Source organism: Coffea arabica, chromosome 8e (genome assembly GCF_036785885.1).
Source record: "Coffea arabica cultivar ET-39 chromosome 8e, Coffea Arabica ET-39 HiFi, whole genome shotgun sequence".
NCBI lineage: Eukaryota > Viridiplantae > Streptophyta > Magnoliopsida > Gentianales > Rubiaceae > Coffea > Coffea arabica.
This window is the reverse complement of record NC_092324.1, coordinates 47029667-47167969: the sequence shown is the minus strand read 5'-3', so window position 1 is coordinate 47167969 and position 138303 is coordinate 47029667. Positions and strand designations below refer to the sequence as shown.

General features: G+C 35.7%; 16 protein-coding genes, 2 long non-coding RNA genes and 1 other non-coding gene across 26 annotated transcripts; 10 read left to right on the top strand and 9 right to left on the bottom strand.

Moving 5' to 3' along the window:
• The first annotated feature begins 1411 nt into the window (after nucleotides 1–1411).
• Nucleotides 1412–11330, top strand: LOC113703697 (K(+) efflux antiporter 4-like). Its single transcript, XM_027225148.2, has 20 exons — nucleotides 1412–2137; nucleotides 3359–3402; nucleotides 4518–4582; nucleotides 4697–4775; nucleotides 4943–5004; nucleotides 5085–5160; nucleotides 5264–5338; nucleotides 5731–5802; nucleotides 5937–6020; nucleotides 6506–6574; nucleotides 6661–6738; nucleotides 6992–7080; nucleotides 7527–7623; nucleotides 7767–7820; nucleotides 8301–8396; nucleotides 9512–9700; nucleotides 9793–9870; nucleotides 9940–9984; nucleotides 10560–10649; nucleotides 10762–11330. Exons 1-20 carry the CDS (start codon nucleotides 1789–1791, stop codon nucleotides 10849–10851), a joined length of 1881 nt encoding a protein of 626 aa, XP_027080949.2. The 5' UTR covers nucleotides 1412–1788; the 3' UTR covers nucleotides 10852–11330.
• Nucleotides 11331–14602: 3272 nt separating this feature from the next.
• Nucleotides 14603–16015, bottom strand: LOC113703529 (transcription factor MYBS3). The gene is made up of 3 exons (XM_027224927.2): nucleotides 15638–16015; nucleotides 15246–15445; nucleotides 14603–15125 (listed from the first exon to the last, which is right to left on the bottom strand). Exons 1-3 carry the CDS (start codon nucleotides 15951–15953, stop codon nucleotides 14751–14753), a joined length of 891 nt encoding a protein of 296 aa, XP_027080728.1. The 5' UTR covers nucleotides 15954–16015; the 3' UTR covers nucleotides 14603–14750.
• A 6566-nt stretch (nucleotides 16016–22581) lies between these two features.
• LOC113702967 (UPF0481 protein At3g47200-like) lies at nucleotides 22582–25714 on the bottom strand. 2 transcript variants are annotated; one of them, XM_072060871.1, is made up of 4 exons: nucleotides 25040–25714; nucleotides 24197–24808; nucleotides 24012–24119; nucleotides 22582–22913 (listed from the first exon to the last, which is right to left on the bottom strand). In XM_072060871.1, the coding sequence occupies exons 1-4, from the start codon at nucleotides 25628–25630 to the stop codon at nucleotides 22788–22790; spliced, it is 1437 nt and encodes a 478-aa protein (XP_071916972.1). In that variant the 5' UTR covers nucleotides 25631–25714; the 3' UTR covers nucleotides 22582–22787. The 2 variants fall into 2 exon arrangements, with proteins under 2 accessions (XP_071916972.1, XP_027079960.1); XM_027224159.2 differs by having other exon boundaries at nucleotides 24012–24808.
• Nucleotides 25715–27233: 1519 nt separating this feature from the next.
• On the bottom strand, nucleotides 27234–29633 carry LOC113702968 (UPF0481 protein At3g47200-like). 3 transcript variants are annotated; one of them, XM_027224161.2, is made up of 3 exons: nucleotides 28541–29633; nucleotides 27683–28309; nucleotides 27234–27605 (listed from the first exon to the last, which is right to left on the bottom strand). In XM_027224161.2, the coding sequence occupies exons 1-3, from the start codon at nucleotides 29129–29131 to the stop codon at nucleotides 27498–27500; spliced, it is 1326 nt and encodes a 441-aa protein (XP_027079962.1). In that variant the 5' UTR covers nucleotides 29132–29633; the 3' UTR covers nucleotides 27234–27497. The 3 variants fall into 3 exon arrangements, with proteins under 3 accessions (XP_027079962.1, XP_027079961.1, XP_027079963.1); XM_027224162.2 differs by lacking the exon at nucleotides 27234–27605 and having other exon boundaries at nucleotides 27729–27870; nucleotides 27963–28309; XM_027224160.2 differs by having other exon boundaries at nucleotides 27234–28309.
• A 112-nt stretch (nucleotides 29634–29745) lies between these two features.
• LOC113703037 (UPF0481 protein At3g47200) lies at nucleotides 29746–32149 on the bottom strand. Its single transcript, XM_027224250.2, has 2 exons — nucleotides 31423–32149; nucleotides 29746–30801 (listed from the first exon to the last, which is right to left on the bottom strand). Exons 1-2 carry the CDS (start codon nucleotides 32065–32067, stop codon nucleotides 30037–30039), a joined length of 1410 nt encoding a protein of 469 aa, XP_027080051.1. The 5' UTR covers nucleotides 32068–32149; the 3' UTR covers nucleotides 29746–30036.
• An 8936-nt stretch (nucleotides 32150–41085) lies between these two features.
• On the top strand, nucleotides 41086–42633 carry LOC113703038 (abscisic acid receptor PYL2-like). The gene has a single exon (XM_027224251.2). The coding sequence runs from the start codon at nucleotides 41760–41762 to the stop codon at nucleotides 42321–42323; it is 564 nt and encodes a 187-aa protein (XP_027080052.1). The 5' UTR covers nucleotides 41086–41759; the 3' UTR covers nucleotides 42324–42633.
• Nucleotides 42634–49479: 6846 nt separating this feature from the next.
• Nucleotides 49480–55952, top strand: LOC113703216 (homeobox protein ATH1). Of its 2 annotated transcripts, none has more exons than XM_027224509.2 (5): nucleotides 49480–50759; nucleotides 52119–53343; nucleotides 53966–54321; nucleotides 55312–55372; nucleotides 55496–55952. In XM_027224509.2, exons 2-5 carry the CDS (start codon nucleotides 52186–52188, stop codon nucleotides 55658–55660), a joined length of 1740 nt encoding a protein of 579 aa, XP_027080310.1. In that variant the 5' UTR covers nucleotides 49480–50759; nucleotides 52119–52185; the 3' UTR covers nucleotides 55661–55952. The 2 variants fall into 2 exon arrangements, with proteins under 2 accessions (XP_027080310.1, XP_027080309.1); XM_027224508.2 differs by having other exon boundaries at nucleotides 49481–50759; nucleotides 52169–53343.
• Nucleotides 55953–59277: 3325 nt separating this feature from the next.
• On the bottom strand, nucleotides 59278–63597 carry LOC113703907 (protein NDL2). 3 transcript variants are annotated; one of them, XM_027225421.2, is made up of 11 exons: nucleotides 63273–63597; nucleotides 62030–62129; nucleotides 61499–61596; nucleotides 61302–61390; nucleotides 61022–61082; nucleotides 60828–60914; nucleotides 60656–60733; nucleotides 60524–60580; nucleotides 60332–60387; nucleotides 59932–60067; nucleotides 59278–59832 (listed from the first exon to the last, which is right to left on the bottom strand). In XM_027225421.2, the coding sequence occupies exons 1-11, from the start codon at nucleotides 63336–63338 to the stop codon at nucleotides 59611–59613; spliced, it is 1050 nt and encodes a 349-aa protein (XP_027081222.1). In that variant the 5' UTR covers nucleotides 63339–63597; the 3' UTR covers nucleotides 59278–59610. The 3 variants fall into 3 exon arrangements, with proteins under 3 accessions (XP_027081222.1, XP_071917971.1, XP_071917970.1); XM_072061870.1 differs by lacking the exon at nucleotides 63273–63597 and adding an exon at nucleotides 62609–63201; XM_072061869.1 differs by lacking the exon at nucleotides 63273–63597 and adding an exon at nucleotides 62249–62584.
• An 11081-nt stretch (nucleotides 63598–74678) lies between these two features.
• Nucleotides 74679–78686, bottom strand: LOC113703231 (uncharacterized). Of its 2 annotated transcripts, none has more exons than XM_027224531.2 (5): nucleotides 77666–78686; nucleotides 76418–76470; nucleotides 75924–76060; nucleotides 75688–75836; nucleotides 74679–75312 (listed from the first exon to the last, which is right to left on the bottom strand). In XM_027224531.2, exons 1-5 carry the CDS (start codon nucleotides 78432–78434, stop codon nucleotides 74918–74920), a joined length of 1503 nt encoding a protein of 500 aa, XP_027080332.1. In that variant the 5' UTR covers nucleotides 78435–78686; the 3' UTR covers nucleotides 74679–74917. The 2 variants fall into 2 exon arrangements, with proteins under 2 accessions (XP_027080332.1, XP_027080331.1); XM_027224530.2 differs by having other exon boundaries at nucleotides 75924–76090; nucleotides 77666–78685.
• A 371-nt stretch (nucleotides 78687–79057) lies between these two features.
• Nucleotides 79058–80584, top strand: LOC140012536 (uncharacterized). Its single transcript, XR_011819721.1, has 2 exons — nucleotides 79058–79175; nucleotides 79981–80584. It is a non-coding gene; the product is annotated as an uncharacterized lncRNA (long non-coding RNA).
• Nucleotides 80585–85108: 4524 nt separating this feature from the next.
• LOC113704056 (NADH dehydrogenase [ubiquinone] iron-sulfur protein 7, mitochondrial) lies at nucleotides 85109–88293 on the top strand. The gene is made up of 2 exons (XM_027225694.2): nucleotides 85109–85567; nucleotides 87817–88293. Exons 1-2 carry the CDS (start codon nucleotides 85149–85151, stop codon nucleotides 88049–88051), a joined length of 654 nt encoding a protein of 217 aa, XP_027081495.1. The 5' UTR covers nucleotides 85109–85148; the 3' UTR covers nucleotides 88052–88293.
• A 1879-nt stretch (nucleotides 88294–90172) lies between these two features.
• Nucleotides 90173–96067, top strand: LOC113703498 (uncharacterized). The gene is made up of 6 exons (XM_027224875.2): nucleotides 90173–90613; nucleotides 91112–91392; nucleotides 91601–91693; nucleotides 91775–91846; nucleotides 92049–92165; nucleotides 94622–96067. The coding sequence occupies exons 1-6, from the start codon at nucleotides 90313–90315 to the stop codon at nucleotides 95807–95809; spliced, it is 2052 nt and encodes a 683-aa protein (XP_027080676.1). The 5' UTR covers nucleotides 90173–90312; the 3' UTR covers nucleotides 95810–96067.
• Nucleotides 96068–97904: 1837 nt separating this feature from the next.
• LOC113704227 (ferrochelatase-2, chloroplastic) lies at nucleotides 97905–103041 on the bottom strand. Its single transcript, XM_027225986.2, has 9 exons — nucleotides 102800–103041; nucleotides 101798–102131; nucleotides 101563–101706; nucleotides 101369–101470; nucleotides 100635–100738; nucleotides 100382–100508; nucleotides 100148–100300; nucleotides 99792–99892; nucleotides 97905–98476 (listed from the first exon to the last, which is right to left on the bottom strand). The coding sequence occupies exons 1-9, from the start codon at nucleotides 102889–102891 to the stop codon at nucleotides 98158–98160; spliced, it is 1476 nt and encodes a 491-aa protein (XP_027081787.1). The 5' UTR covers nucleotides 102892–103041; the 3' UTR covers nucleotides 97905–98157.
• Nucleotides 103042–108376: 5335 nt separating this feature from the next.
• Nucleotides 108377–110996, top strand: LOC113703684 (uncharacterized). The gene is made up of 2 exons (XR_003451507.2): nucleotides 108377–108878; nucleotides 109028–110996. It is a non-coding gene; the product is annotated as an uncharacterized lncRNA (long non-coding RNA).
• On the top strand, nucleotides 109735–109827 carry LOC113705129 (small nucleolar RNA R24). Its single transcript, XR_011820217.1, has one exon. It is a non-coding gene; the product is annotated as a small nucleolar RNA R24 (small nucleolar RNA).
• Nucleotides 110997–111140: 144 nt separating the features above from the next.
• LOC113704389 (uncharacterized) lies at nucleotides 111141–115820 on the bottom strand. Its single transcript, XM_027226279.2, has 9 exons — nucleotides 115666–115820; nucleotides 114266–114346; nucleotides 113731–113780; nucleotides 113101–113178; nucleotides 112829–112886; nucleotides 112706–112755; nucleotides 112073–112181; nucleotides 111895–111956; nucleotides 111141–111404 (listed from the first exon to the last, which is right to left on the bottom strand). Exons 1-9 carry the CDS (start codon nucleotides 115747–115749, stop codon nucleotides 111362–111364), a joined length of 615 nt encoding a protein of 204 aa, XP_027082080.1. The 5' UTR covers nucleotides 115750–115820; the 3' UTR covers nucleotides 111141–111361.
• Nucleotides 115821–117793: 1973 nt separating this feature from the next.
• On the top strand, nucleotides 117794–121864 carry LOC113705074 (uncharacterized). The gene is made up of 3 exons (XM_027226955.2): nucleotides 117794–118198; nucleotides 119158–119319; nucleotides 121247–121864. The coding sequence occupies exons 1-3, from the start codon at nucleotides 117911–117913 to the stop codon at nucleotides 121601–121603; spliced, it is 807 nt and encodes a 268-aa protein (XP_027082756.1). The 5' UTR covers nucleotides 117794–117910; the 3' UTR covers nucleotides 121604–121864.
• Nucleotides 121865–124548: 2684 nt separating this feature from the next.
• Nucleotides 124549–126445, top strand: LOC113703732 (probable protein phosphatase 2C 72). Its single transcript, XM_027225197.2, has 5 exons — nucleotides 124549–124862; nucleotides 124956–125267; nucleotides 125363–125477; nucleotides 125607–125830; nucleotides 125920–126445. Exons 1-5 carry the CDS (start codon nucleotides 124686–124688, stop codon nucleotides 126109–126111), a joined length of 1020 nt encoding a protein of 339 aa, XP_027080998.1. The 5' UTR covers nucleotides 124549–124685; the 3' UTR covers nucleotides 126112–126445.
• Nucleotides 126446–126852: 407 nt separating this feature from the next.
• On the bottom strand, nucleotides 126853–131588 carry LOC140012927 (uncharacterized). The gene is made up of 5 exons (XM_072061513.1): nucleotides 131449–131588; nucleotides 130365–130640; nucleotides 130115–130220; nucleotides 128084–128227; nucleotides 126853–127341 (listed from the first exon to the last, which is right to left on the bottom strand). Exons 2-5 carry the CDS (start codon nucleotides 130625–130627, stop codon nucleotides 127102–127104), a joined length of 753 nt encoding a protein of 250 aa, XP_071917614.1. The 5' UTR covers nucleotides 130628–130640; nucleotides 131449–131588; the 3' UTR covers nucleotides 126853–127101.
• Nucleotides 131589–138303: the final 6715 nt, after the last annotated feature.

Below are 138303 nucleotides of genomic sequence, written 5' to 3'. Positions count from 1 at the left end.
GAAAAATAAATCGAATATTATATTAAACACTGAAAATACATCCTACCTGACATTTGCACATTCGTATTTATTATTTGCTCGGAGTCTCCCGTCCAATCCGTCCTGAATTCCTGGTCGAACAAAATAAACATATATGGAGTCCCTTTCGAAACACTTAAAAAGAAAAAGGAAAAAAATTACAAAAAAGTAGCCATCCGATGGTCCTCTAGAGTTGTTAATAACCTCACCATGGTTCGAAGACTCGGCCGAGACAGTCGTCTCCGTCTCGGCGTAGTCCGAGCCGAGACGAGACCGTTATGAAACGTTTTCGAGATACGTGACAGGCCGAAACGTCATCGTGAAGGGTTGAAACGGCCGAATCACATCAAGTCATTCCGAATCAACTTAAATTTTTATTATTTTTATTAATTTTTTAATTATTTTTATTTATCATATTTTTTATAATTTTTAGAATATTAAATATTTTACAAATTCGCGTCTCACCGAAACCGTGACCAATATACCGAGACCGATGTGGAACGATCTAGGCCGTGATCGCAACCGTGACCGCGACTTTGAACCATGAACCTCACGTGACCGAGACGCATCGCCAACAAAACATCCCTTCCTGGTGTCGTCTTCTGTCTTCCTAATCACTCTCTAACCATCCTAATTATTTACAACCTACCCCCCCAAATTCCAATCGTCATAATATTATATACACACACAGTAATTTGTTTTGCACGCAAACAAATGTAAATTATTAAGCTCTTAAATTAACAAATCCCAATAGAAATAATTTATGGGATTATTTAAGAGATGCAATAATGGCTACAAATTAAGAGGGCCAGTGTTTTTTTTTTTTGGATTAGCAAAATTGTAGTATCCAAAAAGTGTTCATTCAATAAAGTAATAAAATTAATAAATGTTAGTTTATGTATAATTTATACTTACGAAATCACTATCTATGATTCTATGTAAGTTTGTTTAAAGAAAAAAGTAACTAATTATGCTTTCAAAAGAAAAAGTTTTTTAGGCACTCATTAGTACTCACCCTGAACCTACTACTATATAACTACATACATTAATAATTATTATATTTTCCTGCATTTATATGTACTACACTTTCTATTTAACTGTAACTTGATCAAAATACACTTGAATTCTGTCTTATGGACGCTTCTTAGACAAGGTAAATTTTTTTTTCAAAAGATAAAATTAATTGAAAAAAATTATATAAATGCAATGAAAAATAATATTTATTAGCATATGTGTGCGTGTCTATATATATTTTCGGTGAAATTTAGGTGTGTGAATAAGTAAGTGCATATTGAGCATTCAGTAGAAAAATTTACAAAAAAGAAATGATAAAAGGTTAATAAATAATCAAATGTATAACGCTGATAGAAATGTGAATATTTAATGCATAACTCCAGTCAACTGGTTACTCTCTCTCTCTCTCTCTAAAATTTGGGAGTGGAGCAAGAGGTTGCGCACAGGACAGTAACAGAGATAGAGTGCCACTCGCCCGTCACCACCCGAAAAGATTCACCAATATTCGTACTCTACGTCGCGTGTTTTTTTTCCACATTTACCAATTTAAGTATTACGACACGGAAACCTGGACAGCGACAGACCGACACCGTTTTGGCATTTTCCGGCAGTTACCTGTGCTCTACTATAGGTTGATACTGCTCCCGTTTCCGTCAATTTCTATTTCGTGCACAGATCTTGCTAACCTGCGCAGGGGGGGGCCAGCGTAGCCTACGCCGGCGCCGTGGCCGTGGCCGTCGCGGTCGCAAAATCCAAATGACTATTAGAAGGAGGAGAAGATCCGCATCTGCGTCGTCTGCGTCATCCTTGTCATCCGCATTCTCCTTCTTCTTCTCCTCCGAGGTGTCGGTTCTGGCGGTTTTGTCTTCGCTCTTGATTTTGTTTGCTCTGGGTGTACTAATTGCTTCGCCGCTCTCGTCGGCGGCGAGCTTCGATGTTGGTAATGGGAATGTCTCTGTTGAGTTGAATGCGACGATTGAGAATAGTGTTAATAGTAGTGATAGTACCAATGGCACTAGGAATCAGGCTAAGGAAGATAGTTTTGCCGACATGATCGATCGAGCACTCGAGAAAGAGTTCACTGAAAGTGAAGATCAGAATGAAGGTAACTTATCCCAGATCTGAGTGGATTTATTTTTTTTTATTTTGTAATTATTTTGTTTACGTATTTAATAGTCTGTTTTTTTTTTGTATCGATTTTTGTTTCCTATTGCGCATTTTAGCGAATGATTTGACCTAGGGTTTGGAATTTTGATTAAGCTCCTATCACATTGTTCTGGTTTGAATTGGAGAATAATTTGGTTTCAAATATAAAAAATTGCTGGTTGAGAGGTGAAAAATTGGCTGCTCAGCTGATTGGCAATTAGGGGAGTTTTGGTTGGAATCTCATGGATGCCTCTCCTCGGATAAATCTGAGAAATTAGATGATGGATTAGTCAAACTTGGGAATCCAGTTGGAATTCTATATGTTCGGAAGAATGCTGTATGTTTCGAGCAGTGAGCTAGACTTTGATCTTAAAATTCTCAAGGATTGACGAAAGGAGTGAATTGGAGATGGTCAGGATGTTCATCATGGCTCCTGCACGCTATATGCCTGTCATGGTTGGTTACAGAAGAGGAACAAAAATCCAAAACTTCTGAAAAATAGGAAAAGCCTGTTGGACCAGTAATTTAGCATAATTCCTGTTGTCTAGGTTGATCTGAATTAGAACACTGGTCCCTCATAATTTGGATCAATGTTATCAGCAACCAATAGACACCTAGTGGATTTGGAATTTCACTTCACCATTGGGGTTCGTTAGTGAACTGTCAATGCCATTATTGGTGTTCCAAACGCAATGTTGAAACTACCTCGTGCATATACGATCTCTGTTTTTAATTAACTGTTGAAGTAACTGGTATATATTTGTCCTTTTCTTTATATTTGAAAAATATTTTACACTAGTCATAAAAGAGATGAGCCTAACTAGATACTGAGTATATTCAACTACTTTCTCGTCAAATGTGTACCTAACAAGTTAGGCTTCTATGTTCTTGATTTCATTCCGTCTTCCAGAACTATTCTTGTGTTAATCAAGATTGCATTTTCTTATGAGTTCCTTCCTGAATCCACCTCCCTTCCCCAAAAATAAACCAAAAAAGAAAAAATGGAAGAAGCTACCAGCTCTTTCTCTCTCTCTCAATTTTCTTTAAGGTATGACACTGTCAGTAGCTATTCAATTATAGTATGTAGTTCGATCACCTTTTGTGTATCTTATAGATGGATATGGATATGCCCAGTCTTGTTGAACCATTGCCTAATTTTGGACTTGCATTAATTTTGCAGCAAATGATGCTGGTAGCTTCAATAACAGCGTTGCAGAGCAGCAGGTACATGCTGTTACTAAGTCATGGTTTTTGGAACTTTTCAAGCTTTTGCTTTGAAAAAAATCTAGTTCGGTATGATAGTATGCTAGCCTATAAATATTATAAACTTGTAAATGGATAGAGTATATTTCCTTTCAGACATGCATGCGTTCACATAGTTGGGTTTTGGGGTACTTCTTATCATGAGTGTTATTGATGTCAGGCATGATCTGACAGAGTGTTTCTTTTTTATCCTTTACTTCCAAAGGTGTTGTGTGACTTGTCTGTGCTTGCTCAATTACCCCTTGTTTGTTGGTATCCACTCAATTGTCTAGCAAATACTTCCCAATTATTTGCTGCAACTGTGTAGTTTTGCTGCCTCCTCACTGCTCAGTCTATCTTGGTATATACTTCGTTTAGTCTAAGTTTGGAGATAATGTTCTGTTTGATTTACTGAGCTCCAATAAGGTTGGAAAGTGCCTAGGTCAGTTCTTCCTTGCTTCATTTAAGCAAAAATCACTTGGAGGGAAAATCTCCTTTAGATAGTTATTCAAGTTGCTGATGTGGTGTTGTAAAAGATTACTGGGTCGAGACAGATTTTTAGAAACTTCCATCCTAGTAAGGCGATCAACCAGTCTCATTGTTGGGGGATGCCTAAGAAATTAGCCAGTCATCCAACCTCCCATCAACGAAATGAGTAAAAGATGTACCAAGTATGAAACTGATTATTTGGTCCATTGCAATATGATAACGAATCTTGGCAACAGGACAAGAACAAGAAAACCTGCTCTGTCAGGTCTTGATGCTGAAGTGTTGCATGTATATAGGCTCGTTATTTTCTAATGCACATTGACTTTGTTTGGATGCTAGTTAAATTTGTATTCAATTCAATATGCGAGCATTCTTTTTTGTTTAATTTTTTATATGCCTGCACACGTGTAAGTGTGCATGCCAGTTTGTGGGTTACAAAGGCAGGAAAGAATCTTTGCTGCAATGGGTTGACATGCTTTTTAGTTTTTTGACTTAATCCAGCACTGCTTTGAGTACTGAGTGTTCTTTTCTTGCTTATTTGGCTTGTGATTCATCTATATCTTTGATCTTTATGAAATCTCTATGGCTTACTTCTTTTTCATTAACAGGCAGTTTTGGAGACTGTAGCTAGAGTTAAGCCCAAGAAAAATGAAACGAAAGCAAAAGAGGAAAAGTATATCCTTCTACCATACGAGCTTTAGGAACTTTCTTGTTGACATGATACTTGTTCATTTGTATCCTTGTCTATTAACTGACCTTTCTTCGTCTTTGTTGAAAATGATTTTAGATCTTTTAAGCTTCATCATGTTTTCAATCTGGATAATGACAATGGAGCAGAAGAGACCCCAACCTTGATAGACAGGAAGGTAAGAATCTTAGATTGGTGTCTTTTACTTCCATGTGCACTAAAAGATGTTAGAGGGGCTCTAGTTTTTGCTTCAGGGGGGGTGGGGAAGGGGACTTGGGAAAAGAGATGAAGTTACGAATATTGTGGGACACAAGTAGATATTATATAACTGTTGTTATTTTTCAGGACAATGTCTTCATTATATCTAACTTCAAATCAAAATATCCAGTCCTACAGTTAGACTTAAGGTAAACTTGCTCAGTTGAGTTTGCTATGTTTAGTCCATTTCTTTTGTGCTTCAGCTCTTACCTAACTGGTTGATTTGTAGGTTGATATCTGATCTTGTGGTTGTCATTGTATCTGCAACTTGTGGCGGAATTGCGTTTGCTTGTGCTGGGCAACCGGTCTGATGCTAGAATATTTACCTTGTTCCTGACTGTATTTGTGGCTTATGCTTATGCTCTATGATGATTTAGTGTACTAATACTGTTTTAACTATTTCCTCAGGTAATAACCGGATATCTGCTAGCTGGATCTGTTGTTGGCCCTGGTGGGTTTAATGTTGTGAGTGAAATGGTTCAAGTATGTACGCTGCTTTCATTAGTTAAGACACTGATATAATTTGATTTCCAGATTTTACTCAAAAGCCTAATCTCTTTGCATCAAGCTTTTATTGTTGTTGGCTGGCTTAATCATTCTGATGCCAGTGGCCCTTTGTCCTCTTCAGTTTTAACACAAAATGTCCCTTTGTTGCATTGTTCTGTGTGCTTAACAAAATCTTGTAATTCTGACCTTTGTTATGCTGTTTTATGAAGAGGGGAATCATCACGTTGAATGCTTGAATGCTCCTGTACATCTTGCCTGAGTCCATACTGTTTAGCTATTACTTTGTTTCTGGTTATGATTTATTCTCAAATTAAAAATGTTTTTTCTTACGCATATTAGTTGACCTTCAATAAACCTTGTGGGTATAGGTTGAGACAGTGGCACAGTTTGGTGTAATTTTCCTTCTTTTTGCTTTGGGCCTGGAGTTCTCCACTACAAAGGTTGGTTCTGAATTTGCTTGATCTATTCTCCCCCTTTTTCTTGTATATGCATTTATACTTCTGTTGCCTGTCATGTGAAATATCATGCCTTCTTGGTATAACTATGCTTAACGTACAGTCTTTCATTTTCCTAGCTTCGAGTTGTACGAGCAGTTGCTGTTCTAGGAGGTCTGCTGCAAATTCTTCTATTTATGTGCCTATGTGGAATTACTGCATCGGTAAGTCTGCATCTCCAATACCACACCGTAAAGTAATCAAGTGTTTATGACTTGCGTGCTTCTGTTCTGAGCAAGTTCTGCCATTCTAATACAAAGCTTGAAAGTGATTAAGTTACAATTCTTCAAATGATAACAGGTTTGAGACATTCATTAGAACTAAGATGAAGCATTAAAAATACTAGGTTTGATCATTAAGAGTCAGCTTGATTTTCACTGTCTAAACTTCTTGCAGTATTTGTTCTGGGAATGACTATGTTTTCTGTGCCTTTCTCTACCAAATTCTATTGCCTCTGGTCATCCCCTTTCCAAAAATCTACTGAAAACCTGATTTCTTATCCTTGTACATTCACTGTTTGTTACTTCTGCCATTGCCATAGTTGTTGTGATACACAGTGTGGATGTTCCGTTGCTGGCATTGAATGTACTTGCCAAGCATGCCATCTTTATATCCCTTTCACATGCTGCATTTGTAATCCATGTTGCAGTTGTGCGGTGGTAAATCTTCAGAGGGGGTATTTGTAGGTTCATTCCTCTCCATGTCGTCAACAGCAGTGGTAATTCTTTTTTCCTGCCAATGGTTGACGAGCGCAGACTCCATTGTAATTTGTTCTTAAAATTACTAACATTTTTATGCATTCAGGTCTTGAAATTTTTGATGGAGAAGAGCAGTACAAATGCCCTTCATGGTCAAGTGACCATTGGCACCCTGATCTTGCAGGTATCTTGGTGGTATTCTTGAATAGTAACATTCTATACTTCTAGTTTTATGTTTTTGTGACATGTAAGCTCCGTGTTAATGAGTTTCCACAAAAAGCTTCCTGTTTGGCTTTACTTATCCATAGGCATTTGACATGGTTGTGATAATTTCATGCCCCATGCCTGAGACTAATTGAGGTTTCAGTTCTTTGTATGATGAGTTATAATGCAATCTTATTTTAGCCCAGAGTTCCAATCTCTTTGCATAATTTCAGGACTGTGCTGTTGGCTTGTTGTTTGCACTACTTCCAGTCCTAGGAGGAACTTCGGGTGTTCTCCAAGGAGTAATATCCATGACTAAATCGTAAGTCTGTGACCACTTTGGCTACTCCTCCTCCTCCTTTCTCACCCACACAGACACGTGCTCTCTCTCACACACAAACACACTCAAAAAGATAGGGGTGTGTATACTTGATTATACTGACTGGGGAGGGGGGTTGGTTTCCAACTTTTTTTTTGGTGGTCATTTATGTTTGCTTTTCGATTCTGTCGTATTTGTGTTGAAGAAAAGTTTTTTTTTTTTTTTTTTGAGGTCTGTGATTTTCGAACAAATCTTCTGGTGGATAGAGTTATATTTGGACCACCAGGAGCCATTTAATGACTCATATCCTTCCTCTTAGCTTTTCTCTTTCCTTCTTTTCGGGTCATCTGCAGGTTGCTTGGGATTCAATAGATGCCTTATTGTATATTTTGTTCCAATCATGAGCTATGTATTCTTTTCTTTCTACTACTGATTAATTTACTAGCCAGGTTGGTGGTGTTAATTGTGTTCTTGGCCATTTTGACAATATTGTCTCGGACATGTGTGCCTTGGTTCCTCAAGCTGATGATCAGCTTATCGTCTCAGGTGAGAATTTACCTTGTAACAATCCTCTAAATGTTATTATTTCTGATTCCTCTGTTTGTCCACCTGAATCCTATTAAGTACACAGGTCTTGGGCACTTAATGGTTTTGTAGTTTGCCTGATTAGAAAATGTTTTTTGCTGCAGACTAATGAATTGTATCAGCTGGCATCAGTTGCATTTTGCCTACTTGTAGCCTGGGTTTGTTCCTTTACTGATACTGAATTTCTGTTTCATAGCTCTCTTGCTGATGTGAGTTTGGTTCCTCTAATATTGTGCTAGTGATCCCTTTGTTTTCTGCTCTCTGTTCTAATTTGTCTCTGCTATTTGTGAAAACTGATAGATCCCACCATGTCTGACGAATCAGTTATGCTCAAGCTCCACAAAATTGTTGGGTTCACATAATAACTCTATTTGTTTGGGTGGCCAAGCACTTGAGAAAAAGGAAAAAAAGTTATGTTTTGGCTGAGTAAGGCTGTGAGATGTAATGAAGTTTCTATTAATTCAGTTCACTCAGTTTCTAGTATCTGATTCTTGGTAGCTTATGATTAATTTATTGGCTTTGTTAATAAATGTGTTTTGGTGTGTTCAATCAAGTCGGCTTAGGACATGCTGTTTGTATCGATCCCTTCATTTTGTCTCAATGAGCAGTATCATACGTAAATGTTTGTGTTATTGCAGAGTAGTGACAAGCTAGGTCTTAGTCTAGAGTTGGGTTCGTTTGCTGCGGGAGTCATGATCTCAACAACTGATCTCGCTCAACATACGCTTGAACAGGTAAGACTCCTTGCTCAACTTTCTTATGGATTTTGGTCATAAAGTCTAATTTTCCTGCATCCAACTTGTGGGTTGCAATAATTAGTTGATAAATGGAAGCTACTTTAAGACTATTTGCTTAGTTGATCTACTTCTGAGAAGATTTTGTATGATGAGATAGTTCTTAATGTGAGGTCGGACTTGTCAATTTTCACTTTAGGACAACTATTAATAGTCAAAATTCTTCTATTTTCAAGTAATTCAAATGAGATTCTTCTAATCTGTGCCTTATGGGTCAGGATAAATGGTGGGCCCGACTTAGAATGTCTGTAAAAGTTTTAGCTTAATGTAGGGGGTGGGTGATAAAGTAAGAATTTTGTACTGGGTCTATCCCCTCTTTTGTGTGCTTATTAAGGGCACAGAATAGAAAAGCTTTAACTATAACAAAAGCAACGATTATTTAGTTGATGCATCATTGCTGCTGCTTTGTTGTCTCATTTTTCATCCTGATCACAAAAGAGTGCTCATAGTTCTGAGGAGCTTTTGAAGATCATCGTTTATAAAGGGCTGCTTATACTATGTTTGTTGACCGTAACAGGTTTTTAAATTAAACAGCTGATCTACTCTTGTTAAAATTCAGTTGATGACTAGCTTTTCAACCAATTATTCGTTCACACATCCTGTCAAGTTTCATGGAACAAAACAGATGATAATTGGCTAAAGGTTTGTGAGAAAAATATCATTGGTATGACATTACACATCAAAACAAGGCTACTTGTGTTTAGGAGATCACTTCATTGATTGAAATAATAAGCAAATGGCTTTTTGATACTAAAGGATAGACAGGGAAATCAACGGATAGCTGAAGAAAACATAGTCCTCTAAACCTCCTGCTATAGCGAGGTTTGCAATGTTCAACCTATGCTACTTCTGGGTATTGAAAACTTAACTTGGTCACAGTGGAAGATACTGTCGTCCATGACAACTTCTTTGTATGATAGTCCATAGGCATAAATTGATTATTCCTTTTACAGATGTGCTTTTGCTTGTATATGCATATGCTTGTTGGAAGTTTAGGTTGAGTAGACAATAGGTGGTCCTGGTTGTGTTTCATTTAAGTTTGTTTATTCATGCAGGTGGAACCCATCCGGAACTTCTTTGCGGCACTTTTCCTTTCCAGTATCGGGATGCTGATCCACGTTCATTTCCTCTGGAATCATATCGATATTTTACTTGCCTCAGTGATATTAGTAGTTGTTGTGAAGACTCTTGTAATTTCGGCAGTTGTCAAAGGATTTGGCTACAACAACAAAACTTCTCTTCTAGTGAGATAACAAACCTTTCTGTGCAATTTTAATTCTTCATTATATATTTCTTGTATATCATTTGATGACGGAATTTGGTCATCCTTGTGTAGGTTGGAATGTCACTGGCACAAATAGGAGAATTTGCATTTGTATTGCTTAGTCGTGCTTCAAATCTTCATCTTGTTGAGGTATCTTTTAACCAAAACTTTGAGTTGTATTGGCTGTTATCAATATGGGCCTGAACCTTTTCTTTCCAGGGGAAACTGTACCTGCTGCTTCTGGGAACAACAGCTCTTAGCCTGGTACAGCAACATGCTGATCTTAAACTTTACTACTTTGTCCAAATGCCATTGGAGCCAGTAGCCACGAAATAGATAATCATCAGTTCAATATTAATGTTTTCCATTTCTTAACTACTGTAGTCCTCTTGTTCTTATTCTGGATTTTGGTGGGAGAAGCTTTATATTTGTTTGCAATAAGTTCTATCTCTTTGTGCTGGGAGATCGTGGATACCATTTGTCAGTTAGATTAATTGGCAACTCATTCATGCTTGTGTCTGTGTGTAGGGAGGGAGGGAGGGAGGGAGGGAGGGAGGGGGAGAGAGATTATGAGTTGAGTAATGTTACAATTTTGCTTCTGCATTCTTTTATCCATTTTGAGAGAGAGGGAGAGATCACGAATCAATTATTATTATGATTTTTTGCTTCTGCATTCTTTTATCCAGTTTGCACTTAAATATACAGTGGATTAAACCTAGAGAAATATGCAGGTAGAGATGGAGTGAGAGATTACAAATCTATTGTTAATATTGTTTTTTCATCTCCTTTTTTTTTGGCACGTAAATGTACAGTTGATTATAACCAAAGAGAATCTGCAGGTAACTACTCCTTTACTTTTCAAGCTGATCCCTGCTGTGGTGCACCTAGGCGTGCTGCTACGGTGGTTCCCTCCCGATAGCCAGAGTGAGGTAAAACCCATGTTTGTGTTTGCATTGTCAGGAACCGCTCTTAGCAAGAAATGTGTATGTGGTCTTTTTCCTGTTAAAAGCTGATAATTTCTTGTGTGTTGTTATTTTCCAGTTGGGTAGCAAAGCAGACAACCTTCGCTCTGAGAGTGCCAAGCAGAGGATCGCCTTGATATCAAAGGATCTCTTGATTCATGAAGGATAGATTTGTGAGAAAGTTAAATTTCCAATTTTGCCTGAAAAACTTTTTCCGAGTCTGGTATGCGGTACAGCGCAAATGAGTTTAGCTGGTCTGCCCTTTATTCTGGTATGCGAGGCTTCAAGATTTTATCCAACCAAAACAGAGCAAGGCAAATTGAAATGAGCTCTGAAACTAGCAGCAAGCAAAACAGAGGAAGGCTTTGATTCAAAAGGGGGACCGCAATAGGAGGTAATCTAACTGTCAAAACCACTGACTAATTGAAGCTTACTATTGTTAAGGCGATTTTTTGTTTTCCATTTTTATCTCAATGTAAAATGGTTCAAGCTTGTGACGAGTTCCAAGAGTGTTCTGTTTACATCTTTCCGCTGGTTTAATTGAGTTTGTATGATCAGGTTGTTGTAGATACAGAATGTATAAATTCGTTATGGTCAACTGTACAAAATACTGAGAGTTAAAGCAACAAGTAAAAGCAAATTTATCAACCTGTTTCTCTTTCGTGTTAAATGTTTGGTTCTTCTTAAATAGAAAAAGAGGCGTTTTTTTATGTCCAACAAAGAAGGATGTTATTAATGCTCACCAACATTCTTTCCAGTATTTTCAGTTTAATTTGTGAATATAACACTTGAAGCAGGAAATTGAAATTGCATAGGTTTTTTGACCACAGGTATAACCCCGAGCGTTTGGTATTACACTGAAATATTCAGAATGGAAAGGTTTTTCTCCCAGAATATCTTCTACATCTAATGATATTAAAATACTTGTCATTTCAATGTCTGCTACACAAATCCATCCCATTCCCAGTGTCTGGTATAATCAATTTTTAGATGCCAGAGTAGAATAAAATCTGTACACATTTGACTTAATTGCTCCGAATATCTTATAAAACATTCTATGCTTTTACTTTTGTTCTGTTTGTTTTGCTATTTATTAGTTTACCTTATGCAAGGAACTTTGACTCTTTCTTTCTTTCTTTTTTATTTACTTTATAAATAACTAATGTACTTAATGAAATAATTCAATTGTGATATTATGTTAATTCTAAAATATGAATCTTTATTAGCAGTATAATTAATTTTTATTGCACTCCCAAATCTCCATAAACTCTTTCCATCCCAACTGATGGGCACATGATTTGAACCCTAAATCTGATAGCAGAAAAGGCTCTAAGAGCTCTTCTCTGACCTAGTGGTTAGTAGTATAATTACTAACTCATAATATTAATGAAATCAAACATTCATGTTCTCTCTTTATTATTTTCCATTCTATATATCAAGTGCAAAAAAAATTCTTATACATTTGTACAAAAATATAGAAAAATAATATCTTAAAACTAGCAAAGAGAAAACAAATTTTAATTAACTAAAATTGAGTGTTGAAAAAATTATAATAAATTATTGACAAACTAACAAACAACCTAAGATTTGGTGATAGAATAAGTAGATGTATGAGCATAGTTATTAAACCCGACCCGGCCTGGTGGTCGAACCGGTGAACCAGCAATTGGACCGGATTGAGTTTTAAATCAGATCGTTTAAGCATATAAACTATTGACTAGTCAATGACCTGGCGGTCCGACCGGATTAAACTGAAAATCCGGCCGATTTTGTCCACGAACTGGGTTTTGTGAAAAAAATTTATTGCCTTTGCTGGAGTTCGAACCTTGGACCTCTGGCTAACAATATAACATGCTTACCACCAGGCTACTACGAAATATTTGTCAATTCAATCTTTTTTTTTTTATTCTCTAAAACAAATTTATTTGGAATCTTTTAATATAAATTTATGACCCTCCAAACTCTATAAGTTATAAAATGGATTTCAAAAATAACATATTATATAATTCATTTTAAAGACAAATATTATTTTTAATAATTTTTTGTACTTAAAATTCATAAATAAGCTAGATAATTACATTAAACATAGATAAAATTTTACACTTGAAGTTTGGTGTATTACTAAACAACTTTATATTTGATTGATTCTTATATGAATTAATTATTTTATAGCAAATTAAATTAAATGAGCTTTTGGTATGGCGTTATTTATTACAATTTATATCATATATCTTATATCAAAAATTATGAAATATAATATTTAAATATATTTAGTGAACCACCGGTTGAACCACTCATCCACTGGTTGAACCAGTAACCCGTTGACCCACCTCCTTCCTCAGGTTCCTTCCTGGTTGGGTTTAATAACTATGTGTATGAGAATAAACTTGACCTTGTACTTAAATGGTACGTATCAAACATGAGAATGGAGTAATCAAGTTGGGAAGATCTTTCCATTCTATAAACCGCGAAACGAGGGAAATGTAGACTACATAGTATACATGTGACAATTTCTAAAGAAAGTCATCACGATGAAATTAAGTTGACCTTCTTACTAGAATTTTTAGCAGCCCAAAGAAATTAGAAATGTGAACAATCTGAATATGCATTTGGTCAATTCACGAGCTGATTCTGCTGTTCGTTTTGGACCCGTTAAAAATTTGGAAAAAGTGAATTGGTATTTAATTCTTCTTGCAATATTGTTTTCACACCAGATTGTTTAGTAGAAAATGCTTCCTTTATCGTCTTTCAACTCATAATCGTACGAGCTTTTCCTGTAAAAGCAGTCAATACTGCCGTGCAAATTGATTTCTGTCTAGTTTCTGTCACACGAAAGTTATCAAATTTACTAAACCAGGCATTGAACTTTCTCAGTGGCTGTGAATGGGTATATTGCGCTTTGACCTGTCATCGTCTCTATTCTGGAATTGGAGTCTTGTTTTCTTTTGCTTTTTGGTAGCATTGTTGATGGTTCTAAGCTTTAAACATTTTATTGCCGTGTGAACGCAAGCTAAAGTTGCTTTGATGAGCACCATTCTATACAATATATATTTATCTGTTTGGATAGATCATTTTTTGAAAAACACAAAATAATAATACACAAATAAAAATAACCTCAAAAATGCCAAAAACAATCTCAAAAACACCTAAAGCACAAAAAATAACCTTAAAAACACCAAAAATAGCCTCAAAAAACAACATCATTTACAGTAAAAGTTTTTCACCTATATTGTTACAGTAAAATATTCTTAAAACACCCCTAAAAACAGGTAATCCAAACAGATAGATATGATATTTGAATTAAAGATACAATTAAAGTGAAGACCAAGCATGCAAATTCTTCTTTACGGACTGCTTCTTGTACGGTCAAGGTCTTTAGGTCTTTGTAGATTGTAAAAAGACCAGCTTTTTCCATGTCCAAAGTGATGTTAGAGAACGTACCCCTACAAAATTCCCTATTAATGTCAATGTAATTATATATACATGCATGCTTTTTTGACATTAAGAAGTTTAAAGGTACTCGAAGGATTATGATATTTGGTGATACGATATAGCTTGTACATGCAGGCAAAAAATAAATAAATAAACAAATAAATTACAAAGCGTTCCTGAAAAAAAAAAATTTTTTTTTTTTGGGAAGCGCTCATATAGCAAGCAACATGTTATACTATTTATTCCTTTCAATAATCCAACTGGAACTGATTACTTGAAGTGTCTGTACCTTGGCATATAATTAGATTACTTTGTGTTAAGAGACTAAATGTCCCATCTTGATATTTCAAGGATTTTCGATCATATTAATTAATACGATTCTGGACCATTTTACTATAGTCGATTAGTTTTGAGGTGAAAGTTCAAATTCTTTATCTCTTTGTACTCAGCTCTTAATCTATTGTGAAGAAAGAGATTAAAAACGAAAATTACCTAAAGATTATAATACTAAAGATTTGTATTATGATTGTTGATGAGACAAGCGTAGTCTAATCATAATAACATCAGTACCGTAAGTTTTGGTGCTTGGCTTATATGCTGATGCATGATTTACATAGATGAGATGTGATAATAGTCTCAGACCACTGTAAGAAGACAGGAAGCAACAGATATTGGTTTTCTCTGATTGTGTCGTGCCTGAGGAACGGCAAGAGTAAGCTCTAGATTGGGTGGTGGAGAGGAAGAATTTTGATCATGATCATGCTCAGGGTTAGTACTTGAGCTACTCGATGGAATAAAACTGTGCTCCAATGATTCAGATACTCCAACTGGGACAGGTACCTGACTGGACTTCAAATCTTGCTCCGGCGGCGATGATGAACTGAAATTTACCATACATGAAGCAGTACTTATTTTTGGCAAAAGCATTCCACCTGAAATTGAACACTCTTGCTCAATTGACAAGGAGAAAATTGGGCGAACCGATTGGAGGGCAGATTTATCCCTCTCCACCTGATGAAGATTAGGTAGACAAAGCGGATTTAGTTGTTGTGCCAGGAAGATAATCAAAGAAAACTATTGAACAAAAGAACGAAAAAGATCGGCAGCTAGAGATCATTTTAGGGTTAATACCATATCAAAAAGGCTAGGGCGACGGTTGATCTTTCTGTTGAGGCTATTTTGTCTGAGAAAATACTTTTGTGCATGACTGGCTACTTGGGTTGGAGTTCTGGTGGTCACAAAGTTCCTGGAGATGCCTCTCCAATCACCCCTACCAAGTTTTTCCAGGCCAACTAGAAATATCCTGTGCTCCTCTTCTGTCCATGGCATGCCTACATATTTGGCGCATTCAAATAGAAGGCATTAGAATTGTCATTTACATACACATGACCAGGAAGAATACATTACAATTTACCACTATATATATATGTGTGTGTGTGTGTGTGTGTGAAGATGGTAAAAATGATGGAACCTTAATTCTAGAAGAGGGTGGTTAAGATGGAACAGAAAGAAACTCATCTCACCCTTCTTCTTCTCCTGAGTTGTTTGGATTAGGCCATCAGAGAGATATCCACTAGACTCGAGAAGGACATGGTCCTGAGGAGACGGAGAACAGGAGGGTGTTCTTGATCCGGAAGGAGCGTTGAACTGTGAAACTGATAGGCAATCCAGGCTGAAGCTTTTTTTCATGGAAAGATTATTAGAAGATGAAGGAAAAGGGGATTGATCGAGCAATTGCACCCCGAAAAGCTTCATCCTAGCAGCATTTCTTCTCCTTTGAGTAGGGCAAGTCCTCGAATTGTGACCTGTGGTTCCACAACATGAGCATTTCCTTCCCATTTTTTTACTCGGTGAAAGTCATAAATCAGGACCACCCACAATAAACGAAATAAAGATTTTTGTACTCGATATCTTCAATAATTGTGTTGTTTATATAATTGTGGGTTGTGACTAATGGGCTGATTGACTAATGACCATAGGAAGCTGAATAGAAAATGATATTGTATCAGAACTGTTTCTGATTGGATTGTTTCCAACCAATGCTCTCTCTCTCTGGCGAATAGCTTATGAAAAGCTAGCTTATCTCAGGTCATTGTCGATAATGTTAACACGCCTTGTCCTTTTTTGCATTGTTGATTTATATCCACAAACCATATATAAAAGCGTGCACAATTACTTTGTATGTTCCACAAGATACTTTTGGCACCTTGAATGCATAGGATAGGAGGATACCTAGTACCTGGAGATGTAAGTTAACCACCACAAGAATGGAATCTTAATAGAATAACAAACGTTTGAGTTTTTTTTTTTTTTTTTTTTAAAATTTCGGACGTATATAAATTCAAAATCGTTATGTAGATACAAGTTCACAAATTCACCCTTTTACAACTTCTTTTATTTTTTTCCTATTCTTTCTCTTTTCTTCCACCCCACATGATGTTAGTCTGACTAGCCTAGTCTATGCTTCTTGCTAATACGTAGTTTTCATTAATTTTGTTTATGTCCTTTTGCGATCAGAAAGAAAGAATAGCTTCAGAAGGTTTCGATGTCCTTTTCTTTCCTTTGTTTAAGAATAATTAGGTAAGTAAAGAGACTTGGTTAGCATGACTTTTGTCTCCTGGAACATTAACTTTTACATTAACTTTTGCTTTGCCTCGGGCACGTTTACATTATGGAGGCATAAAATAGAGAGAAAGGTTGTTGGGACTTGGGAGGGTGGAAGGCCCTCCGAAATCTGAAGTTGGTAAATCATACTCATAACTTAACAGGTGGGAGATCAGAAGAAATGTATGATGTAGAGAATTGGAAGGGCAGGAGAGTACCTGATCTGCCAATGTTGATGTTTGATCGAACAAACACCAGACTGGTTGAAAAAATTTGCAGGAGCTTCCCTCCTGTTGCTTGCTAAGAGAACTTTGACAACTTGCTACAGATTATACGTAATGCAGCTTTCAATTGCACTATCCTCATAAAAACAGCCCACCTCATGATAGTTTCACCCAATAGTTATTTAACGAGTATTGCTAAATGTAAAAATCAACAAGTAAGAAGCTCAAATAATCTCCAAATTAAGGTGTGTAAATATATATATATGTAGGATTAATATGCTTACATACTATACATAGTTTTGGGATATGATTGTGGCAGGTACGTATGGATGACTTCTAGTATTATTGTTACAATTATTGTATTTCATTTAAAATTTGATGTATGTTTAAAGATCTACTTGTATTCATATATTGAATTGATGCCCAAGAACAAAATAGTAGTAATGTACATCAGATCATGTAAAGTATGCAACAATCGTTTAATCACACTAAATTAGAATTGTTTGGATTGTGATTTTTCGTAAAAAAATAAAACTTTACATTTTTTGCGAGTACATTTTTCAGTTGCCTTTTTACCTCAAATCGTTACAGTACATTTTTCTATAAAAATTCCTAAAAATAACAATCCAAACGGGCTCGGTCCGTAAACCCTCGAATAGTCACTTGCTTCTCTAGAAAATGGTTTGCCTATTCAGTGGAGAATGTCATCCACTTTCTTTGTTTGGTCCTTCAGAAATGAGAACGTCCGGACTTCCATATAACAGCCATTGATTCTTTTGACTTCAAAAGATGGAATAAAGTCTTGTTGCATTGTGAAAAGGTAGAAAAAATGGAGGCTTTGAATTTGGATGACCAGAATATGTGATGTTGTCATTACCTCTTTCAACAAGGAAACTTTTTGGTAGACTAGTCTATCAGGACTTGAAAATGATTTTCACATTAGTCACTTGCAAACTTCCCAAAATTCGCACAATTTCTAGGCATGAAATTTATACATATTTTCATGTAGTACAATCTAACCTAGAATGGTTGTATCATGGATTGGCGAGCCATCACTTTTCAAGGAAGACTTTGGAATCATGAATTGCCATTATTAACTCTTGATGGTCTTGGTTTCTTCTTCTTGTACTCGAATTGACTGTTAAGTCGTGGAAAACATGCGACAAAACAAAAGGTGGAAAATCCATCAGCTCTTTTATTTAATTTTTTTTTGTCCCCTAATAGAAGCAATCCTTCATGAATCTACTTATCAATTGTCTGCACCTGGTTGGAGATTAGAATATTGTATTGCTACCATAATATGGTGAAGACAATCCCCAGTTATACCTTCCCCTACTTGCTTTTGTCCTCTCAAGTATACTATACATTATTAGTCAAGTTGATGGACAATACTTTTTATTTATGCTTTTGTGAGCTCATCCCAATGCTTATAAGTCACTTATCAACCTTCTGCATCCAGCCTCATCCATCATCCTGCATTATGAAGGTGGAGGAATCTTCTTCTCAAAGCAATACCCCAATAGAAGAGAAACCCTTTTACTTTTCAGGGCAGATTAGTTGAAAACGTCTCATGAATTATCTCTAGTGCTCTGAATTATTATGTCTCATGAGCTATACAAACCATCTTATTCGTCTTCCAATAAACTAATATGCTCAGAAACCAAGGTGACTGAACTCAAATAATATATTCAACCATGCAGCTAAAAGATGATAATACAATAATTTTTTTTCATGCTTTGATCACGCAGATGGGTAATTTATTTGACCATATTTAGAACGAAGGTCCCCCAACTCTACAATAATAATATTGCAGAACTGTTGGCTATCTTTAATTATTCCTATGGGTTCAACCTGTTCACCAATAAAACATCAAAGTTACGTATAAGTCGAATCACTAGTTTCCTTAGTGCTGGAAAAAAAAAACTAATTACTTGTATTCTACAACTATTTCATACACGAGTTGCCACGCTCTGAATTGAAAATTCAATATTGTGTCTTCTTTACTATTAAGTCGTTCGAGGGCTCTTCGATCTCGATCCTCTCTATTCATGTTAACATATGAAGGGTGAAGGGATGATGGGCCAAGGTTAAAAATGGGGATAATGAAATCTTTTGGATTGTCTGATTTGTGACCTTTTCAACAGTCATATGTCTGCCTTGTGCAAAATGTGTGTGTGTATATAACGCTCTCTAATTTAATTGCTCGTTTCTCTTTTCTAGGTGACATGCCTTATTGAAAAGAATTGATGGATCATTTGGAAACTTGGATTTTACCTATATCCATATCCAACTCTTCTCTAACAAAATTGCTCGTAATTTCTCTCTCTCTTCCAACAACTTAATACTCGAATTCATTTAGTTGAATACAAATATATATATATATTTAGGTTTTTAATCATATAAAAATTTAATAATTAATTTAAAGAACATCTACAACCTTTTTCATATACCTTGGATATCTTATAGATAATATTATATTAAAATAAATGTATGTATAAAAGTTTTCAAAAATTAATATTGTACCTGAAGATTTAGATACGCTCATTTTCTAAAATAAATATTCATGAATGCGTAAGAATTTTTTTTCTTGAATTATTCATGCTTCTATAAACTCATAACTAACACTAATAAAAAGAAAACTGTGCTAATGCATGGGTTAAAAACGTTACTCTTCTTGTTAATTTTCTTGTATTATCATAGATCACCATACCTATGTGACTACAGAATAACGCTACACTGTCTAGAACTGAGCTTTTAGTCCAATTTTGATTGTATAAAATTCTAGTTGTATTCTTCAACATCCTAATAATGCTATGGAAATCTTAGTATTTTTGATTTTATAACGCTCTTAATTGTTGATTTCTTTCTCACATACCTCATTTTTTCAAATAATATTTCGCAGGCATCATAAACACATTTTTCAATCTACCTTTTTATATTTGCAATCACCTTCTTATCTCACATATATCACATCATAAAAAGTACTACAGTAATTATTTCACATAATATTTCAAATAACACTCTATCTAGACATACCCATTGATTTTTCAAAACTAAATACAGCATACATTTTGAGAGCAAAAGTTAACAGATTATGAAGCAATATTAGTAAAACTAAATTTGGGCCGGCTGCTAGTTCTAAACAGTGTCCCAATAGAAGTTTTAAGTTGGACTGAAATTAGTTATAGCGCATGTTCTATTCAAATGCGCATGCTCTATTCAAAAAGCCCACAATGTTATTCCACGTCAATCAAACCAATGGAAAATGAAAGGGATAAATAAATCCGCGTCTGTTGCCGATTTGAGGTATCCGTACCATACCATTTGTTGGGCAATATGTTGTAAGGAAAGGAAGGTCCCTTGCTTGAATTGGGCTTTGCTGCGTCCTGACTCCTGATCTGGGCTTTGAATTTGGTATCTCGGCCGATAAATGAATGAGGAGCAAAACAGGCCTGTCTTTCAGCATAACCTGCAACACTCAATTTTCGTTATAGCAATGTATTGAAAACCGGAGTGAATGTCACTGGTACAGTTCAACAATTAACCTGGAAATTCCGTAGTTCAAGAACTAGATGAACCAAAAAAAATGGGGAAATTCGAACAGAGCTCACTAATTTTTTTTAAAAATTTTTTAACAAAAATATTTCCATTTTATTGATAATTCTCAATAGTAAAAAATTAAAAAAAATGTTAAATCATTGAACCGAGGTTGAATCGCAAATCGAAGGATCTTCCAATTCTCTCCCTGATCCAGATTTTAAAATATTGGCATATAGATATATTTATATTAGTTGGATGACCTATAATCCAATAAAACTTCCACTCCACTCTCCATCTCCAACACCTAACTTAGTTGGTAAGAGGACATTAATCAGATGACACTGAGGTTCTTGGTTCAACTATTAAGTTCTCTCCTTTCTCATAATAAGATTTAGAGTCACTCCTTGAAGTGAAAAAAAAAAAAAAAAAAACTTTCTCTATGTACTTCTTTGAATCCTAACGATGACAATTAGTATTTCTAAGTTGGTATTTGTAGAATAAATTATGTTCATCCAAAATGTATCTATCCTCAAGGTTAAATTATTTAGATAGTATAGATATAGAAATAAAAAAGTTAAATTCTAGCATTGCATTGAAAACATGTCAAAGCCAGATTGTGACTAATAAATTCTTCATTTGTTAAAGTAAATGAATGCATATCTTTTAATGTAACAGACTGAGTTATAGTCTAGCCAATTCAAGTTGAAAATCCACTTCAATGGCTTTCATGATAAATGCGGATTCCTCTATCTTGTGCACAACCAAACACTTGCCTCTTATCAGCTCATATTTCGTTTGAACATTTTTATCAGCTCATATCTTTGTTTGTACTTTGTATAGCATTAATTTTGAGTAAATGTAGTGCTCTTTTTCTTTTTTTTTTTTATGGCTTGGTTTTAATTATGGAGAGTACTCTACATAATATATGGTGCCATGCACTTTGAAGTGTTATGTGACCATCCATGAGATGAAGAAATTATCAATGACAGGCAATCCCATATTTGCTTCAAGAATTACTTTGTTTTCATGGATGTTTTGCTTTCGAATCAAAACTAGTAGTAGAGGTGGTAGTAGAACAATTAAGGATCTGTCTTGGATTTAATTCACAGGGACTTCGAGTGATTTCAAGAATATCACCATTGATCAAAGTGGATACTTACGTATTCTAAGTGGCCTTTGAGACCATTTTTTAGCCGACTAAAAAATTGCCCCTAATTGAGCTAGCCAAGAATGAAAAGTACTAATTCTGCAAAATCTTGATCTTGTTTATTCAATCTTATTCGTAACAGGGTTTTGATATCAGTAGACTTCACAAGGACCTGTTTTCTTTTCACTTGTTTTGCACAAATCCAGGTGCTAATTTATTTATCTTTGTTATAACACATCACTTTTACCAAAAGTTGAAGCCAGATATTCATCTTAAAAGATAAGAAGAAACTTCAAATGGAAGTAAACTAGGATTCTCCATCCATCCTATTGGCACGACTCACAATTAGAAACAATTAGAAGTGTAATAAAATATAAACCTTATTTGAGGCTTACTAAATATGCTACTTTAGAGTTCTTTACGATTTTACTGCATTCTTTGGTTGCTTTTCATTGCTCCGGGCAAGAAAACCTTCTTTTATCACATGCCCTACAAGACCAAGTTAGCCATGTTAACCGAAAAGAAACGCCGATGGATTCATGGCTAATGTGCTGCGGCATTTGAATAGATTGAAGTGTTGCATCTTTTGATACCAGATCAAATCTCGAAAACTGTTCCTATAATGAAACTTTTGCAATCCAAAATTCTTAGTCAAGAATCAATCCATTTCAACCTAGGTGCAACTCCTTCAGTAATTTGCTTCCTAAACTAACGAGCGTGAGGTATTCTTTGCTACAAATTGAAAATCTTTGGCGAATTTTCCTCGACCGATTGGAAATTATGCAGTTAGTTAAGGAACCAAGATTGATTTTTGCAAGACTTCTGGGCAACTGTGGACCACACCCTTAACATTTTAGGCCAAAATTGCAATTCTCTATTTTTCTATTTCCCCAAGAACCTTTTTTTTTCCTTTTTTTTGGGGTTGTAAGCTTTATAATTTTCATTGATACTCAAGCAAGATTACAGTAATGTAAGAGCATACCAAAGCAAACCGTAAAAGACTAGAATATCAGGTAGGCCTAGCAAAACCAGTAAGGCTAACTATACATAAAAGCCAAGCATCTGTACTCTATACAAAGGTGAGCATTTGTTCTTGTTACCTCTCTACACCCTTCCATCCTGCTTCAATGCCTTGTACATCTTTCAGATTATTCTGTATTATGTACTCGGGAGGATAGATAATTTTTGGAATATCTTCTTGTTCCTGCTACACCACAAATGACATCCTGTACTAGCAAAAGCAATTCTTCTGACTTGGGATATGAATGCCTCTTTTGAGCTGTGCTGCAGAATAGGGAGAGAAGAAAGAGAGGTAAGGCAACGACTCTGGTATACAGTGGCATCAGGCATGATTCACACAATGGATGAACCATTACACCCCAAGAACACAATCTGTCCTTAATGAGCAATCTCTGCCTACATACCAACCAAACAGTGAAATAATGCCTTAGGTTATGCTTCTTCCCCAAAACAATGGAGTACCATGCCACCGTTCCTCCTAGAGGCACTAATTTTCAGAAAGCACACTTTGCAGTATAAGTTCCTGAAGGATCATTAGTTCAAGTGACGGAATCATTAGTTATACCAAGAACTTAGCTATCAAGTGAAATAGTCCCATGATCTGGAATATCCATGTTAAAATTTGGGGATCGATCTAACGCAGATGTCTTGATACGAGGGCTAGAGCCCTCAGTTTCGCAGAGCCAAGTGGAAAAAGACCAAAGAAAAAAAAGAAAATAGTTCGCCTGCATACTTCTCAAGAAACCGGTACTGGCCAGATTCGTGAGGATCCTACGCGGATTGGGACCCACTTCGAATTAGAGCATTCTGACCTCAATCCTGCCCGAACGCCTACTGATTCCGCATCAAACCACTCACAAGATTTTTTTTGTTTCCCTTTTAGTTTTGGATGTTTTTAGCCTATGAATAGGCGTTTCTTGGGGCATTGTTGTTAGACTCTCATCAAAATTTCTGTCAACGCTCCCTGTTTACTTTGGTTCTTTTAAATCGAAGGTTTATTTTGATTCTTTTAAAATCGTTCTTGAAAGTTGATCTAGTGTTGCTTTCTTTTAAAACTGCTTCTGCTTCATCCCAGGTTACAAATTAAGGACCAACTGGATCAACAAGAATGGAAGATTAATTCAACTTTCACATGAACAGCATCTCAGAGTTCCAAAACAGTAAGCACACCTATAATATCAAGTTAAGAATGCAATAAAACAGACAGTGTGTAGTAGGTTCATTTACTTTGCAGGTACAAAATGCTTGTGAAGGCCAGAACATTCAGTAAATATGAAAACCATAATTAGGGATAGAGTGATACTGAGACCTCAGCTAGGTACGTTGCTAAACGGCAGGGTGCTAGAGATTATGATTGTTTACCCTTTTTTTTCGCCCTGGTAGTATTGGAGGGCACCGTATAATGCCTGAACAATGGTGAGAGCAAAAAGAACAGTGGCAGCTATAACAGATACCAAGGCCCATGGATTCCTGAAATAAGTTTGGATGAAACTGGCTCGCCACTTATGCGGTTTTGTTTTGCAGTAGCTGTTAATAGCAACATGCACCTTATTTAAGCTGCTATCTCGATCAAGCACAACATCTTTGGAAAGTGAGTTGATCAATTGAGCAAGAGCTTTATCACTTCCAAGTGCATTGTGGAGAATTTCATGGGATTGTAGGATGTTAACATCTTTAGCGTTGTCGACGAGTTTGTCCATCAAGTAGATGTAGTTAGTCACCTGACTTCCTGCCCCTGCATGGAATCGCTCAAAAGCTATTAGATTTAGATACATTGTTTCACTTACATCATCCATACAGATTGGTGGAAGCTTCAGGATACCCCGATTGCAAAGGATACCCCACTTGCAATCGAATTGGATGTCTGTCAGGCTTGTACTTTGGCTCTTCTTGATTCGGATTCCTGATTCTTCAAGCTCTCTTGCAGAGAGAATGTCACCATTGTTGTTTTCCACTTTACGATGTGGAGTAGATTCTTGAGTTTGAGTATCATGGTCTTTCCATAACAAGATCGTTCGGTATGCATCCAGTATATGCAAGCACTTGTCCAGCTTCGCGCTGCTATGACTATGAGAGTAGAATTTGAGGATGAGCATATCAACGGACTCCTCAGATAGCTCAATGGATTTCTCGGATGAGTCAACAGACACCCCAGATGTCTGAAAAATCGTACAACACTCAGAAAATTTTGAAAAAACTAGGAAAAGCAAACAAGAGACTGCGCTAGATATTCTTGTGTATAATCAATGCCGTACTTCTACATGTCAATTGGTTCTATTTTACAGATCAATTCGGTGGCTTTTGCCGGCATATTCATCAAAATCTGCTGGAAATTATTCACGCAAGTAAAGATAGAGAGAGACAAATATATATAGGAGAGGAAAGGGGACCTCGGCATCTTGTTTGTAAACACCATGTAGCTTTCTAAGCAGCAACATGGGCAACTGATTTTCGAGCATCAACATGTCCCGCTTTATATATGGCAACATGTAAGTCATGCCATGTTTGCTGAAGATGGGATCGTTAGAGGCATAGCCATTCTTGGTTAGATCAGTGGATGATGCCCGCAAAACTTCTAGCATAAAACAGCCATCGCGAATCATCAGCTTCAAGAAAGCTTCTGAATCTTGTTGCCATTTGTCTTCCAGGGAGTCATATGCATCCTTCAATTCTTTCACTACTCCAGATAATTCGCGACGGTAGTGCTCGAGAGGTTTCCTTGACCTTTTGATAAAATGTAGGAGAGCTCTTTTCTTGTGAGCTTCCATTGGCCTCAAATTTGACTCGCCGTAATGATATGGACCAAAAGAGATTGCCCGAGGCTTGTAAACACTCTCTTTCCTATCACTGACAAGATCAGTGACACAGGCAGGCAATTTGTAGATGGAATGACTCTGCCATGCTTTCTCTTCATCCCTTGTGATGTCTGATAGACGATTGACGTCGTCATTTATTTCAACTACCCATGAATTTTCGCCCATCTTTCCTGCTGGCACTGATTGTTTATTCAAGGAGGAAGAAGGACGGACTATAGCTGCTTCTGCAAGTCGTTTGTAACTTAATCTGCTGTTCTGGACAGTACAATTATAAGTAGTTGCAATTGTATCAAAAGCTAATTCTTGTGTAAATTAAAAAGAAAGATTGTATTGAAGTAAAGTTGGATTCCACATTCCTATCTTGCCACAACTAACAAGTAAGCAGCAGTAAAATGATATCCTTCGCTTTTGTGTATACTACGTTATCGCTGTTTTCTTAGTTCTTTACCGGTGTTATGATGCCAAATGATTGGATGCTTTTAATAAAGTTTCTAAGATAGCATGTTTAATACTGGTTATTCTTACTTCTAAGGTGTTTCTAAGACTTGCGGTTGTTCTACGAGTTGAAAATTGCACTTTTTGCATCTTTGGATAGCAGATATCGATAAACATATTCTTCTCCTGAACTTTTTGCATTTCAATTTTTTTTAAAAATGTTAGGAAATTGGCTTAATTTCTTTTAGGTAAATTTCTTGTTTTGCGTGGAAGTAACTAGTTTTCTAATTGATTTTATTTACTTGAAATAGTAGCTAAGGAATATTCTATTTAATTTAGGATTAGAAGTTATTTCCAATTTTGCACAAGTCTAGGAATTAAAATTAGTTTCCTATTGTTATTTGGGTTTTGGCCAAATAATGTTCCCTATAAATAGGTGGGTTGATATACTACACAAGAGACATACAAGGACAAACAAGAGGCGACATGTAACCTTGTACATGGGGTGAGAGAGGGTTCTTAGGAGATAAGAGATAGTATACAAGGGTTGGGTTTGGATTCAAATTGTATTCTTGTATAGGGTTTTCCTCTCATAATAAAGAACAAGTTTCTTTCTGTGGACGTAGGCTCAATGATAGAGCCGAACCACGTTAAATATTGTGTATCGTTTATCTTTCATGCCTGTGGTTTGTTTCTCATTAAATTATTGTGCACTTAATGTCTCAATAGTTATTTATTTTGTATTTGGATCCTAACAAAAAAATACTTACAAATTAGCTGGTTTGGATGCACAAAAGCATTTTTTTTAATGAGCGGAGCTAAAGCAAATTGATTTCAATTTCTTGAAAAACAAGTTGTTTTCATGAGAATTGGAAATCACAGGAAGTAGCAATTTAGGAAAATGAATTCTGGGATTTTAAGTTTTAGTGTTTTTCTGCCAATATATATAAGAGTAAATAAATGACCACACAAATCTAAAACACACCATATTGGATGTTTTTATTTTTTATTTTTTTTGTGGGCTGTTGGGAAAGGAAGGGGGTGGGGGGGATGGATGGATTGTAAAACATCATGGATTGAGGGACTTCCCAAATATTAGGAACTTGACACAAAAGAACACAAAATTCTCAGGACTTCCCATTAATGTAACAATCACATGTACGAAAAACGAACCCTTTGGAAAGAACACACGCTGAACGATTTGAATCCAAGTCAGCTTAATGGTTTTGAAATATATTGGTGTAAGAGGCGGGGCTACAGTCTGGCGTGCAAATGATAAGTTTGGCTACTGAAATTCAAATCAACTACTTTTAGCAGGTCAAAAATATCAAGATTACAGCAAAACACTCGGAAATCCTCCAATCAAAACAGTCCCTCAACGGGAACATTGAAGCGTAACACACAAATTAGGCAACACGATCAAGGGCGTCACTGATCTAGCAACATCAGTGCATGACCGAATCAGCCTTACCAGTAATGCACCATAGATCATTAATCACTGGAAATGAAATAAAAATAATTAGGACAAGGAGATCGTTGATGAAATAATCAACTTCTATGCGATGGAGGTGGACGTGGAGGCGGAGGTGGGGATGGACTACTGTTCAGGGCCTGGTAGTATTGGAGAGCACCGTATAATGCCTGAACAATGGTGAGAGCAAAAAGAACAATGGCAGCCATAACAGATACCGAGGCCCATGGATTCCTGAAATAAGTTTGGATGAGACTGGCTCGCCACTTATGCGGTTTTGTTTTGCAGTAGCTGTTAATAGCAACATGCACCTTATTTAAGCTGCTATCTCGATCAAGCACAACATCTTTGGAAAGTGAGTTGATCAATTGAGCAAGAGCTTTATCACTTCCAAGTGCATTGTGGAGAATTTCATGGGATTGTAGGATGTTAACATCTTTAGCGTTGTCGACGAGTTTGTCCATCAAGTAGATGTAGTTAGTCACCTGACTTCCTGCCCCTGCATGGAATCGCTCAAAAGCTATTAGATTTAGAAACATTGTTTCACTTACATCATCCATACAGATTGGTGGAAGCTTCAGGATACCCCACTTGCAATCGAATTGGATGTCCGTCAGGCTTGTACTTTTGCTCTTCTTGATACTGATTCCTGATTCTTCAAGCTCTCTTGCAGAGAGAATTTCGCCACTGTTGTTTTCCACTTTACAATGTTGAGTAGATTCTTGAGTTTTAGTAGCACTGTCTTTCCATAACAAGATCGTTCGGTATGCATCCAGTATATGCAAACACTTGTCCAACTCAGGTGGGGTGCTGCTATGACTATGACTATGAGAGTAGAATTTGAGGATGAGCTTATCAACGGACTCCTCAGATCCCTGGGCAGACTCCTCAGATCGCTCAATGGATTTCTCTAATAGGTCAGCAGACTCCTCAGATGTCTGAAAAATCGTACAACACTCAGAAAATTTTGAAAAAACTAGGAAAAGCAAACAAGAGACTCCGCTAGATATTCTTGTGTATAATCAATGACGTATTTATACATGTCAATTGGTTCTATTTTACACATCAATTAGGTGGCTTTTGCCGGCATATTCTTCAAAATCTGCTAGAAATTATGCGTGCAAGTAAAGATAGAGAGAGACAAATATATATAGGAGAGGAAAGGGGACCTGGGCATCTTGTTTGTAAATAGCATGTAGCTTTCTAAGCAGCAACATGGGCAACTGATTTTCGAGCATCAACATGTCGCGCTTTATATATGGCAACATATAAGTCATGCCATGTTTGCTGAAGATGGGATCGTTAGAGGCATAGCCATTCTTGGTTAGATCAGTGGATGATGACCGCAAAACTTCTAGCATAAAACAGCCATCGCGAATCATCAGCTTCAAGAATGCTTCTGAATCTTGTTTCCATTTGTCGTCCAGGGAGTCATATGCATCCTTCAATTCTTTCACTACTCCAGATAATGCGCGACGGTAGTGCTCGAGAGGATTCCCTGACCTTTCGATAAAATGTAGGAGAGCTCTTTCCTTGTGAGCTTCCATTGGATCCAAATTTGACTCGCCGTAATGATATGGACCAAAAGAGATTGCCCGAGGCTTGTAAACACTCTCTTTCCTATCAGTGACAAGATCAGTTACACAGGCAGGCAATTTGTAGATGGAATGACTCTGCCATGCCTTCTCTTCATCCCTTGTGATGTCTGGTAGACGATTGACTTTGTCATTTACTTCAACTACCCATGAATTTTCGCCCATCTTTCCTGCTGGCACTAATTGTTTGTTCAAGGAGGAAGGACGGACGGACTATAGCTGCTTCTGCAAGTCGTTTGTAACTTAATCTGCTGTTCTGGACAGTACAATTATAAGTAGTTGCAATTGTATCAAAAGCTAATTCTTGTGTAAAAAAGAAAGATTGTATTGAAGTAAAGTTGGATTCCACATTCCTATCTTGCCACAACTAACAAGTAAGATATGCAGTAAAATACTATCCTTCGCTTTTGTGTATACTACGTTATTGCTGTTTTCTTAGTTCTTTACAGGTGTTAAGATGCCAAATGATTGGATGCTTTTAGTGGGCCGAGCAACAAAAGTTTCTTAGATAGCATGTTTATTCTAACTTCTAAGGTGTTTCTAATTGTTCTAGGAGTTGAAAATTGTACTTTTTGCATCTTTGAATAGCAGATATCGATAAACATATTCTTCTCCTAAAGAACACAAAATTCTCAGGACTTCCCATTAATGTAACAATCACATTTACGAAAAGCGAACCTTATGGAAAGAACACACACTGAAGGATTTGAATCCAAGTCTGGCATACGATAAGTTTGGCTACTGAAGTTCAAATCAACTACTTCTAGCAGCATAATCCATTTGGGTTTAAATGACGATTTAGAGTCAAAAATATCAAGATTACAGCAAAACACTCCAGGGATTTCCACCCGGAAATCCTCCAATCAAAACAGTCCCTCAACGGGAACACTGAAGCGTAACACACAAATTAGGCAACACGATCAAGGGTGTCGCTGATCTAGCAACATCAGTGCATGACCGAATCAGCCTTACCAGTAATGCACCATAGATCACCAGTAATGCACCATAGATCATTAATCACTGGAAATGAAATAAAAATAATTAGGACAAGGAAATCGAAGATGAAATAATCAACTTCTATGCGGTGGGGGTACAGGTGGGGATGGACTATTGTCCAGGCCCTCATAGTATTGGAGGGCGCCATATGCAGTCTGAGCTATGGTGAGAGCAAACAGAACAATGGCAGCAACAACAGAAATCAAAGCCCATGGGCTCCTGAAATAAGTCTGGATAAGAGCTGCTCGCCACTTATGCCACTTTGTTTTGCAATAGCCGTTAATCGTCTCGCGCACCGCAGTTAAGCTGCTATGTTCGTCCAGTGCAACATCTTGGGTGAGCGAGTTGAACAATTTTGCAACAGCTTTATCACTTCCAAATGCATTCTCGATGATTTCATGTCTCTGTAAAATGTTCACATCCATGGCGTTATCGATGATTTCGTCCATGAAGAAGATGTAGTCAGTCACTTCATTCCCCGCACCAACGTGGAATCGCTCGAAAGCTACTAGGTTTAGGAACATTGTTTCGCTGACATCGTCCACTGTAATCTGTGGAAGCCTAAGGATGCCGGTATCACAGTCGAAATGGATGTCATTCAGGCTTGTGCTGTCGCTCTTTCTGATTCGGATTCCAGATTCTTCGAGCTCTCTTGCGGAGAGGATGTCATCAGGGCCCCTTTTGCAAACGCCTCGTGTTGGCTTTTGGCTATCGGGTTCTGTCCATAACAGGATCCTTCGATAAGCGTCTAATACATGCATGCATTTGCCCAATATTTTTGGGCGGCTGTGGGGAAAGTAGAATTTGAGGATGAGGTTATTGATGGACTCCTCGTCTGTCTGATAATGCACAGGCCAATTCCAACCAAAATAATAATAATAAAAAAAAAACAAAATGATGTTAGTTCAAATTTACAAGAAACTAATCACTAAATCGAAACCAGCTACAACAAGAGCTAGATGTGCATAATTAGCTTATACTATTAGCATACGAAAAACCTTTTTTATTTAGAAGAAGTTGATAACTTAAAAGAGTGTTAAGTGCTTATTATTGAAGTTTGAGTTGCAAAAAGCCAATAATAGTAAGTAACTTTTTTTAAGTGTAAACTGTCTAAAACAAAAGTTTAATTTACAGAACGAGGAGGGTGCAAAGTGAATTAGCCCAAGAAGATTATTATAAAAATCCATGTGGCATTTCCCCTAATATTTAGAACCTTTTATGGTTTTTACGCTGTTATCCGTATTAAAAAAACTAACAAAGCAAAGGATTAATGAGCTTCCTTTTTTTTGGGGGGGCGGGGGGGGGGGTTGAGGGGGGACTAGATCGAGCATATTAAAAAACAATCCAATATAGTTTCCATCTAATTTTGCAAAACAAAGGATAATTTTTTATAAAAAAAAACCTGCATGAAAATATGGCTATAGAACATTGGAGAGAGATCAATAGAGCCATTGGTCGACCTGTGCATTTTGATTGTCAACGGCAAGCAAGGTTTTAAGAAGCAGCATGGGCAACTGATTTTCGATCATCAACATGTCGCGCTTTATATAAGGCAACATGTAGAGCTTGCCGTGGTTGCTGAAGATGGGATCGTTGTGAGCATAATCAACCACGCCAGTTTGAGTATCAGCGAATGATGTCCTCAAAACCTCTATCATGAAACAGCCGTCCCGAATCATCAGCTCCAAGAATGCATCTGAGTTTTGTAGCCATTCATCGTCCAGGATGTCATATGCGTCCTTCAGGTCTTGCAAAACTTCACGTAATGGGCCAATGTAGTCCTCCAGAGATTTCTCTGATCTGTTGAGAAAATGAAGCAGAGCTCTTTCCTTGTGGACTTCCATTGGCTCCAAATTCGGCTCGCCATGATGGTACGGACCAAAAGAGATTGCCCGGGGCTTGTATGCATTCTTGTTCAGATCAGTGACACAGGCGGGTAGTCTATAGATTGAATGCTGCTCCCAATCCTTCATCTCAGTTTCTGTGATATCCGCTAGATGGCCGACTTTATCGTTCACGTTAATGATCCATGATTTTTCTCCCATTTTTCTTGCTCCCTCCTGAACGAATGAAGGAGGAACGAGGTCTAATTCTGCTTCTGACATTTATTATATCTTACAGAAAACTCGTCCAATATTAGAGTATATAACAGCTCAGTTGCTGGAACCTAAGCAGGCATGCACTTGAATAATAAAAATTGACTTCGAATTGAAGCAAAGTTGGATTCGACATACCTATCTTGTCAACAACAACCAGTACAGAAGAACGTTAAAAACAAAAAAACTTCATTTTTACATGCTACAAATTAAATTGGTCCTTTAGCTCTTTACAGCAGATCTTAGTCTGCATTCAACTGGTTGCTTTTCCATCCTATGGGGCAACAAAAGATTCGTGGCAAGCTGCTCACGCTAAGGTGCTTCTGGGAATGACATGTGGGGTTACTCTGGAGTTAAGAATTGGAATTCTGTATCTTTTTGGTTTTTGGTAGCAAGATTTCGACAAAGTGACATTCCTCTTCCAAACATTTGATTAAACATTGTTAGAACCAATGTTTTAAAAACCGGACCGTTAATTAAACCAGTGAAGTGAAAGGGTCGAGATTCAATCGGTCGGACCAGTTCAACCCCGGTTCAATGAATTTTTTAAAAAATAATTTATATAAATATATATATGCACAAAATAAGACATGTAATGGACTAATTTAATACTTTATATGACGAAAAGTTTACTATTTTTTAATAACTTGGATTTTTAAAAATAAATTTTTTAAATTATAAGTTAAAACAATAAATTTCATCTCAATTTCAATTATATCTAAATCCAACCCAAAAATATCACAATATTTTGAAATTATACAAAATTCACGTCTATGAGAATTTAGACATTGTGAACTTAAATTTTAATTTACGTTTTGGGATTTAGAGATTGCAATTTAAAAAATGAAGTTTGGAGTTCGAAGGAAGTCAAGAGAATCGAAAATAGAAATGTAAACTTGATAAGAAACAAAAAATGAGATAAAAGTGAGTGGTTGTGGCATTAAATAATTTGGGTTAAAGAAAAATAATTCTTTTTTAACTTTTTTCAATTTAATGGACAAAAACAAAATTAAAAGATGGAAGAAAACATCAATAAATTAAAATAAAGAGGTTTGATTAAAAAGGGAGTGATAAAAGAAAAGAGGATAGAGAGAGAGAGAGAGAGTTGAAGATTAAAAAGAAAGAGCCATGAGAAGATGAGATTTTGTAAGAAAAATGGAAAAAAGAAATATGAGTGTTTGTTTTATATAAATAAGTTATCAGAAAAAACTAATAAAATGTGATGGTGCAACGGTTGATACATTGGTCTTCTATTACAAAGGTCTTAAGTTCGAATCTTGATAGTTGTATTTTGCAAAACTTTTAAAAAAAAGGGGGGGGGGGGGGGGAAGTTGAAAACCGGAAAACCGCCTTCACGGTTCAACCGGTCGAACCGGTTGCCAAGTGAGTTTTTTGGCTGTTTGTTTAAAACTTTATTGTAGAAGTTGTAGACAAAAATTTTGAAGTGTGTAAATTTTTGGATATTTTAAAGTGTATAATTTAAAAACTTTGAGAAATTTTTTGAAATTACTGTAGTTAAAGTTGTTAAAAAACTTATAGCAGATAAATTTGGTCAAAAACTTGCTCGCGAAACAAAGCCTACTTTAAGGAAAAGACCAAGTATAGTACATAAAATAAAGGGTAAACAACAAAAAAGTCCCATGTGATATAGTTATCTTACAGAAAATCCCTCTATGGTTTCAAATCATACGTATTGGTACCTCATAATTTGAAGTAATTTGAACATTGACGGAAATCATTAAAACAAACGGTTTTGAGTGAAATGATAGAAATGTCCTAATAATATAAGCAAAAATAGCCTAAAATAAATGGTTTTGATTCTTTAGTTTCATTTACTAATAATATAAGCAAAAAACGTCAATTTCTACAAGTTTGGAGAAATTTGAAGAAGAATAATGATTGTTTTATTAAGGTATGAGGGGCAAAATAGGTATTTCAAGTCAAAATTTGCCTTAAAAAACTATTGTTTGGAAAAACCACGTCCATTTCCAGTGCGTCTACATCACACATATTAAATTTAACGATCTCCGTTGATTTTTCACTTTTTTTCAAATCATGAGGTACCGATGTGTATAATTTGAAATCATAGAGGGCTTTTCTGTAAAATAGTTATACTACAGGGAGTTTTTTTTTTTTTGTTGTTTACCCAAAAATAAACTGGAGTTTTGACCGGTTATAGGATGTGGATGCCACTCAGCTAGGCTACTAAACCGATGTTTGGAAAGAAGAAGAAAATTGGAGTGCCCCTTCTTTGCATCCCTAGATTTTGAAATTACTCCTATGTATTCTTCCATGTTGCCCAAGGATTCATGCCACATACATTAAAATAAAAAATTATGTTAAAACATGGAAACCAAATAAAGGTATTAAACATGGAATCTGATGATAAAGGAATAACTAAATCCAAAATCTAGCACAACGTGGAAATGTAAAAATTAAAAACATATGGAAAAAAAACTTTGACACTAAAAGATGATAACAAAAAAAAAAAGGGAAATTAAAGACTGGGTTTCAAAACAAATGAAAAAAAAAATTAGTAGAAGTTTTAAGAAAATGAGACAAAACAAATATTTATTTTTAAGATAAAATGTTAAAAGAGGAGAGAATTAAAAAGAATGTGACCAAGTCAGTGCAACATGTAGACGCTGTCTTGGGTTCTGATTTTAACTTCAACATGATAGAATAATTGTTCAATTGGAATTTGTCTAAGTTAACACTCCCAAATTGAAGGCACAAGTTATTTTCCCAAAAGGGTAATATTTAATTAGAAAATTAACTTCAATTTATATATATAAATATATATATGTAAAAAGTTACAAATAAGATTACTTATATCAACTAATGCCTCCAGACACCCCTAAAGAAAAATCCTTTGCGAAGAAGTCCTCCTTATCTAGGAAATTTAATATAGTTCAAGATGTATCCATCACATGCACAGATTTAAAATTTAAATTTGAATTCATATTATATAACGTGATCTAAACCTGTCAGAGTAAGAAAAAATTTGTGTGTAGACTAACAATGCATAAAAACACTAAAACATTTTACAAATAACCATCAATCAATTATTGTTTGCTTTAAAACTTTTGACAAAGTGGAAAACTTAAAGTTGATTACATATTGATGAATAGGAGGTTTGTGCATCAACATCAACCCGGACATGGGCCTCGTTTGTCATGTAGCCTGATAAAATCGAAACGGGGCATCTATTGGACTCTAAGCCCGATAACAAATCCTGATATATTGAAGTATTTGTTTTTTTTTTTGGGATAATTTCAGAAACCTCCCCTGAGGTTTCTGACATTTACACTAACCTCCCCTGTAGTTTGAACAATTACACTGACCTCCCCTGAGGTTACTAATCCTTTACAAATTTAGTCCAAATGATTAAAATATTGTTTTAGAGAGTGAAATTAGAATTTTGTACCTGATTTGTCCTTTGTGCTACATGTCCGATGAATGACAAAGTATTACAAATTAATTAATAATTAATAAACTTTAAGGAGCATAGTTTATAGGTAAATACGTATTACTTATTTAAAGTACCAACTTTTTACGAGTATTTTACTTTCAAACATTTACTTTATTACAAATATTTATTCTCAAATACATATTTGTATTTACTTTCAAATATTTAATTTTTGTTAAATACAAAACCTACCAGTTTTTCTTCCATAGAAATATTAATATAACACTTTTTCAATTTTAGTTATAAATATTTATGTATTTAACATAAATTAAATGTTCAGGATAAAATACTCATAAAGAGCTAATACTTTATTCATGTAATGGATGAAAATCATAAAAAATTAATACTTTATCGGCCATTTCTTTTTTTAAAAATATTTAATTTATATTAAATAGATAACCTACTGATTTTCTTTTTGCAAGAATATTACTGTAACAATTTTTAATTTTTAATTACAAACGTTAATATATTTATCATAAATTAAATATTTGAAAATAAAATATCTGTAAAGAGTCGGTACTTTAAATAGGTTATGTGTATTTGCCTGTAACTTGTAAGGGTTAGAGTCTCTTTTCAGACAAAACAAAATATTAATAACAAAATATTATACATATCCCTACTTACGTAGTATATTACTGTGCTTTTTCCACTACTCCTCACTTTTTTCTGTCATCTGATGATATTGCCTATGCAAAAGCGAGTGACGGCAGCAAAAAAAAAAAATGTCTGTATCTGCAATCCACCATATAATGTCAAAAGCGCAACAGTTGTCGTCACCGAGTTTTGGATTTGGCCTCCAACAACATTGCTGCTGCTCGGTTAAGTGCCACCAAGGACAGTTTTCTTTTAATTTTCTTTTAATGTTTTCCAAAGGACTTGTGTTTTTTGTTCAGAAATTCACATGTATTAGCCATAATGTTATTTTGTTTACCCTTGTTAAATATCAAAATTATAATTAATGTGGACTAGAGTGTAGACAAGGAGCGTCGAATTCTAGTAGTATACTATTCAACATCAATTTAAACTAAAATGTGTGAGTTCAGACTCATCGTGCTCTTAAAATTAACTTGAGCTTGAATTATGTCCCATGGGTATTTTGACTCGCTCGAACTCAATTTTAAACTTAAACAAGCCTAACTTAGTCAAGCTTAATTCAGCATTTTATATTTTTCAAAACAAGATAAAATGAATGTTTTACTTAATAAACATATAAAATTTATGAAAATATCTAAAATGTAGAATATATGAAATTCACACACACACACACACACATATATATATATATATAAGATTTGATTACATTCCGCAAGCTTTCAAACCTCATAAATATATGTTGAACTCAATTTTCAAATGTATTCGAGCTGCTTGAGTTTTGACTATAGAAGCTCGCTAGTAGCTTGTTTCAACTCGATTCCTTTCCACCCGACCCTAATATGGATATACCCTAGCCCTGGGGGTATATAAGAATTTCTCATTATTCATTCTATCTCTATGATATCTATATATTTCGATAATATATGTTGCGCTAGGCAATTTGTTTTTGTAAATCGTGAAGTGTTGGTGAAGGTGATTAAAAGATGTTGGCGGGCTTTTGCACATGGCTGGTTTTATCTAGTACACACTCTCGGATAGCTGTTGCAGGTTTTTTTTTCAACAAAAAAATGTAGGTATCTTCTATGTTGGGTTTAGATCACCTGATATTTCATATAGTGTAAGTTAGACATCTTAGACGATTAATTTCGCGTATCTGAATTAATCATTACCTATTTCCAATAAGCAATATACATTTTTGTACGTTAAAACGACAATAGAAGATGTGCAACTCTTCATCGTCAAGCACAATAAGGTGAAAATGCAAGTTTTGCCGTTTATTAACTTCCCTTATAATTAAATATAATGCGGACAGAAATGACGGAAAAGCTTCAAAAGTGGATTCATGAAGAAAATTACAAAGAAAGGAAAAGACTATAAAAAAGAGTATTTGATGGAAGCTAGATCAAGGCCATGGATTCCAAAAAACAAAGAAATATATATAATTCTCTTTTCTTGTATAAAATTTCAGCAAGTGCGAGTGTCTCAATTTGTAATGGAAAAGAAATATATTCAGACATCTGCATTGATAAGTTTTCTATTTTGGTTGACATAATATGTAGAATGTTAACAATTTTATTTTCATTGACATAATATTTACAATGTAAAAATTTTCTTTTATTGCCGTAAAGGAAATACTAAATGAGCATTTGTAATCCTGGTTGTATCTATCAACTAGTTTCTTTCCCATGCATTAACACGGGTCATTTTACATTTAGTAGCACAATTAAATATTGCAGCATAAATTTTGAAAATCCAAATATTTATTTAAATATATAAACTAATTTTTTGATTAACTATTCAAATATAGTTTGAGAATAGAAAAAAAGATATGCTTTATGTAAAACTTAAAATGAGCCAAATTTTGAAAAGGACATGTAATATACTAGACAGAATGAGAGTTGGGTAGAGCAATAAACAAAACATTATAAATATTCAATATAAAGTTAAGGTAATTAACCAAATTAATGGTGAGCAAATTGTAACAAAATATAATGTAAAATTAATTTAAAAACCAATGTAGTCGGTTAAACCTGTGCAAATTTTAGGACAATATTTTTGGTAAGAAGGGAAGAAGTATCATGACGTGTTTAATAATATTTCATTATAATCCCACGAAAGGAAAATAAAAGTAAAGATTAAAAGGAAAAAAGAGAAAAGGTTGTATATTATTTTTCACAAATTGAAAAAGTAAAATGCAAAAATAAAATTATTACCATCATTATATAACTATGGAAGTTTATGAATCTCTCATGCTTGAACATCCAAACGATGTGACTCTGTATTCCTTGGTTTCCATGGGAGTGAATAAGGGGCTTGTCATGGATACGGGTGAAAAAATATTGACATGTGTAAGGCCTGGTGCAACCCAATGAGTACAAACAAATTCACAATGATGCACAAAGATATATCAAATTTAAGCACAATAAAGAAAACTTAATTAAAGAGAAAAGATAAGAAATGCAAACCAAATATCAATCCAATAGCCTCTTCAATAGATGGCGATGCTAACCAAGATGTACAAGTGAAGGCTCACTCCTTCCTCACCCCAAACACACTTTGGTTGAGCCAAGGAGTTTTACAACTATTCTAGTTAACCCTCAACAACCTACACTTGAAAGATCACTCGCCCAATTAAGAACTATTTTATACAAATGAGGCAACCTTCACCAAGGTTTTACCACTTCAAGTGATAGGTTCACCTTCACCAAGGTTTTACTACTTCTAGAGAGTAACCTTCACTTGAGCAACCTCACAACCCAACTTTCCCAACCCCTTATACAACCAACAAAGAATCTTTCTACTCAAAAATCTCACTTGTAAGCTTGTATTTTGTGTTGGCAAAAGTCCCTTGTCTTCTTGTGCTTTGGGGTTTTTATAGAAGGTGAGAAATGGCTCCAAAAGACTCTCCAACGGTCAAATATTAAATGCTGTCAAAACTAGCCGTTGGCCTGTCGGACGTCCGAACCACCTGTCGAGCGTCCGAACCCTGCGACCAAACCACCTGTCGGACGTCCGAACCCTGCGTCCGAACGTAGTCAGAGAGTCATCAAATCTTTGCGAAATTTCTCGGACGTCCGATGCGATTGATGTGCGTCCGATGCGTGCATCCATTGATGTTCTTCATCCTTTCGGACGTCCGATAGCTTCCTTTCGGACGTCCCACATGAGTGCCCTGTTTTTGCTTCTTCTTTTGTGCCACAAGAATCTGTTCTAACAAATTGCTCACATAAAAACATTAGCCCAAATCTACATTTTGGTTTGTTAATCATCAAAACCAAGGATTGATCGACCAAGGTCAACAACATGGTTTAATTGTGCTTTGTCATTTATGTTAAGCTGATTGATATATGCCAATAGGAAGTTCATAATAGAAGGGGCTTGATTGTGAACATAAGTAAACATATATAATTTTCCTACTTTATATGAGTACCAAAATTAAGGATAACAAAGTGGTAATTGATTGTCATTAACAAGTGGTCATATTCTAAAATATGACCCAAATTAAACACAATAAGAACGCAACTTAAGGATAATAAAGTGATTGATTGATTGTTATTAATAAAACTACTGCACCTAAAATGTGAATTTATAATTAGTTGTTGTTAACAAAAATAAAACAATTTAAACCTAACCAAAAAAATTAAGACAATATGTACACAGAGCAAGAACATAGGACATCCAGTTGTCCGCTTGGTAGAACGTAAGAATTATTAACTCAGCAACCCATTATATAGGAATTGAACATGAGTGTTTGGATAACAAAAATATCTCCAATAATATTTCGCTTGTATCATAAACACATTTTCCAACCCACCTTTTTATACTCTCAATCACCTTTTTATCTCACATACATCACATAAAAAAAGTGTTACAGTAATTATTCCAAATAATATAATATTTCAAATAATACTCTATACAATGTTTTATATATATATATATATATATGTCTCTATGTGTGTGTGTGTGTTTTATATATAGATTAATCTTTCCTACACTGATAGTGTATACACTGTCAGTATTTAATGAATGATAACTATGCAAAATGAATCAAACGATGATAGTGTATACAGGGGGGAGGGATGGGTTGGGTGGTACGGAGGGAGGGAATGTAAGCAAGAGGTCTCGGGTTCGAATCCTCCTGCTTACACAAAAAAAAAGTAAAAAAAAAACCAAAAATCATAGTGTAATCTAAATCTACTCATACCCTATAGAAAAAGATAGACCCAAAAGGATAAACCAATATTTATACTAGGAGACTGGTTTCGAGCATCTTCTGGATTAACATATATGTATATATATATATATATATCAATAGTCAATGCTGCTTAACATGCTGCAGTTTCTAAATTCATAAGGTCTGATAAAAGTAATGGAAAATTCAAAAGAGTGAAGAAAAATTTTTTCCTTTTGCAGTTGGAAAGAGTGGGTCCAATTGAGGTGGAAACGCTGCAAACTGCAAAGTGGTGTTTGGATCACGCGGCCAGTTTGTTAAACTGGTCACATGATCCACGAATCTAACAGCTTGGCCTTTTCAACGATGGTGACCACACCCTTCCTATGCTGACCTTCTCCCTTTCCCCTCTTTCCCCTTCTATCCCTCCTCTCTTCCTTTCTTTCTTTCTTGTTTTTCCTTTTTCTTCTTCTCTTCGCTTTTCTTGTTTGGCTGAATTTCTCGATAACTTGAGATATTAGAACAAGTAGAAGGAGATGACAGACCAACTAATTACCTATCATACAAGTTGGGATTGAAGATTATTCAATTTTTTTTTGAAATAATAATATAGCACTTTCTGGGATGCAATGTATCTTCTGGGATTAAAAATTATTTTTTTTTTTAAAAAAAAAAGGCAGAAGCTATCCAAAATTCCAAACAAAGCTATTTGTTAATTTGTAAAAATCTGTCTTATACTTAAGAGAAGGTTGTGACTATCATTGACTTATCACTGAAGTAAAGCTAATACAAATCCTTAATTAGCTTTCCTCCCTCAATTGCTCCTCATAACCACAGGCTAAGCATCCCCACCACTTTCTCAAAATAGTAAGACATCTATCTATCTTATTAAAGTTGGGGTTGACAAGGCTTCACCAATTTCCCACCTTTATAAAATACTATGCAAGTAGCAAGATAAATTAGAGCTATATCCCCTGAGAGATTCTTGCTTGTTTAGGTATGAATTGGTCCCTGCTATAATCTCAAGATTTGGCAGTAATTGCCCATTTGGGACAGAGACAAACACTGTGCTAAATTCTTAGATCACCTCAATTTTAGAAACCCAAGGGCACATCAGGCAAAATGACTAGAGGAGAACTTTTTTGCAGTGGCAGCTAAATAAGATACCCTAAAAACTTAGCATTACATAAACAAAGAAGAGAACCTTAGCCCCACCCCCACCCCCAACAAAAGCATCCACCTTTATCCCATTTTTGGCTACAAAATGCGCCCAAAGTAGAACCAATCAATCTTGTCCCCAAGTTTTATTTTTCTCCTGCTTGCTGTTGTTGCTTTTGCAGTCTGCACCACCCCTTCCTGCAACTGCAACCCCTTATTCATTCTTGAATCATCCTCAATTTCTCAGGTTCCCAAAAAAAGAAAAAAAAAGTAGATTAATTATCCATTTTATCAAGATTTGTCCAAAAAATGGATGGCAACAACCAAATCCCACAAGGGCTGAGCCCAGAAGAATTCTCTGAACTCGAGCCGCTAATTTCCACGTACCACACTTTTGAGCCAGCCCCAAATACATGCACATCCCTGATAACTCAGCGCATTGATGCACCAGCAAAAGTGGTGTGGCCATTCGTCAGGCGTTTTGACAATCCTCAGAAGTACAAACACTTCATCAAGGGCTGCAACATGACAGGGGATGGAAGTGTAGGCAGCATCAGAGAAGTCACGGTTGTTTCGGGGCTTCCAGCTTCTACCAGCACCGAGATACTCGAGATTCTGGATGAAGAAAAGCATATTCTGAGCTTCAGGGTGGTTGGGGGAGAGCACAGGCTAAACAACTATAAATCTGTGACATCAGTTAATGAATTCGATAATGAAGGTAAGGTTTACACCATTGTTCTGGAGTCTTATATTGTTGATATCCCAGAAGGCAACACTGCGGAGGATACAAAGATGTTTACTGATACAGTTGTGAAGTTGAATCTCCAAAAGCTTGGGGTCGTGGCAATGGCTTCTTTGCATGGACATGAATGAATTTGATCGGATAAAGGTGGCGATGGTTCTGATGGTGCGTTTCTGCAATACTCTAGCTCAAAAAAAGGGGAGGGGGGGTGGGGATTTATTACCCCATTAAAATGGTAGTACCATCTTCTCTCAAGGGTTTGTTGAAAGTTGAAATTGGTTTCTCGTTTTTCATTTCTTGTTTTAGGTGATCATCAAATATAATTAATTACTAGTTTTTGTTGGCTGAATGTGAAATCAGCCATAGTTTTTTGGGCTATCATTAAAGAAAGTTTCATTTCCTTCTAAAATAAATGATTGGTCGGCGGCATTGGCACATTAATTAGTTAGATTTTTCTTTGGATTTAATAAGTTCAATCAATTGTACTTATTGCTACTTTATACATTTGATCTGATTTGTGGACATCAAAGGCTGAAGGAGTCCTTGATTAATTTGGAGCCCTCAATCAAAAAACAAGAAAGTCAAAGCCGATAGCTTTCTCCTTAGTCATTAGTTGGCAATCCATTATATTTCACAACTTGCACTCAGCAGCTATATGCATGACTGACTCAGTTGATAGATGACCACAAAGAACAAAAGGGTTGAATTGAATAAAATATACTACAATTAGGTGTGAAGATTAATATATGAGGCTTGAAATAATGAAAGGTACGTGGGGTGTTTGATTTTGGGGGGTTGACATGTACTTGATGAGCAACTTGCAACTGTTATATATGCCTTTGTGGTGTGGCTTCAATGTTCTATCAAAATGGCCCAAGCCATAGAATAGATGGATATCTTGAGAACCTCGTGAGATAACATGTGACCCCCCCCCCCCCCGGGGAGCTGCTTAGTGACAGATTAGGGACGTCAACCCTCAACTAATGGTGGTGAAGGTACCATACCATCTATAAAATTAAGCTTTTCTGTGGCTTTTCCATAGCTGTCGATATGAAAATTGTGTTGGTGAGCGATCTGTAATTCCGACGATATGTCCTAACCCGTGGCAGTGACGGGAGTCGAACCCATCCAAACTTTTTGGGACAAAAAGATAATAGAACATATATATACATTTCAAATGAATTATGTACGTCAATCATATATACAGGAGTAGCTTCCTAACTTGGAATAAAATTCAATGAGGCTGGTTCATGACCAGCACAGACACATAGAAAGGGAAGAAAAAAAAAACCAATTACAAATTTATGCTCCTTAACTATACATGCAAATTAATTTGACAGAGGGAATTAGAAAAAGTAGTTGTAAGACGGGGACAAAATTTTCTAGTTTCCAACCTTGAACAATGTACTCGTATTTCTTTTTATGTTTTGGAGCTGTATTTCAAGCAATGTACTGCAAGATGTTTCCAGGTATGTAACAAAACTCAAACCTCGTGCTATGCATTCTTCTCAACAAAAGAAAGAGAAAAAAATGCATAAAAAGAAAGGCTTGCTGCTATAAACATATATATACTTCGTGAATGGTGTAAACGTCTTCAATCCAATCTTAACACGAATATGCAGAGCCTATTTACAAATCCTCAAATGAAACTGGTCATTTTTTACAAGGAAAAAAAAAAAAGGAAAGAAACTGGTCGTATTTCAGTAGAAAGTGAAATCAAAAAAGGGAAAAAGGGTACAATGAATATCATTTCATTTTTCTTTTCTAAAGGAATCAAGATGAGACAACGACATCAGTTGATGTCAAACTGGATGCATATTAACGTTAAAGAAATAGTAAAACTGCTGGTAGTTTCAAAACTTGGGAGGGTGGCATATTTAATTTCTTGGAGGAGAAGGTGGCCTCGCTCACGCTGTTGACAGAAAGACTGAACCTTAAATTCCGAGTCAATTCAATTCATCTACGCTTTTGTGAACTTATCCACAAGCTTGCAAATTGTACAGCTTGCAGTAGGTTGAGCTCAACTCTGGGCAATGCGCCAGATTCAGAATGCATGATTTTTAGGAGTCAACATCTAACACCACTTAATAATAAGTTAATGAGTTTTCCTAACGAAAGCTCATCGGATGCTCGTTAGTGCATCTAAATTCTGCTTAACTTATCATTTATGTGCACATATCAATAATTATTATCTTTTCTTGTATTTATACACTTTTTCTAATTAATCTTATCATTCTAAAAATTAAACACTTAAAGTATATTTTAACGAGTGTTTAGTGGGCACCCGTTAAACGAACCCTAAGTTAAAATGATGCTGCATTTTAATATTCGCATTACGACAGTTGATTAATGAATGATTATTTGTCAAGTTCAAAATACCATGCAAAAAGATCATACTATTTTGTAGACCTGGCAATTATGCTCAAAATTCAACAATCCACCCAACTCATCCACTAATTTGAGAGGTTGGGTTTTGGATCAATTTTGGATTGGGTAATAAAAATTTACATATATTTTGGACTGTTTGGGTATTTATGTTAGGCAACCATTATCCAACTTAAGTTAAAAAAATAAATTAACAAATGAAAATCAAGAAACAAGAAATAATAATGAAAGTAAACACGTGTTTTATTCAATTTAGGAGCTATATGATCGGGGAGCCAGAAAATTTGGATTTCTGAGCTTACGCCCCTTGGGTTGCTTGCCAGCCCCTCGAGTTCTCGATCCTAAAGGCCACCATGCTGGCTGTTTTGAACAAGCTAGTGCTCTAGCATTTGCACATAACAATGCTCTACAGGCTGTCCTCCCCAATCTTGAACTCCTGCTCAAGGGTTTCAAATACTGCAACTCCAATTTCTATGATTGGCTCCTTGATAGGATTAATGATCCCACAAAGTATGGTAAGTTAACAATCCACAAGTGTATTTCAGTGTGTTTGTATGTGTAAAAATAAAGTATTTCAAAAGAGCTTAAGAAGTGAGTGTGTGTTTGTATCTGTGAGTGTTTTAGTGTGTGAAAATATGTCTATCTATATGAAAAATGTGTTTATTTGTGTGAAAATTTTTTTATTGCATGTGAAAAATGTATTTGAAAGAGTTTATGTATCAAAATCTATTAATTAATATATTTGGTCATATTTGGGTCATGGGTTTGAGTTAACCCAATATGACCCAATCCAAAATTAACCCAATCTAAAGTTGACGGGTTGGGGTAACCCATTTAAATGAAAATCCAATATTAACCCGCCCAATTGCCAGATATACTATTTCGACACAGTTTCAATATATAATTTACTTGTTTAAATTTGTTTTTAACAAGTCTTGCGAGAAGAAAGGGAAAGGAAAAGGTATGAGAGTTGGACCAAATAATTCACAGTTGATATTTAATTATTGTCCCTATCAATTAAATTGGATCTCAAGACCACATTTAATTCTTGTCCAAAAGGAAATCGCAACTAATACACAATATGTATACTCCGGTCATTATTTTGTCAAGATTCAACAAATGTAAAAGTTTATAGAGTCCTCAAAATTATCCAAATTCACGCCTATTGTAGGATGTCATGCATATGTGTGTTTTTATGTGCATGAATTTTGCAAATGTTGTTTTTTACTTGACGTGAAAACTTCATAGCACCAAGGCTAATTTGTTTTAAATGTCCACTTTATTGGCAAAAACAAAATATAAGAAGCAATAATCTCCAAGTATTTCAGTCCATAGCCCCAATAAAAAAAAAGCTTTTGAATCTGATTCAAATCCAAATCAAGAGAAAACTAAAAAAGAAGAAAGAGCAAGTGCAGGCTATTGGTACTGTCCAGCAACACTAACCTAAGCCCAATAGTTGCCAGATCTAAACTGGGATCCAATATTTAGGCCGCTTTCAGTGACGGGTCTCCACAAAAAGCTTGATCCACGATCTTTTGAAGAGTAACTTCAAGCTACTCCAAATCTCCAAGAGACTCCAGGCCCAAGTCCATTGATCTAATTATTAGCGAGGGTTCATAGTTAGGCATGTTAATGGGAGAGTCTTCCTCAAATCCAACCCAAACTCAATATACTTGGGTAGGTTTGGATTTAATTTGTCAAACTCACACCTTTACCAGATCCATAATCTATAAGAGACTCGTGATTTTGGATAGATTATTTATTTGAATTCATAGTCTTGAATGTTAATTTTATTATTTAAAAATAAAACTGGATGGTATTTATATTATTTTTAAACTCTATACATTTACAAAATTTCACTTTAGTTTTTTTACCTTTTGTACAGAAAAATATTCACGAATATTCATTGGATATCCAAATCTATTCGATAGGTTGGGTCTAGGTTTACTTTTTCAGATACATAAGAGTTGGAGTCTGAATCTAAGTCTCATTAAATTTAGAATCTAAAAAATTTAACCCAAACTCTACTCATTTAGATGCAGTTAATGAAAATGATCAAAAGGTAGGAATAAGAGTATGACTCAGGAGTCAGAAAGGACAAGTGATTAGCATGCTATCAATAAAAAAAAAAAAGCATATTAGCTCAAAATTCAATGGGTCTGTTTTATGATTCAAGATTTTAATGCAAACGTGCATAAAATCATAGAAAAACATCGCATGTAACGGAAAACAAAAGAATGAGAAACCTTATAGTGATACTTTGCTTGAGGCTTTTAATTCTTTCTAAGAAAAATAACAAATGGCATACTATCATTTACGTGATTTAAAAGCATGACCTTGTAGGACTTGCACATTGGCTCCACAACTTATTAGCACATCGTTTAGACGTGACATTTTAGGGGAAAATATTAAAGAAAAAAGGGGTAAAAGAAATACGATTTCAACCAAACTGTTGCATTCTTGTAACATACTGGGTAACAAGATGGATCATTCAAAATATAAGAGACTACTCCGTTTGGATTGACTATTTTTTCAAAAAATAAGTTTTTCAAATATAATGTTATAGTAATATACAATAACTCAAAAAACATCCCATCCATGTTAGTATATCAAATATTTTTTGTAGTAAAAATTTTTCATATACACTGTTACAAAAAAATATTTCAAAAATACCCCAAAAAACAGTTAATCCAAACGGAACCAATATATTACAAGTTTTACCGGTACATTTATGCAAAATTCCCCACAAAAATTGAATATGAAGTCATTTATGGCCCCTTAGGCTATCGTTGAGATATTGAATAGATTCCTTTTGCTCTATCGAAAAGGATGCCACTATAAATTTTGCTAATTTTTTTTGCCTTTCTTTAATATGACACACTTCCTCACGTTAAAATAGAGTGCGTCACAAGTATACCTAACTAGCCGAATGGCTCCAAAGATTGATCTTGATGAAAATGGAACATGAGCTTCACGAAACAACTGTTTTTAAATACTGTTTCGGTTGTATTATAAATATAATTTTTTAATCATTTTTTTTATCTCACAAATAATTGTTTTAAATAATCTTCGATCAAAACAAACTGTTAAATCAATAATTCTTCCCCTGATAACCAACTAGAAACAACAATACACTCGCTTCTTGAGGAATTTGGGGTAGGAACAATCAATCGAGAAAATGTGATGATCGATTTTGTGTATTTTATACAAAATATAACTCAATTTATACATGATGTAACTTATTTTGTATAATGTATAACTATAAAATAAAATTTTATGAACTTCACATATAGTATGAAAAATAATGTACAAGATGAAAAAAATTATATATATATATATATTTGCCAAATTTTAACTATCAACCTTTGAAATAGTTGTTTACTGCGAAATAGTTGCTTACTGCAATCATTTCTGCCCCACATCCCCTCTTGAGAGTGGTTTGGCAGATTTTAGACTTTTTGGTCTATGGACCTTTTATGACTCGACACAAATAGCCAAAACTTCCAGGGGCAAAGGCATAACCTTTGAAACTTCAAAGGATATATGTGAAATCTTGTCAGTGATCAAGTGGATTGTTATATCACTCCCATGCCCTTTCCTTTTTGAAGTATGAATGCAAAGCCAAAGTATGACTCTCTCTCTCTCTCTCTCTCTCTATCTCTCCCTGTCTCAGTCTATGTTTTCAGAACCGGACCGGATAGCGACTCGGCCGAGGTCAGGGGTCAGGGGTCAATGGGTTCGACCGGGGGTCGATAGGGGTCGAATCGGATGACGTCATAAATAAAAATTATTTAAAAATTAAAATATTATATATATAATATCTAATAATATATTGATATTAATAAAGGCATATTCATATATATTTGATGTTTCAAATATATTTAACAAGAAAATACAAAGAAATTAGAACAATCAAGTAGCAATTTATATTATTTAATAAATATTAACAAGTTTAGAATTAAAATTATGAATTTAATTGAAAAATAACATCAAATTTTAGGACAATATTTATAAAGTATCAAATATTTGAGCTATATCAATAAGTTTTAACAATTTAGGGGGTCAAAACATAATATTAAAAAGTTTGAATTTTTTTAAAAAAAAATTACTGTTGAACCGGAAAAACCGGTTTTTTCCCGGTCAAACCCGGTCAAACCCGGTTTTTGACCGGCTTTGACCGGATTTTAAATTTCCGGTTTTCTAATGTGACTCGGACCGGCTACCTGGCCGGTTTCCGGTTCGACCGGTTCGACCGGCCGGTCCGGTCCGAGTCTGAAAACAGAGGTCTCAGTCAGGCCCAGCCGTACAAAATCAAAGCAGTGGATAGGCATCGTAATTGCACCAATAAATTCGTCAAAGATCTCCATATCAGATCTTCTTCCCCAAAACCCTCCAATTTTGCTTGCATCATCCTTTCTTTCTATATATGGTCTTTCATTGACCAGTCGATAAAATATATTTTAAATATTAAATTTTTTAATTTCATTTGAATTGCTATTTTTACTGAAATTTTTTTTAAAAAATATATTTTAATAATTTGATGTATATGAGATAAAAAAAAATAATTTAAAAAAGTATAGACGACATTTAGGTATATTGAACGAGTATACATTGAGCAATAGTTAAAAATGCTTTCTTTCTTTTTGTTTTCTTTTCTTTTTAAACACTCCAAAAAACTAAAAAGTAGTACTAGGACAAAATTACACTGCCGGTGGAATAGTCCTAAAAGTACCACTGCCCTTTTCCTCCCTCACATCAACTTGCTTTTATTTCTTAGTTGTTAAATTCAGGTAACGAAAGCATGTTTCTTTCTTACCCTTTACTCTCTTGTTTCTCATCGCATTGGGTGGCACTTGTACTCTTCGCGTCCCATTTATATCTAAAAAAGTAAAGTAAAGACTCCATTTTTCCCCCTTATTTTTCTCTTTCTCAAAAATGGTGAGATAATAATAAGACTAGGACCTGCCACGCACAGGAGTTTGAACAGGAGGGAATCCAGATATTTAGATTATGATGATGGCATTGGCAGTGGCAGGGAAGGGTGGCAGATGATGAGTGGTAAGGAGGAGGACAAAGGAGATCAGATTCATGAGGAGCCCTCTTCACAAACAACAACAGATGAGAGAGAAGTACTAATGCTAATGCATGGGCCCTTCCATAAAAAGGCTGCAAAACAAATGAGTGGAACAGCAGCACCAGAGTGTAGTAGCAGCAGTAGCAATAGCAATTAAATCTTTTTCCTGATGACTTTTTCTTCTTTCTTGTGTTGTGTGGCTGTTTTTTTTCTCTATCTTTTTTAATAATGGGGTCAGGTTCATTCATTATTTCTCCATTTCCATACATGATCCCTGCAGAAGCTCCTATTATTTTCGCCTTTTTAACTCGCTCCCTTTAATGATAACCTGGCTTGTGAGTGATGATGATCAACACTTTTGTCATTGTTGAAGCCTTTAGCTCTTTGTGAGTTTATGTTAAAGACTACTACAAAAGAGGGTAGAGGGAAAATGATGAAATGATGCATCATGATTCTTTCTTCATGGGTTATGTATGAGATTCTGTCAACCGAGTTTCTTGGGTTCTGGATTCTTGAATAAAATCCCACACTTTTCCTCTTCATGCAAGCAAAACAGCTCACTTTTTGCGTTGGTGTCCTTCTTTAAGTATTCACTTTCTGCATTTGTAAAGACGGTGGGGTTAATGCAGTAGTGTAGTACTACTCCTTGGCTTTTTCTACCCGACTCTATACTAGCACTACTTCAATATTCAAGGTGTATCAAAATTTTCAAAAAAATTACCGAGAAAGAGGGGTTCTTTAAGCACTGTTTAGTGGGCTTTGATTCGTCGTACTGTTTGGGGAGAGCCGGGAAAACCCATGAGTATCCTTCATGAGAGTTTCACAGTACTGCTTACACAGGATTCTTTTGGATTCTCTGAGGAAACCTACATGTAGTGCCCGTGCCCAAGTATACGTTTTCAAGCTTTCACCTTTTTCCTTGTAATGGTAAGTATCAGCAACAATTTAGGTCCCTTGTAAGGCGAAGTATCCTACCAATCTACCTTCTCATATCCTCATCCAGTATATTCTCTTGACAAGGCTGGTAAAGATTAGTAGGGGAAGGTCCATTATCCAGTAGACTGGTTATTTCAAGATACTTGATCTTTCCTCTACAAAGACAATCAAGGTTGGTTACCTTACCTGTTCTTAACGTCCCTAACTTTTGGTGTTTCTCTTTCTCTTGTGCGTCTCCTTTGGCATTCTTGTCCTGAATATAGTAATGATATCAAATGTGTTACTCTCATGTCTTCCATGCCTACTTAATTCTCTGTGCTTCAGTTTTATGCATTTTTATTTTAAACTTCTTTTTTGCGTTTCAATTTGTGTAATGTATCTATATGGTACCCCACTACGCCTTTGTACTGTTATCTGTTTGCCTGTTTCTTGTTGCTGCTGTAATGTGTTAGGCTGTTGTAATTTTAACTAGTTCCATTGATGACGGACCCCTTTAGACTCTCCTCACCTCCTGTCATTGGACTGGACTGTCTTGAAAAGTTGAAATGCTGGTTAGTGGTTTAATCAAAATGGATTTGTCTCGTGTCTGAAAAAATATAAGTATAAGCTACATAGCATAATTAATTAGTTCCATAAGCGGCTTCACACTCCTTTATTAAACAGTACAAAATGTGGTTTGGCAGTTTGCTGTCTAAAACTTATACTGTAGTTTATTTTAAGCACGTGCATTTTATGTAAATAAATGCTGCTGACAAACAATCTAGATGAAATCTCTCTGTCTTAATCATTATTATGGATGAAATCTAGATTGGACGCCCAATGGGCAATGAATCTTTTTCCAACTTGGCTTACCCCTTCTATCTAGCATGCTACCTGTGCTGAATTCACATCAAGTTTCCTCTATTGGTACATCATTTAATGGCCGAATAGCTCTTGTTACTGAGGAGTAATATGTAGTACCAGGGGATGTTGCTTTGAGAAGTCAATAATGATTCTTTCTATAGATATTTTGGAGAATTCCAGGCCTCCTGTTCATGGAGAGGAAGTTACCAAATAGACAAATCCAAATCGCGATATTGATTTAGATTGTTTCTGTTTTTACTCGTAATGATAATGAAACTTCACATGTCTCTTCATAGAACTGCATTAACGTGTTGGCCATGTGAGAGACATTGTACTTGTTAAAAGAGAAGTACATAAGAACAGTCAATGGCTTTTGGTCTTGAGTTTGAATAAATTGTACCTTTGGAGATTCAGTTGATTGTCAATTTAAAATTTTATTTTTATTTACTAGCTAATCCCTGCTACTCTGAAGCTCCTCGAGCATTTTCAAAATTTTCAAGAAAAAGAAAAATTAGTTAGCAATGAAAGTAGCATTGGTACTTTATCTTGGGAGGCTTCGTTATCCGGATAACAGGTTGCTTCAAGTGCAGTAACTGTTTTTTTTTTTTTAATTAAGAATACAGTTAGTTAATAGTCTTTAAGCACAGGGCTTGGTTTTGAACTCAAGACCGACTGTTAATGTTTTCAGAGCTGTCTATCAATTTCCTTTGGGTTAATGCTTGGTTGTCAACATAACAGAAATTGATGCATTCGATATGCCAATAGACATGACTGAACCAAGTTCTGGAAATCCATTTGATGCAAACTTCCTCAGCTCTTCTGAATTAATTGTGTTGAACAACCGAGACCGGATACTTTCTGGAATTCCTGGGCCTTCAGTAGTGCAGGGTGACGGCACCAGTTCACAAGCATGGATCCATGAGCCAAATTCTGGCAGGATCTCTGATTCTTATATGTTAAGAAACACGCTGCCAGAAAGAGAACCTATGGGGGTTGTCCCATATGGAGCTTCACATCAAATCAGTAGTACTCAAGTTCAGGATAGATATATGGAGGGAATGCCCCTTTCTGCTGCATCCATTGCCACCCTTTTAGCTGCAAGGTCTGATAATCAGGAGAATCTAGAAAAACCTGTTTCTTCTGCTCCTTTAATTTATCCCTTGGAAATACCCAGAAGTATTGTCCTAAATGACAATGCTGACAATTTAAATCCATCTCACAGCTCTATGAGATATGGGTATGATGGTTTACCTGCTTCTACAAGCACTAAATGGGATTTTAACAATTTTGCTCCTCATCCAGAGCTAGCAGGGGCAGCAGTGGGAAGGACTGGATTGCAACCATTTGAGTCAATGATGAACCTCTATCCAAATGAGTGGATAACGTCAGAAAATGCCAATTTGGACTCTGATAGTCCCTCAGGCTGTTCTAGGTTGAGTAACGAGCTGTCCCTCAGCCTTGCTATGACAAACCCTTCTGTTGTACACAGGACTTCTATCCAGGATCAGTGTTCCGAAATTTGCGGCTCCAGTAGCCCTTGTGAAAGATGTTTGGGCTCTGAACAAACTTCTTGCAATAGGAATCTTTCTTTGGGCTTTGGTTCTTATAGGCCAGTTCAGCTTTCGCAGTTCTTATCTGGCTCAAGATATATCCATGTGATGCAAGAATTACTCGCTGAGATAGCTGCCTATTCTCTTGGAAGTCTTGACCTGATGAAGTCTCCTGCTATTGGAATGGAAGACAGGGCAGATGCTTCAATTTCTTCAAGTTGCACTGCTGTAGAAGGATATTTATCTGCAGCTTCTGAAGACTTTTCTGATGCATCAAACATAGTAAGATATCAAATTGATCCCGTACTTCCAGGACGAAATGCAGAAAGAAAGAAGAAGCAACTGCTGGGTTTATTAGAAGCGGTATGTGGTGCAACTTTTGCTTTCAAGATTGATATGTCACTTGCTTTATACTTAGTTTTTATGATGGATTACACTTGGCATGCGAAATGCCCTGGGAAGGATGAGAGAAAGGAAAGGAAGGGGCAATTCTTATTTTAATTTTAGGAACAGTCTGTTTCCTTTCACAACATAATGGAAATTTAGGGATTACAGAAACACCTAGAGGAAATCTGAGATGCACCATTCTTCCCCTTTTTGTGTGTAAAATGTTCATTTTCACATATATTTCCTCTAGTATAGGAGCACATTCATGTCCACGTCTTTTATTTTCTTTCTGATTTCAAAATCGGAATTTCCATTGATCCGCAGCCAAACATAATTCAATAAGAAAGTACTTTTGTTATAAGCCAACATTATTGGCTGAAGAAGTCATAAATTGTTTTGATTGAATTAGCTTCTTAACAAGAACTTATTTTGCCTGTCTTTGATTGCCTTCTATTGGATTCATGATATGTTAAGAGTATGATGGGAACTAGTTCTATGATGCTTCTGTCCTCATATTCACTTGTGCCAAACATGTTACTGCTTATGTTTCCTTTTTTATGACTTAACACCTGGTAATGTTCTATAACACTTCTATTAGGTTGATGATAGATACAACGAATGCTTAGACGAGATACATACCGTCATTTCTGCATTTCATGCTGTGACTGAGTTGGACCCTCCTATACATGCTCGTTTTGCTCTTCAAACAATCTCTTTCTTGTATAAGAACCTACGCGAGAGGATTAGCAACCACATTCTTGCAATGGGAGCACATCTCAGTCAAGGAGTAGTGAGAGAAAATGAAGAGTCTTTTGAGGCGTCTTTCATCCAGAAGCAATGGGCACTTCAGCAGCTAAAAAGGAAGGACAATCAGTTATGGAGGCCTCAAAGAGGGTTGCCAGAAAGATCTGTTTCTGTCTTGAGGGCCTGGATGTTTCAAAACTTCCTCCACCCGTGAGTTCTTGGACTTATGAATTCCTGCTTTTGCATCAATTCATCAGAATGACTGCATGATTCCTTTTTGTATCTGTGAGTTAAAAACATCCTCCTCCAACTAGCCGGTTAATTTGTCTATGGTGTACTCCTTTCTGAATTGTGCCATTGACTGTGTTTCTAGGCAATAATCAGGAATTTTCAGTTTCATGGTCGGTTTGGTTTTATGTTTTCCCCTACTGGCTTGAGGAGATAACTAAAGTGCATAGACATAGGTATGGACCCATTACCTAATAGCTTGAGTTTTTGGTCAAAGTTGGGTATAGGGCCTTCTTTAACGGACTGCTTCAGAATCACCCTAACAGGAACTGAGGATGATTCAGAAATTTAACACCTTGACTCTAAGTTCAGGTTAAAAGCACCAACATTGTCTCGGAAGGAAATGGCCCGTGTGCCTCAATGGTTCAAATAAAGCTTCTTCATATTAAGACTGCTAAATCATGTTAAAGACATGGAAGAAGGTGGTAAGAATTTTCAACGAAGAGTGTTTTGATTATTACATGCACATTTCAAAAAAGCAAAACAAAACGCCCACACACACACATATCAAATTGGACGCATGTTGTAGTTGTTCCTTCGTCTGTAACTTTTTTTTTTTTCTTTTTTTGGCATATAAAATACATCCTTAAACAATTTGTTATTTGTTGTTCAAGAGATAAATTGAAATTCAAATCTTCCTTCCCTGCTTGATAATCCTATATTTTTGTTACAAGTCTCTTCCACATTTCTGCATGCTTCAATTGTGTTCCATCACCTGTTCCACCTTCTCCGGCAAATATGCAGCACAAACAATTTGTTCTTGGAAAGATTTTTTATCTGGGGATTCATAGACAAAGATGACAAGATTCAGCATATGGGATCATCATGGTTCAATCGAAAACATGGAATCTATCATCATCATTTTCTAAATTGAAGTCTGTAGCTTAGTGTATGTATCCCCATGAATTTCAGGTATCCGAAGGATGCAGAGAAGCACTTGCTTGCAATGAAAAGTGGCTTGACCAGGAGCCAGGTATACTAAAACTTTCGGCTCTTCAGTTTTTGTTTTCGAACAAGAACTGGAATGTGGCTAACTATCTTTCATCATTTTGTGGCTTCTTAATCAATACCTGAGTTTGTAAGTTGTCCTAACCAGGTATCCAATTGGTTTATAAATGCTCGAGTACGACTTTGGAAGCCAATGATAGAGGAAATGTATTCTGAGATGAATAGAAGAAAAATTCGTCACAATGACGAAGAAACGAATAGCAACCAAAGAAGTCGAGTGAGCCTCGAGAATGGAAGATTTTCGATGTATTGAAGTGGTAAAGGTACTTGATTTTTGGCTACTGCAGCAAAGATCCGTGCTGATAAGTCACTGGACACTGGAACTGTAAATTTTCATGGCATCCTACAAGGCAACTTAGTTATCATTGCAAATGCTCTCTCCCCCTCACTAGTGATGATGCAGGGAACGCAGATTAGATGGTGGGATGTGGTTATTGCAATGTATGAACGTACATTTTGCCTCTACGTGACTAATAAATTTCAGGGTTTAGATAACCCTGAATATGAATTTCAAACCAAGCAACGATAAGGATATTGAAACTGAATTATCTAGTCTTGTGAATTGATCCCCTCTCCACTTCTCGAGTCTCATCTCTCCCTGCTGGTAATTAAAAAAAAAGTCTTGTGAATTGTAGTAGAGAATAAAATGGATCCTACTAATAGTAGCTTAGATATGAACCTACCGTCTATATTTTGTTAAACCATTTTAAATACTAGCTTACACATAATCCAATGACTTATGTTTATATGACAAGGTTATCATGATTACATATTCTATCTTGAAAATTATGGAGATTTTAATCTTAGAGACTTGAAATGCGTAGACATTGCTATTTCTATGCTTATTTGTAATTGAAAAATCTCAATTGCTAAATTAAATTTTAAATTAAAAATTAATATTTTTAAACACTTGTAAAATGTTTGAAAATATTACTATCTTAATGCAAATATTTTTCCTCCTTTTGTTTTATTTGTCAACATGTGTTACTTGGAACTATAAATAGAATCAAATAAACTTAAAGAAGAGGGCATTTTATTTTTTAAATAAGTAATTAACCATAAAATTAGTTTTATTTTTAAAAAAATAAATACAATTAAATTTATTCTAAATAGTATTTATTTTTTAAAAAATATAATTAAATCATTTTTAAATTCAAATTTGAGTTTGAGCTCGTGCCAAAATTTGGCTCAACTAGTTTAACAAGTCTAGCTCGAATTCAAAAAATACTCGAATTCGAGTTTGACTTCGAATAACGTTCATAATAGCTCATCGATCGAATTCGAGCCGTAAGTCTGAACAGTGAACACTAAGGGCAACTCCAACGGAGTTGCATATATCGTGTAATGGGGTAGGCCACCCATTATTGAAAAATTAAAGGAAGAGTAATTGGTGGGCCGCCCATTAATTAAAAAATTAATTGTGGATCATGCTATTACATCTTGTGGAATGTAATTCATTGTGAGTGAAAGTATAATAAAAGAGGAGAAAATAGAATGTTGCCGTGGCATGGGGCTCTAAAGAGTGTAAATCATTGTGGACGTCCTGAGGATGCAACTCGTTAAAAGCTCAACTTCCGAAGCAAAATATTCTATGGTACGTACGTACGTACCGGTGATTGGAAAAGATCATACACCGCAGTACGCCAAAAGATGAGAAATGCTGCGAGCCCACCTTCCCTTCTTCTGTAATCACTTTGATGTAAACATGCTAATGTGCCATTTGAAATCAAGAAGCATGCGAAGGCTACTGCATCCACTTATATTTACTTCCACGTCTCATGGCGCAATAAAATCCAACAGATGCAAGTTTATTCAAATGACTTGTGAAAATATTTGTTGAGATAAAAATGAGTTTAATTCACTATACAGAAACCATTATAAGGAGGAGCCGACACATTGAAGAAATATCTTCCAAAACTTCAGTTTTCAACTTTCCCTTTATGGATGGGCTCAAAAAAAAAAATTAATTATTCCCTTGCCCTTTTCCCAAAAATTAACTATTCCTTTCCCTTTCCCTTTCTGCAAATTGTATGTGATTGTGATGCTGGGACAAGCAAAAGACATCAACACCACACCTAAACTCGTTCTCTACTCACTCATAGTCATGGACAATGAACCTCCTACCTATTGGACAAGGAAAAGCAACTGAACTGAAAACAAGATGACATCTCACCCCTACCGACACTTTCTTGAATCTTATTTGCTCATTTACTAATTCCCTGTACATTCTGACTTCAAGGATTTGCATATCTAACCACTTGGTAGTAATATTTAGGGAAATTTGTCAAATTGGTCCCTAACATTTACCAAAAATACTTTTTTAGTCCTTTACATATAAAATCAGCCAAAATGGTCCTTCACATTTAAATTGTGAGCCAATGTGATCCTATTGCTCGTTTTTGCTCATTTCTCCGGCTAAAAATAGCACGCCTCTCTCACGTGGTCATATTTTTTGGAGCAAAACCGGAAACACATTTCATTACCTGTTAAAAGTAAAAGGTGTGGACAACCACCAAAATACACATTTCACCTTTGGCCCTCAAAGTTTCAAGAAACCTGAATTGCATCCCCGAATGGTGGCGAAAATTATTTTGTAATTCTCCTGTATAAGTGATGTGCTTGATGAATCCATAGATCTGGTTCTTGTTTACTTATATCCGAAAGTCCTAACCTTTCCATTCTAAGTGAGAGACTAACAAGTCCAGGACATTTGTGCAACATCGATCCCACGAATCCAATTTGGGCCTTAGCTGGAACCCTAAGCCTCAGCTCCTCCGCCGCCCGCCAAAGCCGCTTACTCGTGTCCCTCCATCCTTTGCAAACCCTGGCCGCCGACAACAGTGTTGGAGGCGGGAGCCTCCTCAACACCTCCCACAGACAACTCATCGGCAGCTTCCCGGACCCGGCAAGATCCGATTCAGGGCTCCAGCTCAAGAAGCTCCTCCTCGTCCTCCTGGTGCTCTTCTTCATCCTCTCCATCGTCTTGCGAGTCCCTCGCATCAATATCATGGTCGAAGGAGAGAGCTTGCCGGAGGTTGGAGAAATGCTGGCGATGAGGAGGGGGAGGGGGAGGATGGACAGTGGAGAGAGGAGAAGGGATAGCGAGGGAGGAGGCGGCTGAGTCAGTTGAGGGCGTGGCGGTGGGATGCAATTTAGGGTTTCTTGAAACTTTGAGGGCCAAAGGTAAAATGTGTATTTTGGTGGTTGTCCACACCTTTTACTTTTAACAGTAATGAAATGTGTTTCCGGTTTTGCCCCTAAAAATATGACCACGTGAGAGAGGCGTGCTATTTTTAGCCGGAGAAATGAGCAAAAACAAGCAATAGGACCACATTGGCTCACAATTTAAATGTGAAGGACCATTTTGGCTGATTTTATATGTAAAGGACTAAAAAAGTGTTTTTGGTAAATGTTAGGGACCAATTTGGCAAATTTCCCTAATATTTATATGGGGCCAGTACTATTTGGGAGTTTGTATACCAGAACTCTTTCAACTCCTCTCACCAGACCAGATTGAATATGTTAATATGTTGTTCCTATCTATAATTGGTCACTGCTACCAAAGATCAGTTGCAATCATATTGTCTTTGTCACTTCCATCATCCTCATTTTCCAAAGAAACTCAAATTCCCCCTTGGCCTATTAGTTACACTCAGGAAGCAAGCTGATTGCGCTAGCTGCTGATATAATGGTAAGGTCCCCAGTCATGGTGTAAGTAAATGCCTGAATGGAAATCATAAAGCTGATTGTAATCTCAATTTCAGATGCCTCTGTAACAGATCTCTTGCATAGCAGAAGGTAAAAGCATGCTGCATTGGAAGAGAAACAAGGAAAATACATGCCAAAAAGAGAAGCACAAGAGATGCAGACTGTTTAAATTGAAGGAGAACTTCTCCCGCCTTTTATTATCTTCATTTCGCTGTCTTGACAAATAATTATTCAGGGATTTACAGATACTGTAGATACATCTGCACTAATACTTGTGATTTTACAGGTTTTGAGGAAAAATAATAAAAGAAAAAACTCCCCTTCAATCTCTTCTATCCTAATTTTGCTTTGCTTTCTATCTTTTAATTTTATCTACAGGCCTATTGTAGTTTCCTCTTCTCCTGGTATAGTTCCTTTCAATGAAGTAGTGGCATGATAAACCTCCTTAACTACAAAAATACAAAGAAACAAAAATGCCTCGCGTGTTCATTCTTCTCATACTTCTACAGAAATCTTTGTCTTTATTGGTTTTAACTTCAATCCCATACTTTCTGGTGAGAAGAGCTCTGGGGAGATGCTAGTCGGACTCAAAGGGCTTCTTGGGCTAACGTTGAATGGAGATTGTCTATAAAAGCCATACCCCATAAGGAAGTACTCCAATGGTATCAGCATGGCATCTGGCTGCTCCTCAGTGACTATTGACCCACATGCTTGAACCTGTACAGTAATCCAACCTTAGTTAAACAGCGTCTCAATCACTGCGTCTTTACCAGGAATGCAGCCAAAGCAGAGTTTAATGAGAGAGCGCATAAATACCTCGACTAAGGCACTGAATCTTCTATCAAGTTTTGAAGTCATATGAAGTGCCTCAGAATGGCAAGGAGAGTTTTCGCCAACAAATATTAAGGATCGGCATCTTAACTTTCTCAAACCATCAGTAATATCTGGTCTCCTGCAAGACACAATTAATTAAAACAAGGGTACAGATTCACCACGTCAGAAAACACCCCAAAGATAAAACTCAAGGGAAAAAAAAAAAACCCATACAGTATACCTATCTATCTGTGTATATAGATAGATAAGCTAGGCAAGGTGCTTGGGTATGCAGAGGATTTGATTCCTGTCCATTCCTATGAAGAAGCAGGAACAAATCTCCAGGCTAACATACTAGCGGTAAAGACATACTCTAAAAGAACTTAAGAGCAAAAGTATTTACTCGTTCATAGCCTCAAGAAACCGCAAAACATTTGGACTCTGTCTCTCTCCCAGAAACTGCAATAAGAACCAGCACACAATAAAAGTCAGACAAATGATAAACTCAAGACAAATAACCATCACTTTAGAGGTTCCTGTAGTAGACAAGCATACTGAAAATGAAATGCACAAGAGCAGAATTTGGGTGACTGACTCTTCTACATGATTGAACTACATCTGATTCAGGTACTTCAGCACTGCCACGGACACCCTGCGCATGATTTTCAAGTCCAGTCAAACCAATCAATTTATGATGGTTTATTATGAAAAAGTAATGAAGCTTTACCTTGCTAAAGTACCGTATGAGTAATAATTCCTTCACCACACTACACATGCCACAAAAGTAAAGCAAATTTGACATCACCTGTCAGTGGTGAGCAATTTCTTGTGTTATCAATCCATACAGAATGAACAATTATAGATGAAGACAAGAGCACTAAACAATTTTATCAATGAACCTTGTTACACAACCATTCTGTCCAAGATGGACCTTTGCATATAGGAGAAACGAGTATCAAACCCAGAACTCTTTTAGTGTATTTCATCTGCAGCACAGTCATAAACCATCAAGTTAGTCAGGACACCGGACAGCAGATCTCAAGCTTGTTTCATTGAATAGGGAAGCAGGAACAAATAGTCTGGCCCAACTTACAGCAAACAGAGTGAGAACATAAGCACCAGCACTTACACCCATACACATCACAATGCCCAGTCTGGGTTAAGATACACAAATGACAAAAAGAAGGAAAAGAATATCAGCAAGCTTCTTATTTCCCAGAAACAGCTTTCTAGTCAAGTGTTTGACAAGATGGTAAATCATCAAATCATAGTAAAAGTGATATGCTCCAAAGTACATAAATGCATATGTCTTAACCTAGTGTCACGAATACAAAAAGAGCAGATTAGGCAAGAAAATGCAACAGAAATATTACCCAAAATAGTCAAGGACGTCAACGATCTGATCAGCTAGATCATCAACAGATAACACTGGCTCATCAGGGTTTATCGCAACAGCTCCCAACTGAAATAGTTCTTGAAAGATATACAATATAAGCAACGATACAAGCAATAATAGAAGTCTTTCATAAAGGATAACCAATATGTTACACACAGCACCCAGTTCACAGACCTCATGACCAGGAGGACTGATATGGTAAATACAGAAGTTATGGAACAGCATGGAAGATGCTTCTTGACAATAGAACAATCCTTGGAAACAGGACATATCTGTTCAAAAATTATACAAGCAAACACACAAAAAAGGTTAAATCTTAGCAGCTGTGCAGCTGTTGGATGATTTAATTGTCTCTAAACCAGCCAGAGGCTATAAGTAAAGAACAAGAAGCCAGCAAGTAACAACTATAAAACTCCCAAGTCAACCATTTCAAAGCAAATGTTTCTTTTATTCGGGAATTCAACCATGCAACCATCTTGGTTCAAGCATAAAAAAATTCTTGGATAAATTTCGAGACAAAACTCGTATCAGGATTGAGTCCGTCAGAGTTATTTGTACAAAAATCTAAAACAATCCCTGCAAAAATTAAAAGGCTCTTGGACAAATTGGATTACACAGCTAGACAACAGATAATTTACCAGTAATATGGACAAATTTATGGATAACGACTGTCATGAAAAAACAAAATCAATTAGGCTTCCTTACAATTTAAAGCCAAATCAGGATAAGTAATTAAAGCCGGCTTGTCTGGATCTCCAACCACAGAAACAGAGACACAACCACGGCCAGTCTTGACAAGGTGCTCCTGGATGCACATCATATCTTGGATTTAGTCCAAAAAGAACTGATGAGACAAAACAAACAAGCCCAACAAAAAACCAAAGCTTCCGGTAGTAAAAAACAAAAGAATTTTCGATCCAATACTTTTTGCTTCGAAAAGAGGAACAATGGATATATCATGCAAAGCCACGCTAAGTATCAATCTACTTCCCAGATGAAGTTTTCCCATGTGCCATTTGTCCCTTGAAAAGTAATCTCGTAATTAGTTAGCTCATGCCAATTAACTGGCTAACGTAATTAATTTTGTATGTTTTCTTGCTTTTAAAACTTAACGCTAGCTTCTATCCAAATTTCAAAGCTACTAGCTCTTCAATAAACTACCACATATAAAGAGTACACGCAGCGACTATAGTTTATTCTGCACATACTTAAACTTCAATAATAACAAACATAGGCGGGAAGATTAGTTATATGTTGGTGTGATAAATAGAAAAACGAAATTACCAAACTGGGATCTCTTTCACCTTCTCGTGATCATAACAACAAGAACTAGAAAAAATTTCGAAGTTGTTAGAAACATTTGAAATCTATGTAGTAATGGTACTATACTTCGTCATTTACACCAACCAAAAGGAAAAACAAAAAAAAGGACCAACGGCCTGTATGTTCTGCAGAAGTTAAAATACTCCTATATTTGGAAATTCACAAGAACTTTGGAATCAGCAATAAAAAAGTTACTATTAATGCCGGATAGAATAATCCCATTTAAATGGAAACTAAAATGCAAACAACATATTTTGGGAAGAAAGACAAACTGGATTATATTCCAGTGCACCGCAGATGAAAATGCAGCTTAAACAGCTCCAATTCTTCTCATCAAAAATCATCATTAAAAAATATAAAAACAATTTGATAAATCCAAAATGGCTAGTATCATTATTGTGCATTAAATCATGAGGCACCCAGAAAAAAAAGGAAAGAAAAAAGAGAAATAGAAAGTCATTCAGGAGATTGACCTTCAAGAAGATTATTAACAGTAGTAGAAAGCAACATTTCCCAAAAAAAAAAAAAAAAAGGAAGTTGGGGGGGTGGGGGGTGTAAAAAATGAAAATCAAGGCGATGAAAACAATCGAGACGATAATGTGGGGTGGTGGAAAATGCAATCAACCTTCCTGGCAAATGACATGGCGTCCTCCATATCAATGGAAACGGAGTCGCCGCTGGAGTCCCCCATTCTTCTCGCCGCCGACGGTTCTCTTCCCTAATGCACCTTCTCTCTCTAGAAACACACAACACCCCAGCCCCAGCTCTCCAAAGCTTTTCCTTCTCCTTTTCCTTTATTCTTGCTCTATCTCAAAATGGAAACGCATTGGATTCGGCTTCCATGGCTCATGTACCAATCCTCTCCTGCCTTCGTTTCTATCTCACCTTCTTCTCTCTCTCTCGCTCTCTCTTTCTCTCACTCTCATCTCTATTTATCATTTCATTTCTGCCTATATTTTTTGTATTTATCTGCGTATCTCTTTTTCATTTCTCATTTTTCATTTTTTTTTGGGTTAAAGTTTTCTAAAGACGTCACTTTCCGTGTGTGGCCACTGAGTTGAACTCGCAACGTTCACTGGGTCACCGACGCTCTCACCAGTCACCGCTCACCACTAGTCCAAGCTCCAAACTAGACAGAGGTTCGAGGTTCAATTACTCAACCATGGTTAGCCTCAGGCCGACAGAAATTTGTGTCAAAGGACATGCATGCCCTTCTCTCTTCTTTATGCTTCCACCTCCACTAATTGATGACTTGGCTTTATTTTTTCTTTTTCTTTTCCTTTTTTTTTTTGCCGGGGAGGGGGTTTTACCTATTTGTGAATATATTTTTTAATCATATTATTATCTCACATAAATTAAATTACTACAGCACATTTTTTCTACTAAAATTTTAGAAAATAGCAATCCAAAATTTATATGATTTAGTAGGTGAACATACTAATCAAAGGTAAATTGATCACTAAAAGATATTTAAATCTCTATGAAACCCCATGTGTACAATTTTTATAAAAAAAAATAGAAGAAGATATACGATACCATAAACAATTCATCTAGCTGCATTTTCTTTCCTCCGTGATAACCCTTATATAACCTAGTTGAGTTCTTTTTTCCGTCGGTAAAAGGCATTTACCGACGGAAAAAAAAATAAGCTGGATTCTTTGGTAATATACTCACGGAAAAAAAAATTAAGCTGGATTCTTTGGTAATATACTCAAGTGGTATTTTTGAAGATGCAAGTACATTTGAAGGACAAAAGTTATATAAAAAAAACAAACAAACAAACAGAACCGTTTGGTAAAATAGGAAGTCGCTTTTGTGAAATGACTGACCTTGGAAAGTTGCCCTTTGGTACTCAAGTGATTTGCCAAGTTTGTTTGCTATAAGTTTTTTAAAAATTTTAATTACAGTAATTTAAAAAAAAAAATTAAAATTTTTAAATTATATATTTCAAAAAATTTTTAAAAAATTTCTACAGTAAATTACAGTAAAATTTTAGATAAACAACCAAAAAATTCACTTGTCAAACGGCTCTCCTGAGTAAACTTCAATAGTAGTAATAATGCTATAAAAAAATCTCTGACTGTTGTGATGTGAAATCCAATAGCTGAGCTCAGGTTCCAAATTTGGCACAAGAAATACGCGCATGTAGAGGTGGTAGGCCCGTGGGGAAATCATTGGCAAGACTTCCTAACCAAGGGCAAAACCGCAATACTCAATAATATGAGTAAGATCAAAATGACGAACCCCAAAACTAGTCCAACTCCGAGGCAGGATATATTTTGGGAAAATTGTTGAATACTTATCCCTTTTTGAAAAATGGTAAAAAATAGTAATGTGAAAGTCACAGTTACTTGAAGCACTAATTCTACCTCCACAAAAGATTATCGACTCCTTCAAAACAAAAAATAGATAAATAAATGTCAAGTAAGAAGACAAAAAAAAAAAAAAAAAAAGAGAAAGGTTTGAAAATATTGACATGACCTTCATTCTCGAGTCTCTTTTACTCAAGTGATAGTTTGAAGCTTGATTAATCGAGAATAATCCTCATTTATCATAGTAATCCCAACATTTAATGCTCAAATTTACATTTGTACATATTATTGAAGGTTCCTTTGCTGCGCCGGATTATCATTAGAATAATACAATTCAAGACTAAAAAGAAGCAAAACAAATTCAGGCATATTTGGCAAACCACGTTGAATAGATTTGAAAACCTTTTTTTGCGACAAAAAAGTTTTGATGGGTTTGATTGCGATCACCATCACGGATCAGGATATGTTTTCGAAATTATAAGTCTTTTACAAGGTTCTTATAAATCTTTCACCAATACAGTTTTCGTACCGATAACCAAATCTAAATACACAATATCGCGTAAAAAAAAAAAAAATTGCTCGTGCTTGCCAATTCAATCAACTGACGTCGGTGAGTGCCTAATAAGTGCTTTTTGTGCCAAAGGATCCTAGATTTGAAGGTGAGACATGCAAGGCACTGTTGCATTCAGCAAGGTCCACACCATTAAGAGCATCACTTTCCTTTGAATTGGTACAACTAAAGGCAGTCCTCGATCCTCACATTTGCTTTCCTCATATTCACACACGCACGAATTATAACCTCTTCTTCCAAACTTGCAGGTGGCGAATAGACAAACAACCTTCTGACATAAGTACATGACTCATCAATAAAAAAGCTTTTCTCCCGTCGGCACGACATACCAATCACGTGGGCAGAAATGGAAACTAACTACTGATTTCTTTAACACATTTATAATTGAATTTTTTAACGAATATTTAAATAAACACTCGATAACGCATTTAAATTACGTCTAATTTCCTATGTGAATATACATGATCATAATAATGGTACCCCCTGTCTTTGATCGCTTTCCCAAATTAATTTCGTTGCATGCATTAGCCAAATCCTTTATAATTATTCTCCCACGAATTGGAGAAAGGTGCTTGGCTTAATTTAACCACGACGAGAGTTTATTAACTGAACAAAAACTCTACTTGTACAAACAACAAAATCCCATTTTTGAATAAACTTTATTTGTACAAACAACTGCTCCGTTTGGATTGGCTTATTTTTTAAAAACAAGTTTTTCAAACACAATATTGTTATAGTAATATATAAATAAAAACAATTCAAAGAAATCTCATCCACATAATATATTAAAAACAACTCACAAATATACACGAAAAAATAAATTCTACAATATTTTTTACTTATCACTATCACCCATCACCACCGCCACCACCCCCTCCCTCTTCCTCCTCCTCCCATCCCCCACCATGCAACCCTTCCCTTCCCTCGTTGCAACCAGATCGAGGTGGGGAGGGAGAAGGTTGGGAGATGGAGGAAAAAGGAAGGAGAAGTGGGAGGAGGAAGAGGAAGAGGGTGGAAAAGGGAGGAGGGAGCGAGTGGGGGTGGTGGTATTAATTTTTAAAAAGTATTCTAAAAAATTTTAATTTTAAAAGATACTTCAAAAAACATCACAAAAAACATATATAGTCAAAGTTTTTCATATATACACTATTACAGTAAAATATTTCAATAACACTCCAAAAAATAGCTAATTCAAACGAAGCCAACGAAATGCCATTTTCGAACAAAGCCTTTTGCGTGAAAAAAAAATCTCTAAAATTCTAGTACTATGTTTCGATGAGCCGTGTGATTTGATTAGATTCACCCGTATAAGATTGTATTGATTTCTTGCTAATTTCGTGTGGAATTAGTTTGTGCGAGATATCTCCGTATAAGGAGATAAATTTCTCTCTTATTATCATCTTAATAAGCAATAATAGTCTTAGGCAAAAGACTTTCTTAATAAGTGTAGTCATGTCAACTTTCCAGGTCAAAAAACTATACCAAATCCAATTATAGTTAAACAATGACTGGAAACTACTACAATTCAACGAAACTCTCAGTCCTTTTTTATTCTTGTATGTGAAATGTCAAAATTGGTGTTAAAAAGTTAGGTTGACAATTATTATCATGTACCCAATTATCAGCAACTTTCCGCTGAGACGCAAACTCCAATCCATCAAGATTTCACAAATCTTGACCAGAGGAGTCATTTTTTAATTGTAATTAAAGGTCATAATCTCAATTAAAGAAAACTAACTATTATTTTTTTCTATGCACTTTATTCTGCAGATTTTACCATTTCTTTCTTCTGAAAGTTTCCCATGAGTTCCTCCACGATTTCAATTACCCCGCAGACTGCCGATTTGTACAGCTCAAGTGTCCATTAATTTGGTCAAAAACTAATTTGAGTTGTTCTGGATCCACTTTTCGAACCCGAATCGTATATAATCCGGCAGAATTGGAATCTTTTTAACTTTTTTTTTTTTTTTTGTCGTGGTGGGTAGAAAGTTCCAATACAAAAATATGATTACCAATGATTGAGAGAATGTAGCATTCACTTCGTTGTGTAATTATAGTAGGAACAAATTACAGAAGGCCGTCCAGATAAGCAATTTCTGGCAAATTAATTCTCTTTTGTCTTATAACCTTTTCATATTTTAATTCCTTAATACAGGTAATCAACTAATACTAATTAAGGACAGTTGATTAATTAAGTATTCATAGTATGCTTAGCCGGTCTATTTCTTGGGAATCCTTTGACTCGAACTTAACTCAGATCTCTGAGTTAGTTAAGTACATCATGTGTTAAAATGTCTTCTCATTAACCTACCTTCTAGACTAGGGATTTTATTTTATTTTTTCTTTTTGGCTTACAAAACTAGTGTTTAATTTGGGTTTATTAATTAACACTTGAATTATAAGTAAGGTTATGCAATCAGGTCTTACATGTAACCATCAGAATACGACGGAGGCAATCAGGTCAAGATTGTGGATTGATCAGTATAAATATCCTACTAAAAATCAAGTCTATTGTTTGATCTTTTTTGGGTCATCCATGGTTAATATCAGCTTTTTATGTCTTCTACTTTGACAAATTCAATGATCAGGTTTTTTGATGGAGTATTAAAGTGTGTTAGTAAGAGGAGAAAAAAAGAAAAAAAAAAAAAAACAAAAGATTTCTACCCTAATCACCAGATATGAGTCATGTGATAATACACTTTGGATTGTTCTAATGAACCATTTTTTCAATTTCTGATTTATTTAAACCTCAATACTTTCTGATTATAGCAGTATGTATTGAACAATTTAAGATGGCTTGCTAAAATTTCATGGCCTACCACCATATTGGAGAAGTGTAATTAATTTGAAAAAGTGTCTAAATACAAGACATGCAATAATGTGTGTTCGTATAATAAGGTAAATGTAATTTAAATATTTTAACAAGTGTCTGATGGACATCAATTTAAAAAATCCATATTATATATCTACTCCTGCATTTGTTGTAGTAGGTCATAATAACGCAGTTCCATATAGGGATAGGGTTGAAAAATGAACCAATTACTCAACGTTTCAATTGAGTTTGATTTCATAAAAGTTTGTTTGGATTTTGTTTGTTAAATAGTTAAATTAAAGAGTAAATCTTATATGCACTGACAGTGTATATACTATTAACGTTTGATTTATGACATGTATGCAAAAGTTGAATTTTAAATTCAAATTTTGCATAGTTATCATTTATCCAATACTGGCAGTGTATACACTATCACCGTTTGATTTATGACATGTGTGCAAAAGTTGAATTTCAAATTCAAATTTTGCATAGTTATCATTCATCCAATGCTGACAGTGTATAGTGTAGAAATGATTAATCCTAAACTATAATTAAACAGCATTTTATATCCGATAAACTTTCTAGCTCAGAGGCTCGTCTACACCTCTAATCTAATTCGATAATCTAATTCGATGGTCTTCTTTGGTAAGTGTACTAGTAATGCAAAAGTTGCGTAGTTAACGCACCAAGATAATCAAAGTCTAAATTGCAATTACTGCCCAGCCATAAATCTCGCGAAACAGAGGAGGATGGATAGGGTGGAGCAATTACTACCGTTACGGGTATTGGAAAAGTGCATTCATTGAATTAAAGTTGACTAATCCATTAATGATTTGCATGTGCTATTGTCTTCTGGTTCGAATTCATCATATGATTTTCGCCATTTTTAGACATTAAAGCAAGAAATAGATCAGGTTAAAGACTATAATTCACAGGTTCCTCCACCATGTCTTGGAGCAATTAAACAAAATACTACTTACTTTTTTTTTTTGTTTTTTGTCAAAAAAAAAGTACTACTTACTTTAACTATTAGTATTCAGCAACAAGAAGTAGTCTCAAGAAAGTAAGAAGATAAAGCACCACAGAGTCTATCAAAATCATGAGATGATAATGATATATACCTATACGAGTTTCTTTCCTAATTTATTATCTTACGTGAAAAACTTGGCTAACTAGTAGTACTACGTACACGATTGATGTACTTAATTTGGCTTTGCATTAATGGCGAAAATTCTATTCAATGTTGTAATATAATTGGAGGAACCCACAAAAGAAGTAGAAATTTTAGATACGGAGAATTTGATGGTCAAGCTGTGTTTGGATAGCAATTTTTTTCAAAAAGATTTTTCGCTTGCATCATAAATACATTTTTCAATCTATCTTTTTATATTCCCAATCACCTTTTTATCTGATATACATCACATCACAAAAAAAATATTACAGTAATTATTTGGAATAATACTCTATCCAATCTGAATTTTTTTTTGTAGAATAAATACTATAGCGATTTGATATATGTGAGGTAAAAAGGTGATTGAAAAATATGTTCACGGAAAACGTAGCAGAAAAATTGCTTTCCTAACAAAGCCGGCCCTTGAACTTGTAAAGGATAATAAGTTGATAATTGCAGTTAAATCTTTTAATTAGCTGCTTATTCTTGCCCTCATTGTTTGCAAGTAATGTTAATTTCACTATTCTAACAATATAACTCGTGGAAGTCATAGATTTTTTTTTTTGTCTTTTTCTCAGCAGCGTTTCTTACAAGCTTCCGAAAGAAAAAAAAAATAAAATGACTATGCTTTATTAGTTCATGCGCCACGTAATTGAGAGTCTTTTTTTCCAAGGAGTGCAAAAGAAAATATATAATTACAGTTATTGTCATTCTCAAAACCATCTTTTACATTCTAAAGTGTGTAGTTTAATTTTTATGTAACTAATTAGCAGCAGGTAGTGACTACTTATTGGCTGACGTGATTTAAAACGACTACGAGAATTATTATTATAATTAGCAGCAAATATATTTAAAGGGACATAACAGTAGAACTATTATTGTTTAATTTTGCAAATTTTAAAATGTTCACTTGTCAAAACAAAAAAAAAAAATACTGGGATCTCTGATAAGTATTAGTAAATAGTAAATTTTTTTTTTTTAAGAAAAAGGCTTACATGTTTAGCTGAAGTAATGAGATGGGACCTTCAAATATTGTCCTTTGTTCGATTCTGGCAAATCCCAGTCAAAAGTTTTTATCAATACAACATGTGATGTTTGAAATTTTAGGACTAGGAATTATTTGATCTTGTCAACTGTCTTTCAATACAAGACATAATAATGATTAACATGAAAGCAAATATTTTCTCTTGAGAATAGCATCAATCTGTTAGGTTCAAAAGAAGAAAAATAAAAGATAGAAAAGGAAAAAGGGATTCAATCTGTCGGTGGGCTTTGTTTTCCCACTTTTTTTTTTATTATCATAATTGTGTTTTTTTTAAAAAAAATTTTGTTAGGGAAATATTTGACCAATAGGGAATTATTATTGATTGGGGTGGCCTGTAACAGCTAACCAGAAAAGGCCAGGCATTAAGCAAGGGAAGCAAGGAAAGAGTAGAAGGCAATTCTGGGAGTTAAAATCCCCGGTAATGGGGGGGCACGTGTAATTTGATCGGCTCCTCCGGTTGGTGTGGCTTCAACTTTCATGATCCAATGGTTCTCGTGCTTCTCACGTCATATATTTATGTCAATCACGTTATACCTGCAACGTGGCATTGATTCTCCACCTTTTCTCTTTCTCTATACTAGCAAACGACGCTAGGGTTACAAATGAGTCGAGTCGATCCGAATTTTGATCTAATCGAATCGAGTCTTCATTTAATTTTATCAAACTCGAACTCGACGAGCTGCTAATTTATAATTCGAACTTGAGTTCGACTCAAATTCGAGTCAAGTTCGACCTAAAAGAAAAAAAAAATAACATTTTTTTCTTAATAAATAATAAAATAGTAGAGATATATATGTAATTTTATTATTAAAATAATGTATGTGTATATATATATATATATACTCGGCTAGCGAGTTAACGAATTTAATATTTTTGAACTCGAGTTCGATATTGATCGAACTCAAGTTGAACTTTGATTCGAACTGCTCGATTCGTTTGCAGCAGTAATCGACGCATACTCGATATGTGTTATAGAGAGTGAAGAGGTAGGGTTATTTTGGAATTGCGAAAGAAGGAATATTGTATTTAGTTTAATAGTTTAAAGTTGTCCAAACTAACCGACTAATTGGAGAAAATAATGGGTGATTATGCAAGTAAGTGATTATATGATCTATATTAGAAAGTCTTTGTAGTCTATTTGGGGCGATTTTACCATTAAAATTTGGGGTTATAAATAGAAATTAAAAAGTGACATTGTATGTTTACACTGCATAGTGACGTTCTTCCTTATCTATTGTATAAATTTCTTTTTGTGTTCTCGTTTTTGAGTCATATTTCCTAACAATATATTCCAATGTTCATAACGTTAGAGATTACAAATATTAATTGCTTTGGTATCAATAAAAAAATGATTAACTTTTTATACACTAATAATATAGTGCTTTTTTTACATTAATAACTTCGGGTGCATGTCATATGTGTATGATTTGAATTCATGTTATGTTGCATGTTTTAATCTTGCTAGTACAAAAAAAAAAAATTACACTGATTGTGTGTAAAAAAGTTATCCGTAAAAAATATATAAAATAACTATTTTATTTAACATACAAAATAAAAAAATGTTAGGGAAGGGTTCGGTGGTTCGGAGGGAGGAAATATGAGTGAGAAGTCCCAAGTTCACACCCTCTCACTTGCACAAAAAAAAAATACCTTGGTATCAATAATTTTGGAGAGTAAGTAGTTTTTACCATTACATATTTAAAAGTCAACTCGAATTTAAAGCGCATCGGGATTGTAAGTTCTCATACAAAAATTTTTAAAATATTCTCTTGGCACATTTTATAATCACCTTTTTTTTTTGTCTTACACAGATCATATTGTTGTCACAGAATATTACTTTTTTTTTTACAAAAAATTCAAAAAAATAGCAATCCATCAAATAAGTAGGCCTATCAATCTTAGTTCAATTAAAGTTCATAGACATCAAGAGCAAGTAAAAATACAGATTCTACTTTGTTCAATTAGCATCGAAAAGAATTACAAAAAAGAATTGCCAAAACAAAAACTAAATCGAAACCAAGAAAATAGGTTTTTTTTTTTTTTTACATTCTTAAAAAGAAAAGTCTTCTGAGCAAGAAACGACATAATAAATCCGAAAATGTTCTAAATCATACTAAATTGGAGGGAAACTTCTTACTCTTACCAAAATATTTAACCTACTTGTGCCAATTAAAGAAAAAACAAAAGGAATAAACGAATCTAAAAGGATACAAGAAAAACAAGGACCCAAAAGCCAATCTACCCTTTTACATTTAAAAAGTCCACCAAATAATTGTCAGGTTAGCTGTCCACATGAAATGCAAGCAAATGCTATAGTACAAGAAAATCTTCTAAAGTATATGGTTGGTTGGGATCATGGTGGACCATTACTCTCCAAAGAGTTCCAATGATGATACATCATACTTGGCTACGTTCTAGAATTATATACTCGTTGATTTTAGTTTAAGCCAATCAGGTTCTGGAAACCTAAACGGAAATTGAAAAGTGAACAAATAAAAGGTCAAAAAAAATTAAAAAGACAGTGCCTATACGTGAAAGTAACATAAGGTATGGTTTAAAATGGTCTTCGGATGATAAACCATCATTATCAGGTTCACCTATTCACGCAATTGAAGTATATCTGGTTGAAATCTTTGGCTTTTGGATGTTGCAGTTTGGATGAATATTTTAAGAGCGTTTGAAATTTCATCAACCATTTTTTTCCTATGTGGTAGTTGGCACTGGAAATTACTATAAGATAACATTTTTTTTTTGTTCCGACTTAATTTCACCGAAGTTGCTTTAATCTGAAAGGAAGGAAAAAAAGTTATTCAGCAAATATACGATATGCTTAAATTAATCGATTACAAGAACCAAAAGTTTTTCTTTGTTCAAATCCCTTTTCCTTGGTTTGAACGAGAAAAATGACTTCTTATTTCAAATTCTTTTGTCGTGGACGTAACAATAAAGTAGTATAATATTAACAATGTAATATATGTTAAGTAAAAAAGTGCGTTGAGAGAATTTTTTCTGCGAAAACTCGCAATCCAAACAGAAGAGTCTGAGTATATACTACTCTAGATTTGATCGGTTAATACATTTTGTTAATTGAGTTGTCAAGTTATATATGTTGTATATGGACCACAATGACAATCACTTGCTAGTTGCTAACAATAGATTGGGGAAACCAATTTAATCACCTCATCAAACAAATACTTCAACTGAAATTTTATATATCTTTCATAGAAATTACATTGGCAAGCGTGCAAAATTGTGAAATCAAAGTCATGATAGAAGTCCAGCTGAATTCTGGAAGGATGGGTGACAGATCCAGAATGAAGAATGGGTAGCCATGCCACAGCCCAGATGAAGCAATAAAACCACCCAAGAGCCTGGGCCTTGTGAGATTTGTCAGACGGCTAAGGTTGTACAATCCGAGGTTAGACGGAGGAGATCTTCCGGCACCTGGCAGATGATATTCGTGGTTCTCATTACCAAGTTGGAGGAAATAACTCAATTGAATTAAACGGCACGTCTTCTCGACAAGTGTCACACAAATTTAAGCGTATTTGAATAGAATATTAATTGGTAAATTTTTTTGGAAGAGTAATATGATGTATGTAAAATTAAAAAAAAAAGAGTACTCGAGAAACGTGTTTGTGATGCAAATAAAATAGTTTTTAAAAAATATTGAATATCCGAACAATTTGTCTCCAGAAATGATTAGGGAAGATGGTATTTAGGCTTTTGCCCTTGGTCCATTCTGAGCTTGGGCCCTTGAGAATTCTGTCGGATGAAAGTCGAGAGTTTAATAACGAAAGCCAAATTTGGTTGCTGGCCTAAAAGCATAGACTCCTATTGAATGATCATGTAATTGGGGAAAAAAAAGTTCTGCTTGTTTGGGGTGGGTAATATTTACACGTTAAGAATAGGGATTTTTTTATGGGCTGTAATCTTCAATGTGTAGAGCTTTCTCCAGAGACTTGCATCTCAAGATAGAAAGAAAGGTGACTGGGAAATGAGTTTAGAAAAAAGTAAAATTTTTTTGGGAAAAATGGCAATGCAAACACATGCACATCTTCCCCAAAATTGAAGCACAAAACAAAACACTCATCAAGCAAAATTTTAAATGCCCAAACTGTTACAGCCACAAAAGTTTCTCTTCGCATTGAGTTGGACAACACTTGATACAATATGCATGTTTTTAACTCTACCATCACTTTAAAGCCAGCAGGCAGAGAGCCGTGGTAGTATACTACATCTGCCAGTCCCAAAAGAAGGGATGGGGAGGAGATACCTTCTTGGTGTAGCCAAAAAATGTATCCTCGACATATTGAGTATCTTCTGGACTCCACAAAGTCCTGCCTCAGTGGATTCTAATTATCCTGTAACCATAACCTCCATATCTTCATCACAGACTGGATTACACATGTCTACTCCACTTCCAAATTTATCTTTGTAAATTGAGGTTTCATGAAGGTAATACTTGACATGCTTAACCCTTGTTTCAACTTCTTCTCTCATTCCATCTTTGCGTTTTCTTGTGCCCTCTATTGATGCTTCGTGTGTGACTATGGAAGCTGGATCTGCACGGCAAGAGGGATCAGCCATCTCCTCATCCATATTGACTTTATATTCCCTTTCTCCGAGATTCCCAGAGCAACTCAAGATGCTTTTCCAAGTAATTATAGTCTCAAGTTTTGTTTTAGTTAGGAACCTTGACAGATTGTGATAGAAAACTCCAAGTCCTTGATCTTCAAGAACTAACAGCCACCCTGTTAAAAAAACAATATAAAATAATGCCATTATGCATCTTTTCTCAGATGCATGAAGAAAGAAAGAATAAAAAATTGTATATCAGGCAGCTTCTCCTCGGCTAAATTTGTGATAGGAATGAGTGTATGGGTAAAAGTTGTAAAAAAAGGTAACTTCTATTTCAGCTAAACTGGTTCTAGCTTCATTAACATGGCAGCAAAAGGACAACACTACTATTATTACAGAATTTGAAATGCATCGATTTACTCGTTTCTTTTCCTTTTTTTTTTCAAAATAAATAAAGATAACATCTCTGATGATGATATAGGAAGCAAACTTGTAAGCAGCTGGAAAACTCAAGCAGCTTGACTAAGGATTAAAGTAAAGCAACTCACTAATGAGATCTCTGGGAGTGCCAATATCATGTGTCAATCCATCCTCCATGCAAGCTTGATTAGAGATCCATTTAATCAACTGATTAGATAAATGAGATTCATTGAAGGAATTGACATAGGAAAGAGCCCTGCTGTGGTCACATATATCCCTGTCGCCAAAGATTTCCAGCATTAATGCTCAATCCATGATTGATTGATGCTATCTTTGAATCCCATCCAGGGTAACATAGCCATACCTAGCAAACTGTACAGCATCATCAGCAACTAATAACCACTTCAAAGCCAAGTTTCCAAACAGATTGTCACACAGCTGCATCCATCCACGAGAATTGAGACATGAATAGTCAACAATTAAGACAGCATCATAAAGAACCTTCATCAGAGACATTGTATCATCAGAACTCTGCAGCAGGAAGCAAATTAACTTTCAGTCAATAAACACCTATGATTAGCACAAGGTCACCGTTTTTTTTTCTAGTGACAAAAGAAATATGCACACAAAATCATAACAAAAGAGAAAAAATTGCAGGAAGAAACAAATAATGATTGACGATCATACTGGGCACTTTGACTAAAGTTACCCCACAAACAAAGAAGAAGCCAGCTACCTGCACAATATCATCTGGTCGCAATTCTGGGCTCCTCAATTATGAGGGATCAACAAAAAGCCCAATACTTCAAACCTAAATAATATGATAAAATAGAAAAACTAATAACTGCAATTACTGACCAGTAAGTTAGCGATTGGCAAGCTTGGCTCCAACAGCATTCTAAGAAGCGTATCTGCCAGGAAGTAGTTTAAGATAAGGAACATGTAAGAAATTGCTTCTGAGAAAGACCCACATAAATGGTATTCTAGTTATAGCTGGTACTAGAAAAATACTTCGACTGAATAAGGAAGAAAGGACTAATAGAAGATCTTCATATAATCACAACACTATTATACAAAAGGAATGTGAAACCAATTATTGAATAGCATTATAACCATTTAAGCAATGATTTTCTACATATGCCGAAAATGATATTAAGAATGGAAGAGAAAAGGCACAAGAGGCTGAGACTCCACAACGGAAAATGTGCAACTACAGATCAACAAGAACTTGTACAAAAAGAAAAAAAAAGGAAGTCCTTAAGGAACAGAAAGCAAAACAAACAATAAAAAATGGAAACATGCTACTGGACTCTGATGCTTGTCACTTGACCAATCCTTTCCAAGTTAAGCTTGAAATGACATTAAATTATAAGCACATTCACATTCTTTCTCTAATCATAAGTGGAGACCCAAAGAAAATGAAAATCAATTGGTTACATGAGCATTGGTGTAATTCTAGGAAGATAAAAACCTCTGATTCACTACAAGCAAGGAGAATAGAGAGAGTCAGAGAGACCTTGAGAAGAAATGCGCAATCCATCCAATAGAACAAATTTCAGATTGAATAGCTCTCTCCAAAATAATAATGCAAAGTGATTAATTGCAAGCCGATTGGCTATCTTTAAGTGCAAAATAATGATATGCAAGAAAGTCAACGTGGAACTCCTTTTGTGTTTAATATCACCATAAGTGCATGTCAAGAACATACAATCAAACTTACAAAGTACTTAGTTTCTTCCTCGAATTTGTGGCTCAGGTAAGAGCTTCAACCATAATAAAGAAGTACAAATTAGTCAATCAACTAAGAATCAGTATCAGCAGCTTTGTGACTGCATGATACCCTCAAACCCATCTGCTGCTCCACAATTAATACTTGCATGTTGATAATTATAGCATTTGGACAGACACACTTGCTCCACTAAATTGAAAACCTACAGCTTGTATGCAACACAGGGCCTCATAACATGAACTCTATAGTAGTTTGTGCAAATTCTACCATCATAAAATGGAAGATAAGCAATTGATTCTAAGATCGAGCATAACCAACTACCAGATTCAAACAATATCTAATGGTAAATGAATAGCAATTCACATGGAGTATCTGACCCAAAAAGTAAATGTTCTCAAAGCCATTGATAGTCTGAACTACCCAGTTCCGCATATCCATCTCTAGCTCGTCTCGCCTAATTCCCTGATTGAATTTCAAGCACAACCTCAACCAAAACACCTCACAAAGGACAATGCCAGCCAAACATTCAATCCCACTTCTTCTATCAACCCCTCCACGAACCTCATCGCTCAAAACTGGAAAAAACACCCTTAGATTGTCTCTGTAATCGCAACCCTCATCCACTCGATCAACAGTCCAAACCCTGACCAAATCCTCAAAACAGACCATCGGAAGATCAGAATAATTTCCTTTTTCAACATCATGACAACAACAAACACTAATATAACTAACTATTTTTTCCAACAAATCCTCAATTGCTTCCCTCAAAGGGAAACCATTTGTCAACGAATCACGAACTATATCATACAATCGGAAAACAACCGGCGCGAGCAATGCAGTTCTTTTCCACCCATTACTCAAACTGGAAGACGAAACTAACAACTGAAACAAATCTTTAACTAGTAACATCATTCTGTTCGAAGTGCTATCTGGGGTAGTTGATTCTTTTGAGCTGTGAAAAGTGACTGCAGAGTAAAACCAAGTAATTTCAAGAGGTGGGTCGAGCATTTTTTGGATTAAACGGAAGAAAATCGCCTCGAAAGGGGAGAAATCAGAGTTTCCATTTCTGTATGAGGCTAAAAAGTGTTTGATCGATTCTCTTAACATGGGCTCATGGTTTTCTAACTGTGAGTCCATTGTAAGCATAATTTTTTGATTGAAATGGCATAAAATTGAGTGGGTTACTGGTTGATTTCTGCGAATTTGATAGAGGAGGAAGAGATTGGAAATTTAGAATTTGGGGTTTAACGGTAATGTTGAAACCCTAGGTGCTGTAGAGAATGGTGCTGGCGAGAGGGAACTTTTGGGGCTTTTAGCTAACGGACATTATTTGAATTTGGTCTTGGTACTCTTGGACCCTGGAGTCTTGGCATTAAACTAGTTTTTTGTTTTTTGTTTTTGGGAAGGGTGTTGGGGGGAGGGGAACTAAAGCGGCTTACTCAGCTTTTTGTTGCGGCAATAAAACTATTTTTAGTGTCACTTATTTTTTGTGGAGTCCGCTTTATTTAGGAAATTAAGGGGCTGCTTAGTTAAAAGGTTTGGGAATCAAATAATGGAATGAATCCCTTATTTGTTGCTTGGGTTAAGTCTATTGGAATGCAATTTCTGGAATCATTTCTAAAAAATCGGACTTTCACCATTCCTGAGTAAATTGGGAGGTTTTGGACAAAACCCTCAACTCATTCCCGAGCAAAAACATTTATGACGAACTTACCCTCTTTTTTTCTTCATTACACGCCGCACCTTCTGTTCTTCTTCTTCATCAGATTTCTACCTCTTCTACTTCACCGGTTGGACAACCATAAAGATCAGTGGCTTTCGACTCTCCTTGGACAACGAATTCTAGAGTTGAAGAGTCTTCTACTAGGGTGAATTCCTTGATCCCAGGTCAGTGGATTACAAACTCCTTTGCCTCTGCAATTTTCTTTTCGTATGCAAGATTTTCTCTTTCTTCTTCTCTATTTTTTCAGGCTACTCACTGGGTAGCTGAAAATAAAGAAGAAAAGAAGGAAATCTGATACAATAACACTAACTGGACCAAAATGCTATGCTCTGGATCCATCACCTTCTCACTTTTATTCCACTCACACTACACAATCTGTCAGTTTTGCAAAAAAGTCTTCCTTCCATGAATTCATATTCTTTTGTCACAAAATCCAATAAGAAATTATTTCCGCAACAAATACACTATTATTGGTGAGAATAATACATGTTTTTAATCCATGTATATACATGTATTTTAATTCACTTACTTCAACAAATACATTATTTTGTTCTTTTTTTTGGTGAGATAAATGTTAATGTCACTAGATTTGTCATTTTTATGTTTTTAATGTGTTTTCTTGGATTACGCATTCAATGGAGGTCAATCAATTCTTGATCTTTTGGTTATTTGATCCGTGAATACTGGTATAGTTTGGGTGGATTTCTACATGCCCTGTACCTGTTTGTAAAATTGTCTGCTTGAATAGCTTTCAGTTTCATAGTTATTCGTACATTAGGATTTCAAGTTTCAACCATCAATTTCGTTTGTTTATACTTATTTATATCTATACATCATTGTGTTTACGGATGTATGATGCATGTCTAGGCCCTTTTAATAAGATCAATTGATGTTTAATGCATTTGAAGATTTTGATGCCGTAATCTAGTTTGGTGAATACTTACGTTTGGTTATCATATTGTTATGTAGACAAAGATGCCACGTTTGCCTATTGAAAACAGAAGACGCAAAAAATATCGAGGGCAAAGCCAGATTTTATCAGGAATGATAATGGTTGTTATTGCACTGTTTATGATGTGGTACCAGTTAATATTCATTCATCTCAAAAGTAGAAGACGCCAAATAAAATCAAAAGAAGAAAAAGTCACTGAGCGCATGCAACACTTATTCAATTTGACTAGGGAGAGTGATGCTTATTGTATTAGCGAACTTCGTATGGATAGACGAACATTTGGGATATTATGTGAAATGATTAGAGACACTGGAGGTTTGAAAGCTACAAGAAACATGTCAATAGAAGAAATTGTTGCCATGTTTGTATATGTTTTGGCTCACCACAAGAAAAGTAGAACAATTTGTGGGCAAGTGATCAATGGGCAAATTTTAGAAATAATTTAGCACATGAAATGTTTGACAATTGGAGGGCTGGACTTAGTATTTAGCTATGAATGGATGTTTAGCTCTTAGACTCATTAAATTTGGATTGACATTTGATGTACTCTTGTAGTGGATTTGTGAATTAGATTGACACTTGATGTATGTTCTTTTAAATTTGGATTGACTTTTAATTGTATGTTCTTTTATGTGTTTTGTTATATTATAAATTTCAGTTATATGCTATTGTGTATCAAAATTAATTGATATATATGGGTTGACTTCTAAATGATAGGATGGAGAATGATGAAATTGTACGTGAAAGAGGGAAAAATAAATGTTTTTGGACTGGTGAAGAGGTAAAAGTGCTCATAGAATCATTGCAAGAGTTGGCTTGTGATCCAATGTGGAAATCAGATGGAGGATTTAAAAATAATTATATGAGCGAATTGCTTAAAATTATCTTGCGTAAGCAATCTACTTTTACCAAACAAGTCAGCCCACATATTGAATCAAAAGTTAAGTGGCTGAAAAATAGGTTCCATGCAATTGTTGAAATGTGCAAAGAAAGTGATTGTAGTTGGAATGATGCTGAGAAAAAGATTTCTTGTGAAAAACAGTGGTATGATGATTGGTGCAAGGTAAGAAATTGATTACTTTTTACATTCTGATATGTTCTTTTTCAACCTTTTATTAAGATTATCATTTATCTTTCTATTCTATCTCTAGACTCATAAGGATGCGAAGGGCCATTGGGATGTCAAATTTCCATATTTAGGAGATCTTGAAATTGTATATGGAAGAGACAGAGCCACTGGAAATGTTGCTGAAGATTTTGCACAAGCTGTCCAAGATATGGAAGATGTCCAAAATTTGGAGGAAGGAGATGAAGGGCTTGATGCTATGTCAAACTCGGATAATGATAAGGTAGAAGAAGATGAAGTAAATTCCATGGAGCAATCAACTCAACCAAGCTCAACAAGCACAAGAAATTCCAAGAAACAAAAGAAACAATCCCCTCCCATTGCAAATGTGTCAAAAAAAATGAAATCTGCATCAACAACAAGGGGTGATCTTGATGCATCATTGCAACTTCTCACCAGCAAATTTGGAGATTTCGTGGAGGGAATTCAAGCTAATTTCACAACTATGGCAGCAGCCATGTCAAATGAGGATAAACGTGAGCAATTGGTCTCTGATAGAAGAGATCAAGTTGTTGCTGAGTTAATGAAACTTGCTTTACCGAGTGGAGATGTAATGAATGCAGCCGACATACTTTCGGAGCAGATTTCCAAGCTTCATGTGTTCTACAATCTTCCTGCAGAAATGAAACGACAATATGTAATTAACCTCCTTTATCCTCCATCTACTCGCTGAAATAAAATTATTGTTAGCTGGAAAGTGATGATTTGATGGCAATTTCTTTTTGTTATGGTGATTGTTAGATGGTTATATGATTAGTCTTTTGGAGATTGTGGACATTGAGTGGCACTCTCGACTGGATTAGACAATTGATTTGTATTTGGTATGGTTAGCTTTTGTGATTTGAGTCTCCTTCTTTTGTTCATATATGTAAGGAGAGATCTATTTCATATCATTATCTAATGTAGGAACCACAAACGACTTGTTAATGGAGTAAATTTCCAAAAAGAAAGAGTTTTTAAACTAACTTCCTAAAGGCTGGCAATTTTTTAGTCTCTTCCCAAAGGGTGAAAAACACATTCAAGAAATGCGTTCTTCCAAATAAAAATGTAACTTTCAAATACGTTATTTTAATTTTCGTAAATTTGTTTAAATATAAAAAATTGGTTAAATAGCGTATTAAATACAAAACCTGCTAATTTCCCATAAAGAGCTGGTATCTTATGAGTAATTTCTTTTTTTTTTTTTAACTTTCACATATTTAATTTATGTTAAATACAAAACATACTAGTTTTCCTTTGGGCGCTATTTAATCAATTTTTTCCATAAAGAGTTGGTATGTTTTCCATAAAGAGTTGGTACAAAACATACTACAAAACCTGCCAGTTTCCCTTAAAGAGCTGGTATCTTATGGGCAATTTTTTTTTTTTAACTTTCACATATTTAATTTATGTTAAATACAAAACATACTAGTTTTCCTTTGGGCACTATTTAATCAATTTTTTCCATAAAGCTGGTACAAAACCTGCCAGTTTCCCATAAAGAACTGGTATCTTATGGGCTATTTAACCAATTTTTCATATTTAAACAAATTTCCAAAACATAAAATAACGTATTTGAAAGTTGCGTTTTTATTTGGAAGAACACATTCCTTGGATGCATTTTTCACCCTTTGGGAAGAGACTCAAAAATTATCACCTTTTGGGTGATTGTTTAAAAACTCCTTTTTTTGGGAATTTACTCCTTATTAATGCAGCCACTATATTTATTTTCTGGTATTTATTTTTTTATTATTTATGATTTTCTTATGTTTTATCAAAAAGTTAATAACTATTGTAGTTACAATTATGAAAATGTTAATTTGTCGTATGTGTAATTCTTTTGTTTTAGAAGAATTGTTATATCAGGGGTAAATTTGGAATTTAATTGCATTTAATTCCGAAACACTCATCAAACCAAGCATCAGGAATTGGAATAATGCTAATTCCAATGTGTGAACCAAGCAAGATATTGGAATGAAAAGTTTTAATTCCAAAACCAGAGTCTATGATTCCAATTACAATTCCAATTCCTAAGCTTGAACCAAGTGTCACTGAAAATTAAGATATACTATTTTTAGTTATCAAATATATTAAAATCTGAATCCATTAAATTTAAGTACTGAATTGAATTATCAAACAAGTCCCCTATTTTTTGGGTGTTTTTCAAAAACTAGTTTTTCAAATACAATAAAAATTTTTTAAAAAGTACTCTAAAAGGTAATCTAAAAATTAGTTTAAATTTTTTTAAAAATTTAAAAAATATCTCAAAATATATTCTAGAAACTCTTCTACTCTTAAATATCCCAAAATATTTTTTAAAAATATTCCAAAATATATTCTAAAAACAATACTACAGCAAAGTTTTTCAAAAACACCCCTAAAAACAGTTAATCCAAACGGGAAACTTTTTCAGAATATGTCACCAAGTAGCATGCTATTCTTTGGATCTAGATGACGGTTGAAATTATACAGGAACTAGTTTTGTACCCGTTCGTTGAATGGAAATCATAGAAAAATAATAAACTATTTAATCAATTTTATAAAAATGTCGATATAAAATACAAACTTAATGTATAATCTATTATAACCTATCTTAAGTATATTACTATATGCACATTATAATATAAAGTATTCTTATAACCTGTCTTAGTGTATTGAAGGAAGATGTACCTGATAATCAAGATGAATGGAAGCACAAAATCGATACTTTAATGTGCCAACTGCTTGCACCGGAAATACCTAACCATGAATTTGATGCTTGAAATTCATATATTAGAGGCTATATGTAGTATAGGCATATTAAAAGTAAGGATATAAAGTAGTTTTAATAAGGATATAAAGAAATATTAAAAGGAGGAAATATTAAAAGAAATATTAATAAGAATATTAAAAGTAGTTTTATCTTGATTTAAGTTGCTTAAAGTACGTAATTTTGGGTATGAAATAAAAATAATATAATATTAAGAATTCTTATAGGAAATAACAATTGATATACATCCAAACAAAAGGAGGAGCAAGCAGCTGCAAATATATGATTACGATAGAATAATAATGGATCGCAAAAAAACACCTTAAAATGTTAAGGACGGTTTTATAAGTCATGCTTGGATGATAAGGACGGTTTTAATATTTGATACTTGAAATTCATATATTAGAGGCTATATGTAGTGTAGGCATAAGAAATAAGAATTGATGAGGATATAAAGAAATATTGATAAGAATATATTTTTTTTTCTCGAACAAAGACATAAACACACACACCTAGTTAGATTAACGCTCAGGAAGTTAACACCAAAGAACGGCCCAAAGGACAATTTAAGGGGGACCCACAAAATAAGCCTGTTCAGCCAATTGGTATAAGAATATTAAAAGTAGTTTTATCTTGATTTAAGTTGCTTAAAGTACATAAGCCACGTAGGAAAGAGAAAACAAAGGCAAAAGAATAAAGAGATGGAAGAGGGTAGGTCATTTTATAGAGCGTATTGAAACTACTTGCGTGTATCGTAAAGTCACGTAAGAAAGAGAAAACATGAAACGATAAGAATGAGAATACGACTTTATTATATATATATATATGATTGTCTAAATAACAAGACAAATTAATCTATATCCACTTTTAATTTAAACAACCTACCTATGGCTTTTACGTTGTATTGAATTATCCTTTCTTCCTCTCGGATTAAGACATTGATAAAAGATCCATACTTTTTTGCTACTATTTATTATTTGAAAGACATTTGAAAGAATATTAAAATCTCATTTGTATTGTTATTTTTAAGAGTTTTTGTAAAAAAAAAAAAATACTGTAGTAATTTGATGTATGTAAGGTAAAAAAGTGATTGAAAAATATATTTAATTATATATAAGGTAAAAAGGTGATTGAGAAATTGTATTCAAGGAAAACACAAAAATTTTTCTGTGAAGACATTTTTACCCTTTCTCTTTTTGGAACAGACAAACACCCAAACTACTATTGCAAATTAATTAGGAACCAATTTTACATTTTTTTTTGGCGTAAAAAAGGAACCAATAAATCAAGCAGATCTCCTGTCTGTAGTCTGTTGGCAACGTCGCTTCGAAATGGCTCTCTTAGCTCGAAACGCGAATCGCCTGGGGCTAACGACGGCGTCGTATCAGAGAGCGGCAGGTTTAGCCTCAATCCACACTACCCTTCCGACAGCCTCTTCTCAACAGTCCTCGGCGGCACCGACGACCTACGCACGTGCGCCTCCTCCCTCAACTTCGTCCCCGACGGGCCTGCCCAAGGCAGCTGAATATGTGATCTCAAAGGTGGATGATCTCATGAACTGGGCCCGCCGTGGATCCATCTGGCCCATGACATTCGGGCTGGCTTGCTGTGCCGTCGAAATGATGCACACCGGCGCCGCCCGCTACGACATGGACCGATTTGGGATCATCTTTAGGCCTAGCCCTAGGCAGTCCGATTGCATGATTGTTGCTGGTACTCTCACCAATAAGATGGCTCCTGCTCTTCGCAAGTACGTTTTTAAGTAGTAAAGTTTAAATTTTTATCTATTTTCTCTTGTTCAATAGTTTTTCGACATTTTCGCATTGTTTTTTTGGAGATGAGTTCTTTGTTGGGATTTTGGTTTCCTCTTTTGCTGTCCCGAGGAAAGGCAGAGTAGGGATTTTGATACGTTGACTTTATGCTAATGAGTTTGTAAGTAGGTTTGATTATGTGTTCCCTTTCCTCGAGTTCGGGGATTTGGTTATTTAATTGTTGTGTGTAATTTTTATGCTATTTGTTGAGTTGGATACAAACGGCAATGGTCGTTCGAACTGCTTTTGATTTTGCTTGTCAATGATTTACATCGTTCTCGCTTGGTTGGATTTTGAAAATTTTCAAATTCCATCTGAGAAGTGTGGAGCTTTAGATTGTTAGTCTTATTAATAGATTAAGGTTTTAGGACTTTGGAAACCTGATTTTGATTTTGCTAATGTTTGAATTGGTGAACTTGCCGAGTTTTTAGTGAGGTTGTTGTTAGATAGGATAAAATTTAAAGGGTTCCTCCCTGTTTCTTTATCACAAGCTCTAAATTCCAGAGTGACTAAAGGAAGATTTTTCCAGAACTGAGGTGAGGGGTTGTGGAAGAATTGGAATACGAAGTGCCTTGAAGGAAATTGTTTGTGGTAGATTGGTGGGTGGATGTCTGTCCTTGAAATTTTGCTATCTTTTCTTGGTTGTTCTGTCTTTTAATTGTTTGGGGCTGCATGTCTTTGCCTCGTTTAGAAGAGCTTTTGGACTGGAGTGAGAATCCACTTACCCAGTCTGGAAGACCTGCAACACAATTATGCTATTGATTTTCTTTGTTGCAAATAGGCTGTTGCTTCTTGTATAAATTGTGGACATGGTGGGTACTTATCAGTGGTTAAGAATTAAGTTACCAAGGGTAAACTTCTTAGTGTTTGTGGGTCCATTTGATAATTTTATGCCGTTGCTTGTTAGCTTTTGCAAACTTGAGTTTTGGCATGCTGAATATCAAGTTATTTGTGTCCATTTGGAATAAGTCTTTGATACAAACTGATAAACATAATATACACCTAAGAATTTGCAGTGATGATCTCCTTTGCAAGTAAAGAAACTTTTGTATACAAAATGACGTGTCTATTAAGTGTTATACTGTACAATTGTGTGAAAGTAAATTAAGTGTTATACTGTCTATTAAGTGTTATACTGTACAATGGTGTGAAAGTAAAACCAATCATGGGGTCTGCCCCCAGCATATATCCTATTCATGCTGTGTTCACTTTTTTTTTTTCACCCTTCCATCCCTGATCCAGTTTTTTCTTCTTGTCCTTCTTGTACGTTTGTGAGTTTTACCATTTACTTGGTGTATTTTTTGAGGCAGTATTTTAATGGTCAAAGGCCTTCTAGAACTTGATTATTAGGTTGTTGATATAAGAATAAAATCAGTTGTGGCGGTGCTTTCTTCGGATGTTTTAATAGAATTGAGTTGTGGTCAAAACAGCCTGATAAGCGTGAAGGATTGTAAATTGTTTTTGTTGTTATTTGAAAGGATTTGTGTTTGGACACAAGTTTACTTCAGGACTCTTTTGAATGAAATGTATCGTACTAGTTCCTATGAACTAAAACTTCCAGGATGTTGTATAGTTAATACTCAATAAAGCATGTTCCTGGATCACTCTGGCTGTCTCTACTACTACACTGCTTACGAGGCAGCAGTATTTTTTGGAACTATGCTGTGCCTAGCTTTTCTGTGAGGATTGGATATTTTTTATGTTTGCCTTTCCTATCTGATCTTTATTCACTAGAAGAGAGTTTTCTTTTGGTTCATAGAACCATTGGAATGTCATTACTCTTGAGAATGTTATCCATTTTTTGGTGCAAAAGTTAGAAGATCAACATGTTGAAGTTTATTTGTTATATATCTTTCTTTTTGTTGGAGAATTGTTCGCTTGTTGGTTGGGGAGCCTTCTTGTTTTGTCAGAAAACCTGTGGGCAGAATAATTAACTCACATATTCTTGGTGATTTGTGGAGGTTACTATATCAAAAAGCAAACTTTTGTTGAAAGATTTGGCAGCTATCAGTTTGGTGTATATGTCTTGACCTGATTCCATATGTACTGCTGCTTAGCATAGTCATTCTCGTGGATAATTAAAGTTCACTAAACTGATTATCATTGTTGTGTGCGCATATTGGTGGTTAATCTAATTTGGCAAAGGACTGCTGTTGATTCTTTTTCTTCTTTCAAAATGTTCCTGCAGGGTCTATGATCAAATGCCTGAGCCTAGGTGGGTCATATCAATGGGAAGCTGTGCAAATGGCGGGGGATACTATCATTATTCCTATTCTGTTGTTAGAGGTTGTGACAGGATCGTGCCAGTTGACATTTATGTCCCTGGTTGCCCGCCATCTGCAGAGGCTCTTCTTTATGGACTTCTCCAGCTGCAGAAGAAAATCAATAGGCGCAAGGATTTCCTTCATTGGTGGACAAAATAAGGCTTGCTGATGCACTTTAGGGCTGCTGTGGCTTGCTTTCTGTTGGAATAAACCAAACTGTGTGGTTTCCCTTGCTAAAAAGTGATGAAAAGGAAAAGTTAGTTGGGCTATTACGGTATTACCTACCAGGAACTATATTGTACGTTGTTGTACTGAGTAGCCACTGGTGTTGCTTGGAGCCATATACTATTGGTTTTGTTTCACTGTTTATCATATCTTATAATAAAGACGCAATGTGTTAAGTGCGCGTGTTTTTTTCAACTTTAACAGTGAACTAGATGAGAGGGCTTCCTAATCATTATTGTCGAGTTGGACATGGTGTTCTACTAGACTCGTTTCATTCATTCAATTAGGTGTTGTTGCTGCTAATATCATGCTAATGTAAACCACTATTTTTTTTTAAAAAAAGATTTCTCTGGCTCTAATCGTCTGGTTTGCCTCAATTCTTTAGGGTAAGGTATCACCTACTGTGCTAATTAAATCTGTCTTTCAGTCTACCAGTTTTGTTTCTTTGTTTTGTGCTCTTGCAAGAGCAAAGATCGATTAAACTACTGCATTATATCATGCCCTTCGGGTTAAGGAACCAATGAATAAGGCAATAGTTGCATTTCGTTAGCTGTCAACTTGTGTTTTGGACGATGTCCAAAATTCCGTGCTAGTAAAAATGTTTAAAGGCCATCTTCCAAAGAAAGGTTTATGAATGCTCAATACAGCGACAAACACGAATTTTACATAATTTCAGTCTTTGGAAAGAGGAAGCTACTCTAGCAAGCACAAGCCAACTGTCACTGAATTTAAGGAGAATCACTACTGTGTTCTGTTTTTATAGAAATCAAGAATTGACAGTCTACACCCTAATCAAGTTCAGTTTTTTGTTTTTTTTTTACAAGTTCGGATTGCTACTAAGTTGAGAAAAAAAAAACATGGGAGTAAGTTCGCACCTCTTACTTCAATGCCTGTAAAATGGTCTGGAGAGCTTCTCCTCTGGGCTCAACTTTGATGGTGATCCTCTGGACTTGCTGCTAATGAAGTCCTCCATGAAACAAGAGTGTTTGCTACTCCTGCAGCATCTGTGTGATGTTTCCGAGTCTTTCGTATCAGTTAGGGGCGATTCTAGATGATATGGGCTTCTTTTTTTGGGCAGATGGTATTCAAAAAAAGTTAGTAGGGATCATGTTCATCTAGTGCATAACTTAGACAAGCAAGCCAGACTTTTGTAATGTATAACTCTCCGTATATCTAATAAAATTCAAGTTTCCTTTTCGAAAAAGAAATAGCATTTGGAATTCAAGAAATAGATGACTGAATAACAAATGTAAAAAAAAAAAAAAGGATTAAATAGAGAATGCTAATTTCTTGTTTTAGGAATGGTAAGGGGGCGACACTAGGGTGAGGGTTGGGGTAGGGAACCCTTCCCCTGCCCTTGTCTCGCAAGTGCTTGTGAGGGCGAATAAAAATTTGTCAAGTGTAAAAGAATAAAATGTAATTCGTAATTTAGTATAAATGTATTAGTATAATTAATTGATAATTTGTATTAGTATAAATGTATAATTAATAATATTAATTATATTATATGTACATAATTTGGTACTTATAACTAATAATATAATTATTATTATTAATAAAATTAAATATATTATGTGTATAATTATAATATATATATTAATTTTTTTAGGCGTATACCCCTCCAATCTCATTTTCAAATAGGTCCCATTGAGTGTACTCGCTTCAATTGTTATCCCAATCAAATCTTAATCACAAAATACTTCAAAATAAAATAAAAAAATAAAGAAAAGAAAATTTAAGTACTATTACTATTAAAACAATTAAATAACAGGGGGTTAAGAATTCCGGGCTCAGACAATAATGGGTCAAAGCTCACTAGGCCCACTAAAAGCTCAAATCATGGCGGAGTAAATGGCTTTTATTAACTTTTTAAAGATTAATATAAAAATAAAAAAAGAAGCAGAAATAACATTAAAGTTACAGTAGTGGTAACTGGTAATAAAAACTACCGAGAGCGACTATTCTAAATCCCAAAAGCGGAAAAGTAAAAAACGAAAAAAAATCTCACAGGTCAGCCCGGCCAATCGATCTACTATAAAATGGTCTAACAATCAACCCTTCCTCGCTCTCTTCTTCTCTCTCTTTCTCTCTCTAGGGTTTTCGCAACCCTTTCGTTCCCCCATTTTTATCTCTCTCTCTCTCTGTCATCCGAACCTGTGCACACGGGAAAAATATCTGTATCTGAACGAGCAGCAATGGCGGAAGAATTGCAGTACGGTTCGGACTCACTCTCCAATAAGAGGAAGTACGAAGACAGCCAAGCGGCTCTTCCGTCTAGGAGCCGACCGACTGGATTTTCTGCTCCGATCTCTTCTCAGTCGCCTCCGGACTCCAAGCAGCCTCCGGCTTACAACACCGTCCCACCGCCTATGGATGAGATCCAGCTTGCTAAACAGAAAGCTCAGGAAATTGCTGCCAGGCTCTTTAACAACGTTGATCCTAGCAAGAAGCCTAGGGTTGATAACGGTGGCAGTGGTGGATATGACTCCATAGAACGTACGACTTTCAGCCTTTATTTTTTTATGTGTTTCTGCAGATTTTTTTTTATTTCTTCTCTGCCTTTCGCCACTCTGGCAAGCTTCCTTGTAATTTTCGTTTGCCTTGTGGCGGTTGGGTTTTTTGAAGTTTTTTTTGTAGCTGTTTTGATCTTCAAACTAAATTTTTTGCGTATTAACCTGTTTATATGTAATGATGGTGATATTTCATATTTGCGGAAGAAAATCTGTATGCTTGTTTCAGGTGTATCTCATTACTCTCGCCTTGTAGGATTTTGTGTGAGGGCAATGACTAAATTACAGCACGAGTCCTTGCCCCCTCCTTTTTTTTTTGGTTTTCCGGTTTCTAATTTGATCCTTCAGTGTGCGGCTCATCCAATTATATGCTTTCCACAAAGAGTGCTTCTGCATATTTCATTCACCTTTTCATATTCCTAGGTCCTTCTGATGTTAGTAGCATTCAAGTGATGCATAAACTTCCATCTTTGATTGAATGCAGCTGTGGTTCAAAAGCCCTTGAGTGGTGCTCCTTCAGTGCCAAGTTCATACGGGTATCCTGGTCTAAGTAAGAAGATAGAGATACCTAATGGACGGGTTGGAGTTATTATTGGTAAAGGTGGGGAGACCATTAAGTACCTTCAGCTTCAGTCTGGTGCAAAGATTCAAGTTACCAGGGATATGGACGCAGACCCTCATTCTCTGACTCGAGGGGTTGAGCTGATGGGTACCCCTGATCAGATTACAAAAGCTGAGCAATTAATTAATGATGTCCTTAATGAGGTAACTGTTTTGGTCACGAAAATTTTCACATTTGATTTTTTTTGGGTACTTTGCTATAAATACTAGGGAATGTTTAGGTTGTAGGATTGTATCTCATTTCAAACAATCATTGGTTTCATGACATTCAGTGTAACTAAAGGTTGAGTAGTTATTTTTGCGTGATAGATCAGCTGAACTGGGTTAATAAAACATTCCATATTGCTCACAGGCTGATGCAGGTGGTTCAGGCATAGTTTCTCGAAGGGTAACTGGACAACCAGCTGGAGCTGATCAATTTGTCATGCAGATTCCAAATAACAAGGTCAGTTCCAAAAGATGGTTGACTATTAGATGGTAGACTTTATCCCTTCTGTTGTTGACTAAATTGATGTGTTCGTTGTAGGTTGGACTTGTTATTGGTAAAGGAGGTGATACCATAAAAAACATGCAAGCCAGAACCGGTGCTCGGATTCAGGTGTGCATCTTTTTTGCATTTGTTTCTGTTTGATTTTTCTATTCCAGATTCAGCTTCTTTTAGTGGGATCTCACTCCTCAATAATAAAAGTTCTACTTTAATTTTCATGGCTTTGTCAATGTTACAGCTAAAATATTTTGTTTTGCCATGAGTAAGTGGATGAAATATTTTACACTGATAGGTGCTGTAAAAAATTTTGCAGGTGATACCGTTACACTTGCCCCCAGGTGATACATCCACTGAAAGGACACTACAAATTGATGGCACTAGCGAACAGATTGAGGCTGCAAAACAATTGGTCAATGAAGTCATCGCTGAGGTATGTTTTGATGACCATAAGTATTTGAGTTTCATCTCTGGCAGGCATTTAGTTGCCCTTGAGAAGAAATTTGATTGCTATGATTCATTTTTTGGACTTTTGCCTGGATGTCTGCTTGTTAGTCTGCACACGCAGACAGGAGATCAAGCTTGAGCTTGGTAACAAGTAGATGCAACCCATTATCTTTTCAAAACATTTAAACCATGTATACTGCTGTTTATTCATGGTTTGGTCTTAGAGTTATTTTTTTCTGCCTCCCTTTCTTTGCTATTGGGCCTTTAGATCCAGTTAAATTGTTCACAATCTGATAGTTAGATGTGTTTTGCTATTGCAATATGAATGCCTTTTTGGTTTAGTTGTTTTTTATATTTGTTATGTGTTGCTTTTAAGTAGTGGACTTTTTTTAGGGGTGTAGCTTCCTTACTATGATGTTACTTACTTCACAACATGGAAACTACATTTTGATGTGACTGTTTTGCTTATTGCTGGCTTTCTGATGCTGTGGGTTTTGCGAGGTGATAGGTTCTCAGACTTTTTGGACATCTTTCCTGTTTCTGAATCATACTTGGTTCGAATGTGTCCAAAGCAAGTGCTAGTATTGCCAACCATTTAACTCTCCCTCCTTAAATATGATAATATATCTTCAGAGTATGAATTGTTTAGATGCTTAGTTTCAGTTTGACAATAGGCTCTTAGTGGTGTGCTATTCTGAAATTAGTACACCTCTCTAATATAGATAGAGAACAGATTTTGGCATATGGAATATCTCTGCAGGATCACATTTGGTGTTCCAAGCTGTATATTCTTTTGCAGTTCATTATTGTTTACAGATCAGTTTTGATGAGTCGTGGAATTAAGACTGGGGATCTTGGAAGTAGAAAGTCAAAGTTCAGGTTTGGTGGTGTTGATGGCTTCATTGGTTATTGAGATATATGCGTTAATCCTATATTGAACTATTCGATATCTGGATATGTGGTTTTGTGTGAGGCAGGTATCTGATCAGCCTTTTCCATGAGGTAACTAAGGCTTTATAAAGTTCTTGTGATATTGAAGGATATATCTTGAACTAAGTTATGCAGTCATCCTCAGTTGAAATGCTTGAGTATATAGCTTTCGGGTTCCGACATTCTTGTCTTGGATTATGCTGGTTCTTTTTGTGTATCTTAATACTGATTTTGTTGTTGGGAACAATTGTAGGGTTAGTAGGTAATGGACTTTAGTGACACCAACATGGACCCATTTAGTGTTGGTGTTCCCTCAGCATTTTTCTGGTATGGTTCTGAACCTCTTTTCTGACAAATGTCCTCATATTGTGGAGATAAGGACCAATTTGGCCTAGATGCAAGGGAGCTGACTGCCATTAACTCTCTGTCTGATTGCAAATGAAACATAGGCAAATGGATAATTTATCTTGGCATTTTCTTGATTTTATTTAGCTTGAATCAAGGGAAATGATCGGAAGTTATTGCGATTTGAATTTTTTCTTCGTATTCCTATTTAACATTAATTGTCTCTTATATTTTTGTTGTGTGGGGGGATAACTGGATGTGTAAAACCTCAAATTCAGCCAGAAGAGGTTAACTTGTTACTCTATTCTGGTTTGTTTGCTGGAAACCTTTTTTCTTTATCCCTTATTTTCTTGAATAGACTGAGTTTGTTTGGATAAGAGTTTATTTAGATGATTTATTTGAGATATTTACTGTAGCACTTTTTGTGATGTGATGTATGTGAGATAAAAAGGTGATTGGGAAGATAAAAAGATGATTGGGATTTGTGAGGCAAAATATTTTTTTCCAAAATCTCTTTGTCCAAACAAACTCACTGTCTTCTAAACTCTGCTAACTGTTACCCTTTCTCTTCACATGCATTCCCCCCCTCCCATGAAGAGTAATTGGTAACTGGATCTCCTTTTGGACATTCATTTCTGCCGTTTTTGTCTCAGTTTGGTGAAAATCTTTTGGTGATTTAAAGTACATATGATTGCATAACCTTCTAGGGTAATATAATATTCGCGTGACGAATGTTGATAGAATATTTGATGCATCATTTTCTTTTACATTTAGACTATCAAAGTTCTCGTTGCTACTTTCATTTATCATCTGTTGCTCCTATTGGAGAAGATCATCTGGGTGATTGCTTGTATATGAGGCCTGTATAGTTTTTCCTTGCCTTTTCTTTTGTACCTATTCGCCTCGAATAGGAGAGGATGTGCTTCTGCTGGAGTATTTCAATAGTGCCAGCCCCCCAGTACGGTATGTAGGCGTCTAACTTTGCTTAATGGAAGTATGCTAATATGATATGACTTTTGGTGTACACAACTTGAATACTGATTACTCTGTTATTTGCACTTTTATGGGTACCTGTGTAACAGTTTCCACTTATCTCTTCGTTGTATGTTGTATTGTATGCATTGAGTGAGATCTGCATTGTTCATTTAAGATATCGAATTCATGCAGAATCGTATGCGTAATTCTTCTATGGGAGGAGGTTATCCTCAGCAAGGTTACCAAGCTCGGCCTCCTGCAAGCTGGGCTCCTCCTGGTCCACCAATGCAACAACCTGGCTATGGTTACCTTCAGCCTGGAGCTTACCCTGGCCCTGCTCCTCAGTATAACATGAATCAGCCACCTTACCCTGGTTATCCCCCTCAACCTACCTCTGGTGGATATACCTCTGGCTGGGACCAGACAACTGCTCCATCAAATCAGCAGAATGCTCAGGGAGGTGGCTATGATTACTATAGCCAGCAGCAGCCTCCACAGCAACAGCAGGCTCCGGGAGGTCCTGGTGGTCCTACAGACAATTCTGCCTATGGTTATAATCAGGCTCCAGCTTCAGGTTATAGTCAAGGGCAAGGTTATCCTCAGGATGGTTATGGGGGATACCAATCTACTGTCCCTCAATCTGGATATGCTCAATCCCAGCCAAATGCTGTACCTGGGTATGATCAGCAACAAGGTTATCATTCTGCATCTGGATATGGTAGTGTATCAAACCCACCAACTGATGGCCATACACCTTCGTATGGAACTCAAGCTGATGCCAGCCAAGCTCCACCTGTGCAGTCATCTGCTACTGGCCAGCAAGGTTATGCTGCTGGTCAGCAGCCAAGTCCTAATCCTAATTACCCTCCGCAAGGAGCTGCCCAGCCTGGTTATGGAGTACCTCCAACTTCCCAAGCTGGTTATGGGACTCAGCAACCGTCAGGTTATGGCTCAAGCTATGGGCCCCCGCAGACTCAAAAGCCTCCTACTAGTCAACCAGCTTATGGGCAAACTCAGCAGTCACCTACTGCCCAAGGAGGTTATGGCCAGCCTGGGTACCCACCTGCTCAATCTGGTTATGGACCACCATCGACTGGTTATGGAGCCCCTGCATCTCAGCCAGGATATGGAGCCCCTGCATCTCAGTCAGGATATGGAGCCCCGCCTTATGGCGGACCACCAGCGTCTCAATCTAACTACGGGCAGCAGGCAACGTACAGCAGTGCTTATAGTGGTGGTTACTCCAACTCCCAGCAACCACCAGCATACTCTTCTGATGGCAGTTCAGGTGGCAATCCCCGGGGAGCATATGATTCAACTACAGCGTCTCAGGCTAGCCAGCAGCCAAGCGGGGTCTCAAAAGCCTCGCCTCAGGAATGATGCATGTAATGGGGATCATGGCTGGCTGGCCTTCTTATCATGGTCTATATTCAGGGTCTTTGTTCCATTTGTCTTAGGTTCGGTGGTGAATTTTTCCTAGGTCTTTGTAGGTCTTGTAGTGTTAGTGGATTAAATGCTTGTTAGAATTATGGCTTTAGACTTGCGGAGTATGACTGTAAAATTGTTTTGGTTTATGTCTTTTGTATGGTTGAACTTTCTTTAGATCCTTATGTTCATCACAAATTGCTTAGTCGGCTACATGATTTGCTCTATCTGCTAGCGGTTTTCTGTTTTAAGTGGCTAGATGTGTGCAATTCTTTGGACTGGTACCTGCATTGCACTTTAGATTTGTGCATCACAGGATTGTGTGGCCGTAGCGATGACAAATTCTACTATAATAGGAGTTCTGTAATGTTTGTTACAGGGTGGGGTGGTTAATCCTGTATGCGGTCTCGGTTCCATGCGGCTCTTCTTTTTCGATCTTTTTACGCCTAGAGTCTTGTGGCGTCGATGATTTTAATGGTCTCATTCGTTTCTCTTTTGGATGGTCCTCTGTATTTAGTGCTGTTTGGAACCGTCTTGTAAGCAATAGCTAGCTAAAATGGATGCGTGTGTTCGGATAAATCAATCCCTCAAATAACTCTTTCAGAGCAGCTCGAGGAGTAATATTTAGATTGAGTAATGCATAATTAGGTTGGAACGAACCCTTTTACCTGAGAACTGAAGTGGGGCTCGTGCTCAGAACTCAAAAGAAAATTTGGCAAATCAACCGAAGAAAACGAGAAATGCTCGCATGCTTGAATGCATGTGATTTCTGTTCCAGCTGTGCATAAAGTTCTTGATTTTAACTGAAGATGTTCAAAAGTTGTCTTCACTGGAGCACTTTTCCAGTTCTTCTTGGGCAAATTTGTTTTTTTTTTTTTTACTAATCTAGTGATTTTCAAAAGAGATTACGCTGTCAATCTGCCCTTGGAATTATTGAAATTAGTTAAAACTTTCTCACTTCAGCTAATTCTCTGTTTACAGAAAATTCTTTGGACGCAACTGAAATCTGTTTTTTGCTGATTTGCTGTGAAGGATGCGTGCTCTCTTCCTTTCCCCCAAATATAGAGTAAAGAAGACTCAATGTGATGTGATACTTCCATCCACAGGATCAATTGGGGATTGACTCCACTGTGCTTCTGCGAGCTCCGCTGTTCCATTTCTAATTGACCTCACTCAAAAACTTCTCCTCTCCGACCAAAGAGACTCATTTGATGACTTGGACCCATTAACCATTTCCTTCCCCAAAAAAAAAAAGAAGAAAAAATTCATTAACCATTTGAATACAGGTGAAACCAACTTGTGCTTAGTTATCTCCTCTCCGTTATTTCCTACTCCAATTATCCCTCATTTATTAAATAACCAAAATGTCCAACATTTACTTTTATTATTTTTTCCAACAAGTGGGTAAAACATACTTTAAAATTAATTCCATGTAAAATATTCATTTGTCATCAAATTTGCATGAAACATTTAGATGATGCATAATAATGAAAAAAAAAAAAAAGTTCTATCGATTAACCTAACTACAAAATTTAATTGATTAGTTGAAGTTCTCGGTATGACTAAAATGAAAATTTTGATTATTAGGTATCTTTTTAGAAGCATATTTGTTAAGGGCTCAATTAGATGGACAGGAGTCAAGTCGATGAATGTTCTAGAATTTTAAATCTATCACAATCATGGTAATAAAAAGAAAATTATATTAAGCCTTTTTGAAGGGCAATTTTACAAATTTTGGTAAATTAGTTTGTATGTCAAGAAGTGGGAGAGATTCCTCACTGTCTTAATATTTTATCGGCTCATCTTCCCAGTAACCTAATATAATTTCAGCACCCTCAACAATCAAAGTTTTTGAAAATTACCAATATTAGTTTTTTTTTTTTTTTACAGAAAATGGTAACGTAGGTGATTTGGTCAAGGAACCATTGCCAATTTGCCACCACGCTATCCAATCTTTACAAGAATATGAGATCAGCATTCTTTGAAAGCCAAAGAAAATTTCCTTCTCCCACTCTTTACATTCACCTTAAAATGATACCTACAATCAGAATGATTCTATCAAAACTTTTGGATTCACAACTGATGAACTTATCATTACAGCATTGTGGTCTTTGCAAGCAAGAGAGATGAAGTAAACATCTAAAGGACTTTCTCCTGCCTAATAGTTTACCCAGCGTAGAAGTAACTTTATGTCAAAATTTTCTGCAAAAACCTATCCACCTCTATGAGCAGAACATCTGCAGCCTAATATACACTCATTGTGTGAGAAGCAGAAAGTCATCTGCCTCTTAGTTTTGTTCCCTTCAGAGAATGTTATTCCTGAATGCCAGGATGACTTTCGGAGAAAAAAGCAAAACAAATGCTAAGATTGAACCAAAGAACAATCTGATAATGTATCTCATTGGGTCATCATAAAGTTCGTCTTCTGATGCAGTATTTGAGGTTGACATAGCCATTGCTGAAGGCAGTGCCTCAATGACAGCATCTGCTAGATCATTAATGAATGATGGGGTGCAATTCAGAGCAGGAACGCGACCCCAATTTGAAATGCCCGACTCAAGAGCAAGGTGCTTGTATTCCATATCAATCTCTTCAAGAGTCTCAATGTGCTCACTGACAAAGCTGCAATTTCAGAAGTACTTGTATATTGAGATATGATAATAATAACAATAATAATAATTATGTCATATCTGAGAACAGTTGGAAAGAGAAAAAAGAAAGAAAATCAGCAATAGAGGGTAAAAGGTGGCATGTGCATGGTATTTATCATATGCAACAGACAACAGGTAAGTTCCATGTTTGGAGTAGGAAATACTTAAAAGGTTCGAGTTTTACATCGGATATTTGGTTTCATATTCTAGTTTTAAGATGTTTCTTTCTAGTTGTTCAAACTCCAGGATTTTCTGCCCATTCTTGCTGATGTTAAAGTATCACTTGGTCCACTGTGAAATTGTTTCTAGAATCCTCCTGAGGGCAAAGATAATCTTTAGGTCCTTGACCAGAATGCTTTCCTTTGTTGCAAACAAAAGTACCATAAGGTAGGTTAAATGGTTTTGTATCTCCAGAGTCCGGAGAACAGACACTAAAAATGAGCCAGAGAAGTAGTTTTTCACAACCATTAGCTTTTACTATTCCAACTCTTCAAGTATCTACAAAATTGATCAAGCACTCATCCCCCCTCCATCAGACATTTACCTTTAATAATCAACAAGTGCATATAGGCCACCCATTCTGTCACTTATCTGGATAATGTGAACCATCAAAGCCAAACTACAATTACTACCATTTCAGCCTTTTACCACTGCCAAAACCACAGTTCTACAAGAAAGCGTACTCAAATTCTACTTTAAAGATCCTGCATTGATTATCTTGATCCTCTCTGTGGATGCAGTTGCATAAGAATAGCACTATTAAGTTGCATTTTTGTGCCATTCTTGGTCATCACCAATTTGACAAAGGCATCACGTCAAATATGTACATAACCTACAGATGTGCCTTTTATCTATCAAGTGGTCTGATGAAATGCGGTGTATGAGTTAATACAAAGAAAAGGAAGCCACCAGGTTTAGAGCCATGGCACAGCAGAATTAGAAGGCACCTGGATAGTTTCAGATTGAAAACTAAGTGTAGCTACTGTAAGAACAGATTAATTGCAGAAGTGGAAAAGGTATATACAAATATAAATATATGTGCCCGTGCTCCTGATTTGGCAGAGGGAGGGGGGGGGTGGAGCAGGACACTCTGATCGCCCTGTTAACCTGGTCTTGGGTTGCATAAAGTGTATATGGAAAATTCTCAATTGGAAGTTGATATTATCTGCTTCTAATTCAATATGCATCAAAAACTGGAAATCGCCAACAACAGGAAATCAAAAGATGTTCATTGTAGAGAAAATGAAAGCAACAGAATGAAGTATATGATAATCCAGAAGACAAACCTGACAGGGACAGCCAGTAAAGACCTCACCCCTTTCTGGCCAAGTTCAACAAGGACTTCATCAGTATAGGGTTTCAGCCATTGTACAGGTCCTACTCGACTCTATGCATGACAGAGAGATAAGATCAGAAATCAAGACAGATAAGTGACATATAGTTTAGTTGATCATATTGCCAATTATCTTGTCCATAGAACCAACTTCAACAAATGCAGAGAAGAGTTTGGATTGGATTATGGACGCACATAATTGGAGATCAATGCTATAGAGAACATAGGTTAGTTGAACACTTTATTAATGGGCATCCATTGGTGTGTTGATCTCAGGCATATAGAGAATACTAGAAAACTAGAACCAACCTGGTAAGCCAAAGTATGGTTATTTTTAGTCCCTCTTGCTTTCAACTCTTGCATTATCAAAAGGATGCACTCTTCCATCTGATCTTTATATGGATCACCAGCATCCTCAATGTAACTAACTGGTACACCATGGGCACTGAAAAATATCATAACCTAACAATAGAATAGAAAAATCATCTAATAAGTTTGTCAAAGTAAACTGAACAAATTGACACAAGAAGTAAGACAAGTAACCTCTTCGGGCTCAGAGAAATTTGCTAACTCTTTCTCAATCAAGTCGGCCATAGACCTGACATATCCATCTCGTTGATACCAGGACTCGATAACAGCAACAGGCAGACTCAACAAATGTGCATCATTCCTGATGAAGGATTTAGGTTAATATATACCAGGAATAAAAAAAAATAGACGCATCCTCGCTTCCCTACAAAAAATCACTACCATGTGGCATAAATGTTTTTTCTCCCAGACTGGAAGGTAACACTACCTGAACATTCTTTGAAGAACTCGAATGCTTGAGCCAGTGGTAGAGATAGAAAATTGAGGATAAAGTGGAAGTACCACAAGCCTTGTGATTCCATCAGTCTTGATCTGTCACACAAATACAATCTGTCAAGTAATTTGCAAAACCTAATTGGTTGCCACAATCAACTATCGCTTCCCCATAAACTAGAGCAGGTGCTGATCTCTTTGAAGGTTGAAAAATGAAGTGCCACTCCAAAAGCAGTGTGCTCATAGAAGTTAGAAGGTAAAAAAGATGGTACCATATCCAGGATCAGATACCAGGTCAGAACAGCCACCAACTACAAGAAATTAAGTCTCTTCATGCGGTATCACTGAAGTAATGCCCCAAGTCAGAAAATCTTTTTCCTTGTAAGTGAGAAGTATGTAAAGAGATGAAGATATTTGGTAAACAAAGCAAGTGGTTACGGTTGCAAAGATAGAATCTCCAGAAAGTTGTCAACAAAAATTCAGTAGTAGGAGGCCTTGGGCATGTACTCAATGACCCAAATCAGTCAGTCTGTGACAATTGGAAGGCAAAAAAGAGAATATTGTACAGCCACTCTATAAATACATTCATACAAGTGTAAGATAACTTTGGACACATCCAAATGTAGCATGCTATTTTTTTTTATTGCAAACAGGATAGAAATGCACCCCACACAATCTTCAACGTGTAACTTAAAATGGAAACTGCTGGTTACAAGAACGAACAGTTACCCGATGAACAGCTTCCTCAGTGAAGGGGTGCCAATAACGCATTGCAACATAGACATTTGCAGGGACCTTTTTTACTTCTAATGCCATTTTCAGAGCAATCGCCTTCCACGGAACGAAAATTACAGAACATTAGTAAAGCAGAAACACAGTAAAATGAGAGATGACAAGCAAGGCAATTAAGGTGATATGTGTACCTGCTCATCTGTTATCTTACGCAGGGGCGAACCACCTCCAATGGCAGCATATCCTTCCTTACTTTTGGGAGCTCTGAGAATAGAGATAAGCTGTGCTAACGGACGCTGCAGGAATTTGAATAACCGCGGGAGACGTATGATATCCTGTCATGAAGCCAATAAACAATTACAACAACCTTCATAGCATCATCTGATTGAGTTGAGATCGTTAGGACAGAGAGTGAGGAGAGCATACTGGATCAGCAAACAAATTGTACAAAAATGGCTGAACATCATGCAGTGTCTCTGGTCCTCCAAGATTCAAAAGCAGCACCCCAACCTTCTCCTCTGCAGTGCGTGATCGGTAATTGATAGCACCTCCAGAATATGCATATGGCCCAGCAGAGCAAAACGTTTTCCCAACAGTTTGCCTATGACTTTTAAGAGACAAACCTCCCAGGACATTGCTTTTCTGTGTGGTTGATTCACAAGATTGAGTTGCAGATGCTTCATTAGATTGACAGTAAATTTGTTTCTCGTCATGTGAAGCCTTGAATGAAGGTGATCTTACTCCATTCCGAAAGCACACCCTACAACCGCATAGACTTTGACAGTTAGCTTCATCCATATGGTATATATTTCCAAGGCTTAAATCATCTAGGTTTACTTGCCTCTGAAATTGACGAGCAGAGAATGTGTTGTTTTTTCTAATCCTAAATCAACTAACTTATCGTACATTAAGAGATGAAGATGAGGAATGAAACTAGTAGTCAGTATTAACTAAGAAAATTTGCCTATCTTTGAGAAATACTGATTAATGTGTATACTCAACCAGACCTTAAAAATCATTAATTAAAGTGGTAATTCCCAAGCGCAGTAGTCAGTGCATCCAATCATTTCTAACTAGGTGATAATCTAATCTTTGCATGTAAATAGGCTTTACAAGCCAGCTTATTCCAAGAATTTGGAACAACTAATAGCTCCTAAATTAACATATTTTCAAGCTTAAGAACCAACATCGAAGGCTCCTTTTTCTTTTTTCCTCCTTAAATTCTCAGCCAAAAAGTTCATACAAATCCAGCAAATTCAAATATTCAAAACAACCCCAATCGCCGCACCAAACAAAAACAAAAGAAAGCCAAGAAGTCATGAACAATCAAACAAACCCTCAGATTTACCAACATGATCCACACATAAACCCGTCAAATACTTGAAAATCCAAAAGCTTTCCCATTAAGATATCAAAATTCGAGCTTACAAGGAAGAGTTATTATTGGTAAAGGTTTCAAGATTGGAAATGGGCTGCATCATTTGGGGAAGAACACCACCAGAGGCTGCTGTTGCATTCATGGCTACAAAGTTCCTTGCTTTTGCTCCAAAATTCTTGTAACAAGGATTAGTGGGAAATCTAGAATTTATTAACTTACTCGAAATTGAGAAACCTGCAAAATTCTTGAATTTGGACTTTCTGTGGAGTCCAAATACATAGACACGAGAAAAACGGAGATAAGTTCTATTATTATATTAAGAAAGAGGAAAACAAATGGAGGTCAAAAATGGGGGTTGGAAGAAGAAACGCGTTCAGCAATTGTGGCGGTCCCAACCACCGCGGGAGTTGATTCTGCCGAATTCCGATTTTCGCTTATGAAAATTAAGTTGGTTAATTACATCTGGACCCCCCTAAGACTTGGTCATAATTTCATTCAACCCCTTGTATTTTTTTTTTATCTAATAAGAGATTCCAAACCTTACAAGGAAGAAGAGAAAAGGAAAAATCTTAATTTTCAATTTAAAACCTCATGGTTACTTAATTGGTGTTTCCCCTTACCATTTGAGCCCTTGTATATTTTTTTTTTTATCTAATAAGAGACTCCAAACCTTACAAGAAAGAAGAGAAAAGGAAAAAATCTTAATTTTCAATTTAAAACCTCATGATAACCTAATTGGTGTTTCCCCTTACGATTTGAGATACTATGCGTGGATCCTTTCGACTCTTACCTTAGCTAACAAAATATTTGTTGCAAATATATTTTTAATGTTTGTGTGCAATACAAATACAAATCAACCAAAAGAAAATCTCATCCTTTTTTTTTTATTCTCTCACGTCACTTCCTTTTCTTCTTCTTTGTATTTGTCCTGTGCTCTTTTTTTAGAAGTACTCTATCTTGATTTTTTTAATTTTACATTTAATAGCTGCTTTTGTTAAATTTTACTATTTTGTACATATCGATTATTCTTGTTTTCTATGATGAAAGCTTCATTTTTTTCCTTTTCTCTTTAATCCAAAACTTTGCCTAGAATGAGGGAGAATTGATAAGTTTTTTGCTTTTGCATTTTAGTTACTTTTTTTTTTTTGGCATAAGTTTATTTGTTTTGTAGTAAGGTAAGTCTCATCTCTTGTTATGGTAAACCTTCGTAGAAGGGCCACTACGGGATAGGTCGGCCGATCATGTAGTCCTTTTTTAAGACATTGACCAGTGTTCGAGTCCCGTGGTTACTGTACTCTGAGTGGGTTGAGGCGCCCTCTCCCGGGTCGCAGGGAAATTCGTCGGGTCGAAGGCTAGGATACCCCCTGTATCGTAAAAAAAAAAAAACCTTTGTGGAAGGAACATTGGTTAGCAGTTAGCACAAGCAAACTTCTCACTGCATTCAAACTCTTTTTGATCAAAGGGATAGAATATTATAGCTAAAAATATTGGGGTCAAATGGTAATTTGATTATAACAAAAGAGGTCAAATAACAATCAGACAAAATTAGTTACTTGCTTACATCCAACATCAGCATCGACGTCAATCTAAAGAATGAAAAAAAACAAAAGAAAAAAGAAATCTCTACAACATAAATTCTCTTTAATAATACAAGTTATTGAAGTTTCTTTAAATTGCGTGGTACAAAATGAGTTAGTTATTAATCAGAATCATTGTTTTGAATAATTAGTTAGTTATCAAATATTATAGTACTTTACATATCCATAGGCCCTGTTTGGCAAGTGAGTCTTTTGGGTGTTTATCTAAAATTTTAATGTAACTTACTGTAGAAGTTGTAGAAAATATTTTTAAAGTGTATAATTTTTTGGATATTTTGAGATGTATAGTTTAAAAAGTTCGAAATTATTTTTTGAAATTATTATAGTTAAAGTTGTTAAAAAAACTTGTAACAGACAAATTTAATCAAAAACTTGCTTGCCAAACGATGTCATAATTTGAAAGGGGTGGAGTCACTCGTATCATAAAATTTTCTTGGGCACTGCCCCCACTCATTCATGAAATTAAACCATTTCTTATGGGAAAAGAAACTTTAATAACTTTAAAAGGTGAATAATTTGCATTGAAAAACTGGTCCAAACTATCTGTGCCAAGCTAATTGCATAAACAATAATATTTGCTGATTGAGGAGCTTTCTCTACACATGCAAATACAAAAGGAAAAAAAATGGAGGAATCTATTTTTAAATTGGTACTGGGGATAAAAAGTTGTTTTAGGTTAAATATTAAAATAAGCAAATGGTATTTAAAATTTTTTTTTGGATATAAAATACCGATTAACTTTTTATGCACTGACAGTATAATAATTTTTTATACTAGCAGATTTGGATGTATATCTAATATATATGATTCGAAATTTAAATTTAAATTTATGTTATATAATATGATCTAAGAGCTGTTAGTGTAAAAAAAAAAATTATACTTTGACAATGTATAAAAAAAAAAAAAAGCTATCCATAAAATACACTTACACATTTTGTTATGGATGCAATAAGTGGTTAGCAGCATTTGTTTATGTCAACAGCATTTGTGTATGCTTGTCATTGGTGCAATACGTAGTTAGCACCACATGTTTGTTATGGATGCAAAAAGTAGTTAGCATCATCTGTGTATGTCAAACAGCATTAAGTAGCCAGCACCATTTGTGTATGCTTGTTATTGATGCAGGAAGTAGTTAGCAGCATTTGTGCATGTCAACAGCATTTGTGTATGCTTGTTATTGGTGCAATAAGTAGCTAGCAGCATTTGTGTATGCCAACAGCATTTGTGTATGCATTACCGAAATATATATACACGGACAGTATATACACTATCACAATTAGATTCATGACATCTGTGCAAAAGTTAAATTTCAAATTCAAATTTTACATAGTTGTCATTCATCCAACGCTGAGAATGTAGGGAAAGATTAATCCTTTTGTTTACAGTGCTTGTAGGAGATTTTCGAATTTGGAACCTGTCACTTATATTTTCTTTTTCGAATTATCCAATCCATCCTTCCCCTGTTGTTACTTGTTTGTCTTCAATGTAATAGGGAAATGTTATTTACACTCTTTTTTTTGTTATTTGCAATCCCACTATCATTTTTATTATATAGTTTTCATTTATAGATTATACAATATAACAAAAGGTGGGAGTGCAAATAACAAAATATGGAGTCCAAGTAACATTTCCCATGTAATAATTCAGCGGCTTTTATGTACGTTTTATTGCTCTTGATATCCAAACCAAGACAGCGTAGGCGAGTTTTGAAGTTGCTCGATTTCATATGTATGCTTGGGATGTTTCGAAGTAATCTAATCATATAGTTCTAAAGTTCTCAATTTCATAAACTTGGGTGTTTCAAAAGTAATTTTTTAATCTTGCCTTCCATGATCAAACTCACTGAGATTATATTTCTACAAATCATGTAACTAAATCGGATAATTAGTATGCTCGGATAATTTGTTAACCACACTTTCACTATCATTTTAATCGTATAGTTTACTGACTCCATAACTAATCCATGTATTTGTGTACCCCAAACTATTGGCGAAGTATAACATCCACTGAATTTGCAGTTCTTTCATTGTGATTGAAGTATGACATCTTTTCTTTTAATAATTTTTTTTTTAATATAAGCGGTAGGTTTCGAACCAAGAACTCTCACTTATATTAGCTTTCTTCGTATCACTCAATCCATCGAAGTATAACATTTTACTATTTCCATCATAAGAAACTGTGGATGTTATAATCAATTACCAAGTCTAGTCCGTTCAATAGCCAAACAAAAAAAAAAAAAGAAGAAGTAAATATCTCATACTACAAGAAAGATTAATAATCACAAGATGATGAATAAAGTATAAAATGAAGTCGATTTTCTGAAGTTGACCCATTCCTAAACCACCTGCTTGTCTGAATCAGAAGCTCAACTTTACCAGGGTATTGAGTATTTGATCGATCCTAAATTCTCCTGCTTGCCTGTGCAAGAACCACGTACTAGTTGGATGCTTGGGTTAAGGTTCTTAGCTTGATCCCTTTTGATGCAAATACTTATGAGAGAATGGAAGTGTATTTTAATGTTCTCAATTTTTGAAAAATACGTATGACATATTTTAGTAATGAATCCTAAGAAATTGTTTGTAAAATCAAAATTATTCAATTTGATGAATTAGTTAAAGAACAAAAGGAATATTTATCACATTTTCCAAATTAATTCATGCTCCAAGAATATCAACTGAAGTAATATCATGGTAAAACAGAATACACCATTAAGTTCTTTTTAGGGGAGAAACTTACCAATTACCATACTAGATTATTTACTTAAAGGAATATTTTTTCCATTAGAGCTAAATCGGTTTTCTTCAAATTTTTTTTTAAAAAAGATACAAAACTGAATACTAGTGAGTGAGAATAAGATGTTCAAGCCAAAAAACCAGGGAAAAAAAAGAAGAAGAAAAGAATACTCATTTTCTATGAGAAAATATGTAAAAGCTTGTATGATATATGTGAAATAAAATTATTGTTGAAAAAAAAAGCACTTAAAGAATAACGAATAGATTTTTTTCTAAGGACTCGTTTAGGATTGCGGTGCGTTTATTAAAAAGAAAATGCTTTTAAGCACTAAAAGTGCTTCTAAAGTGTTTGATAACTAATTTTTCGTGATTTAAAGAGTCCAATTTTTAGTCATTTAAAAGCACTTGTACCAAAAGTTTTTTTTTTTTTTTTTTTTTTTTGTAAGCCATCGCAATCTCAAACAGGATGTAAATGGTATATTGGCACGGTAAACTCACTTTCCCACTTTTTTTTGGTATAAATAAAAGTTTTGGATAGGTTCAATATTTATCAGTATTAGGATAAAAATATGTTTTCGAAATTGTAGATTGCTTATAAAGGAGTTCTTATGAAGTAATTCGCTTTTTTACCACAACAGCAGGACCTTTACCATCACTACTAGGAATGGCAATAAGGGCGGGCACCCGCCCCACGGGGGGTTAATGGGGAGGAGGTTGGGGCGAGGGAAATTTTTTCCCCCCGCTTAGAAACGGGGCTGGTTTAAAAAAAAAAATATAAATATATATGTATATAATTATATATAATATATAATTTAATTAGTTATAAACTTATGATAATGATATTATTAGTTATATGTATTATATAATGTCTATTAGTATATATAATATAATTAATATTATTAATTATACTAATAATTACATATGTGTACTAATATAAATTATTAATTATTTATACTAAATCTACTAATACATTTATACTAAATCCCTAATTATACTTAATACAATAATATTTTTTTCTTAAAAAAAGTACAAGCACAATAATGAATTAGTGATTGTATTTGTACCAAAAGTGAAAACTTGACTACTTTAGTTATATTTATTTCATCATGTTGGATTGTATTCAAATAATTTTTATTTGATTGTTTTTATAAGTTTCAATTGTAAAATTACAATGAATAATAATTTGATGATGTGTTGATATTTTAGTATTTGATTATTTGCTAAAATTTAACTATAATAAAATTATATAATAAATTTTTATTAGCCCCGTGGAAGAAGCGGGACGGGGAACGGGGGATGGGACGGGGGAAGTTTGTAGGCAGCGGGACGGGGGATGGGGGAGGGGTCCCCGCTCCAACTCCGCCTCGTTGCCATCCCTAATCACTACAATCTAGTAGGACCTGGAACGTAATATGTTTGGTATCTTTGTCCTTCCAAGTAAATTCCTACTTGATTCCAACATTAGGGTTTCCCTCGCCAATCTGTTCTTTATAGATGCATCCGCGAGCCTGTCACCATCCCCAATGAATACTCTCTGTCTCTTCTCCTCCTCTCTGCTGCTCCCCGACCCATCACCTTACCATCATCTCAGCCGCAGAAGGGATGGTGGCAAACTAGCAATCATCCCGGATAACCTTAATTTCAATCTAACCTCTGAGTGAGTTGCAAGGTCGGTCACTCACAAACTTCTTATTTAGCAAACACTTTCTGCTCCCAGCCGGGCACCATGGAGCAGGGTTCCACACACTGGCCTTCAATCAGATTCTTTCTTGATGCTAATTTTGCCCGCTTCTGTGCAGGTGAATAATGTTAGAGTTACACACTCCCTTGCCAATCTTACCCATAACATGAGAATGTAATTACAAATTTACGGAAGAAAAAGTAAGAAAACGAAAGAGTTTGTGCGATATCGAGATTGCACGTCTAAGACTGGCCTATTTTGTTTCAGGAGTAGATCATGTATTGTGATCGAAAAAGGGTGGAGAAATTTAATGGGATTTGGTGGTTCTTGAATTTGTGCTTAATAATCTATGGCTCTATCATCGAGTCAACAGCAGGTGCCATATCAATGGCAACCCGTCTGCCGCATTGAGCCTATATCATATTTTTCCGGGCTGAAGATCCATGAAATTCATTCCTTATTGTTTCTTGACACAATAGCTCGGATACAAATTATTATCTCTGCATTTCGATCAGCTTTCTGCATTCTTTGTCTTGGTTGCGAGGTTTGACAAAAGGCACTCCGTCAGACACGGGGGCTTTGTTCTTGTTTTGCAATAACAAGCCACCTTTTGCATGGTGCCTATAAAGTGCTACTTATCACGATTGGAGGAATTTAGTTATTTCCACTACTTCCTTCAAATTTAGAGTGGCTAAATCTTAAGATCATAGTATTTCCACTCTGTATTCTCAGTCGATACAATCCACCATTTCTGAAGTCATTTTAATTTTTTTTTCTGCTTTCTATTGCACCTCAAACATACTTGTCAAAGTGTGTTTTACTAGGTGTTTACGTTGTTTGGAATGGGATTTCCATGTGAAATGGAGCTCTCTTTCCCTTGCGCAACTTATCATGCTCGTGCTGTTTCCAACTGCTGCAGGGGAGGCATTTTCCCCAGATGTCAGTTTTGTGCCAGCTTTTAGGCATTTAAAATATAAGCAATGATGAAGAGTAACATGTAAGAAGAGCCAATTTTATGCTTTGGTTCTTCGATGAAATGTATTTGTTACGCTTGGCTTCTGAGCTTTTCTCCCAGTTATTGTTTGTTCAACTTTGGGGATTCTTTTACAGTGTCCAGATACAATTGCATGCAATTATCTTTTCAAAGGCATGTTTTAGCTAGCTTTCTTCATCATCTCTTCTTCCTGGTTGCTTCCAGGCATCTGCTCTGCCGTTGGAGCACTCCAAGAATGTATTTCGACCATCACAGCTGTCTAGGCTCATGACCATTGACTAAAGATCATACCAGGTCCTGGTTGCAGATTTTGGAGCTTGGTGTCCACCCAGCTGAGCTGTTGATCCTCTAGATTTTCCATCCTGCATTGCTTTCTTCTCCTCACAATCTAGGTGTTGCATATTTTGATACAGCTCGTGTGAAGTAGAAAGAATCTTCAGGATACAATTGGCATTCTGCGAATGGACGAGCCTAGGGAAGATGGATAAATGATCGTGGTTTGTGCACGAAAAATTCAATGCTTCTTGAGCCAATCATTCTAGGTGTTGCAGAGAACAAAATGTTTCTTCAAGCAGAATGTCTGCATTATTATAAGTTACGTTACTGGAATTTGGTTTATATGCTCCCTTCCTGTTTATTCTCGTTTTTACTAAGCACCCTGAAGAAGACATCTGCCTGAAACGGGAAATTCAACTGGATGAAAATTCTGTTTTGGAAGAAGTTGTAGCCTAGGAAGGGACAATGTTAAAAATACAAGGATGACACTAATGCATCCTATGACGAAGATAGGTACCTCATATGACTTGAGAGGGCTTAGAGATTAATACTGCCATTTACAGATTCGGCTGGGCGTGGATTATGTGTCATGATAGAAGGGGAACCTTGATTTGAGATAAAACCAGTCGAACCTGAAAGGAAACAAGAGAGAAGAAGAGGTGGAAGGGCGCGCAAGAGAAACTTCTCCCGCTTGTAATAAATCCCAATGCTCCTCGCCTGCACATATTTGGTTTCGAGTCAGAGAGCTTTAGAATTCTTTGAAAGAGGCCACAGATAGCAGGAAATACCCTCTTGACATATGAAATATCGACCCAAATGAAATCAGCAGTCCCTTAGTTGCAGGGAAAATTACAAGCTGGTAGCCCAGTACTGTACTGTCCCTTAGTTGTACTTTCTGCTTCTGGAGTGATTTGCACGCCCTCATAAATGAAGTTTGCAACTGATACGAATTCCTTACCTGTAAAACCTCTGGGAAATTTGCCCCTTGTCTATCAAAGCTTCCCAAAACTTCCCACGTAGTGACTAAATTCAACGAGGAATCAGAGGAAAAACGAACAAGAATTTACCGAAAAAAAGGAGAGATGGGACAATAGTCGTTAAGAAAACCGGTGACCTGGAACCAAACTTTCAGCAAGTGCTATATAGTATCCATAAATAAAAGTTGGCGCACAGTTGAGTTAGTAGTAAAACATTCCGATTATCTTCTAGTCTATCAATCCAGATGGATATTGATTACAGATGACCAATTAAACAGCGGATTTAGAGTTTCCTTTGGTTATGTGGATGAAATTTACATCAGAAAGTTAACAGCCGTCCATGCAGCGGAAACCTCATTCCACCTGTGAAAGGCCACCTCCCAATTCAGCCCGTGTCCTGCATATAGATGTCCTCAGCTCGTTAATACAATTCCAACGAACGAACCACAGTGACAAAAAAGAAGCAGGACTTCACCAAAGAAATACTAACAAAGAAAAGTTTTTTTTTTTTTCAAACAAAGAAAACTATTGATCATCTGTAACACACGGATTAAACAGTACAAACACATTAAAGTTTTTTGGTAAAATTTGAGTAATCAGTGTAGTACTGATGAAACAGAACATTAAATCTTGCTATATTGTAACAAAGGAGGGAAATTATTATTGAGCTAAGTTTTCTGTATTATATCCACGAGGATGCAGATATGTTAATAAACACCACATTAGCAACTTGAGATTGAACTACAAGACTTCAAACAAACATGACTTAGTTTATCATTGTACAGATGCTTCCACAGTACGTTTTACAAGCTTTCGATACTTAAAAAATAGAAAGATTGAAAAGAACCCCAGAGTTAGACATTTAAAAAACCAAATTATATACTCACTTGTGATCTGAAGGATTTGGCCTCAGTTCATAAACAATTGTAGCAACGACATCTCTCTTCAACTGTTAATAAGATGAAAACAATGTCATCTTCTTCAATACTGATAAAACACCAAGATTCTCAACTTAAAACAATTTACAACAAATTAAACCTTCGAGTGGAAACCAACTTCGATTACCTGTGTGGCTTCACCTTTTAAGCCAATATAATGAATTTGAGTGGTCTCTCCACCAAAGTTTTCTGGGAAATGCAAAGTGATACTTGCCACGCTCTGAAACTTAGCATACCTGGTTGTTTTACTCAAAGCATCAGAGTAGCAAAACTTCCAATAACTATAACACTAGCCAATATGGTAATTATGATGCCTCTAGAGTTACCTACAAATGACCTATTAGCCAGCAGTTCCCAAATTTATAATGTATTGGCTATTAGTAAGGAGGAAATACTCAGATCTACTGTTTGCAACATCTGCATTAAGTAAATTTACAGTAACAAAGACTGTTGCTTATCTTTTTTTTTGTTTTTGTTCTTTTTCTGGAATATTATGATGTTAAAAGCATTTGCATTTGTCCATTGACAAAAGCAAGGGCATTTGAAATTGGTTATAGATGAAGAAAAACAGAAGTGCTAAACCAAGTGGTGAACTTTAAAGCTTACATCGGGCTTCCATATTTGTCAATCTTACCATAGTTAATAAAGGAAAAGTATTATTACAAAGAAATGTAAGAAATCCACCACATACCCTTCTCAGACCAAAGTTTGTATACTCGCAATGTCAAAATAATTAGGTATCAACTTAAAAAATGCATACCTTGTTTGGTATTCTAACACTCCTTGGAAATTTTCCACCAAATCCCATTCCTTGAAAAATGAGGATAAGTGAAATAAGTAAATTAGGCCAAGCATTGAACCTCCAAAACTATAACAAGAATACCTGGATTGGTTGAATGGATTGAGCATCTGAAAAGTCAATACCATCCTTATTGATAAACCTGCATTGCATGCAAAGTACTCTCTATTCAGGTAGAATAAACACAATTGATAGTATAAATTTCAATGACTGCTAATTCAACAAAGGACTCTCATTAAGCCATAAACTATATATGACCATATCTTCAACAAGAAAACACATGCTTGCTCGAAAAATGGGCAGCAACCCAATTAGAGTAGAATGTAACAACTTAGGAAGAATATTGTTTAACTCACGCTCTCATTTTGGCAGGACTTGTTCCATCAGCGCCACCAATAACTGATATGCTTTTGATTTTAACATCCGATGTAAACCTAACCAGCAACAAACAAAGTAGGATAGCAAAGAGTTGCTGAAGGCCTGAATTTCAGAAACTATATGGTACTAACTGCTGTAGTGCTCGTGCTTCTCAACAGATACAAGAGAAGAGAGAATGAAGTGATTGGATCAAGCTACAACCCAGAAATTCCCATATCTATTTCCTAAGCAGGATTTTAAATGCTTAATCTCAACATTTTTTAGAAGAAATTTTTCATGATAAATGGGATAAGTAGGAAGGTTATGAAAAACTCATTAGAAAACTGGACGAGGGCCAATTACAACAGTATAAATTGCATGTAAGCATGAATTTCATCATACTTAATATTGGCAGCAGGAAACAAAACCAATAAAATATTTTTGCTCACATGCATCTGAAAATGACCATTTTAAAATGTTAACAGTAAAATCTATGGTTTATTGGGCCAAGCCACTGCCAAAACTAGAAGAAAGAAAAGACATGGTGAGGCAGATAGTAAGTAAATTAACAAACACTAGCAAGTAAATAAGCCAAACAATAGGTTCAGGTTAAGAAAGTATTCACGCACGGGATGAAGACAATTAGTTCTGGATCACCCTCATTGCTCTCCAAGTAGCCCTGTCAAGAGAAAGAACAAAAATTTTAGACCTCTTGCAGTGAGGAAATAATGAAATTTAAGAGTTATGGTATCTTAAACATTACAGAAAAGTGGCAAAAAGACAGAACCAGCGACCTACTTTAAACTTTCAAACCAATTTGAACAGCCAATGCACTTAGAAGGGCATCAAGCTAGTAACAGCAGATATCAAGCACATTTCTAGCATAAGACAGTGGGAGGAGGGGAGTCTATCAAAACTTCAAAAACTCATGTTGACATTGTGTAATCTATTAGAGACCTAAGTAGCTTCTCATTATCTCTGATGACACCAAGATCTAGGTGTAAATTCAAGTTTGATGTGTGTCATTTCAGAGAGAGTGCAATTCACAGGCAACATTGCATGACCATTCAGACTACAACAAATATCGAGCACAAACGGAGAATGACAATAAGGCTAGCTGATTTGTCTTGATGAGTACAATTAATCTAGGGCTTTGAAAAGCACCTCGGAAGAATTCAAGCGCTGGTCCCAAGCTCTAAAAACTGACCGAATGCTTCCTGAGACAGCCTCATTCAATGCAGATACCTTTCACAAGAAACAAAACAGCCACTTGCATTATTTCTTTTCCCAATAAACGTTCAGTACAAGTGAAAGAAAAATACATATAAAGGATATACTTCTCTCTGTGTAAGCAAATAAGATGTTCACTAAGTATAAAGTAATCCAAGATTGAATTCCACAAGGAATACATTCTTCAGTTCCAACAAATAATTGTTTGGATAGCTTGGTATTTGCAAAAAATTATTTGGTTGCATCATGAACACTGATGAATAAATGAAATGAAACACGTCATTTCCTAATCTACATATAATCACGATATCCTCACTTAAGCATGTCAACAACAACTACATTTGAATCAAAAGTGAAATGATTTATGTACATAGTTGCCACGCTAAAAAAAGGCTTAAGTGCTGAACTTGAAGACTTGAAAAAAATAAAAACAAAATGTAAAAGGTGTCACTCATCTGTCTGCTTAATTATCACAGCATATAATTACTGCCACACTAATATCTAATCTAAATAGACTGTCTAGATCAAGTTAGAGGATTCTGAAGAAAACCATTTTAATTGAGAAAACGATCAAGAAAACATCTAGCTTTGAAGAATAAGAATCAAGCTTATCTTCCAACTATGCAGGATTAGCCACGATTACATCAGTCCTCACAACTACACAAGATGACAAAACTAATCTACTTTTTACAAAAATGAGGGTAGAACTAGTAGAGAAACTAGAAATCAACACGAGATTGCTAAACATTTAAACATACTTCACCATCTACAGAAAAGATCCCATGATAACCAGACCATTCTTGAGTACCTAATATCATAGATAAGCCAAAAGAATCAAGAACTAATACTAGTTTCAAATATGGAATGTGAACCGCAAACAGCACAGCTCTCAGGGAGCTCATATGAATATTTTTCCCTCCTTAACTCAACAATAATGCGATGCAGGGGTAAAATCAATATAAATTATTCAATCCATGGTTTGTAACATTATAATTTTTCAAGCTCGAAATTACAAAGCCAACTTTCCACTTGGAAGCATCAACAAGCACTCACACTTTCCCATTGAATTTGCAGCCGCAGGAACATAATATTCAAGACTTTAGGGTTTCATCAAATTTGTGCTACAAACCCATACACCATTTCACTTCCGGAACTAAAATTAGCAAAACCCATGAATTTTAGCGCAAAACCCGTTATCAACAAGCAAGAAATTTGGCCAGTTTTTCATAGAAATTGCAACGGCTCTAAAAGGAATAAAAGGACAAAACGAAAAATGAAACAAGCTCGGAAAAATAATACAAGAAGTTTGAGCTATAAGAGAAAAGGCAAAGAACCCTGGGGAGGTCAATGTGTTGGTAAAGAGTCCAATTAGCAGAACAATCATGATCCTCGCAGCTGTGATCGTGCAAACACGCCATTTTTTGCTCAGCTAGTGTTCTTCCTGAAAATGGTTCGTCTTATTTAATGTTTCTAATGGAAGCTATCTTAAAGTATTTACACGATGCCCCCTTGAAGTTTCTACAACTATATTAACATACCACACTTGCGCTTTTCCATGAAAAGTTTCTTGTTTTCTTTTCTTTTTTCTGCTTGTATAATTATTGAAAACCTTTTAATTCTAGGGTCCGTTTGTTTCGGGTGAAAATGTTTTCCAGGAAAATATTTTCCTAATTTCCCGTGTTTGGTTGCACAAAAGTTACTGAAAACATTTTCTTATGTAAAATATTTTCACTCATCTTATGGAAAACAACTTCCCTTCCAAACTTACTGAAGTTGTTTTCCGAAATGCATGCATCCCGCCTGTAGTATGTTCCAAACTTACTGAAAACATCTTGTAGTATGTTCTTTTTTTTTTTTTAGTATAAACAGGAGGACTCGAACCCAAGATCTCTTCCTTACACTCCCTCCCCCGTACCACCCAACCCAACCCTCCCCCTAGTATATTCAAAATAAAAAAAAAATCTCATCCTGCTCATCCTATGCTAGTAATTAATTATGTATAATAGGGACATTCTTTTCTAGAAAAACTTTCAGCAGTGAGAGTGCAAGATATATGTCACAATAAGCATTGCATGTGATTGATATTTGACACTAAATGGCCAGCAATTTATTTATTGCTTAAGGAGATATTTTTTATTCATATATACATTTCTCCAAAATTTTTTAAAGTTAAACAATGAGATAAATTTTCTTATTTTGCATGGAAAGAAGTATGTAGTTATAATGTGTAGAAAGTAAAGACAGAGATAAAAGTGAAAATATTTCAAAAGTTAAACAAACACCAGAAAAATGAAGTAAGAAAATATTTTCAATAAACTAACCAAACACCTGAAAATAATGAAAGGAAAATGATTTTCATGGAAAATTATTTCCACGGAAAATATTTTCCCAAGGAAAACATTTTACTTCCAACCAAACAGACCCCTAAAGTGTAAATATATACCTAAACATAACAACCTAATGGCTATTGTGGGAATTTAGGAGTGAAATGAGAAGAAGCAAAACTTTAAGTTAGAAAAGAAAAGAATAAAAAAAGATTGCAATATTCTTTCAGGAGTTTTCGAAAATAAAGACGATAAAGTAATTATTCTTTATTTGGGAGTGGAGATTACATTTTACATTAGAATCCTCAAAACTTAAAATTCACATAATTTTTGTAAGGTTATACAGTTATGGTATATTAAAAAAATCCGCTTTCCTTAATAATTCTTTCTATTCTTATCAAAACTCCCTTCCAAACGAGTTATAAAATTTTTATAACTAGTTTGGGAGTTGGAACTTGATGAGAAAATAAAAAAAGTGAGAGAATTGAAAATCATTTTAAGCTCGTTAAGTAGTTTTTTTAAGATAAAAAATTAATAAATTTAACCAATTTATAAGAATATATTTTAATGATATTGTTTAAAATGTCTTTTGCCCATTTATAAGCTGATTTGGTAGACAATTAGAGATATCCTTGTAATTTTTTTTTAAGTGCAAGTCTATATTAAATGACTACAAAGCAAAATCTTAATGATATTTGACATTATTCAATTTCTTTTCTAAATTTTCAAACAACATTAAAATATTTTTTCTTCTTTTCTTTCCTATTGTTACTTAAGTTTTCTCTTCTTTTACTTTCCATTTTAATCTCCCAGATTAACCATTTAGTTATTAGTATTTTATCAGCTCAGGTAATTAAAATACTTAAAATATTAATTATTTTGAGACTTTTAATTCATTTCACTCGCCAAACGAAATGTCTTATTAGAAGGAAACAATTAAAATTTAATCCTATATTCATATATGTTCATAAATTTATTTTATTATATGTGGTTAGTTGAATTCCATTTCTTATTCAAATGGAACCCCAATCACTTGTTAAGGGTGGGTTCTTGGAGCCTAACCCTCGAAACAGGATGGCCTTACAATTTCCTTAAAATCAAAGGACATAGTACACAGTTTCTCCGAGATAATAAGTACCTTAAAGGCAAATGTTTTTAAAAAAAAGGAAAATATCAAAAGAAAAGAAAGAAAGAAGGCAACCCAGGAAGGAGCTATAGTGGCAGAGACGGCTAAGGGTGTGAATCTTGGTGCAGGATGCAGGGAATAGAGGGACAGAATTCTGCAACAACAACGGCGGCAGCAGCTGGAGGAGGAGGTCTCTATACCCTGCCACCGACCAGATTTTCAAGCGAAGATATACTATTTTGCATAGATGTGGACCCTGAATGCTTGGTGGAAATGAAGGTGACCGGCCCCAATGGCAGACCTTTTACCAGATTGGACACCATCAAGCAAGGCATTCTTCTCTTCATCCACTCTAAGCTTGCCATCAACCCTGATCATCGTTTTGCCTTCACAGTTCTTGGAAAATCCGTTTCTTGGGTATCCCCCACTACCTTTACTTCTTGCATTAATATTTCTTTTATTTTCTAAAATTACTTTACTTTTTTGGTTTTATTTTGTGGGTTGATACCGAATTATGAAGAAGTTGAGCTATTATGTTAAATGTTCTGACTTGGGTTCAAAAGCTTTGGTGATGAATTTGGAATCTTGGAGTAAAATGAAATGATTTTGTTTCATTCTAGTGCAGTGAATGTGTAATATGTTTGTTAGATATGATTTTTCAATGTGACATAATTTTTTTTTTGTCTAATTGTCGTTCTATTGCAGTTTATAGTGTCATGGTAATTCGATTTTAATGTATGTCAACATGGGCCTGTGGAGATTGGAATTGGTTAAAGGAAAGGCAACGAAAAATTCTTTGGAAAAGCAACTTGAATGTGACGGAAGTTCTGAAATGCTTGATGTTATCTCAGGACACTTTTTAGTCTTTTTGCCTTTAATTCAAACGACGCATTAGGACAAATTAACTTTTCACTGATCTCATTTGTCAGGATAGGAAACACGGGTACAATTAGTACTTTTTAGTCTGAATATTTGACAATGTGGAAGATTTGTGATATACTCAAAGCAGGGTAATAAAAAGAATTGGGAAAAGACTTCTTTGAGTTGAGTAAAGGAGACTATCCTCCCAAGAGGATCTTAAATTTGTGTTTAGTGAATGAATAAAGATCTGTTTATGCTTTAGGGAGTCCGTTTTGTCTAGATCCCTAACAAGCATTAAAATGACTTCTAAGGAGGGGTCCCTAAAGGGCATCAAATCATGTCATGCTTAGTTCAACATTTACCATTAAACTGATAAAACATGCGTGCATTCGAGGAACTTGTTCATTTGTTTGCATTTTATGTTTCCTGCTCTTTTAGTTTGTTTTAAAGGGTCAAGGGAGATCATATACACAACCTCCTGATCTTTCCTTTCTTTTCCATTTGATTTTTGAAAGCTTCGAAAAGAGTTCAGCGGAGAGGTAGACGCTGCGCTTTCTGCATTTCGGGGGCTTTCTGCTGATTCATCATCTTCTGGTCAAGCTGATCTGACGCAACTGTTTAGGATAGCTGCTCATGAAGCAAAGAAATCTCGGGCACAAAATCGAATCCTGAGAGTGGTGAGTACAAATGGTTTCACATAAGTGCACATTTCATGTGTTCAAAGTTGATGATTACTTTTTTGCATCTGTTGTATTGCTAATATCTGCTATGTTCTCTGTCCAGTCCTTATCCACATCTTGTAGTGTTAATTCAAAAATGGTCTTCCTTCTAGCTGAACACTGTCTTTGGTTGTCCTATTTATTCTTTTCTCTTCCGATCCAGTGCTCAAGCTATTTGCAACTTTAGTATGATGAAGTTGTCTCTGCTCAATGTTTAGTCATATGTTCTCCCCCACCTCATACTTCTGTCTACCCAAACTTTAGCCTGGTTAGGGGTGATGCTGCGATTCACAATTCAATATTCTTTCTCTCTGTGTGTTGGTGGCCCACATATTGTCAAGAATTTTGATGTGATACTCTATTAGATCATGCATTCTTTCTACAATTTAGTAATTCACATAATTGTTGACTTTTCACAGATTTTGTTGGGGAATTTTGTTCATAAAATATGCCCAAGTTTCAGCCTTTTGAACTGCATCTGCAACATTTTGTTTAGGGAGGGTTTGGAAGAGCTGGATTTGTTCTTTTGTTTACTTCAAGCTGAAATGTCATGGATCTATTAAGTATCTGTATGTTTGCATTTTCCTTTTTACCAATATATACAATCAACGACTAGATCCGTATGGTGTAAGTCATGGGACTAAATAAGCTGTGGGTCAAGCACAGTGTGATAAAAGAGGTTATCTGTTTTGGTAGCATTCATATTTATAGAAGAAGTATTCTTCAGCAACTGTTAGACCGTCTATTATATGAAAGACCCTTATGCAGCTAAAAAACAACATGCTCATGAATAACTGTAGCCAAAACCAAAATGTTGAGATGGCTTTGTGATAAAGCAAAACTAAGAAAATGTACTAGAATGAAGAATGACCATTCTCATAATATGTTTAACAAGTCACCATACAAGAAAATCTGAGCAAAAGACTACGTTGTTGGCAAGGATCAACTGATTTACCAGATAGGATATATTATGATGGTGTTGAAGCTAAGGCTAGATAAGAAGATTAAAAAAAAAAAATAGACACTTACTAGGATCTATAGTAGCATGTCATCCATTGGGATATCAGGCATTAGATAGAGCATAGGATTTGTTCAAGTAGATAAAGTTGATTCATTCTTTGAGTAGCTACATTTTCTCATTATGGATCTATGATGCCATGCATTTATATAGTCAAGATGAATATAGTTTTACAAGGAAATATCCTTGTTAATGATTTTTGTTCTCATGTGAAAGAAACAGTAATTTGCTCCATTGTAGGTTAATAATTGGAAAAATATAATATTCGATTAGAGATTCCCACCAACTCCTATTCCTTTTGCTCATCAACAACTGAAGGTGTCCTCGCTTGTACCCTAGTGCAGTGGTACCAGAGTTGGCTAGCTTCATTGAAATGGCGTACTTAATGACCAGACTTCAGTTAGAGCCAGATCCAGGACACCCTTTTCTACTTTAGGCTTCATACTGAAGATTTGCTTGAACACAATTAAGCTTCTCCTGGAGAAACTGATGATCCACTATCCAAGTTAAATTGTTATCTGTTGACACCTTTGACTTTGAATGATAAAGTTTCTGTGATCTTTGAATCACTCAAAAAGACATGATTAACTTCTTTTTTTTCCTGTGGAAGCTGGTGAAGGTTTGGTTTGCTTCAGAAAGCATTTCAAATGATTTTGCTGAAATTTAAAACCTTTGTCTGTGTAGTCCTCAGATCTGAATTTCAAGAACCTTTGGTTCCCCTGCTTCTCGTGAACAATTTGAGGCTATTTTTTCAACTTAATTTAGGGCCATGCTGCCATGATTTTCCTTGACTATGTTGATTGTCCCATTCTTTGAACTGGCTCGATTCTCACAAGATCTTATCATGGTGCTTTCTACAAATTGTAGATTCTAATGTACTGTAGATCTTCGGTACCACCACAACATCAGTGGCTAGCCACTCAGAAAGTCTTCACCTTGGATGTGATCTACCTGCATGACAAGCCTGGACCTGATAATTGTCCTCAGAAGGTGTATGATTCTCTTGTTGAAGCCCTTGAGCTTGTCACTGAATATGAGGGGTACATTTATGAGAGTGGCCAGGGGCTAACTCGCATCCTGTTGCGCCACATGTGTATACTGTTATCTCACCCTCAGCAGCGTTGTGTGCAAGATGATGTTGATGTGCCTAAGTCTCTCACAAAGAAGTCACCTACGACTGAGTCGGCATCTGTTGATGAAAGTGCTCCTGTGTCCAGTCAATAACAGAAAAAGATCAAAAAAACGCGAAATATGTGTCATGGGTGCCATACCTGCTTTTAGGCATCCTTGAATTGGCTTAGCATGATCTGTAATTCTATGTAGTCTCTAATCATTTGTTCATTGAACTTTTTTTCTTCCCCGTATGTGGTATAGTACACACGTCTGTAATGCAAAGCATGTAAAGTTTCCTATCATTTTCCATATTTCAAATTCTAGACTTGATCTATTATTATGGCAATGAAGTTATTGTAGTTTGGATTACCATATCTATGAGGGACGAGCTTGTTAATAAGTATGCATTGTGGCCCTTTTCCTGTATACATTTGTTGCCTTCTTGTGAGCGAAAGGGGTCATGATCATCCCATCTGACTGGATTTCAAGCATAGCTGCTGTCCAAGATTATTTCGATACAATTCCAAGGGAACCATTCTGCACAAATAATTGCAGTTTGATCATTCCATGTGACAAGTATAACTGGAAGAACCAAATTATTCTGATACAATAATTTCTTTTTTTCCTCTCCTTTCCCTCCTATTCCTTCAAAACAAACAATAATTCAGAAAATGAGACAGAGAACTAGAACTATCTCATCCAAAACATTCTTATTGTTTTTGGCTAATTTTGTGCCTGGGTTTGGAACATAGCTGGCCATCCATAAATTATTCTTCTCATCAGATGGTAATATCAACGTTCAGTGGCAAGCGTCGCCCACATGCCTTAAGTCGTTTATGTTGGAGAGTTCTTTTTTCCTGAGACATTGATCTTGTTCTATGGGTCAGATTCATTGCCTAATAGTAGAAAATTCTACAATCAATAATTCGGAACTACTAATTCAAACTTCAATTGGATTAGCTATTTCATACTCCCTCTATCAGGAATTATCTTTTCTTTCTGTTTTTTTTTTTTTGTTTAGTTTGAGAACTTCCAACTCTATCCGTTTCCCAATTTTCTGATTAAGAGCTTTAGAATTCTTGGATGGTTGCAGATACTCTGGATTAGGTTGGTATACATTGAAGAATGCGCCTTGTGACCTCAACTGAATTGGGTATCAATATATTTTAGCACCATTGTCCTTACTTGTCAAGTTAAAGTTTTCTGTTTGTTCGAGGAATCAATTGACTTTTAAGGCTGATTGCTTTTTTATTATATGTTAGAGTTCGTCCTAATCTTACTTAAACTTTGACAAAAGCAAAAGACTCTCCCTCAAGCCACAACCATCCACTGGCCAGCCAGCCAGCCAGATAAAGCCTGCAATGATCTAAACAAGCAACTATTGAAAATTGTTTGAAGATTATAGTTTAAGGTTTTGATCAAGATTTTGTACATTCACATTTCCTGCTGGAGTGTTTTGAGACACTTGGGAGATCAAGACTTGCTGGTCACATGTCCTACGAGAATCTAAAAGAGAACTTGCTGATCACACCTCAAAAAACAGCTAATCCAAACGGAGTCACGTTTCATAAGAAACTGACCATTCTTGTATTTTTCGAACGTAGAGATTTACCAAAAATGAGAATATTCTTAAGAACCCGTTAGCCAAACTTGCGTTTGTCTGCAGGGGAGGAGGTTTGAATTCAAGATCTCACATTTTTTCCAGAAAAAGAAAGAAAGAACTTGCGTGTGAAAGACTAAGTCTTTTATATCTTGTTTTGTAAAGGAATATGTCAAATTTATACAATGGCTTGGAAATTTTACAAAGCCGTGCTTGGAGTTCAAGACCAAAACACTGTTTAGATTGCTATTATTGACACCACACAATAAGTAGATGGAGTTTGGAAATTCTAAAGTGTGGCAGTTATTGATCTGCATCATGTAGGGTCTTTGAGATTCAAGAAAGTCGTGTCCTTCCACATCTGCTTTCTTCCAGGTCATTTGGCACCTTCAACGATGTGAAACCACGTATTATTAATAAGCTTTTCAAGTAAAAAGTCCAAATCAAGAGACCATTGATTTAACAGCTATCTTGTCATTAACTTAATGATTCATATAATCATGGTGATTGATGTCATGTGGTGAAGAGCCTAGTGTCTCCCAAATGGTTGACCCACTGATTCGACTTTCTCCTTACACTTCTTCAACCTACTGAAGTAAAGGGGGTTCTTACCTTGTTGGCTTTGCCATCTAATTGAATCTTTCACCCTGTAAAGTGCATCAAGTTGGCCAAGGTCAACCATCTAATAGGACTGTATGACAAAAGTGCTAATTAGATCAGCCACGGCTTTAAAATGACAAAAACCTACCCAAGTTGAGTTGTCATTCACTCATTCCATCCCAACAAAGGAAAGGAAAATGTGTACTAAATTTCTGTTTGCGAGAAAAGGAAACATAGTAGCAACCGGATGAAAAATAATAGAACCTCTTACGAACACTTCTATATGATTATTGTATGGATTTTTCTAACGAGCGCTCATACAAACCCTTGTTATATTTGTCGGGAACTATTTTAAATACGGAACTTAATTAGAAGTTGAATGTTTTCTTTTTTTTAAGAAAATTATAAAGAACTGACATTTAAGACTTTTCACTCTGATTGCCCTTCCCATTCATTAGACTATTCCCAACAAGTTAAGCTATTCACATATCCTTACAGGAAGAAAGAGATTTCCTTTTGAAAATTTAGTTGGTTATACTTGCAATCAATAGATGGTGATAACTGTTATGTCAAATGAAGCAAATTTATTAGTAAGTGGAGGACTTTCTTGGTTGCTTATCAACAATAGGACCTCTGATCCAGCACCTTTTTTATTGGAAAGAAGTAGAGGAAAAACCAGCCAATGACTTAATTATAATATTTGAGCGGCTTAATCCTACACGGGTACACCTCAGAGGCCCCTTCAATTGAATCTTGGGGTAGTCTTGATAACACTCAAAACAGAATAAAAAAAAAAAACCATGGATAATTGAACCTTAGTGCGTTTCCAAGCGTGCTAGGAGCCACCCATAGTCTCACAAGTAATATAGATTAAGCGAATGTAGACTTCAAAGGTTCCCAAACCGCATATATAAACAGACTATATTACCAGTTCCTGGATTCCAAAAAGCATATGCACCATAAGAAATACACCAGCAGTTGACTTGACTCGACATGGGTTCTTGCATCTCCACAGCATCTTCAGAGATTCTGAATGCTGAAAGTGCTCAAGAAAATGTGGTCTACCATGAAGATACTAATTATTCAGATGAATCCCAGGTGAGAGTTGGCTCCATTCATTCTCATCAAGGAAGCAAAGGTCTAAACCAAGATGCTGCAATTCTCTATCAGGTAAGAATCAAGATGGTCATTATTGTTACTGTATGCTCTGCATGTGTTTTTTTGTTAGGTAATGGTACCAAGGAACGGGACCTATTTTGACAGGGCTATGGAATGGAAGATGGAGCTTTCTGTGGAGTCTTTGATGGACATGGATATTATGGTCATAAGGTCAGCAAGATGGTGAGGAACCGGTTGCCATCGTTGCTTCTGAACCAGATGAATGCAATGGCAAAGGTCATCAGTCCTCCAAAATATAATGAGAAAGTGAACGGTGAAGTACAATTCAGCAAAAGGTTTAATAAATGGAAAGACGCTTTTCTGAGTGCCTTCAAGGTGATGGACAAGGAAATCAAGCTTCTTGAGAACGTGGATTGCTCTTGCAGTGGAACTACTGCTGTTGTTGTTGTAAGGCAGGTATGAGGCTAAAAAAGCATGAAGGAATAGAACATCGAATATGTAATTTGTGTTTGCAAGTCTCTGGAGTTTTGACTTGGTAAAGATTTTTACAGGGCGATTATCTTATTGTTGGGAATCTTGGTGATTCAAGAGCAATTGTGGGAACAAAATCAGAGAATGGAATTGTTCCAGTTCAATTAACTACAGATCTCAAGCCTGGTTTACCTGGTAAGACCTCTTTTTTATGTCCACATGGACATAATCACAGCTTGAGCGTGCAGTATTCACGTTGAACAAGAGGTCATTTTACCTTAAACTATACACAGAAGTGTGTGCTTTAATTTCATCTTGATGCAGGGGAAGCAGATCGAATAAGGAAGTGCAACGGTCGAGTGCTTGCATTGAAGGAAGAACCACATGTTCAGCGAGTGTGGCTACCACTGGATGATTCTCCCGGCCTAGCCATGTCACGAGCTTTTGGAGACTTCGCGCTTAAAAACCATGGCATCATTGCCATCCCTGAGGTCTCTTATCACCAGTTGTCTCAGAAAGATCAGTTTCTTGTTCTGGCGACAGATGGGGTATGGCCATGGCCAAAAAAATTGCTATGTATCTGCTTAAATCATAAGACGATTTGGATTTTAATCTGTCATTGCATATTTGGTTTCAGGTTTGGGATGTACTTTCCAATGATCAAGTAACATCCTTAGTTTCTTCAGCGGCTAGTGAAGAAGCAGCAGCAAAAGCAGTGGTCGATGCATCAATAGCAGCGTGGAAACAAAAGTTTCCTAATTCAAAGAGAGATGACTGCACTGTCCTCTGCCTCTTCTTGCAAAAGAGTCAACCATGTACTCTAACCTAAATCCTCGGGCTGCAGACCTGCAAATGCTCTGCGAGAGACCTTGTCTCAGGCTCTGAGACTAATGTGCTGGATGAAGGCAGTATAGGCGTTGTAAGAAACTTTGCATGTTACTGTTATTCTTGGATATGATCAAGTGGAATGTACAAGCAACTGCCTGTACATTCGTCTTCAGCACACGAGTCCAAGAATTGCAGTTTCAGAGAACAAGAACAGGAGGAGGAGCACTTGTGCTAGATAGAAGAAGTGTTTCGATAACACAAAACTTGGACCGTGAGATGGTTCAACAAATCTTACCCTGTTTTGCAGTAATGCCTAATATACTCTTGCTTATTAATCCATCTAGCAAACTCCTAATTGAACACGATACAAGTGCAAGTCACATTCTGATCCGCAAGGTAGTTCAATTATCACCCTGATGGATCTTTCCACCACGTACACAGATGATTCCTGAATTTATTTTTAGTGTCTCAATTTTTTTTTTTTTTGCTTTTTTGTTATCAACAACCGCCCCATCCCCCTCTTATTATTTTTTCATTTTCTTTCCCACACCATTTGTCTCCTTCGCTCCTCCAGTCTTGAGAACCAAAAATAGAGAAGGGTTATAATGATTATTGATGAGAGCAGAAGAGGCTCAGAAGCAGAGGACTAGTTCAGTATGGTGGGAGGAACTTTATTGGGCTTCCAAGGCATGCGTGAAAATGTCGTCAGACAATCACGAATAACAAAATAAAAGAAAGAGCATTCATCCAACAAAAATTCAGATTATACGTTCGGAAAGCTAACCCTTCAAGACATCCTGTAAGCTTTTAACTTCAAATTTACTTTCCGAATTATATACAGAATTCTCTCGCCTACTTCAAAAATGTGTAGTTTCTCGTCCCAAGATTTACTGCAAGGCGTCGCAAAATGCCACAGAAAAAAAAACACAGAAGATGGAAAAATTCTCTCATATAATAGAATGAGGTCGTTCAAGCATTAACAACATGCAATTTAAGCTACAGATGCTCCTCCATCTCCAGGATTCTCTCCGTCAAGCAAATCATCATATGCAACTGGTATCCTAACACGCTCATGCACAGATACTCGATTCCGCTCGCTAGTATTTTGTTTGAGCTGGTTCTCCTGATGAGATGCCTCTTGAAGGCCATCCACAACTTCTCCAGTAGTTTGGGAAGGGTTTTCTTTGTTGTGCATGGTATCTAGGTTGACATTTTGTGGCTTAAATTGCTTCTGCATAATTTTCATATAACTGGTATCAGGAATAAATGAAAGTGAAAAGCAATTGTTTATCTGAAATACTTGAGTTCAACATATAACTTCTCTATTACAAAAAAACTTCATCCAGCAACACTATCAAGGCATTTAAGGAAACCAAAGAATAAGCCTTATGAAAGGCAATGGACTCAAACAAGCAACTGCATAAGATTTACGTACTATGTTTCCAATTGAACCTTTAACCTACAATAGCGAATTCGTTGGGTGATGCATCCTACCCGAAAAAAGGTGGGCACTAACAGGACCATGGCATCTTGGTAAATTGGCTTTATAAATAGATTTAGTGCACACCACAAATGAGATTATCCAGCTTAGATGATGCTTAGCTCCATACCTAGTGGGAGAAGCATAAAACTAATTCCATAAAATGGACTAAAGGTGGACACGACCTTACACTTAAGCTAGAAATCAATTTTCACTCTCCCCCTTGTTGCTCTTAGTGTTCCACATTTCTAGTTCAAAAACCCGAGTGAGCAAGCTACCATATTGATCATCTTATCCTACTAAGGAACCAGCTGCAGTTACCCATGAAACATGAAAACTAATAGCCAAAAAAGTGCATCATGCATGAATAAGTATGCTTTATGTACTAAACTTTTACAATCTTATATTTAACCAGGAAAGACAGAAAAAGCAGTATGTGAAGCGCGCATAAGAAATTTCTTAGCTCAAATACAAAGACAAAATGATAGTATACCTCAAATTCCTTTCCTCTTCTCATAATCTCTTTGTAAGCATTTGGATCACGGACTTTAAGGACACTCCACAATATGCCACCACCTGTTCGGAAACGTCTACCATCTGCAGTTTTCTGACCTCCACAGGCCTGAATTGCTTCCACCTACAATGTAATGCGTAAATTAGTATTGAAGTTAATAAAGCAAGAAGACATTGAAGGCAAAACAATCTTAACCATAAATATGCATGCTCAGATCCAAGAAATTCTACAAATAGAAATTCAATCATAAAATTTTATCATGATATTCAGAATCACGTTTTAACATCAATAATTAATAACAACTAACAAGCTCAACACTTAATGCAAAATAAAACTCCTTCCTTAACTCCAACTTATAAAAATGGAGAAGCGAAAATGTTGACATCAATATATTAACTGGTCATCAGAGTGAAGAATAACACAAGAACTTTGTTTAGCTCACTTCTTTATCAATTATTTTTCTGTCCATATAATTGTTCCATCACAAAATACCACAACTCCTTCCTACTGCAAATATGATGTCAGTGCTTTTCATTGCAATCAAAACTATTGTCCACCTACGAAGCTGAAATTATACTCTCATTCACTCTGATGTGAACAACAATAAAACTAAATCGAAAAATATTTCAAGACTCAATATTTCAGTAGAGGAAAAGGAGAATTTGACTTTATTCACTACAAAATTTTAGTCTCTTCCCTTGCCCCCTGCGCTTTATTCTGCTTCTTTCTTTCTATCTAATTGTCTGAGACGGGTGTTACGATAAGTGTTGTATACAAGTGGATATTTCTGTATCATACCATTTTAGTCTGCCTAAGCCAATATGAAAGGTCAATGGTTCAGTCTGAAGCTATTTCAGATAAGAAGGGCCACAACACTGTCACCAGTGACAATGCTTCTTCAAGATGCATCTGCAAAAGGATAGGAAACTATAGGCATCAGAAACTCAATAAAGGCAGAAGATCTTGATACAAATTGAGCAACCTTTTGGACCATAATCTCTCACTTTGGTTGTAACAATTAGTGATTTATTTCTCTATTTACCAGAAAAAAGGTCTATGAATGATCTCTAATATTCCCAATTACAACCTGTGTAAGATAATGCTAACATATTGTCATTACATAACTACCATAATTGCGCCTAGATAGAATCCCAGAAGGTTTATCAGAAGCTGCTGTCTCTAGTTATGCTTATAGGAGTAGATTTGGGAGCATCTTGGAAGTTGCAAACAGTATGAAGAGAGATGGGGAGATGTTCCCTTTTACTAAATATAATATTAGAATGTTAAAGATGCATCAGTTTCATGACAGGCCTACAGGAAATTTACCAAGGGAGGGAAGAACTAACAATATAAATATAAGCAATTTAATAAAATTAAAGTCAAAAAACAAAGAACCACAAGGAGCACAAGCACAATGTGTTTATGAAGGTCCATGGAAAAATTCTGCAAGAAACAGAAGCGCAAACCAAATTTCACACCATACAACTATACAAGCCATGAAATAATATATGTGATTTCCAAGATAGCAAGTATAATCTTGCTGATGCCCAGAAGCCAAAATTATGTACCCTCAATTCAAATGTAGCCATTCTCGACTAGAACAAAAAACTTGTATAATACTTTTGAAAATACCAGGAAACAAAGACCAATGGCAGTGACCTCCTTATCTACCATACAAGACCATTGTTATCCCCATCTTTCAAAACTTAATGTTTGTTGGTGATTGCATGAATAAAGAAAAATAATCCTCCATTTGTGTATAAAATGAGACAATCAAATTAATTCCCAACAACTAATTTGAGAGTACTTCAGAAAAAATTGATATAAAAAAGAAGTCATTTTGATGCTGTTAACTACTTATTCATGAACACCATGCACTAGAGAAACAAAGGGCAAAGTTGCAGTATGTACAATGCCTTCATTTGAAATAAAGTTTAAAATCCCATACAAGAAAAGGCTAGACGTTTGAAATAAATACCACCCAACAAAGAAGGAAAACAGGAATTTTACCTCTGTTACAAGATCACCCAAAGCAGAGACACCAAGGCAACCCACAGCAGCCCAAACCAAATAAGACTTCCTCTCTTTCAAGCGCCTACAGACATCCAGTACAAATCTGCATATGACAGCAAAGTAACTGGTTACCAATGACATAATCCTTGAAAGATACTAATATTAAGAGATCATTTCATTATTGAATAATAGAACAAAACATTCCAAGAGTTGAAGCTGTAGTAAAATCCTTAGAGCAGGAAAGCACCTGTTGATATTTGTCACATTAGGACCTGAACTGCCTCTCTTTCTCTTGCTCTTCTTCTTCTTCTTCTTATTCTTCTTTTCTCCTGGATTATTGGTGCAGCCTTCAGAATTTCCAACCTTAACTTCTATGCCAGCATTGCTCTCTCCATGTTCAGCCTCTGTACTAACCTCAACCAACTCTCCCTCTTCTACATCAAGCATCTCAACATCTTCGAGATTCTCATCTTCAAAAATGGTTTCAAGTACATTGTCTCCTCTCTCCATGCCACAAACTAATCTGCAATGTGTCCAAACAAAAAGTCACTTCCAGATTCAATCATAAGACAAGACATAAACTTCTGCAACCATCACAAACACGATTACTTAATAATACACAGTAATATTAATGCATAATATTTAATTCATAACCCCAAAAAATTTTAAAATAAAAAAAAAATCAATCCTAGAAAAATTTTGATTAATCACTCCCAGGTCAAAGTTTTCTTTCCTTATTTTTTTTTAATTAGATACATACGGAAAAAAGTAGCAAATTCGAGCTTGCCCCTTTGCAATCAAGGGCCATTAGCCCAATGGAGTCCTCAGGAAAAAGTTGCTAATTCCTCATCCTTCTCAGAATCAAGCTACAACCATTTATGCATGTTCACATTCATGTAAAGGAGCTTTCTCCCATTCTCTTAAAGAAAAGAAGGAACAAGTCTAGATTGACTATTCCAACGCCTAACCCAAAACTACCCACGCTATCAAGAAACAACACCCGACCTTGTTCAAAATTCCAATCCTTTCTTTGTCTCCTCACAAATTCTACAAAGCTAGTGATTTTCCCAGGAATAAAAAGACAAAAGGACAAAAGGGTTCATTTATTAGCATCATCTTCCTTCAGACTTTTCAGCCCACTAAATTAAGTAAATAAGACGGTAAGGGGAAATGAACAATAATATCAAGAATCAAGTGTAGTACAAGTGTCCCCAAAAAAAAAAGCGCTCAAAAGCAAGAAACCAAATCGACAAGTATAGAAAGATATATGCATACCGAAAATAATAAGATAAATTAAATAATCAAACGAAGCAAGGGAGAATCGGACCAACCTGATGAGGGGTTCTGAAGAACAGTCGAAGGGACGCTTGTTTCGCTACCCGTAGTTTGGAAGGTTTTGTGTTAATTTCCCTTTCGACGCTGTGGATTTTGGTTGGAAAGAGGAAACCGCCAATCGGTGGGTTTTGGATATTTTGGGCTCAACAAAATTTTCATAGATAAGGGAAAACAAAAATGTGATGGCCCGAAATCCGTGGGCTCCTTTTACCCCTACAATGGAGAGACTCCAGAATGGAAACACAAAAAGACTATTGGGCTTATCACTGTTGCGTTAATTTTGACACTTTTGTGTCATTATTTTCCGATTTTTCCGGGGTTAATTCCATTTTGCACTCTTCAACCATATCCAAAATTTCATTTTGGTCCCTAAACTTTAAAACAGTACGCTTTAATCCTTAAACTGTAAAATTTGGTTCACTTAAGTAAAATCATGAAGGAAGTGAGATAGATTTTATGCTTAAACGGATATACGTTAGGGACTAAATTGGGGTAAATTTTATACTTTAAGGACTAAAATGGACAAGTACTATATTTTAAGAATTAAAGTACAACAAATTTTATAATATAGGGACCAAAGTGTCCTATTTTAAAGTTTAGAAACCAAATTGAGAATTTGAATATAGTTAAAGGATACAAAATGAAATGAACCCGTTTTTCCTTCAAGCAAATTGTCACTTCAAAGTTGAATACAATTCATAGATGATACTGAGAGTTCCCAGGAATAAAATATAGGAAAATCCCATACTAAACAACACACGATTTAAACGACAGAAATAAACTGATGCGTAATACACCTCTTTAATCTTAGGAATTTTTATGTTTGTATTTGTCGTTTAAGAATGTCGTAATCTAAACTCGCTTTTTATAAATGATGTGATTTAGACTGCTTAGGTCACCCCAACGCTCAAGTCACGAATCCCAGCAACGTCTTGAGCTTACTTGTTTTATAGTGTAATTCGTGCAAATGCAGGTGGTTAGTTTAGTAGAAAGATCATCATCCAAGGAACATTAGTCAAGTTAGTGTGAGTTTCTTCGTTTGGCTCTCAAATTTTTCCCTTTTTTCTTTCTGTCTCTTTTGTAAAGTTTGAAATTGTTGTAAAAGTAGCACTAATTTAGCCATTAAAGTTGAGATTCTAAAACGTAGAGATTCTGAATTAAAATTTTTTTTCCTTCTCTATTTCTTAAATTCCACCCCTCGCATACGAGAAAAAAAGTTTAAAGTCTTTTTTTGAACTCAAAAAAAAAAATAGTAGAAAGAGATAAGACAAAAAAAAAAAAAAAAAAAACACGTATCCTTCCATGCCAATGGCTGAAGTATGGGTGTATTTTTATCGCTATGACTAAAAAGGCTTGCAATGAGGGACGGAGGTAGATCCAACCGGAAAATAAATAAACGAAATAAACATACGCAGAAGGAAGAGATGAGCTATCCAAAAATCGCCCCAGAAATGCACCATTTGCTTGTTTAATGTTTTTATGTTGGTCGGGAACAAGAAATCCGATTAAAATATATGCAAAATAAATAAACCTTTTCTTTAGCCCAAGAAAAAGTTACAATTCCATTTTAGTTTCTTGTGACTCAAATACTTATACTAGCATGACGTAACGTAAGAAACAAGATTCCCCTTGTGGCAACCGACGGTGGACTTTGCGTATAAATGACAAGTTGACAAGAAGAAAGTGGATGCAAACGTCATTAGATGGGATTCAGGCATCCTTATCATCACGACGCTAAGTATTTAGTACAATTTGTCGTGTAAGAAAAAGCTTTCCAGGATTTTGGGTCACAAATACAATGGCGACAAAAAGACTACGAAGTATAATAATAACATTTACGATAGGGTCTTAGCCAATTTAATTTCTTATTTATCATTACGACTATTCTAATCCCTTAACTTTTAACAAAAGAGTCAATCTATGATCTTAAACAGAAAATTAAAAATTTCTAATGGACTTAGTCACATGGAATGTATGTGCACCATTAAAAATGATCCATTATCGTCAAAGCTGTGCCCAATTGTATATTTGCACAGCAATTTAAACTTTATCCTCACAAAACAAAGTAAATCTAGGACTTCTAATGAGAAATTAGAAAACCCTAATGTAACCAGTTCCATGCACCATAAGTCTACCTATGAAATTTTCAATGGTGCACATATTGTGCATAGGACTAATTCCATTAGAAATTTATATTGTGTTTGGATTGCATTTTCCATCATTTTTTGTTGAAAATTTACTGTAGCGATTTGATGTATGTGAGGAAAAAAGGTAATAGGGAAATGTGATCACGGAAAACGACGTAATTTTCCGGCAGAAAACGGCAATCCAAACAAGGCTGCCTAGATTGATTTGTTATAGTAAAGACAATGGATTAAAATGGTCGCGGTGATAGATTTGAAACTAAATTGATCAAAATTTTGACGATAAGAGACTAAAATGGTCATTTTTTGGCACAATAAAATGGCAGCTATTAAAAAAGAATCTCACCTACTAAAGAGGCTCAACATATAAATTGTAAATTAACATTGGCTCAAAAACTCATCCCATTTCTATGCATTAAGCACTATTTCTTCTCCTTCAAACTGATGTAGGACAAGTATCCTATTTGTGAATCACCATGTATAAGGTGGAAGAAAATGAAATTCAAGCATTTGCATTTAGGACGAAAGCTGCTACCTCGCCATTCAATGCTTGACCATATGAAATTGCAATTGCTTGGACTCAGGCAACGTGTTCAGGAGTAATGGTTTCAGCTAGCTAGCTGATGGCTACTCGAGAAAATATCGACTTTGAATTATTGATATGACTACTAAAAAAAAATATCGGAACTTTGAATTATTGAGACGAGGAGTCTATGTCGCACCATAATAGTTGGACTCAAAATTGGCATTCATAGCTCATAGGGATAAGATTGGCATTCATAGCTCACAGGGATAAGATTTAATCTGTGTCATCCTGGATTCCTTAAGAGTTATCCCATGAGTGACCCAAGTCCCAGCATCATTTGAGGTTTCTGGTTTTATGGTGTAAAATTTATTATTTGAATATAAACACTAAATATAATTTTATCATACAGTCTAATACGTGAAATTAAGATTAAAATAAAAATATTTAATTTTTATTTATCAAACACGTTCGTTTGAGGATATTAAAGTCTGAACTTATTAGCATTAACTGTTAAATTGGATTATAAAATAGAAAAGACGGGTGTTCCCAAGATTAAGGAACATTCAACTTTAAGTTACTTTGAGTTTTATGATTCCACTTTCAACTTTTCCTTTTCTCTGTTTCTTTTTGTCAGATTTGAAATCACCCTTAAACTTAAAAAAAAAAAAAAAAAAGGTAGAAAGAGGTAACCAAATCAAAACAAATTTCCTTCGTCCGCCAACTAATGAGAGAGGGAAGTACGATGGGAGACGGCATCTGGGAAATAAATGATGGACAAACAAACAAACACAACTGTATGATCTTTGATTGAGAAACATAACAGCTTTTCCTGCAGTGCCTTTGACGACAGCAGTCACTAATATTCTTGGGCCCTTTGGCCGCCGCCTTCAGATTTTCTAACGAACCCCCCCGTGAGGCCGTGACACCAGTTCTTCGTATCTTTCCTGGATCCCGTGGATCCCCCACAAATGAACAATTTGCATTTTTACTGCCACCAATAATAGAACGAAAAATAAAAACTATTGCTTTAGCCCAAGAAAAAGTAAAAATAATTTACACAGCAGCATGATGTGAAAAACAAGATTCATTCCACTTGTAGGGACCAAAGTTGGACTTTGGGTACCAATACGATGACAACGAGAAGCAGGATGGAAACGAGATTCAAGAATCTTTATCATCAGCCATCACTCTTCAATTACCATTTTTTTTCGTGTAAGAAGCAACTTTCTAAATCCCTCCTGCCCGCCCGCCCGCCCGCCCGCCTGGTGTTGGGATTGCCTCGTTAGGTCTCGGTACCATGTGATCAGGATTCGACTTTTTCTACCGTCTTGTGTATTTTGGGGAACGAATGCACATGCACAGAGAGATTAGTCCGAACGAGATACTTCCTGTGATGATTAAAAAAAAAAAATTCCTCTACTCTAAACAAGAATTGGATTCAAAGAATATGAAGCACATATTTGCAATTTCACAGTTGGACGCGATAAGAAAAAAAGAAAAAACTCACCAAAGTAACATTTACGGCAACAAAATGTAGATTGTTGGCGTCAGACAAAATGGCAACGACAAGGGAGAAAATATTTTGAGTCAAATAAATTGGCAAATATTAGGGGCAAAAATCTCTTCCTCCAAATTAGGCCTTGATCACATAAATCAGAACCCAATATTCACTCAAAAATTTTGATTTGAACTCTTATGCGTGACAAATATCAAACTCACGAACACCTAACGCCACTAATGAAGCGAAAGAAAATGATGATTTTCCAACCATTCGTATTTATCAGGAAAGCTGCTGCATCACGATTCAGTGCTGGATGGATATCTGAAGCAGCTGCAATTGATTGAAAACTGAGGCGATGTGTTTCTTCCAATAATAATTGAAGCTTTTTCTGCAAGTTGATGGCCAGTTGGCTACGCAAGAAAATGCACAGGAACTTTGAATTATTGAGATGGGAAGTCTGTGGCGTAGCAGAATGGTTGTCTGAAAATGTTTCGAGCAAGAAATGGAGCGGTCATAGTCCTGCTTACGTGTTTGTGAAAGGAAACGCATGTTCCACTCATGTGAATCGTCATCAATGACTTTATTGTCGTTCTCATTCACTTTCGTCCTCTGCTCACAGATACTGAAAGATTCCATTCAAGTATCCTTCACTCAATCAGGATGAGACTTCCAACTTGCTGATTTCAGCAATCTTATTCATTTTTTGTCCTTTGCTCAGAGATACTAGCAAAAGATTCCATTCAATTATTCTTCACTCGATCAAGATACAGGGTTTAGCCACTCGGGTCGGGTCGGGCTGGCTGGGCTGGGCTGGGCTCATTAGGCCCTGACACCGTGTGATCGCGGTTCGATTCCTTCTACCGTTTTGTGTATCTTGGGGCAGATGCACAGACACAGAGAAATTAGTTCGCAAGGGATACTCCCTGTGATGACAAAAAAATAAAAATAAAAAATCAAGATATAGGGTTTTATTATTGTTTGTTTTGAACAGGAGCAAGAGGTGATTCAAAGATGTCAATGTAATGAACAGAGAACGAAATGACAATTTAATTATATATTTATTCTTGTTATTGGTTGCCTTTCTTTTTGTGAATGCATGGTTAAGTGCTGTCTAGATTAAGAACAGGATTAAACTTGAAGGAATTCTCATTTCTTTCTCTAGGGAAAAAACTTGCATTCATTCTGTTTAGGTAAATTTGGTTGTAGTTAGTAGATTGCGTATATAGGAAAAAAGATGCACAGATGTTTCTCTAGTGAAGAATAATCAATGGCGCATGCTTGAGAGTTTCTGAAACATCAAGGTTGCTTGGGTTATAATTTTTCTCATAGTTTTTTTTAAAAAAAATTACTGTAACACTTATTAGGATGTGATGTATATGTACACTTTTTAGGATGTAATATATATATGTTAAAAAAGATGACTAAAAAAATATGTAAATGAAATATTTGTTAAAATCGTAAAATTTTTGTGTAAAAAAAAAAGGCAGATTCTAGTAGCATAACTTTGGGAGTTAGAATATATATTAAACTTTTTTTAATGTTATTTTATAGGAAAAATTATTTAAAACGTTTCTCACATTCCATCAAATATATTTTTTCATCCTTTACTTTTAAAATGTTAATTTGATGCCTTTATAAATTCAAGTTAATAAAATTTGATCCGAACCTAAATGTTTGACCACTTTTTTGGCTTGAAAGTTGAAATCACTACGTAATCCACATGCAGTCATTTTTTTATACACAAAAGGTCAAATCTTACTTTTTAATAGCAAAAATGAATATGGATTGAATCAAATTTCACCTTTTTAGGAAAAAAAGTGAATATAGTTTGGGTTAGATATCACTTTTTAGGGGAAAAATGAATATAAATTGGGTCATTTGTTTAATTATAACTGAGATCTATCCTTTTTGCCCCTAAAAAAATAATCATGTGTGGATCATGTGTTGGATTCAATGTAAAAAGTGGTTAAAAATCTAGCTTTGGACTAAATTTTACTGATTTAATTTTGTAAGGGACATAAAATTATCATTTTAAAAGTAAACAAAATGTAAGTGATGTTTTGAACGATTTTTCCTATTTTATATTATATAGAATTTTAAAGACCCATTAAAGCGTCTAAAAATTGGGGTGAAAATACCTAAGACTTCGTATGGATTAAGTTTTATTATAGTTGTTTATTGGGGTGATTTTAAAATTGAAATTTTACTAGCATTTTTTGAAAATAAAAAAACCACCTATCACTATCACCTACCACCCCTTCCACCGTCATCACTGTTTTCTCCTCCTTTTCTCATCCCTTTCCCATTCCTTCCCTCATTCTTCTTTCCTTCTATTTTCTTTTCCTCTTTTCCCCTTCTTCCTCTTCTTCCCTCCTCTTTTCTCTCCCCTCCTCCCTGCTTGACCCCTTTTCTCTTTCCTACCTTCTTCGATCATAATCAAATCACAAATTAGGAGAGAAAGGGAGAAAAAAGGAGAGACAGGAGAGAGGAGAACAGATGGAGAGAGGAAGAAGTGGCGGTAGTGGTAGAGGAGGGGACTGGTGGTGGGTGGTGGTATATGGTGGAGAGGGAAGGAGATAGAAATGGTTGGTTTTACTTCGTTTGTATTAAGTATTTTTGGGAGTGTTTTTAAAAAATTTTACTATTGCAATGAATATAAAAAACTTTTACTATAAATATT

Excerpts from the sequence above, each read along its gene's own strand:
- LOC113703697 (XM_027225148.2), top strand. The coding sequence starts at position 1,789 with ATGACTATTAGAAGGAGGAGAAGATCCGCATCTGCGTCGTCTGCGTCA. Across the intron at positions 3,403-4,517 it reads ACAGCGTTGCAGAGCAGCAG|GCAGTTTTGGAGACTGTAGC; the intron begins GTACATGCTGTT and ends TTTCATTAACAG. Across the intron at positions 8,397-9,511 it reads CTCAACATACGCTTGAACAG|GTGGAACCCATCCGGAACTT; the intron begins GTAAGACTCCTT and ends TTATTCATGCAG.
- LOC113703529 (XM_027224927.2), bottom strand. The coding sequence starts at position 15,953 with ATGGGAAGGAAATGCTCATGTTGTGGAACCACAGGTCACAATTCGAGG. Across the intron at positions 15,446-15,637 it reads AACTCAGGAGAAGAAGAAGG|GCATGCCATGGACAGAAGAG; the intron begins GTGAGATGAGTT and ends CCAAATATGTAG. Across the intron at positions 15,126-15,245 it reads GCCCTAGCCTTTTTGATATG|GTGGAGAGGGATAAATCTGC; the intron begins GTATTAACCCTA and ends AATCTTCATCAG.
- LOC113702967 (XM_027224159.2), bottom strand. The coding sequence starts at position 25,630 with ATGGGCGAAAATTCATGGGTAGTTGAAATAAATGACGACGTCAATCGT. Across the intron at positions 24,809-25,039 it reads TTTACAAACAAGATGCCGAG|ACATCTGGGGTGTCTGTTGA; the intron begins GTCCCCTTTCCT and ends ACGATTTTTCAG. Across the intron at positions 22,914-24,011 it reads TACCAGGGCGAAAAAAAAGG|CACAGCTCAAAAGAGGCATT; the intron begins GTAAACAATCAT and ends CCTATTCTGCAG.
- LOC113702968 (XM_027224160.2), bottom strand. The coding sequence starts at position 29,131 with ATGGGCGAAAATTCATGGGTAGTTGAAGTAAATGACAAAGTCAATCGT. Across the intron at positions 28,310-28,540 it reads TTTACAAACAAGATGCCCAG|ACATCTGAGGAGTCTGCTGA; the intron begins GTCCCCTTTCCT and ends ACGATTTTTCAG.
- LOC113703037 (XM_027224250.2), bottom strand. The coding sequence starts at position 32,067 with ATGTCAGAAGCAGAATTAGACCTCGTTCCTCCTTCATTCGTTCAGGAG. Across the intron at positions 30,802-31,422 it reads TTGACAATCAAAATGCACAG|ACAGACGAGGAGTCCATCAA; the intron begins GTCGACCAATGG and ends GTGCATTATCAG.
- LOC113703038 (XM_027224251.2), top strand. The coding sequence starts at position 41,760 with ATGGATGGCAACAACCAAATCCCACAAGGGCTGAGCCCAGAAGAATTC.
- LOC113703216 (XM_027224509.2), top strand. The coding sequence starts at position 52,186 with ATGCCAATAGACATGACTGAACCAAGTTCTGGAAATCCATTTGATGCA. Across the intron at positions 53,344-53,965 it reads TGCTGGGTTTATTAGAAGCG|GTTGATGATAGATACAACGA; the intron begins GTATGTGGTGCA and ends CACTTCTATTAG. Across the intron at positions 55,373-55,495 it reads GTGGCTTGACCAGGAGCCAG|GTATCCAATTGGTTTATAAA; the intron begins GTATACTAAAAC and ends TGTCCTAACCAG.
- LOC113703907 (XM_027225421.2), bottom strand. The coding sequence starts at position 63,338 with ATGGGGGACTCCAGCGGCGACTCCGTTTCCATTGATATGGAGGACGCC. Across the intron at positions 61,083-61,301 it reads GACGTCCTTGACTATTTTGG|ACTGGGCATTGTGATGTGTA; the intron begins GTAATATTTCTG and ends ATCTTAACCCAG. Across the intron at positions 60,734-60,827 it reads CAGAATGGTTGTGTAACAAG|GTGATGTCAAATTTGCTTTA; the intron begins GTTCATTGATAA and ends CACCACTGACAG.
- LOC113703231 (XM_027224530.2), bottom strand. The coding sequence starts at position 78,434 with ATGCTTACAATGGACTCACAGTTAGAAAACCATGAGCCCATGTTAAGA. Across the intron at positions 76,471-77,665 it reads TGAGAACATTTACTTTTTGG|ATACGCTTCTTAGAATGCTG; the intron begins GTCAGATACTCC and ends ACTTCCTGGCAG. Across the intron at positions 76,091-76,417 it reads TGCCAATCGCTAACTTACTG|AGTTCTGATGATACAATGTC; the intron begins GTCAGTAATTGC and ends TTCCTGCTGCAG.
- LOC113704056 (XM_027225694.2), top strand. The coding sequence starts at position 85,149 with ATGGCTCTCTTAGCTCGAAACGCGAATCGCCTGGGGCTAACGACGGCG. Across the intron at positions 85,568-87,816 it reads ATGGCTCCTGCTCTTCGCAA|GGTCTATGATCAAATGCCTG; the intron begins GTACGTTTTTAA and ends ATGTTCCTGCAG.
- LOC113703498 (XM_027224875.2), top strand. The coding sequence starts at position 90,313 with ATGGCGGAAGAATTGCAGTACGGTTCGGACTCACTCTCCAATAAGAGG. Across the intron at positions 90,614-91,111 it reads TGGATATGACTCCATAGAAC|CTGTGGTTCAAAAGCCCTTG; the intron begins GTACGACTTTCA and ends GATTGAATGCAG. Across the intron at positions 91,847-92,048 it reads GAACCGGTGCTCGGATTCAG|GTGATACCGTTACACTTGCC; the intron begins GTGTGCATCTTT and ends AAAATTTTGCAG.
- LOC113704227 (XM_027225986.2), bottom strand. The coding sequence starts at position 102,891 with ATGAATGCAACAGCAGCCTCTGGTGGTGTTCTTCCCCAAATGATGCAG. Across the intron at positions 101,707-101,797 it reads ACAATTTGTTTGCTGATCCA|GATATCATACGTCTCCCGCG; the intron begins GTATGCTCTCCT and ends GCTTCATGACAG. Across the intron at positions 100,301-100,381 it reads ATTTCTCTGAGCCCGAAGAG|GTTATGATATTTTTCAGTGC; the intron begins GTTACTTGTCTT and ends TTCTATTGTTAG.
- LOC113704389 (XM_027226279.2), bottom strand. The coding sequence starts at position 115,749 with ATGGCGTGTTTGCACGATCACAGCTGCGAGGATCATGATTGTTCTGCT. Across the intron at positions 113,179-113,730 it reads GAACTAATTGTCTTCATCCC|GTTTACATCGGATGTTAAAA; the intron begins GTGCGTGAATAC and ends GTTGCTGGTTAG. Across the intron at positions 112,887-113,100 it reads AGTCCTGCCAAAATGAGAGC|GTTTATCAATAAGGATGGTA; the intron begins GTGAGTTAAACA and ends CATGCAATGCAG.
- LOC113705074 (XM_027226955.2), top strand. The coding sequence starts at position 117,911 with ATGCAGGGAATAGAGGGACAGAATTCTGCAACAACAACGGCGGCAGCA. Across the intron at positions 118,199-119,157 it reads TTGGAAAATCCGTTTCTTGG|CTTCGAAAAGAGTTCAGCGG; the intron begins GTATCCCCCACT and ends GATTTTTGAAAG. Across the intron at positions 119,320-121,246 it reads AAAATCGAATCCTGAGAGTG|ATTCTAATGTACTGTAGATC; the intron begins GTGAGTACAAAT and ends TACAAATTGTAG.
- LOC113703732 (XM_027225197.2), top strand. The coding sequence starts at position 124,686 with ATGGGTTCTTGCATCTCCACAGCATCTTCAGAGATTCTGAATGCTGAA. Across the intron at positions 124,863-124,955 it reads ATGCTGCAATTCTCTATCAG|GGCTATGGAATGGAAGATGG; the intron begins GTAAGAATCAAG and ends CTATTTTGACAG. Across the intron at positions 125,478-125,606 it reads TCTCAAGCCTGGTTTACCTG|GGGAAGCAGATCGAATAAGG; the intron begins GTAAGACCTCTT and ends ATCTTGATGCAG.
- LOC140012927 (XM_072061513.1), bottom strand. The coding sequence starts at position 130,627 with ATGGAGAGAGGAGACAATGTACTTGAAACCATTTTTGAAGATGAGAAT. Across the intron at positions 130,221-130,364 it reads AATGTGACAAATATCAACAG|ATTTGTACTGGATGTCTGTA; the intron begins GTGCTTTCCTGC and ends TGTCATATGCAG. Across the intron at positions 127,342-128,083 it reads GAAGAGGAAAGGAATTTGAG|AAGCAATTTAAGCCACAAAA; the intron begins GTATACTATCAT and ends AAAATTATGCAG.